Source organism: Hoplias malabaricus, chromosome 10 (assembly GCF_029633855.1).
Source record: "Hoplias malabaricus isolate fHopMal1 chromosome 10, fHopMal1.hap1, whole genome shotgun sequence".
NCBI classification, from domain to species: Eukaryota; Metazoa; Chordata; class Actinopteri; order Characiformes; family Erythrinidae; genus Hoplias; species Hoplias malabaricus.
In genome coordinates, this window is record NC_089809.1 from 7,797,788 (window position 1) to 7,909,559 (window position 111,772).

The 111,772-nt window shown below is 41.4% G+C and overlaps 3 protein-coding genes across 7 annotated transcripts; 1 reads left to right on the forward strand and 2 right to left on the reverse strand.

The window, feature by feature from the left end:
* Positions 1 to 936: 936 nt before the first annotated feature.
* On the reverse strand, positions 937 to 1,128 carry lenep (lens epithelial protein). The gene has a single exon (XM_066682440.1). It carries the CDS (start codon positions 1,126 to 1,128, stop codon positions 937 to 939), a length of 192 nt encoding a protein of 63 aa, XP_066538537.1.
* A 1,512-nt stretch (positions 1,129 to 2,640) lies between these two features.
* On the reverse strand, positions 2,641 to 59,887 carry shc1 (SHC (Src homology 2 domain containing) transforming protein 1). Of its 4 annotated transcripts, XM_066682666.1 has the most exons (14): positions 59,726 to 59,887; positions 38,641 to 38,685; positions 27,220 to 27,384; positions 25,307 to 25,377; positions 21,887 to 21,950; positions 19,265 to 19,384; positions 15,245 to 15,298; positions 14,088 to 14,139; positions 13,649 to 13,775; positions 11,766 to 11,925; positions 11,155 to 11,212; positions 10,836 to 10,949; positions 9,358 to 9,593; positions 2,641 to 7,038 (listed from the first exon to the last, which is right to left on the reverse strand). In XM_066682666.1, the coding sequence occupies exons 2-14, from the start codon at positions 38,650 to 38,652 to the stop codon at positions 6,910 to 6,912; spliced, it is 1,362 nt and encodes a 453-aa protein (XP_066538763.1). In that variant the 5' UTR covers positions 38,653 to 38,685; positions 59,726 to 59,887; the 3' UTR covers positions 2,641 to 6,909. The 4 variants fall into 4 exon arrangements, with proteins under 4 accessions (XP_066538763.1, XP_066538764.1, XP_066538761.1 ...); XM_066682667.1 differs by lacking the exon at positions 38,641 to 38,685; XM_066682664.1 differs by lacking the exons at positions 38,641 to 38,685; positions 59,726 to 59,887 and having other exon boundaries at positions 27,220 to 28,998.
* A 2,076-nt stretch (positions 59,888 to 61,963) lies between these two features.
* flad1 (flavin adenine dinucleotide synthetase 1) lies at positions 61,964 to 74,176 on the forward strand. 2 transcript variants are annotated; one of them, XM_066683192.1, is made up of 8 exons: positions 61,964 to 62,064; positions 62,890 to 63,098; positions 64,083 to 64,842; positions 67,127 to 67,274; positions 67,931 to 68,029; positions 69,200 to 69,389; positions 71,486 to 71,559; positions 73,215 to 74,176. In XM_066683192.1, the coding sequence occupies exons 2-8, from the start codon at positions 62,940 to 62,942 to the stop codon at positions 73,348 to 73,350; spliced, it is 1,566 nt and encodes a 521-aa protein (XP_066539289.1). In that variant the 5' UTR covers positions 61,964 to 62,064; positions 62,890 to 62,939; the 3' UTR covers positions 73,351 to 74,176. The 2 variants fall into 2 exon arrangements, with proteins under 2 accessions (XP_066539289.1, XP_066539288.1); XM_066683191.1 differs by having other exon boundaries at positions 62,042 to 62,272.
* The last annotated feature ends 37,596 nt before the right edge of the window (positions 74,177 to 111,772 follow it).

The following is a 111,772-nucleotide window of genomic DNA, read 5'->3' on the forward strand; positions in this document are numbered from 1 at the left end:
TTTTGGATCTGATTTGGAAGGTACTCTCAGTTGCTTTGGGTCCGAATGTAAAAATTCTCACACAGGAGCAAGAGGGCTATCTTGAATGTAAACACAAACACTACAAAAATGTTATCTATTGTTCATGAAGAGAAATTCCTGTGCTGAAATCGAGGAGTGGGGAGGGAGGCTTCCTAGCCTCATCCAGAAGTTACAAAATGTAGTTTCTGCAGTGCTGAGCCCAGACTGGCAGTGAGGGAGGCTCTATTCTCCCTATCACAGGTCAGCGAAGAATCACAATGATTTCAAAGCTGTAATTTTAAGGTAAAAGTACAACCTAGTTTATTATTATTATATTTAAGCCATATTCATTTGTGGACAGAGATATTCAGTTCTGCTGGAGTAACTGTACATGGACTTCAGGTCCCCCAACCCAATACCAAGAGTGAGCTAAATGGGTCTAAAACCCAACAGCATTGGGTTGACGAGGAGTGAACTGTTTTCTGGACTGATGGAGTTCCATCCTGTACCTTTGGGATGGGATGGCATGGTCTTGTTAGTCAACAAGTGGCTGAATGCCATCATATCTTCACAGCTTATCTAGTGTAGAAGAGCAGAACTTGCTGCTAGTTCCAAACGGACAAGCTTCCATTAATTACCATTGATTTCAGAAGAAATACTGATTGAGGAAGTGTCCACACACAGTTTCCCGTATAATGTATATTCCGCAGATTTTCTAGCTTGTCTGTTCTGGTTTATTCTTTTGGGTGTGATGCCCCCCCCCTGTCACTTTGCTTACCTCCAACTGCAGGCTCCTCAGCGCACCCTCAGGCTCCAAAAGCAAAGGCGGCAAAAAAATGTTGGAGATTGAAGATATCCCTCCAGTTCCTACAACTTCCTACTTTCTAATTTTTTTTTAGATAGGGGCCAAGGCCAAAAAGTTCCAGGGTTTGAGCCTCAGTCCAGTATCTCCTTGATGCACCAGCAGCAAAGCAAAAAATAGAGGCACTCTTTGAGGGACTGGATGACCCCGTAGGCGATGTTTCCTCCCAGCAAGCCCTTGCTCCGTCCGAAGCCTAATGCAGCGTCCCTCAGGTTCTGCCCCAGAGAGGAGGGCATAGCCTGGGGTAAAGGGCGTTGTGGGTGCATCTGGAAGGAGCGGAAGAAGAAGGGCAAGAGCAAATGGGAGAGGGAAGCTCGGGCACCCGTGGTGGCGTTCTCCAGGGTTCCTTTAAAGATCTGAAAGGTGACCTCTTCTTGAGGTATGGGGGGCTTATTAAGCCAAGAACAACTCGACCTCCTCTACAGCAGCTGTTACGGTCTACGCCTGGAGTCCCTTTTCCCCCCCAGGACCCCTCTGTCTCTTTACATGTATATGTTATTATAAGCTCTGGAACCTACCAGTTTGCCCTGCTTCCTACCATAATGCCCCCATCCTACCGTATGACCCTCAACGCCTTTAATCCCCTCATTGTCTGCCTCTAATTCCTGCTTTGTTTTTGGGAAAAATCCTGAATGCTTTGTCCAACACGTCCCCCCCAAATGCATACCTGACCGTTCGCCCTGTCCCCTCTGGAATGAGCCTTTTGTTCCAATGTGGGTTAGGGAGGCCATATATGGTGCTCAGTGCATTTGTGCCATGGACATGGTGAAAAGCAACAGTCTGCTCTTAAAACATCATCCATTAATATATGATTTAAATGGAAGAATACAGTACTGAGTGCATATACATCTGGCAGCTCATATATGAGTTATGTGCTGCCCCAGAAACATTACATGACCTATGACGGGATTGATACCCCTTCCAGGTGTGAACAAAACACTATAGCTTTTAAAAACATCAGAAGACTCATTGGACTAGAGCTCAAATGCTAGGAAGGTGAGTCAATGATCCACACTCTGGCTGTAGAATTTACTTCAATCAACTTTACAAAAAACCACATAGTCTTCATTTTTAAACACTCTCTGTCCATCTGTCAACAAGCTTTCATATTCCCTCTTTAAATATATATTTAAGGTCGAGCTACAAGCCACGAATGTGTATTTGTTAGGTGCCAATCTTCATCCTCGTAGAGCTTCTTTCAGGAAACCAAACAGGCGATAGTCCGATGGGGCATGGGTTTAGAACAAAGTGTTTGGAGAGTGTTAACATGTGCAGGAGTCTACGAACATGTGTCATGCCAAATCACAACGCCCTCTGCATTTTTAGGCTTCTGTAAGTGTCTCACTGTAACGAGCACTGAATCTTTTTCCTGATAATGTTCCAATACTGGGCCTTGACAGAAATCACAGACAGTAAGCTTTCATTTTCCAGGTCATGGCTGACTTTTGAACTTGTTCTTTGTCTGTGACTGAGGAGGTTTTCATTCAATACTCTGCTGTTTACTCTCAGAAATGTATATTTATGGATCATTTTTGACTCACCCCTCGTACATACACCTTCCTCTAGAACTTCTGGAAGTCACTGATGACAAGAGCATCAGCTAAATACCGTAAATATCGATGGTACGATTGTGTATAGCAGCTACTTATCACACTGACATGATTTCATACAAATATTACGAATAAATCAGGAGAAACATCAGGAGGAATAACTGGAGAGTTCTGACCTGAAGAAACAACATCAGTCAATAACATGCTCCACATCTGAAACAGATGATAATATGTATTTATATATGCAATCTATAGTTCCAGATACATATGTAAACATATAATTTTTCCCCTCAAAGAACAACGTGAAAAGGAATATTAAAACAATTCAAAAAGTAAAAATGCAATATTAAAAAAAAATAATAAATCAACATCTGTGCAGGTAGAGGATTAAAACTTTGGTTTAGAAATGCATACAAACTACAACGAATCATGACCAAAAGTAATCCCAAACACCTCCCCCCCTCCAAAAAAGAACCAAAAAAATTAAAAAAATAACACCATCACAACACAAAGAGTGCAGAGCATTTCCATGCAACAGAAGGCCGCCGTGAAATACGAAAAAGAGCAAAGTCTGAGAGTCTGGGTGTGGCAGAATAAGCCGGGTCATTCCAGGCCTTTCAGCCATGCATGTGCTTGTTCACACACACACACACACACACATATATATATATTCAGTGCTGTGCAAAAGCCAGAGAGCTCCCCTCTATCATTCAATCACCAATAAAAGCAACCATTAAGTACAAGTTATTCATGTTTCAGGAGATATCTGATGCAACTAGATATTTTATAATCAACATTCCCCAGGAAGAGGAACATCAGCGGTAAAAACTGAGTCTAAAAAATTAAATCCAAACTGGAATATTAACAACGGTGTAAGATCCTTTCACTGTGAGAAGGCAACTCAGCACCATGATGTGGAACTGTCAAGAAGCCCTTATTGAGAGGAAGAGAGAGAGAGAGAGAGGAAGAGAGAGAAAGAGGAAGAGAGAGAGAGAGGAAGAAAGAGAAAGAAAAATTTGATGGTGGTCTCAAAACAATGGAGAAACCAGCCCTGAGCCCAGACCTCAGATGTCAACAGCACTGCATGTGTGGGATTAACTGTAGCACCCAAGTTCTAAGACTGCCCTCTGGAGGTCTGGTGCAGATGTCTTGGAAGAAACTGAAAGCGAGTCTCGTAAAAAGAAGAGAAGCTGCAGTTAAAGGCTGAACAAACTGAAAATGTGTTATTTATATTTAGATGTTGAGGCTTCTGTGGAATTCAGTGTCATGAAAATTTGATTCTGAAAAAAGAATGACTTGTACCTCATGACTGGAAATGATGGGAGAATGTACGAATAAAGGGTGGTCTCTGTATTTATACACACACTCCAGGTCACTTTTTTTTTTACCATTCACTGTAACCCAAATACACAGAAGTAAAGACCTCAGATACATTACAGAAATACGTCTCATCACACAGAGCCACAGACAGAGCCGGCCTGCTCTCCACATCACATAGATGGCCTTATATCACACATGCTGCATTTGGAAAACGGAAACTGAAAAGCAAAAGCAGTTGTTGTGTAGCTAGCAGCTGAGTAGATGTACTAAACTGTACAATTCAGTTTACACAATTTAAACTCTATACTCTCACTTATTTATTTATTTATTTTTTATTTTACACTGTCCCTGGACCCACTGTGAGGGAATCATGACGGCATCATGACTATCAAACTTAGTATTTGTCAGCGTCATAACAAAACCTTGTCAAATCATACCCCCACTGCCCACAAATAATAGTAATAAAAAACAAGGTTCAGGGACAAACAGCTGTAGAACCCCCAGGTTGTGTGTTGACTGTAGTGGTAAATGATATGTGTGCTCTTGTGAAAGTCTAGTGTAAGTTTTACATATCCTTCACATGTTAAAGTTACCCTCTGTTACGTTAATCTTATTCCATGTCGCTTTGGACTAATGCCAAAACAATGCCAACCTCTAAGACTGAACTTTGGAGACACTCCTTTGGAAACAGTAAAAGTGGACGCTATAATTCCTATTATTTGGGCAACACAGCTTCGGTGATCTTGGACTGTGGGCTGAATACCTGCCTCGGGTCACTGTCTGTGAGCAGTGTGGTGTGTTCTCCCTGTGTCTGCGTGGGTTTCCTCCGGGTGACTGTCTGTGAGGAGTGTGGTGTGTTCTCCCTGTGTCTGCGTGGGTTTCCTCCGGGTGACTGTCTGTGAGGAGTGTGGTGTGTTCTCCCTGTCTCTGCGTGGGTTTCCTCCAGGCACTCGGGTGTTGGTATGTGTATGAAAGGTGGCTTTGTGAAACTGTCCACAGGTGTGTGTGCGCGAGGGACTGAGTGATGGACGTGACATGTCCAAGGTGTTCTGACACGTCCTGATAGGCTCTGGACCCATAGCTGAACTCTGAACAGGACTGTTACAGATGCATGAATGAACAGATGGGATATTTTTTAGTCTGTGACGTTCCTGTGCAGGATTATGTTTTTGTTTTCTTTCCTATAATGCATTGTTAAAAACAGCATTTTCAAGTGTAAAAATAAAATAACAAATGAAACCAATGACAAGGTTTTGATACGACACGGACGAATGGCCAAGTTCGGTTGCAGTGGCGGAAACAAATCATGCAGTAACAGTAGGTTTCAGTAAAAGTAGAAGAAGTAAAACCCACCGTCGACATTTTAAAATCTTCTATGATCATCTCCTAAAAGTCTGAACTCGAACATTCATAACCAAAACGGTCAGATCCAAACACATTAGCGTGTACGGATACAGTCACAGGATGAACGTTTTGATACTTGCACATCTACTGCATATGTACATATTCTTAGAAGGCGGTCGGCCATTTCTATACAAATAGAAACAGTATCACAAGTAATTCTTAATTCATAGCAATCTGAATGGTACAAAAACATCTATCTAGTCACAGATCAGCACTAATACAGGAGCACGACTCAACAGCAGAGATTTAAGAGGATGTGTAAGACAAAGGCTAAGGATTGCCATCACCTAAAAACGTGGACTAAACCTGGACTAAGCTTGTGTTGTTTTTTTGCAGTGGATTTTTTTGTTTGTTTTGTATTATTTTGGCAAGAGTTTCTCTTTTCTGCTTCTTCTTCTAAACACAAGATGACTGCATTCTACCGATGTGGCTGTGTTTGAGTAAAAAGGCACAATTCATACAAATAAAACAAAGTGGTGACAAAGGAAAGAAGGACAAGCTCCTGTGTCCTTTTCACGGTTTGTAAAAACTGCATATCGTTGGCAGACTTGCCAGAAAATGACAACTAACCCCTCAGAAATTCCCGCTTCCTTTCTCAAACGAGTTAATGCTACTCTACCTTAACCTCTAAATGCTACTCTATTTTTTTTAGGAGCATCTTTGAATTAGGTGGCCATCATTGACCCTTATTTTCACTTTTTAAAAAAAATCTCATCATCCTTTCAAAACGCAGTCCTGACTCCAGCACGCATAGAGATAAGATTGTCGATGCCAACAGGGAAATTAGAAAACACCAGAACGTAAATATATACAGTAAGAAAATGCATGAGCTCAACCTTTCCTGAAATGCTAATGAGAATAAAGCCAGCTGGACGATGTCAAGTTGCTCTAGACGACCACAGTCAGATGTGGATGCATTCCCCTTTCAGGATGACATCATAGAGAAGCCTGAATTAAGTATTTATCTCCCACACTTTTTTTTTTTTGAGTCATTAAAACAGTGTTTTGTTTTTCCACTCTGGTTTTGGCTGAGTTTATTGGACGACTGCTGTTTCTCTCTTTCAAATTCTTATTTTTTTATCTCCTCCTTGATTGGGTTCCATTTTCCACCTCAGCTTCACCTCATTCCATCAGACACATGACGATATGCAAGGTTCCAAATGTTCACAACATTCCCAAAAAGGGATAGAGGCGATCTCGAGCAAACGAGTGGAATACCAGCAGGAACTCTGTAGATTGTTGGACAAGGAGGAGATTCGTTTCCTCTGTAAAAAGCACTCCCGCTATGAAAAGGTTCAAACTTCCAGCACATGTCTCTGGATCACTTCACTTTATAGTTGCACCAGATGTGAAGTGTCAATCTTTGGAGTGCTACACAGGGACAGTTTCATACGTTTGAGTCTTTGAATGACTCTTTAAATGCCCGAGTTCGCTGTCGTGTTTACAGTTGCACCTCAGTCTTAATGCGACGTGACGTATCTGTTGGCTTTGATTTTTTATTTTGGCTTCTTTAATCTTCTTGTTTGTATTTATTTTAAAGCCTGATGTGAACCTGACACGGTCCTGGAGTTCAGTGATTGCATCAGTTTCACGACAAATTGACGACTAGGTACAAAGTTCAGCGTTCCTTTTTTTTTCCTTTGAGGCAATGATTTGTTGATGAAAAACACAAAAAATAAAAAATTCTCTGGAAGAGTCTGGTTAAAAGAGTCAGAGGAGTGAAAGGAGGAGTATTTTTCACAGACAGATGCCAGAAGAACTGCCTGAGGCTCCTTAGGCACGGCGTTCCACAGGCTGCTGAAGACACACCTCACTTCCTGCAGAGACGATGGGCAGCCGGTTGTCCATGTGGTAACTGATAAGGTGACTCACGCTCTCAAAGCGGTGGTCTTTGGTGCGCACCTGAGGGGAGAGAGAGAGAGAATAAAGGACAGGACTCAATATGGAACATGCCATTCATTTCTTCTACAATGAAGTTTAATATTATTATTAACAGAGAGTTTGCCCCTGTTTGTTGTAGTAAGTCTTGCACTAGCTGGGACATTAGTGTGAGATTTTTTATGGCATTCTGCCACATAAGCCTGAGTGAGGTCAGGTACATGTTGGATGATTAGTTCTGGACCACACACACCACTCAGATGGTGCACAGAACTCTGGGTCTTTAGTAAAGATAATGGTTCTAGTGAGGACCACGAGATCTATACTGACCCTTCTGCATGCTGAATTGGTTCTATACAGCACCAAAGACTGTTCTTTTATTGTAATAATCTGGACATAGAAGAACTGTTTTTAGAGCCGAGCAGCGCTCTCAGATCTTTAGGAACTAAAGATCCTGCCTCAGGTCAAAACTAATCATGGAGAGGCAGCGTTTAGCTCCGGTGCCGCTCTGAAACGGAACCAGCCGAGAACATCAGAAGAGCCCTGACTTTAGACACGTTTAAATCAAGACTGAAAACATTCCTGTTTGAGCAGCTACAGCTCGGTTGAAAATACTCTGCACTTTTTATTCTGTAACTGCACTTTATTTCTTTTCTTTTATTGTATCATTTTAAATTGTTTTAATCGTTTTATCGGACTTTTATGATTTTTATTATGGTTTTTCTTCTGTAAAGCACTTTAAATTGCTTCTGTATGAAAGGTGCTCTATAAATAAACTTGCTTTGCTTTGCCTATAATAACAGAACCATTCTCAAAGTGCTTTTCTGTAACGTGTAACAAAATAAACATTCAAACATTGTCTGACGCTTTTGTCATTTTATTGTAACTGTCTTCTTATTTAAAAATGAATAAATAACTAAAACTAATGGATTAATACCTTGCATTAAACAACGCTAACATCACCATCACCATCTTCTAAACCAAAACTCTCATGTACTTTTAGATGCAATATTATCCCCCAGTACCGAACAGTGCGATGCACATGTTTTTGCAGAATTTTTCTTCATAGAAGTCATAATAAACGCAGCGATGGATAATTTCTTCTCGCTTGCCATTTTCTGTTTACTTTACTTTTAGGTTGTGTTTTGTTGAATTAAATGAAAATGGTCTTCTTTAATACTATGCAACAGTTACCATAAAGGAAAATGTGGGAGAACGTTTAAAATTTTCATTATAATTCTGTTACATGGTGAATGTGTGGATGTGTGTCGCCCTGTGAAGGACTGGCGCCCCCTTCAAGGTGTGTTCCTGCATTGCGGCCAGTGATTCCGGGTACGCTCCAGACCCACCGTGGCCCTGGACTGGATAAGGGCTTACAGATAATGAATGAATGAACTCTGTTACACAAAAACACCTTAAAACTTATTTGCACACCTAACATTTAGAGCCCATTACAACACATCCTCCATCAATCTGAAGAACCATTTCTTAGAAGGAACCAGGTCACCATTCAGATATTTCTATATAAATCTCAGAGAAAAGTGTCAGGGAATATACAGCACCAATCAAAAGTTTGGGTACACCCACTCAGGGAGGTTTTTTTTTGTTTGTTTGTTTTGGGCCATTTTCCACATATTGTGAATGTACAGTACCAGTCAAAAGTTTGGATCTTCTCATTCTTTGCATTTTTATTATTTTTTACATTGTAAATGAATGTGGAAGACATTAAAACACACATAGAATTATGTAGTAAACAAAAAGATGTTAAACAAACCAGAATATATTTTATATTTTAAGTTTTTCAAAGTAGCCCCCTGTTGCTTTGATGACAGCTTCACACACTCTCTCCGTTCTCTCAGTCGGCTTCATGAGGTCGTCACCTGGAACGGTTTTCAGTGAACAGCTGTGGCCTCGTCGAGAGTTAATCTGTAGAACCGCTCCCTTCTGAATGTGTCTGAGACTGTACCTGGGGTTGTGCAGAGGTAGGGGCTGGTACACAGCTCTATACAGTGACTAGCTCTACTACTAGTGTGCCTAAACTTTTGATGGGTACTGTATATCATTTTAGCCAGCCTCTGGCTTTCAGTATCGTCATCTTAGGCTTATGAGCTTCTGCTCCCAATTTGCTCAGAATTATTGGTTCCAAGGCATGTACACAACCTGGACAGGGTGACAGTTGATTACAGGGCATCACACACTCACCCAGTCATTCACACTCACACACATCTATGGACTGTGGGAGGAAACTGAAGCAACTGGAGAAAACCCACACAGGCAGGAGGAGAACAAACCAAACTCCTCACAGAGAGCGACCTGAGGTGGGTCCCTCCTCCGTTCACTCACCACTCCTTCTGGATCCACCAGCAGCAGATGTTTGGGCTGACCACCCTGCTGTCCAGTGAGGACGTACTGTCCCGGTGTAGTGCCAGACTCCCGGACCAGGAAATCTCCGTCTTTGCTCAACAGTCTCTCGGCTTGTCTGCGGCTCAGCAGGCCATGGAACCAGGGCTCGTTCTGCAGCTGCTCGGCCAAAGGTGGCAGCGCCGTCACTGCCACACCGAGGGCATCATCAAACGGCTCTGTGGAGATATGCAAATATTCAGTGTTCATAACAGCAGCGTAGTCACACCAAGACTGTCATCAGACGGCTCTGTGGAGGTAAAATATTCACAGTTATTCACAGTAGCGTAGTCACACAAAGAGTGTCATCAGATGGCTCTGTGGAGGTAAAATATTCAGAGCTCCTGACAGTAGAGTAGCAGTCACACCAAGAGTGTCATCAGACGGCTCTGTGGAGATATGAAAATATTCAGTATTCATGAAGAACAAAATGATATGGGCCACTTTCAGCGTGTCCCAGTGGAATGTACTCTGCGGTGATGGAGCGCCGTCCAATAACTCAGAGATGAACTAGACTTTGGTTTTGTGATCAAACATTAATCATCCAGCCACATTAACATACTTCATTAAAGCTCTCATGGTTTAATGCTATCAAATTCTCACATTAACTCATTAAGCTCCAGTTAGAGAACATTTCTTCAAGCCAAGATCTGGAACATCATAAAGTCTAACTTGCTTTATGAGCAGTGGCATATCCCTGTATACTGAAGTAGCCTAGCAGTCGTATCAACGTCAAATCAAACTGCAATTACAGTTACTATATTTCAAACGGAATTGGAAGAATTATAAATAACGTACTTCAAATAAAACAGTCTTTCTTTTTTCCAATAAAATTTAAAAACAAAACAAGGCCTTTGAAAAAATGTGCATATTAAAATGAAGTGCCTAACATCTCTTGTAGTTGTGTGTGACTGTACTGGTTTTTCCCTCTAGAGCTGATTGGCACTTCATGCTCGAGGGTGGGACTTTATCCATAACCAGCAAGCTGATTGGCCCTTTTTGCTGAAAGGCGGGATGTAAACAGACTTCTGCGTTACGAGAACCCCGTTCATGTTTCAACTGATGGGCAGTGTCTTTATTTATAACGTTTTACCAAACACAACACTGTCGTCCCATAAATGTCTCAAGAGAGCTTCTATCTCATCCTGTGAGGCTGTTTTATTGGGCCCCAGAGTTGTGGTGTCTGGATCCCTGCTTTGTGTGTGTGTATGAGTGACCCCTGATCTAGTTTTAAGCCTTCCAAAAGAGCAGACGGCTGTGTGGGCAAAGTTTCTAATGATATCCTTCATTTCAGAGAAAACGAATTTGGACAACCAAATTTTTAAATACTTCTGGCCATATAATTGTATTTCTCGGAATGGGATCAAAATTGGTGGACAGTGTCGCAATGACTAATCATCACTAATCAATATTATACTCACTCATGTCAAATGCATCCCTGTGAGCATTGCCATTGGCAGCAGATGCCGGGGGACGGGGTTTGTCCACGTTGACGTACGAGGGATCGTCAAAGAGGCCACCTTCCTTTACCCCCACTGAGAAAAGAGAAAGGGACAAGAAAAAAAATAGAGAGTGGTTAATTCTTTGATGTGAAGCCATTAGTGGCAGCATTCAGAAAGACATTGGAAGCATGACCCACATTTAAAAAGCACTGATCAGCAAAAGTGGCATTAAAACACTGAGTTACTGTGAAGAATGAGAGAGAGAGAGAGAGAGAGAGATATTATATATGAGACAGACCTGGTAGTGGAGGCAGAGGTTGCTTGTGGATATCATTCATTCCAGGCTGTCCATATGGCTAGAAACACAAACAAAAACAAACATGAACAAACACACACTTTACTGTGCAAATGTTGTGAGCACAATCACTTTTAATCTGTACAGCAAGTGTTTTTTTTTATTTGGTGGAGTGATAAAGCACTCTACATTATTTTGGGATGAATTACAGGAGAGTAGAAGACATTACTGTAGCAAGGGGAGAACAAACTTCCTATTAATAGCCTACGTTCCAGAAGAAATGTTAAATGAAGTGGTGTCCACATACTTTTGGCCACAGTGAATTTTGGCTAAGTACTGTAAAGACGGCACTTTAAACCTCTCTCACACTAAAGGATCAGGATAATGGGTAAGAGTAAGTGTATCCTAGTGGGCACTGAAACACAGCTGGGCTCAAGGTGGCAAAGTGGGGTGTGAGAGTGGGCTTCTCGCCTGGGTGACCACACCACACTGTACCATTAAGAGCCCTCGAGCAATGCTTCTAATGTGGCATTTATCTGCCTTTGTGACCTGATAAGTCTGGAAGCTGCTCTGCATAAGAGTGTCCGCCAAAAAACATAAATATAAGGCCTCACCAGCGTGGCTCCTGTGCTGTGTCCAGGACGTGTCCTCATGTCCACCAGGCCTCCGGGAGGAGGCTGTTTCCCAGGGAAGTTATTATAGTAGGGAACATCTGGGGGAGGGGCCAATTCCTCTTCCTCTTCCTCCCACGCTGAGCCATCAAACGGGGCCATCCTGAAAGAAAGAGAGAGAGAGAGAGAAAGAAAGAATGAGTCAGACAGGAAGGCAGAGGCAAAGAGATAGAAAGTGACAGAAGAAGAGAGGCACATGGAAGAAATGAGAATGAGGTAGTTTTCTTGTTGTTATTACATAAATATTTAACAATTATAAGAGTAAAACAAGCATATCTGAGCTATATAAATACACAACACGGTGCTAATAATATAACAATTTTTTAAAACTACAGTTATTATTTTTGTTATATTAATATACTAGTATTTATATAATTTTATGCTAGAATTTAGATCTAAGTGGCACGGTGGTGCAGCAGGCAGTGTCGCTGTCACACAGCTCCAGGGACCTGGAGGTTGTGGGTTCGAGTCCCGCTCCAGGTCTGTGAGGAGTGTGGTGTGTTCTCTCTGTGTCTGTGTGGGTTTCCTCCGGGTTACTGTCTGTGAGGAGTGTGGTGTGATCTTCCTGTGTCTGCGTGGGTTTCCTCCGGGTGACTGTCTGTGAGGAGTGTGGTGTGTGCTCCTTGTGTCCGTGTGAGTTTCCTCCGGGTGACTGTTTGTGAGGAGTGTGGTGTGATCTCCCCGTATCTGTGTGGGTTTCCTCCGGGTGACTGTCTGTGAGGAGTGTGGTGTGTTCTCCCTGTGTCTGTGTGGGTTTCCTCCGGGTGCTCCGGTTTCCTCCCACGCTCCAAAAACACATGCTGGTAGGTGGATTGGTGACTTAAAAGTGTCCATAGGTGTGAGTGAATGTGTGTGTCGCCCTGTGAAGGACTGGCAGCCCCTCCAGGGTGTGATCCTGCCTTGCACCCAGTGATTCCGGGTAGGCTCCGGGACCCACCTCGACCCTGAACTGGATAAGCGCTTACAGACAATGAATGAATTTAGATCTAGACTTTATTAATAAACTAAAAGAATGTTCGGATTATTCAAAAAAATATTAATGCCATCAAAATGAACTGATTTATTAAGTGAAAAAAATACATAAACATTCATTCATTTTCTGTAACTGCTTCATCCTGCTCAGGGTAGTGGTGTGTCCAGTGCCTACCCAGAAAAACTGGGGGCTAGGCAGATGGGGTACCAGTCCATCACAGGACACCTGTGGATATTTGCGCAGCTATTCCACCTACCAGAGTGTGTTTTTTGACTGTGGGAAGAAAAATGAGAGGAGGAAACCCACACAGACACAGGGAGAACACACCAAACTCCTTATCGACAGTGACACAAGCTGGGGCTTGAACCCCAACCCCAGGACCCTGGATCTGTGCGACACTGACACAACTTGGTACGTTTTTTTTTTTGTTTTTTTTTTGCTCTTGCGGCCCCCCGTAGTGTAATTCACTTTTACAGCACTGTATTGAAAATAATGGGGGGAAAAAGAGGGAGGGTGCCCTACCCTACTCCAAAAGATACATAGAGCAGTTTCTGCAGGGCTAAGCCTGGAGAAGCAATGACAAAGGCTCTACTCTCCCTATTGCAGGCCAGTGAAAGGTCACAATGATTTTGAAACTGTAATTTTAAGGCAAAAATATTACATACTATCCCTTTAATTATTAGGAACAATATTACATACTGTTCCTTAATATTTGGCTGCAATATGAAATATACGTAACACAGAGATTGTACAAAGATGCCCTACAGATGTTTGCTGCTTTCATAAACTGGCACTATACAAAGTACAATGCTCTCACACTCTCTCACAGGTGCACAGACACACACACACTCACCTGTCGTGTGGGGTGACGAGTTTGGGGGGGTTTTTCAGGTACTGCTTAAAGCGCAGCTCGAAGGCCTGGCCGATGGTGCTGATCACTTCCTGAGCCAAGCCCTCTGAACACTCCAGGATATGACATGCTTACAAACAGGAAGATAACTCATGTCACAACACAGACAACATACACCTTTCTTTCTACTACCTTCATTTCCATTAACCTATTAATAATCTATTACTGGAGCATTCTGTGTGCTGTCGTGTTTTCTATCACTGTGTAAAAGAAGTGCATGGCTTGCTTTTGTCACGGGATGCACTATGAGTTTGAGTCATTGTCCAGAAACTTATTCCTTTAGTTTGTTAACGTATGGAAAAGTACAAGTGCTGTAAAACCTGCAGAGAGGCCAAGTGTCATGTACAACATGTTCAATACCAGAGTGGCTCAGAAGCCTTACCTCTCTGGTTGACAGGGTCTTTGGCTACGTAGGCTACATATTCTGCTGTATCCTGAAGAGGAAAGAGATAAAGAGTTAAACAGAGGAAGAGGAGCAATGGGAATTGGGATTCGATGCATCATGAGGTCAGAGGCGTACAGGACTGTGCAAAAGTCAGAGACATTTCACTTCCAGTCAAAAGAAGCTTCAACTGCATTCAGTACATTATTCATTTCTTAGGAGATATATCTGTGAAAATTGGCAGTCCATTCACTGTGAGAAAACAACACAATGCTGTGGATCTGAACGCATGTGGAACTATGAAGAAGCCATTACTAAGAAAAGGAAGTTAGCTACTGCAGTTATCAATAAACAGGCCCAGATTTCATCATCGTTGATCAGGTTTAGAGGAATCAGAAAGTGTCATCAGCTTCTAAGATGACTTTCTTGAAACTGACAGCTTCCTTAAATAAACAAACACACAAATAAGGGCTTTTGATTAATAAAATATGATTAATAATAATAATAAATAATCACAAAAATATTCATGTTGTCCTTCTTAAGTCTGAAGATTTTCTTTATTGGATATTTCAATTTAAAAGAAAGGGACAACATAAGATCAACACAATGGAATTATATTTATATTAGTAGTATCTATCATAAATACAAGTACTAGCCTTTTAGCTTTATTGTTGGGATTACGTTTTTTAATTTACGTTATGTAGATAAATGTTAGCGTGATTATTCATGACCCACTGGCAAGAGGTAGCTGCTCTTTTTTATTTTATTTTAATATATGTGTAGTTTTGATGATTTTTTTCAAAAATTCAGGGAGAGCTTAGGCACGGGACACAAAATGTATAAGTAAATGTGCCATCACAACTTTTTCATTAAAAATAATTTCCTTTTTTCCCCCTGAAGCTGACAAATGACTAACGTTTGACTGAAAATTAAACGAAGGAATGGTGTTTTCTGACTTCTGCACAGCATGGTATTCAGAAAGGCAGAAGGTTAAGAATCAAAAGAAAAGAGAGGAAGGAAGGAAGCGTCTTCTAGTCGTATCTAGTCACTAGGAGGTGAGAAACTATGGCTGAAAGGGAAAAAGCAGCAGGAGAGAGAGCAATCAGAGCAAAACAGAGAAAGGTAAAAAGGACAAGAACGAGCGACGTGGGACTCACTGGATCTCCTCCTGATGCAAAAGAGATGGACTGCATGTGATGGTTGGCAATAATCTGTAGGGAAAGAGAAAATGGAGACAAATGGAGAGGGATAACACATGGCCCGAAAAAGGAGGGTGAATAAGGGGAACAAACGTGTAGACATGTCGTGAAATGTGAAAGTAAACAGAGGGGAAGAAGGAAAATAAGGTGGTGAGTCTGTGGTGTAAAATGTGGAACAGGGCCGGTGATATTTCTGGTTTACAGTTAAAATGATAGTTTCCTTAATGAAATGTACACACTTGTCTCCATCACTCATGCCATGGCTCACCAGGTGCCTTTACACTAGCTCCACAGCCAAGAAATCCAAGGAAATTCTCATGCACCCTCCTCCCATCCTCATTCATACCACAAAGCAACTGCATCATTGTCTTGTTTTGGAATTGCAACAAGACCTTACAGTGGGTAGTAAGCACAGCTGAGAAGATCATCAGGCTCATACACACATGCCACATCCGCAAAAGCCACCAGCATTGTTGATTATTCCCCCTACATCCCTCACACAGACTGTTTTCTCTGCTGCTGTCTAGCAGAAGGTACTGAAGCATTCGGTCCATCATCACCAAACTCTGCAACAGCTCCATCCCTCAGGTTTAGCAGAGCCCGAAACACTCAGGACTGAACTGACTGCCCACACACTCTCACAAACCTCAGACGTCACCCACCCCCAACTTTACTTTTCATTTTCTTGCACATGTTCTCAGTGACTATGCTGCTACATACTCTGTACTGTTTTTTCCATCTCAGTAACCGCTGAGTTCATCCATGTCAGTGCTGTGCGATACGACCGTGAATCAATATCACGATTAATCGATCATTTTACCTCAATTGCGATTAATACGTTTTTTGCCTGGGATATAGTTTTCTAATGCTGCTGGGAGCTTGTCAGTCTCTCTCTTTTTTTTTTTGGTCAGTGTTTATATCTGACTTCATGTTCAGTGTCGTCATCACTAAAGATAAAACATGTCCAAAAACAACAGACGCTGAATTTTTCTTTGGTACAAGTTGCTCGGTCGGCTCTGTGTTTAGTCTCTTCTCTATTTTGGCTTCCATGGGGCAGACCACATGACCACATGCGACAGTAATAAGGGGACAGTACATGAACAAAAATTTGGATAGATATATAAAATATTAATAGATATATAAAAACAGAACAAAAAAATGAACAAAATCAAAAGAAAAATCTATTTATTGATATAAGCAATATTAGAATTTCTGAAAGTCGGTTTTCAATTAACTGTCCAGCCTTAAATGTATGATATAAACATGGGATAGTACCACATTTATCTTCCACAATTGTGCATATCCCTTTTTAGTTGATGTTTTGTTTACTACATCATTTTAAACCAGCTGTTCTCCTTCAAAACCTGTGACAATTTCACCATGAATGGACCAATAGAAATGTTCCAAAATAACCTCGAACAAATCCTCTTTACTATGACTTCCATTGAAAGTTAAGTTAATTTTGGAGATACATGTTTTTCTTTGGACAGTGGCGATATATACTTGTTCTCCTTTGTATTTATCAAATTTATTGTGTTGTTTTTCTGCTCTTGTGTTTGCACAATTGAATGTTATGCAGCGTTGTGCTGTTTATGTTGCAAAATGGTCCTGGAGGAAGTCTGTCTTGCTTCACTGTGTCCTTGCATCTAGGTAAAACAACAATTGACGTCAACAGCTAAAAGGACAGTTGGTAACAAAAAAGCATGGCGCTATCTATGACGATCTTCAGTGGAAACTAAAAGACCACTAACGAAATTCTTAAAATATTTTTGCGCTTTTGTCAACAGCACAGAGAGAATAAATCTGCTTTACCAGTGACATTGTGAAGAAGGAGGGGACAGTTTGCTGGTTGACAAATAAACAAGAAACCTTGCACCAATCAACAAAGCATCTGTTTACACTAGAAAGTCCCTACTTTCAGTTAAATATTACCAAAGAGTTGTTGCAAAATTTTAATGTGGCCACCAATTTCAGCTTCACAGGTCGACCTACATTCAAAGAGATAGGAGCCTGTGTCCAGTTGCATAAAATGTTTGTTCTTTAAGTATAGTCCTTAAGTGACCTTAGTCCTTAAGTAAATAATTCTAGGAGAAATGACCATTAAGGTGCTTTATGCAACACATAACTGTTTTAAGAGGGGAAACGTTCTCTCTGGTTTGTTTACGTTCCGAAGCTCCACGTCTTTTAACGTGGAATAGTATGTTTGAGCGGTAAAAAAGGACTGCTGTTTGTACGTGACTGAAGTTTAACAAGTCTGTACGTTTTGTATTCATTGTTTGAATTACCGCAGAAACTCGTGTGTAACTCAAGTCGTTAAGTTTTGTAGCTCCTTGCAGTAATGCAGTTAGCAGTATCTCAAATTTGGAGACACTTCCAACTTAAGTGATCAGAAAGAGCAAAAATATGTCAAATTTAACCACCAATGGAGCAGGAACAGAGTAATGTCCTCATCTCAGTTCATGCTTTTTCAACATTTAGAGTTCTCTCCATTGTCTAAAAAGGTCCAGATGCTTTGCTCTGTGATTAGCAGAGAGAGAGAAAGCCTAGCATATTGGATAGTTTGTCATTTACTGACATCTGCGCTTCTAAAAAACATTAGACTGGTTTCAAGCACACACACAAACAGACCAGAGAGCTAGAAAACGATGAAGAAATAACATCAGAAAGTTATTTAAAAAATAAATGTCGCATTTAAGGGAACATTCAAGGGTTTTTGATGATTTCCGTAAGAAAACCCTTAGCTATCATTTAAGGCATGTTTTTCTGCAACACACTTAACTTTAATGGAGGTTTAAGTGCAATCTTAAGGGAAAATGTTCATTTAAGGTGTTTTATGCAACCAGGCAATGGTCTTATTTAACTGGAAATTACTGCCAAGTTGCCCCTGGTAGGACAGACTTTCCATTGCTTTTCACACTTCTATCTTATGGCTCTCCACTCACCAATAGCTAATATATCTAGCTAATATTAACTTTCAGCTCTGTTTCCCAGGCTACTTTTCTTGGCTTAATAAAACGTTATTAACTGCAAACATGAAATGCAGACATGGACGTCTCTTGGGACAGGTCACGAATCCTAGCTAAAATTAGATGTTCACCCAAGTGGCAGGGAACTAGCAAACAGACATGCCGGCTCATTAAGATTATTGTGCACTGCACCAAAACAATGTTAACCCTGACAGGCTTCCCATCGAATAAAATGCATTTGAAAACATAATGGTGAGTTGCCCTTGTTCAGAGCCAAAGCAGCAAATTAAGGAAGCTATCAGCCATTGGATTAGCATCAGACAAACTAATTAATCTCAGACAGTCTTGCTGATGTAACATACCGTTGTTAAATAAAGTGGACCAGGACAAAAATATGGACAAAATTAAGAGGTAATTTAGAAATCTAAACACTGGCCTAACACCAGGTGAGTATCTAATACACTTCCTAGAAACAACTACAGATACCTGTGCTGTGTCTGAATCTGTGCCCTATTCACTATATAGTGCACTGTATTGGGTTCTGCCATTTTGTAATAGTGTCCGAAAATATAGTGGACTATTTTCTATGCACTCAAACAATCCCACAATGCACTGCAAAAAGTAGTGTACAACTCATGCACAATTGCAGATAGTAGATTACCCACTGTCTGAAATCATTCACTACCCTCCTAAATTCAGTTCCCTATAATAGTACACTATACAGTGAATACTTTAGGGAATAATTATTAGGAAGCCATTTTGGACACAGGACTGGTCTGACCAGAAGTAAACCATGTTGTGGATCAAGATTTAAAAAACATTGTCATAACTTTTCCGACAAACAAAGGGGTTAGCACACATTAACAAGGACACACAGTGTCACAGAAGCAAAGTGCTGCTCATGTGAAGCTCACTAATGTCGCCCCTTGTGGAGAAGGTTTAACCCTGCTGAAGATGAATGAGTGAGTTAGTGAAAAGTCCAGTTCAAAAAGCTTCAGGAGTATTTTCTGACCTGTTTGCATTCGGTCGCCAGTAGGTTCAGGCTGCTAGTTGACACAGTGAGGTTGATTGTCATCCCAGCAAACTGAAGATTACTCTTTCCTAAAATAGAGGAGAGACAACGGGAAGTGGGCTAGAGAGGGGGGGGGGGGGGCAGAAGAGCGAGGGAACATGTTTGTTAATTAGACAGAAACAGCATTTTATCATACACTCTCAGAAACTCCAAAGGTACATCTTCAGTATATTTAGAACAAGTTTAATCAGGGTCATATATATTTTTTTAAGATGGTGCTTTTTCTATACATTGTGTCTTGACCATTGCTGTAAACATTAGTGTATATTGTATATTGACATTGTTCGGAACTTCCCTAATTCCAGGTGCAACCCATTGTTTTTTTGTTATAAACACCCTTAACTGTGTTAATAAGAGGGGGGGTGAAGGGCAACAGAAGGTCTACAGAAACAATGACTGTTGTGTGCAAAACAAGAAGTGCAATTCTATGGTACATCAGTTCATATCAGCCAGATATTAAGGAAAGAATCTGTTATAGAGAACCACCTATAACCAAAATCTACCTATTTAGGAAATATCTGAAGATTAATTCTACATTGAGTATAAAATGCATCCATTACAGAGTGATGCACAAACCCTTCTTTGTTAATTGAATACAGTGTGCAGCAGTGGGAGTCAATATGATTTCTGTCTCTTGTCGCTATAAAAACATGCGTAATTAGTAAAGTTATTCAGAAATTATCATCTGTTTATGGGTTTGCACTGGAAATCTAATTATCTACGTCCTGGCAATGAACAACACCTCTATCCATCATCACTCGAGGAGGGCTGCACATTGGTTTGCATCAGTATAGTTTCTTTTTATAGAACCACACTCTACACACCCCCTGCTGTAGAACATTCTTATTCTATTATCAAACTTTTATGACCTGCGGACTACAAATAAATGGATGTTTTTATGATCTGTGGAAAAATCCACAGAAGAAAAGAAAAACAGAAAAACACAACAGCTGCAAGCAGAGCTGTGTCAAGACTGCAGTCTGTCTCTCTCTCTCTCTCTCAAATTCTTGGTCAAACTGACCTTAACTGCCCCCAAAACCTCACACACATGCAGAGAGGACAGGGCTATAAATGTATGCGCATAAATGCACAAGCCCTGAGAACAAACTCCAAACACAGAGCTTAGAAAAACAGCTCCTATAAGGAGACAGTGTTGGTATTTCATGGCAAAAACGGCCACACCTACAAACAAAAAAGGCCAAACAGATGTCTGACCATACTCTGACCATTACAGAGTTCCATACAGTCTCTGTGCGAGAGAGAAAGGTTAAAATAGTGGGATTCTGAAAATGTAGCTGGAGTGAAGTCAAGGTAAACAAAGGGTAAGGTGTAAATAAATAATCATCATTTGCAGTCCACTACATGGGGCTTTTCTTTTGTTTGGTAGAAGGGCTTTGTATGTGTTTCTCTTTGCAGTTGGAACAGTGCAGTTAGTAACTTGGGCAGAAACATCATGTTAAAGCAGTAGGTTTTTTTGAGGGTTGCCTTATAGCATCTTTCCACTGCATGGTCCCTAATCTACTCTATTAGACTCTACTCGGCTCTTTTGCTTTTTTCTTTTCGCTTCTCCATTAGGCAAACTTGGTGCCTGGTACTTGGAACTGAGTACTTTATTTAAGTCCTGCAGAGCTGTGTTCAGTCCCAAAAAACAACAACAACACACAAATACACGATGAGTAAACAAAGCTTAGCGTCTCCACTGCCATTGCTGTGGTTTCCAAAGCCTACGGTTTCTATTAGAGACTGTTTTGCAATGTCACAGGCTACATTTTGGGGGTGGGGGGGGCAAACCAACAAGGGGCCAAGCAAGTACAGTCGAGCAGTGTTGAGGAGTGTAGGTACCATGAAGTGAGTAAGCACCATTAGTCAGAAAACCTTGAGAAACATGAGCAGTCCTCATTTTGCTTTGCTTCTTTCATCAAGTGCTGAGACTTTAGAATTGTGCAGTCCCTTTTTTGAATATGTCCAATTATTCTGTAGCACTTATGCGAGAGCGCAAAGATGAGGTTAAACACAGGGAAATTGACCTGAGTGTGGAGAAATAAGACCCAAAATTAGTCAAGCTGACAAAAACGAGCATGAAGGAGAAAGAGAACCAAGTGAAAATGGCTAAAAGCCAGAGTTGATCACTCCTCACTGTGGTGTGGTCTAGTTGGGGGAATAACTGTGGCTCGTTATCTTTTAAATGAAACAATTTGTACTGAACAGGGCTGTTTAGACAGGGCGAGAACCATGCTGTGGCTTTTGATCTCTGTGGTATTTTCACCAAAGCGTGTCACAGTTTCCATAAAAAAACCCCAACTACGTTAACTTCAGGAAAAAGGTGTATAATATATATTTTCCCTTGAAATAGTTCCACAAACTGGCATCATAACTGTTAACTTAAGTGTTTCCTATTATATCATTCACACTTAAGATCCTTCAGGGCAGCAGTAATGAGTGTGGGAATCTCTCTGTTTGAACGTGGGTGGTAGATAAGCCACACTTCAGCTACTGGATCATTGCAGTGAAGAGAAAAGTGAATGATGATTAAATGCTGAGTATCTGTTAAGTGTAGAATACCTTCCTCCTGCGTTGAGCTCCTTTGGCACCTGGCACTGCCTCACACACCACTGATATGGCCTCCCTGTAACACACAGATCACACTGTTACTAACAAACATACACAGAGGCAAGTGGCATGGGTGTGTGTCTTAATCCAATTGCAAGATATGGGTTTCAATCCTGCTGCTTCTTTTTTCCCCTTTCCATATTTCACACCCTGGCAAGATATTAGACCGGATCATACGCACACACCGACAACTCCCTCCCTAATCTCTTCATGTGCTAAGAAATATAAGGAGCATATTTGCATCTGAAAGCCTATTCAATAAATATACAATGCTGTGCAAATATCAGAAACCATCCATCATACATTTGACACCCTGTTGAATTATTCAGATTTCAGGAGATATTTCTGAGAGATTAGATAAGATCATTCCACTTGCATAAGGAAGGACTTTAAGCTGCCAAAACTGTTCCAGAAATTAATAAAAAGAAAGTGAGGCGCTTAACAATAATACATTTCAGTGCTATTTTTTTTCTCCAGCGCATGCACAAGTTGATCAGTGAAATTCAGGGCTTTAAAAACTTCAGCTCCACTGCTGTATCTGATTCACTGGTACCAGCACAACTGAGGTGGACTACAGTCTGTAATTTTAGAACTAATAGTTGTCCTGTATGGTCAGTTACGCTGAGGCATTTATATGGATCCACTTTAATAAAATGGGAATGGTTGGTGATGTTAACTTCCTGTTTGTGGCACATTAGTGTATGGGAGGGGGGAAACTTTTCAAGATGGGTGGTGACCATGGCGGCCATTTTGGAGCCAACTTTTGTTTTTTTCAATGGGAAGAGGGCCATGTGACACATCAAACTCATTGGGAATTTCCCAAGAAAAACAATGGTGTGCTTGGTTTTAATGTTACTTTGCATCTGAAACTACGGATACTGGAAGCCAAGTTGGAATCCAACACAATGGGCAGCACTTTGAACACATTTTATAAGTGATCAGAAACTTGTAAATAGCAAGCACACCATTGTTTTTTGTGTGAAATTCCCAATAAGTTTGATGTGTAACATGACCCTCTTCCCATTGAAAAAAAAAACAAAAGTTGGATCCAAAATGGCAGATTCAAGATGGCCGAAAAGTTTCCCCCCTCCCATATACTAATGTGCCACAAACAGGAAGTTAATATCACCAACCATTCCCATTTTATTAAGGTGTATCCATATAAATGGCCCACTCTGTACTTTATTATCCTGATTCTAAATAATTTTTCAGTTTTGACGGGAAATCATTGAATATGTCTTTAAACCATACACAAATAATATAAAGACATTCCTCTAGCACTCCAACACCAGCAATGCTAAAAAAAGGGAGAAGCCACAGAGATTCCAAAGGCTTCCAGAGCCTTCTATAATAAGAGTGTGTGGTGAGTGGCAGCAAGGAAGGGCTGATGCCATTAAAATGCCTCTCCCTTTCATACACACATACATACATTCACACACACACACACACGTTTCCGTCCTGTGGAGAACATGGCTATTACGCAAATGCCTATCTCATATCAACTTCGCACCACAGGCATCACAACCCACACATACACACTATACACAAACTCATGCACACTCGCATGCACATAATGGGGGGATGGATAGGAAAGAGTGGCTTAAGAGGAGGAGGAAAATTCTCTCGCTCCCTCCCCCAACATCACTGACCACAAACATGAAAGGAGGGGCATGAAGGAGGGGGGGGGGGGGGAGAGAGAGAGAGAGAGAGAGAGAGATATTAATATTTAATCAAAGGAAAGTCTTTTAAACCACCATTGTAAAAGAGAGTGAGTGTCTGGTAATACATGTAATGAAAATAATGCCTTTGGCATGAATTAGCATGAAAGTGTGAATGAAAACCTTAATCTCAAAATAACTCTAAATTTAAATAGCTCCGTTAATACCCTACGTCTAAAAAATGTATGAAAACATGCTCATCCTGCACTTCTTCTAAAAGTAAGTGCATTAACAGAGAGCTTCCTTTTTGTGACAACAACACTCTACCTTCCTGCCACGCTGCCCAGTGTAAAGAGTCGGCTAGATGGGATATAAACACCCCCCAACTATGGTGGGTATACTTTGGGGATAAGTTGGAGCTGTGTTTGTGGTCCAGAACTAATCCTCCAACATCTGTATCAGACCACATTAATGTTCTGGTGGATGAAGGCATCAAAGATGTCCTCACAGAAAGCTTCCAATGCCTAAAGTAAAATGTTTCCTGAAAATCAGAGTCTGATACTGCAGCAGTAGGGTGGCATACTTGGCACGGCTTCCTTTTCACACACAAGAAAAGTTAGATGAGTATGGGTCCACAAATGTTTGTCCAAATAGTACACATGGTGTTAATATTAGGTGTAAAAGTATGTTTTAAAGAATTTTGTGTAGTGTACATTTCATTCATTAAGTGCTTATCCAGTTCAGGGTCGCTGTGGGTCCGGAGCCTACCTGGAATCACTAGAAGCAAAGGCGGGAACACACCCTTGAGGGTGCGCCAGTCCTTCAGAGGGAGACACACACTCACACCTATGGACACTTTTTTGAGTCGTCAATTCACCTACCAATGTGTGTTTTTGGACTGTGGGGGGAAACCGGAGCACCCGGAGGAAACCCACACAGACACAGAGAGAACACACCACACTCCTCACAGACAGTCACCTGTCATTTTCCAACTCTGTTGTCATTTTATGGTAACTGTTGCATCATATTAAAAATGACAAGTATTACTTAATTTAAGAAAAAAAAGGGGGTAACGGGTAACATTTTACAATAAGGGTATATAATTTATGATATTTAAGACAGTAATAAATCTTATTAAACTGTTCGGTCATGTCAAAATTAATCATTAAGTAATCATTATAAATAAGAACTAGCATTAATTAGCATTCTTTTAGAATTTTATAAAATCCCAAAGTAATATTTGTTATGTTTCTCTCATTACCAACCATTAATAAATTACTTAATCAATTAGCAATGTAATGTACCCTTATTATAAAGTGTTACCAAAATAAAAAATAAATAATAATAATATTAATAATAATAATAATAATAATAATTAAATGAATAAAAATTCTAAAATTAAGTACTAATACGTTATGTTTACGATTGCTAACATTGAAGCCATTGTCTTTAAATTGTTTAAACCAAAACTCGCATGTATTTTTGGATACAATATTATCCCCAATAACAGAACAAATCGATATACATGGTTTTGCAGTGTTTTTATTGTCATTTTTGCTTCTATGCAACGGTTACCGTAAAACGATAAAAGAGTGAGAAAATGTACACCCAATATTACAAAGTAGGAGTTTTTATACAATCTCAGTTTGATGTGAGTAGAAAAATAAAGGGCCCTCAGTTTGGGATAAGTGTTAGGGTTATATCCAACTTTTACCTGGTAACCTGGGTTCTGGTGTTGAAGTCCAGCGCTCTCATTGATTGCAGCACTTCCACACAGCCCATGTACTGCAGAAAGAGAAAAACAAACAATGAAATTCACATCGGCCAAAGCCGCTTCCTGCATTACACACCAACCACCGACCTAAGAGAAACACCATTTCCTGTTAAAGCCTTTGTTATGCAAAATCATTTCTTTTAGTAACACTACCAGGACAATGCCATGACATTCAGCAAAGAAAACCAAAACACTTTATCACCACACAGCAGAAATAGGCTGGTCCAAAAACTCTAAAATGCATTACTAAACTTTGCCCTGGTTTCCTGGACAAGAATTTAGCCCAATTTTGGAGTAAAGAGAAAAATCAACAGTGAATCACTACTGACGTATTCCTCCTCTGGGTACGGTGTTTTGTGCAGTGGATAAAAGTCCTAATGCATCAACCAAACATCACAGAAGACTCTGGTAACAAACACAACATGACTGCTGCTCTAGATTTCATGGACATCGTTCAGATAAACTCAAAGAGCCAGTGTTTATAAATGAATGATGAAGAATTGTGTCTGCCTTTCTCATTCCGTTCCATGGTCACTATCAGAAGCACCATTATCAGAACAAATCACCACAAACTACAAGGGAACTCAAACTTGGGATCAAGTATCCAATTCAAATTCCGCAATGGCCTCCTGGTTGTCGTGGGAGATAAAAGAGCTTCTTGAGAAAAATGAGGCAATGCGAGGCAAGATAAAACACAACAATTTACAGCCACATGAAGCCAATAAGTTTCCCAGCTGGTTGTGATAGGACTGGAAAACTACGAAGTCCCCCGCGTCCCGAATGAGCTCGTAACTTCGGGATGGTGAACATCAATCATTCAACAGACGTTTGGCTCCTAGGGCCTTGCCCTGCAGCTGATGTCAGTCATGTGAAATCTGGAGACCGCTCTGGACTTAAGAGGAAGTCAACAGCAGCTGGAACCAACATCTAATAGACCACTGCAGGCACTGAAGGCAGCATCGCGGCTCCGAGAGTTTCTAGTGCCATGTCATATATCCGGGATTATAAGGAATATTTTTATGGTCAGTGGGAGCTCTGAGACCCATTAAATGCCAATGTGCTCCTCCGCTGGTATGTCGTATCGACCTGTGTGCTGGGGCAAGGAGGCGCATCCAAGCCGACAGCACTGCCCTGTTCCAGAGTAATGAAAGGAGTCTAGTTTGCTTTGCAGCTGCTGCCTGTAGAATACGAGTCAGAGAAATAAGTCATGCAGGCTTTATGAGAAAACACATTCCAAAATGTATCCCACTGTCACACAATATGCATGTGAAGGGTTCAAAACATAGCAGGACTTTCAATAATAATGAAATTTCAATTAATACATTATTCAAACACAATCTAATTGTTTTGCTTTAATTTAGATGTTAGTTTATTATTGATCTACTCTTCTAATATTTCCCTTTATGGTGCACCATGGCTCATCTGTTTGATCCTTTTGGTATTTTGATCAAAGCATGTCACAGACGTTTCCAGGAAACCTGGAAAGGAGTACAGTATGCCCATTTTAAAACTAGAACATACAATAAAATCGTCAGCCCTGGACCAAATTTTGACCTGTACATTCGTCTGTTTTCATTCTACTGAGCTCCACTCTGGTCTGGGGACTCACAGTCCTGCACAAGTACCAATGTTACCTGCCCCAGCTCATCAGCTGCTTCTCAAGCCCTTCATACATAGGGCTAGGTGTATTAGGGGAGGAAACACAAGACATTTTGTAGGGAATTGGATTGAGAAAACACCAAAATAAAGCTGTAATCGCATCATGTGAAACATTAGTAAGAAAGGAACTTCATATGAAAGCAACAGCACAGTGTTCAAACAGACAACAGGTTGACCAGAATGCCTTGTCTTACCCTGACTGTGTAGGAGACCCCGGTGGAGCTGACCACGTTGTCCGAGTGCAGCCATCCTCGACTGGGCTTGTTGACGAAGGAGCCGTGGCGAGTCCACTCATCTCCGCCCAGCTGGCCCCCTTCCACACGGGCCCTCCGCGATGCCCCACCCAGCCGGTTCATGTCCTGTGGAGGGCGAGGAGGGGGAGAGGGAGCGGTTAGAGAGGGGAGAGGAGGACCGGGAGTAGAAGAGCTGGCCGGTGCCTCCTGCAGCTCCCGAGGTGTGGCGACCTGCTCGGCCCGACCGGCGGCTTTCAGGCTGGGCAGCAGGGTGGTCGACATTCCCAGCCTCAGGGACACCATCCTGGGGAAGAAGGAGCACAGCGTGGTGGGGCTGTTCTCGGCCGCCCGTGGGGAAGAAGCGGGCGGGAGGATGGGGGCGAGGGAGGAGGAGGACAGGGAAGAAGCAATGCCCGGAGGAGTGAGGGGGGTTAGAGGAGCAGAGGAAGGCAGAGATGGATTGGAGGCCGTGTCATCGGTGGAGCTGAAAGACTCGCTCCTGAAGGGGGCGTATTTCGTTTTGGGGACCAGCTCCATTTTGATGTGTCCGTCACGATAAGCAGTGTTTTTTTATATTCTTTTGAGCTCTCTCCAAGTGTCTCTTTCAAAAAAGTCACAAATCGCTCTTGTCTTTTCTGTTACAGTCCTCTGCCTCTCTCCATCTACGGTTCCCTTCATCGTACGAGAGAGGGATGACAGTGCCCTGACAGCTCAGCTTATAAACATCGGAGGAACCAAAAAGGTAAAAGACGGGGAAGACAGAGGAAAAAAATAGCGAGAGAGAGAGACAGTGAGAAAGTGAGAGAGAGAGAGATTGTGTTTGTAAAAAATGGAACCGACTGGGTCTCTTATTAAATACATAAACACACACACACTTTGACATCAGTGTCGTCACACAGTGAATATTTATAGCTGTGTGAGGGTGTTTGCATCGGATCTTAACCTGCATAGACGTAATTACAGTTTACACCTTTGTATTAGGACGATTACAGAGCACCTTACGCTCTACACAAGAACCTCACAATGATTGTCTTCTAAATACCTGTTTGTTGGTGTGTGTTAATTGCCTTCAAAGTTATGTTACAATGTGAAAAAGCTCAGGAAAATCTTTGATATCTGGAGCATGGTCGTGTTTTTGTTTGCGTGTGCTGGGCTCCACTCTAGTAGTTCTTGTCTGACAGAGTCCCATAAAAAGCCTATTAGCTGCAGCTGAGGCTAAGAGAAGAGGCTTCCAGCGGACAGACAGATCAATATAGAAAGGAGAGGGAGAGGGAGAGAGAGAGAGAGAGAGAGAGAGAGAGAGAGAGAAAAAATGGATGGAGAGTTGATCACTTAACGAAAAACAGAGCTGTTCGACTCAGTGAGGATTAGAGAGAACATCAACCTCCACACGACAAGAACAAGGATCAGAAGGTCCCACTGATCCAAGTACAACACGATCCTCCACTATGCTTTAAGGTTTAAAACTAAGTCCTGGGTAAATGTACTGTTCAAATATAACACAGTCCTGATGAAAGCTTTTAAAGACAGAACAAAAAAAAAAAAAAGATCCCCAGATCAAGACCGCAGAAAGCACCAAGTCCGGTCTGGATCCGACACACTCAGCCGACCTCCCCCCCCACTCCACCTTTCTCTCGCACCTTCTCTTTCACTCCCTTTCCTTCTTCCTCCAAATGATTCTGGGTCCCCTGTCCTCCAGCTGTATCCTCTCTCTCTCCCTCTCCTCCTCCTCCTCCCTCCTCTTCCAGATCACCTCCGGCGGTGCTTCCCTCCCTCCTTCCGTGCTCTTTCCCTTGCCTCGATCCCCCTCTCTATCCCTCCTCTCCTGGAATCCCTCCCTGAGCCTCCAGACGGTGTACTGGGCCCTGCTCTTCCTCTCCTCCTCCTCCCGCTCCCGCTCCCTCTCCCTCTCTCGCTCTCTCTCGATCACGCTCGCTCTCTTCTTCCAGATGATCTCTCTCTCCCCCGCTCCCCCTCCCACGTCTTCTTTCCCGTTCTCCAGGCTGCCTCGTTTGTCCGGCCTTCCTCTTATGTTCACTTTCCCGATCGCACCTTGGCGTCGCCGAGGAGCGAAAAACTTGACAACCAAGGCCAAGAAGTGTAAATACAAACCTTATTTTACATAGGTAGATTAAGATATTATATACTGATGCATACAGATCTATGACAGACTTAGAAAAAAATGTTGTAACAGAGCCCTGAAACTTCAGTTGTCAGTGTTCTAGAAATAAGATGTAAATACACCTGTATAAAAGAGAAACGTTGAGCACCATTTGTGGAACCTCCCAGGCTGAATAAGTGAGGCCTAGAAGTAATCTCGCACCACGAGGACCCGAGTTAATAGTATCATGCGCTTTAATAACGGATAAACAGTCCGGCTCTATAACCACTGTGCTCCCACAAGAACGACAAGTGCCAACTCGTCAGGCTAACAATAATGAGACCTGATTGGCTGCGTCTGAAGTTCCGCCCTCTGAGATCTGGAACGAGGGGGGGCTCATTAAAGGCTGACCGGAAAATCAATCACTCCCTCATTACTCTAAGTGACACCTTGGACCCGAGGGCAGTCCCATCAGATAAAGCAGGGCTTAATAAATCAGTTTCCTGAGAGAAAAGCCACCCCAAAAGCAGCTTGACTTAGCAAGCCCATACGTCCCGAACGTGAGCAACTTGACAAAGCCTCGTCAAGAGAAACAGCCTGAAATGGCACAGAACAGTCTTCGCATGAGAACGCATCTACCCTCTGATCCCACCATGGGCATTACCATAATCTCCGAAGCACTTTCAGTGACTGTGACAGCGTCCGCACTTCGGAACTCTGTTGGCAGGAGCGTCCGACTCTCATCCTCAGAGACTTTCGCTGCATATTTGTTTTTCCGTCGGCATAGAGAGGTGTTGAGCAGCTGCTTTGATCGTCAAATGCATCAACAAGAAATTCGTCAGATTGTTCTAACAGCACCAATGGCTATACTCAGAAAACTCGGAGCGGAGCTAGTTAGCAAAGTCACGGCAGACGCCCCCGTCAAAGTCAGATCAAAGTCTTTAGGCCCGCTGTGCCTACTGCTGTACACACTGGAGGCCTGGGCCTACCTTCTTTCGCACTTTAGGACCGAAACTCTGCTATTCAGTGTCTATTCAGTGCAGCTCCAAAGAGATCCAAGAGTAAGTGCAAGAGGTTACAGAACTCGATAAAATGCACCAGTGATTATAAGAACATGGCACAGAATATGAATCAGTGATCAGTGAAGTGGTTTCAGAGTGTGAGCTGTACCTGCACACCACCTTCCCTTTCCTACTCGAAAAAAAAGGGATGTGTGCCTGTGCAATCAAACAGCATTCAAACACCAGCACAAACAGTTCTCAGTGTTGGGATTGAAGGAATCATGGCACACAGAGCACAGTGTTTGGGAGAAAACAGTGCAAGAAACATTTATTAACAGTACGGTGAACCAAGCCTTGAGCAGGGTCAAACCACGGCAGCTCAGATGTAGCACCTGTTCGTCAAGAATATGGCAAAATCCCTGTTTGGAAAGCATGGATCATTCCAGGATTGAGAGAACAAGAAAGCTGTCGGTTAAGAAGCTCACTGTGGCTGCCGTTTTGAGTATGAAGGTGAAGACCCCGTTAAATGCTGTCAAACCAAAGGCAAGTAGGTTACAAGTGTCTGTATAAAGACTGTGAGTGTAAAAGTTCAAGAAGTACATAACAGACATGGGTGGGGAAAAGGTCTGTTGGACTTTACGGCGAGTCCACACGGCCCGTTTGAGCGAACATCAGGTTAATGGTCATAAAGTTAATAAAGTTTGTTAAGTCTTTACAAACTTCTGCTTGGATATTTGCAGTTGGCAGATGAAAAATAGCACGCTATGGCTGGCGCTCCAGTAGAGGAGGTCGGAACCTGAGTTTAACTACGACACAATCAACCAGCGTCTATCACACATACAGATGGAATATGTATAATGGGAGCTAAGACAAAAAACTAGATTCTACTATGTGATGATTCCAGCGGAGATGGCGTAAATCCACTGCAAAGTCCGTAGCACTGACTTTAGATTAATTCTAATTTGCACGTGATGCTAAGAAAAGAAGTGTCAATTCGTACAAAACTTATAAAGAGAGAAGAAAAAGAGCACCATGAATCCTGACGAATCCTGGCTTACCTTGAAGGAACGTCTCTGACCTAAGCTGCGCCGAAGAAGCACGTCCTCAAAAGTTCAGTTCGCGGCAAGTTGCGAAAGGACGGTAGTACTTCGCCAAAGCCAGGTTGTTGCCATGGCGATAGACTGCGGAGCAGAATCCTGCCAGACTGAATCTTGATGGAACCCAAACAAAAGGCAACAACGAGTCCCACCAACACGAAAGCAGCCGGCTCTACTCTCGGCCAATCAGCGCGCACCGAGAGTCTTGTCGAGAATCAATAGTCTGCTGAACACGCCGCTGCGAGACAGCAAAGTTCTGCTCTCGTCTCCTCTGCCATAAAGCTGAGCAATGCTGACATCTCGACGTGGAGAGCTTCAGACTGCATCGCCTTACAGAGCAAAGAGAGACAAAGACTCACCCTCAAAAGCACGGTTAGTGCATCAAGCCAAAGAGCAAATCAAACATTGATCAAAATCTGACAAACGCACATGCACTCTTCCGAATAAAAGCAAAACACTCACTAAAAAGGATGTGCCTTAAGCACTTGACCTAAAGGAAAAGCTCTTTGCCACAGATTTTTAAGTTTTGCATACTAGGAACCTGATTGTTTTCTGCATATACAACTATTAGGTAACAACTATAGAAAAAAACAGACTGACTCCTGGTCAATACGAGTGAATAATGGCGTAAAGAATTTACATCTACATGTGTTCTCGCTCTCACTTTAGTTCTAATCACTTCTGGTGGTCAATAAGACAAAGTAAAGGCAAGAAGTCCATCACAGAGTCTGTCAAATTAAGGAAATACACAAATACAAAAAGACAGCATCGTTATCTTCAACAATGTGGTAAAAAATAAAAAATATTTTCCACGTTCATATTCGTGTCAAATTTTAAGAGGTGCCTTGTCTTGTTCCATCTCTCTTTCTCTCTCTCTCTCTCCCCTCGTTCTCTCCCTCACTTCCCTTAGAGAGTAAAAAGCATGGTCTCGCTTTTATCCATTGACTGGATAAAATTACAAAGTCATGGCCGGGCTCTGCTTCCTCTCTCCTTCACATGCGGATCCCGCTCTTCCTTCCCTCTCCTCTGGAACGCTGAGACGAACGGCCGGGGCGATCTGCCTTTGTTCTCCTCTCCTGCCCCCGCTCGCTCTTTCATCCTCCTCTTCTCTCCACCTCCGGCTGCATTTGAGGAGCTAGCGGTGCAGCCAACTGTCCTCTATACGCCTCCCTGTCTAGCGCCGTCTCTCTCTCTCTCTCTCTCTCTCTCTCTCTCTCTCTCTCTCACTGATGCCACCGCTGATTCCTGTTTCCACCTCCCTGCCTCTCCCCCCACTTTTCCGTCTCTCGCTGTCTCCTTGCAGTGTCAGTCATTTATGCATTCATAAAAAGGGCTGCATATTAAAAGCAAATTGTGCTTATGTTTTGGGAATTGATTGCCACATAGTGTTTGCATTGGTGTACTCTTGACTCAGGCTGGTGAAAGGGATGGGTTTGAAACTAGTATTTCATTGTATACTTTATTCTGATCATTTAGTTTAGTATCATTTAGTATTGTTTAGATTCATTAATACCCTCTGATTTCAACGGCTAACAAGCCTTACTTAAACGCATCATACAACCATTGGGACTCCCTCTGACCATAGCTTAGCCACTGACCAACAGGCTGATAAATCACCTACACTACACTATCATAGGTGTGACTAGCTCAACATATTAGTATGTATTAGTGATATTTTTACCTTAAAATCACAGCTTCAAATCCATTGTGATGCTTCACTGATACGTAAGAGACAGAATAGAGCTTCTGTCATTGCTTCTCCAGGCTCAGCAAAACAGAAGCTGCACTATTGCTTTTGAAGGAGGGTAGGAAAACACTTTTGACTTCAGGACAGTGCTGTAAAAGTGAATTACACTCTGCAACTGTAAGGGGGAGCCCATGACGTTACTTTAAATATCTATCCAAACTAGGGTATCTAAGTAAACTCCTTGCTAACTACGGCTGTTAGCTTGATAGAACCGGACAGGTTAAGTGTCCCGTTCAAGCACCATACCCACAGAGACAATGTAATGGTCAATATAATGGCCAGTGTTTCTGCTATTGTCAATCAATTTCTGCTGCTTGAGAATGTCAAGAAATCCCAATTAAAATCTTTTGCCCAGGGCTTTTAATTTGAAAGGATGGCTGCATGGAGAGGAGAGAACGGAGAATGGTATATACAACTTAGTAACCTTACGTTTGATAGGTTCTACAGTCATAAAAAATAATTGAGCTGTAACGTAAAGCCCGTTGAACTTTAGCTGTGACACGCCGCAACCCTAGAGTATGAAAAGCCCACTTGTAATCAGGGATCTCCCTGTTGTGATGTCACAGGAGGCCGGACAACAACCCTGAGCCATTACTGCATAAAACGGCACAGGGAAACAGAAGCAAGAGACTTGGGGCTTGGTACATGGCAGGACTGGTGGAGATACTTAACCACGGTCCTTTTAAAAACACCAAGTCCAACACACACAACAACACAAATACAAAATTCCCCTGTAGTGGCTATCACTCCAGAAGTGGAGGATGAGGAGAAAAAGGCTGGACCATGAGGCTGTGATGTCTCATTAGAAGCCCTGCGCCTGGTTGACTCACCTAGAAGCACAGAGCAGAGGTTCCTCCTGCAATTTCAAAGCTGAAATCCTGTTTTTGTCGGCGAACGTTCTCGTATTAAGCTTTTGTAATTCAGACATGTGATTCAGATATTAACACATAGTGCCTTATCAACCATCAACAGCATGACGCAACTGAGTGGGTCACGGCTGGTTGTGACAGAACCCATATAACACGTTCTTTAAGCTTCTTTTATCGGACATCTCAGAATATTATTTCCTGGCTTTAGGGGTCCAAGGTGTTAAATTGGGGTCAATGCAGCCTGACTCTGAGCTCTGTTCAGCTTCTCTGTGCCCCACGTGAATTTTGAAAGAACTACATAAGACTGTAGTGAGAGGAAGGCAGCCAGTCTTCTGATAAACTACGACTAAGGTTAATTTACCTCAGTTAACGCTACTGTCCCAGCCCTGTGCAGCTCGTATTTCTCAGCTGCCAGTTTGTGAAGAGGTAGTAAACACGACGAACGTGAATCTGGTGTTTACCGGCTCTCCCCGCCTTTTGACTTTCACCTGTGGGGCGGAGGGAGGAGCTGCCTTAGAGGAAACACTGATGACAGTAGACATAAAAATAAAGATATAAATGTCATGATGGGGGTCAGGGATAAAGCGGAGTAGATGGATGTCGCTGTTGCTGGCTTTAATGGAAAGAACTGACAAGTGCAAAGGAAACGTGAACTCTCCTCCCTTGGTAAACTACGTGCTGCAAAGACAAAGGAAGTCTCGTGGAGGATGAGTTCATTCTTTTTCCTTCCTCACTCTCATTTTTTTGCATTTCCTACTCTCTGGTTTTTCCTCCCCTCTAACCTCACATGACCTCCTCTTCCAGACGACTCGGCACATATCGAGTGCTGCCAATTTAAGCATAAAGCGACAGTCACTTCCTGCGACTGGGAGGTAACTTAAGGTGAAAGGCATCATTTAGCTTTCGTCACCTTCTGAAACAATTCCAAGGTTAAGTGAAGGAAACGCTCCACCTCAGCCTGGTTAGAGTGTCTGCGCACACGTGCACGCAGTCCACCGTATTGGATTAGCCACGCGCCAGCGTCCGTCAGTTTAGATAAGCGACCTAAATATCGGACGGGCTGACAACAAAGCAGCGCTGAACTACAATTCCCAGGGTGCACCGCGGGAGAGCCCTTTTCACATAGAGGACACGGGAACGCGCACACGGCTGCCAGTTTGGGGCATGGGGACGTCATGTCAGGTTTCATCTGGATCTTTTAGCCAGTCACTGAGGCGTGCTGAAATGTCAGTCAAGGGTGCCAAGAGGGAAACAAAAACAGTGAGACTAAATGCAGATGCATCATGGTTCCTTGCTTCAGGGCAGGGACCCAGCACAGAGAAAGAGAGAGAGAGAGAGACAGAGTGTGTGTGTGTGTGTGTGTGTGTGTGTGGTGGGAAAACAAGCTATGATCAGACAACAATAGGCCGCACAATCTTAGTCACCACATTCAAAACAGTACATAAACATTAGCTCACTTGCAGTAAAACATGTGACTACGTTTGAGACACATACAAATATGAAGATGAAGTAAGTGCCTCTTAAAAATTAAGGTGGCACAAAGAGGACATTGAGCAAAGCAACAGAAGAACCACTGTAGGTTTCCCCTGAGAGATCACTGATTGTGCTCATTCTTTCACAGGTTATAAAAACACTCACCAAACGTAAGGGTTGTGTATCAATGGACAGGCTGTAAACTTTATTTCTGTGTGTGGGAAGATTTTTTTAAAAGATCTACCGTAATATAAAGATCGGTTGAAGTTGGCCGTGGATAATATGGAAGAATATTTTCCTGATACATAATTAGCATCATGATATTTGAGGTTTGAGAAGTTGGATCAGTTTAATATTCATGATTTAAGATAAATATCTATCTTTACAGGTCAGACTTAATTTACACAATACACTTTTGACTTCTGTGTTTTTGGTTGATATAAGTCTGACCTGTAAAATAATAATAATAATAATAATAATAATATCCAAAAAGCTAGGGTAAGTATGAGTTCCACTGTCTGGAACTGGGATGAAAACAGAACCAAACCCAAGTCCGATCAGTGTTTTAGAGATTTTGAGGATTGCTAAGCGTTGAGCATTTCCCACCGAGATATTTTCTCAAGACTGGGCTGTTGCGTGATAAAGGGCTCCAAGAAAGATAGGAGACTTCCTATTCCTCAGAAGAGGCACAAGTAGTCGCTGACCTTCCAAGTTTAGACTTGGCCAGGAGGCAGAAAAGGGATTAAGTGGGAAAAAGGAAAAACTGGAGGAAAGATTCTCCAAACAAGACCAGAGGAACCCAACCCCAAAGCCAGAAAGTCCAAGGCTAGGATCTAGAGACTAGACTGATGAACCAAGCACACATGAACCCACAGATCCTTATAACAAAAGAAGGTAGGAAACAAAAGACAACTCTGGAATGAGGCTCCAACTTTGCGAGACTTCTGACGGCTTTCCCTCCACCTGGTGCATGCAGGAGTGTGTGTCTGGGCATCGAGGCTGATGCTTTCTCTGGTGTAATCTAATAGCGAGCTGGCCGCAGTGTGTCTGCGATGGCTTATGAGGCCCAACTTTAACAGGAAGTGACTCAGAGGAGTTGAGAGCCACACTTTATGATAAATTGTAGCCCGTGATGACCTACATTCTCAACTCCCCACAGAATGTTAACATGTGCAATGCGCAAAGCTGTGTGTGTGTGTGTGTGTGTGTGTAGTTTCAGAGAAGAGTCTGTAGTGCTGATATGCACAAAAATGTACTTGCTCTTGGCCGGCTCAGAGGCTCGACTGGTTCCCCTCTGGTGACCCATTTTGCCTAATTCTACACGACTTGCTGATGTTCCTTTCATAGAAATTTGTTCTCTTAAATTAGGAAAAGTGACTGAAGCTGACTGCACAGAAGTCACACGCCGAGCTATAGAGCAAATAAAACGCTCAAAATCTGAAGGAAGGGTGGGAAGCAAGTTTGCATTTACCTTCTCTCCAATCCAGAAACTAAGATCAATAAGTTCCAGCTTCTTGGTCTAAATCTGGTGTTCAAACAATAGCATCTAAGGTTGGGTATCTATTTGACGTTTGGAAAAGATTGGAAAACAACACTGCTGCTTTTTTAGCTGTGTTTCGCAGATTTTATGACGCAGCAACAACGTTTTTTAAATCAACTTTAAACTAAGCTTGGAGGTTTTACCTTTGACTCGAGACATTCTACAGCCATGGTTGCCCACCCTCCTCCTGGATGTGTCCCCCACCCAAACCTAACAGCAAAGCCACTAATCCGGCCAAGCTATGACTTCTGATGAAGCTGGAGCAGATCTCCAAGACTAGGGTTGGCGACTTCTATTCCAGAGCAATTATCCATGGGAGACTGCGCACTGCTGGAAATGTCCCACACATAATGCCTTGTTCCTTTTATGTACTGCCAAAATTTTGGTGCTTTAAAGTCCAATCTTACTGATCTTTGCGGTGAGGTGTATTTATAGTCACTACTCCAGCCTCCTTGTACATTCACCCCTATTTGTTTTCATAATGGCTAAATCCGAGCTCACGGAGAGTTAAAAAAGCATGCTTGTGTTTTCAAATTTGCAGGTGTGCAGAGAGGAGACTTTCATTTTCCTTCTGAAAAAGCAGTGGGCAGAGCAGGAAAGTGACTAGCATCTTTTTTAACAAGAATTTAAGCTGGTTCCTTATTTTAATTCAATTCCTAAGTGGTTACTGCCACATCATTTAAGATGGAATAAAAAAATAGTGAAAAGCTAATTTCAGACTAATTTTGGCTAATTATAGTCACGTTTTTTCAATGTATCTAATAAATATTATTTTTATTGTTTTGATGATCAAAGGTCAGTGATGATTTGAGGCCTACTCTTAAAAATAAAGATGCTACAAAGGGTTCTTTCAGCGATGTCATAGAAGAACCCCTTCTGGTTCAATAAAGAACCATTGTCACTAATACATTTTAAATTGGTAAAGAACGTTTACATCATGTGAAGTTCCTTTAAAAGGTTCTTCACACACCCACACACCCACATCTCTTTAACAAACATGGTTCTTTATGGAAGCAGAGGTGGTTCTTCAGTGGCATTGCTCAAAGAACCCTTTGGAGCATTTTTAAAAGTATAAACTGCTTTATACTGGAGTTAAACTCATGCTCAAGAGTCTATATCATTTACTTACAGCTCTGTCACTGACTAATGGAATTAAATGTTATAAAACTGAAAAAAATGCTTGCTAGCAGGCAGCAATAGTTAGACATCTGTTTGTTTTCACCGTGACTTATAACTGAAACTGTCTTTTTTTTGCCTCAAATTTATGTAATGTATTGAACATTTCTAAGCTTTAAAGGTAAACACAACAGCTTCAGATGTGGCGCGTGGAGAAATAAATAAGCTTATACCAGCAAGAGGCAGCAATGTTCACCTTGGCAGAATGCCAAGTTGTTGTACGAAGTTAGCCTTCAAGCCTTGGCTTGAGCAAACCAGCCATAAGAGATTAACGCAAGAATAAACCGATGAGTTCTGAGAGTTGGCTAAAAAAAAATATCAGCCTCTATGCCACAGGAAGTGTGTAAATGTGTGTGTGTGTGTGTGTGAAAATCTTACCACATACTCCATTGGACAACACTCTGCTTTTGTGTACCTGTTTCCCTAGAAACACCACAAAGCGCACACAGACTTGCATTAGCATTAACACACACAATTACACATGGATCAAAACCACCCAATCATAGGCTTTACACCAAAAGCAAGCAAAAAGAGGTTTTACCTTTCCTTAGCATAAAGCTATAAAGCTAACCCAGGCTGCCTTCCTGCTGTTTTACATCTAGATGCTTGTCACGTTAGTAAACAAAGCAGCTAGGCTCGACCTGTCTTGTTGTCTCCGCCTACCTTAGCTTACCTACCTAGACCAGGTCGCTATCAGTCACAAACCAAAGTATAAAGGAACTTCTCAGGCTTGAACCACACCATCATTTATAGGATTAACAGGGGCACCAGAATGTAGTCTATATACACACTAAATTAAAATTAAATACTGTCCTCCCTAATTTTTTTTTTTACCTGAGTAGAACCAAAAAAAAAGCAGCAGTTCAAAACTACATTCACCAATCTGACATAACCACAAAATGGCTGCCTTATTTCTACACACATTATTCACTATATTAAACTGACTGGCCACATAGGTGCACTTTGTAGTTCTACAATTACTGACTGTAGTCCATATGTTGCTCTGCATACTTTGTTAGCTCCCTTCCACTGTTTTTTTCTGTAATCATGACCCCTACAGGACCTCCACAGTGCAGGTATCATTATTACATGTACCCAACTCTGCAGGGAAGCTCCCCTAAGATTTTCCCCCTAATTGAGTAAGGTATATAAGGCATGTAAACCATTTTAGATTATTATGTCTATGCAACATCTTTTAACTAAAACAAATACAGATTAAATTTGAGCCTTCAGGGCTGTGAGAGCAGCATTGTATTAGCCATTCAAGTGCAAAAGGAATTACTACAGCCACTCCTCTCACTAGCACCTGGTTCACGTGTGAAAAAAGCCTCCTCTGACAAAAGGCAAGGCTCAGGTGTGTGGCGCACAGGTGCGTCTAACCAGCGTCATGCTTCTATGTCCTGCTTGTACGTTCAGCCTGCAATTGAAGGGGCACTTTGTCCAAACTATGACCTCATCCTCACCTGTAAACAAGCCTATGCACCTGTAGTGATGCTACATTTGTCTCTAAAACAAGACGTTCCAGTTTGAGGACAAGGAAAACTTCTGATGATGTATTGTGAAGGTGGGATGTTTGCCTGTTCTTGCTTGTTATCTTCAAGAACAGATAGCATCTCTGTATTTATTAGCCTCTACCTGGCTACCCTGGCCATCAGGATTTGTTTGTTATTCCCAGTGGGCTTATGACTTATTTGCAAAATGCATGCTGTTTGTATATCAGTGAAGGAAGTAAACACAATATGGATGCAAATTTGACACTTCGAAATTCAAACCAGGGATGAATAGCATACCGATGCAATTAGTACGTAATGGTTCTTTTGCTGCGTCACAGTGCTGTCAGTTGAAAGCTATGTTTGTGTGATATCTGTGGCCCAAGCCTCCAAAGGCTGGATACAGCTTGTGCCAATAGGTACTCAGGGCTGGAACCAAGAAGTATCGCCAGGGTGAGTCTTCAGCAAGTTCCAGAATCACTGTTCTTTTGTGTGTATTGTATGAACACTGAAAAACATCAGAGCATCCGTTTGGATTTCAGGTTTAAGGAGATTTTCCCCATGCAATGACCCTGACGATGTTATCTTTGTTGACCTATAGCTGCAGTCCTTATGTATGCATGTGTGACTGACGTGGTCATGCTCAGACACACCATGGAATGAGAGGAATGGCCAGACATGAGGGGGATGGGTACTTGGGCCCCAGCTTGCCTGCCTAGTTCTGTCTTTCTGTCTCTCACACACACATGCACAAAGAGTAATAAGAACACGTTCCAGCCTGTAAGCTCGGTCAGAGCTTTAATACGAGCTTCCCGGAATAGTGCAGTTTCAACAGACGGTTACCCACAGCAACACTTCGGGAATGCTTTGTGCTCCTTAGGCAATAGTGTATTCTTTCACTCAGCCCAGCACACCATCATACACCGGCGACGGCACGCTCTTTTATACGCTTCCAGACGGTATGCGAGGTTCCTGCGAGTCTGCACACTCCATACACAGCTAGAGCTGAAAGACAGACAGCCATTCTAACAGTCCAAAAAAAAAGTCTCAATAGCAGTTGAGGAGCACAAAGACATTTGCTATTTTCTGGTGTAGAGCAGAATTACCACAGCAGGAGATATTAAACTAGTGCTGCCACAAATAGACCAAATTTCATGGCATTGCAATTATACTGCTACCTACACTATATGGTCAAAAGTTTGCTCAACCAACAATTCTTTTCAAATGAAGAGTATTCATAGAGAGTCTGTCCCACTTTGCTGCAGTAACAGTTTATACTTTCTTACATAAGTTATAAGAGCATTTCTGATAAGACTTGGGCTGTGTTCCAATTTTGGACTTCATACTAAATCTATACAGTGTATATTTTTGTAGTTGTAGTTCTCTATGTAGTTTATACAGTGTAGTAACCTTCAAAAAGAGAGCTTGGCAGGCTAGTACACAAAATATTAACATACTACACCGTTTCAGGACGTCTTCAGGACGTGATACTTAGCCGATCATACCAAGCAGCAGCTAAAACACTGTCTGCCTGTCTTAATTAATTTATTTTTGCTCCCTTTACACTGCATAGTGCACAGTATATGTCATAAAATAAAGGTTTCTGTGCTAAAATAGTGCATTTATATTTGATATAATGCACTGTTTGCTCATTCATTCATTCATTATCTGTAACTCTTATCCAGTTCAGGGTCGCGGTGGGTCCAGGGCCTACCTGAAATCATTGGGCGCAAGGCAGGAATACACCCTGGAGGGGGCATGCACTGTTTGTGAGTAGTAATATTAGTTTGTATCTGTGCAATGTGTAGGGCAAAATTTGGGACAGAACCTCATTATCATTTCACATTGAATAGAGGGACAATAGTGTCCATCTTTATTCTAAAAAAAGAATCCATTTCTGAGTATGTAATCGTAAACACTTGTAAATAGAATACATAATACATGCTCAACTGCTAGTTACAATAAGTACTAACTGCGCAATTGGGACACGACTTTCAGTCATGAACGCATTAGTGAGCTCGACAACCCTTTGGATGAACCTTTTAAAACAGCCTTGTGTAGTTCCACACTCCAGTCTGACAGGCAGCTCTGAGGTGCCCTGTGTGTCTCAGCAAAATGTTGGCTGTGAGTAGAGGGACATCCAGCATAGTCTGCATAGTTTATTCTTTTCTGCGCTCTGTAATAGCAGGGTTGGAGGGAGGAGAGTGTTGGGCAAGAACTAGGCCGAGGTGGCCTGCTCTACGCACCATCTGTGTGGATGGAATTCAAGACATCCGACTGAGCACATTCATTACATATTCACTCTAGTGTGGGCATCTGAGCCAGTGAAGGGGAGACGAATGCAAATCTGCACAAACCACAGAGGTGGGAGGTGAGCTTTCGTGCTTTGGCAAAGACTCTCTGAACAAGCCTACACCGTTTAACAGTTTCTGAACTGAGAGTTTGACAAACTTCTGGTTCTGAGTGAGGTGAGTTTGGGGGCACTTTCAATACACTTTCCAAAAACGGAAACAGTGGATCATATATTAAACTGTATGCTTGATATTCCCCTTGCTCATTTCTGGGTAGACTTTGCTAATCACCTTCTGTGTACCATTCTCTAATCTATATACATCACATTTCAATGATCACGCTAAATCAACCTATCAGGGTACGATATGAGAGAGAGAGCGGGGGTAATTCCAGGCTCAATCTTCAGAATATTACCAGTTTGAGACCCAGCAGAGCACAATTAGCTTTGCTTTCTGTGTGTGTGTAATGACCCCTTCCCTCCCCTCAGGAGGCAACAAAGGGACAGCCATTGCCAGCGTCTGTCAGCTGATGTGAAAGACCTAAATAGTTGGTGCTCTCCTCAAGTGCGTGGGGCTGTCCAGTGATGGGACAAAGTGTTTCAAAGGAAGCATGTTTGTCCTCACCACCCACGGCCTGCTTGGTGGGGCACAGTGTGTGAACTTAAAACTGGAATCAGATATAAGAAAGGCTGGATGAATATTCGGCAGCATTTGGGAGATAAAAATCGTGTGCATGTTTACTCCTAACCCTAAAACTCAAGTTGATCGCTAAGGCTTACTTTGCAAAAGAATGCTCACAATATAATCAAGATTCAGAGAACGTTTCCTTACTATGTGCTAGCTCTCTTGTATTTTTGTGCACTAGAAAAAAAGCACTTGTGTCTGTATGCAGCTCCGTGGTTTGGCCTGAGCCGACCAATGGCGTCTGCAGGTATTTGGACAATTGAATGCTGAAAAGTACGAAAAGAGATGAGGATGTTGCTCTATTTCTGCTCCATTGGTGGATAATATTGATTTGTTTTTCCTGTTACAGTTACATTACTCAAGTTGGAACTGACTCCAAATTCACGAGACTAACTGCATGAAAGTAAACCCAGACCAAAAGTGCTACAAAACAAAAACAGCTTGAGTTCCAAATGAGTTTCTGTGTAATTAAAACTTACAGAAAACTTCAGCAATGTACAAGCTACAGTCGTTTTCTTACAAAAAAAAAATTATCATTCCACCTTAAAACACTTGGAGCTTCTGAATGAACACAAACACAGGGGTTTTATTTTACTGCATTCAGCAGAATCTCCTACCTTGCCTTTAACAATTTGAGGCAGTTGGTAGATTATAAGCTTCCACCACCTGTAAGCTACATTAGCCTCTTAGAAGCAGTGCAAACTAAAGAAGAAAACCTCATGATATATTTAAGCAATAGGACACTAAATTCCATTTTGCGTCAAGCTATTGCAAGAATGGAATGGACAATGGACTTTCTACTTGCTCAATATCTGCAGCCACCTCTGCAGTTAAACGTTATCCCAGCCTCCTGCCACTCCTGCGGAAAATCCAGATTCCCAGACAGGCCACAGCACAGCATTAATTCCTGCAGATCATTAACCAGGTCCTAACCCCTGTGCTATATCTGATGACAATACAGGCACTTCCTCTCGTACATGAGAAGTCGGGAATGTGCAAGTAGAGCATCATTCAACTGTTGCACTTCAAACAGTCTGAGCTTTTAAATGTGGCTATGGGTTTCTCGTCTGTCTTTGTGGTTTCACCTTTGCAAAGAAACTTCTATCAAGAAAGAAAATCCTCTGTTGTTCATGTGGGGCTGTGCTGTGTGTTCTGGCACACACACACACACACACACACACATACACACACACAAACACCTGACCTGTGTGAGCAAATTGCCTTCTCATTAGCATAACCAAAGTTTCTCATCACTCCAGCAGACCCATGAAGTAATGTGCAAAACTAAGAAAACAAGAACCAAGACCATTACTTACCAATAGATATTTAAGTATGGGGCTTTTGGATTTGTTCAGATCTAGTCCGGTTTAATTGGACGGTTATTGTGAATACTGGACTTCCTCAAGGAGAGGTTAGGAAATGCTTCATGTCACAATTTATAATAAGGTGTAAAAGAATGTAAAATGGCATCAGTGGGTGCAAAAATACTGGATCACTGGATTACTCCATTTGGGATGGTTTTAAGAGAGATTTAGAAATAATTCTGTGGAACAGATTTAGTTCCTGTTCATGCACCAAATTTTGAACTGTTTGGAATATTTCCACCAACATACAAAAATTCCAGAACGAGACAAAATTCATTCCCGGCTCAAATACAAAATAAATAATAGGTTCTACTGCCCAAGCCATGACAACATCTATGGGTGTGTTAAGCTAACGAAGCTCAAGAAAGAGCACAGAGCCTCAAATAAAGCATTATAGTGTAGTGTAGCTAGACAGGGTCATTTCCAGTCTGTTATATTGTATGCTATATATGTCCTTGATGGTGTGCTGGATTATACATAAGCGAACTTGATGTGTCTTGTTCTTTTCGTTTTAAAACAGGAAAACGGTTTGCTATTTGAATTCTTATTTGAAAAACAAATTGCAAGGTCATTAAAAACAGTAAAATATTACTTCATCTGTTTGTTTTCCAGGGCTGTGGTCAGCGTGACTTGAGGTGTGTTCACTCTAGGCTATTTTTCTCCACTGTTCTCACTGTTCACAAACTCAGCTAAACAAATCGAATAACGAGAATACTACAGGGACTCAACAACCCCCATTGATGTATCCTTGGTTCCTATCAGAACTGGTGCAAACGTGGGCAAGTCCACAAGATAGCACCAAGGCTCTAACAATCCTGAATTTAACCGGTTTAAAAGCCCAAAGTATTTGGTTGAAAAGGACTATGGGAGGATTTGATGGTAAGTCAGGTACTGAGGCTGAAGGACTAGTTCGGGATCAAAAAAACAAATGATTTTGATGCTGTACTCTTACTCCAACAAACAAAGCTCCAATGCTCCACAGTGCAGAGGGTGCTTTATGTAGTTGCACAGAAACACACAGAACACTGTTGAATACTGTGGAGGAGCAGCACAGCTATTTAAAGGGCTGTCTAAAATCCTTCTGACAGTATTTACCATGTTTCTCAGTTATTGCAAATCTTGAAACCTCAACAGGATTTGACAAACAGGAAGTGAGTAGAGGGGTAAAGACTTAAGAGTGTTTATCATGTTCAGTAAGTGGACAGCAGATTAACATTCAGTAGGTTAGAGCACAAACATGTGAGCTTTCTATTTTAAGCCCTCAGCACCGCCACATCATGTCCCAAAATACAGTCCCTTTCCCTTTCTGCCTCAGCAGAGAAAAGTCAACATTTAAACACAAAATGCTCCCTCTAGGATTGGCCTTTCTTAGGTCTTTATGAAACAGCTATGTAATGAAAATAAAGTTTCATATCCCTGAAGCAGTGACTTCCTTAAGACTTGCATTTAATATGTTCTTTACCGTGTTCTGCAGCCTTAAAAACGGTAATTCAAATGTAGGCATCTATCAGTGTTCCATCACTAAATTACCCAGAATGCAACACACAAATATGCCATACAACTATTGGGAATTTGGGAATCCTGCCACAGTGATTAAGAAATCTAGATGCTAGCCTGGTTTTCTTAAAACTACTTTCATCACTAGAGATTTCAGTTTGGCTATTGCAGAGCCATATGGTGCCGGTGCATGTTTCAGTTTTACAGTTAGTCTTTTTAACAAAGACACATCTTTGGTCAGGAAAATACTGCAGGATTTTCCAAAAGAACGAAAATAATAATAATAATAAGTAGTTCAAGTCTTTCTTGTTACAGATTTCATCATCATGCTTCACCAGTACAATCTTATTATTTAAAAATGTGAAATGACCACACCATTAGGAACGTGACCAACTAAGACTTGCTTTTGACTGGGTCTGATAATGTGTATGATATAACACTTTATTTTTACACATTTTCATGATACTGGGTGTGTTTTACTGTATATTTCACAATGCAGATGTAGTGACTATTTGTAATATATTTAAGGATGACAACAATTATTGTCAGCACTATGAATATCATTACATTTTTCACATAGTGTACCATGCTAAATCGAATTACACAAATACAATAATGCACCCTTGAAAAGAAACATGCACTTGGCCAGGGAGTAAAGCTGAACCCTCTAAAGCAGTTATATCGCCATAAAATAATAAACTATATTCAAGAAAGTGACTAAATAATTAGGTGTTCATTTCGTCATTTCGTACTAAGGCCAACTGAGTGCCATCTGCTCCACACCTATCACTTTATTGTTATTTCTTATGAGTTTAAAACATGTGATGTATTGTCTTTTTTTTTTTAGCATACACTCCCACGTCTGCCTCGGAATTGTGGAACTATTAAGGACTCTTCAATAACAATAAAATACCATCAAATCTGCACCTCTACTAACAGTTAAGACTTAAGGGTAAGATCCGTAGCAAGTAGATCATTACAGAAAAAGAATGAAACACCCAGCTCTGAGCTGGAGAATAACTGACAGGTTCCAAACAAAACAGGACACAGCGAGTTAACTCCTCAACTGCTCAACCTGCAGTCTTTTAAAGCACATGGACTCTGGAGGTTTCAGGAAAAAAGTCTGAAACGTCAGGCTCTGTTTATCTTTCCATCTCCCTTTCCTCCTTCTGATAAACTACGTCTTAAACATTTAACTCGCCTTGTTCCACCGTTATTGGGACGGTGCTAATGTCATTTTTTGACTGAACGCCGTATTAGGCATCTGTAGTGCAGAATGGTGGAGTGTAAAAATACTTTACTTCTTTATTTAATTTAATTTCGCTTTGTAATGTTCACCTTGTGATGTTTGATTCTGATGTGGAAATGCAGAGACTGACAACATGTGAAAGACAAGCCACAAGCAACTTTACACTAACACACACACACACACTAACTCTGCCTGTCTTCTCACCTTACAGAGTAATAACTCACATCTGACTAAAATGCTAATATACATATATCAAAGAATGTATAGATTTTTTTGTTCGTAGGTATAAAAACTGCAACACTTTCTTCAAATATGTAGCTGTTCAAATGTAGCACAAAGAGATAAAACGCTGTAAAACACTGAGGCAGCAAACTTAAGGCTAAGTTCACATTACCACACTGAAGTGAAGTTTTGCGCTAATGTTTCAGTCAAATCAGATGTGAGTCACTTTCAAATGTGGTCTTGGATCAAATACATATCAGATTTGTGAGCACGCGGCATGAATCTGAATGGTCAGATCAGATTACATGTGTAGTTTTGCCTGTACACATGCGTCTAGATCTTTCACCTCTGCCAGCAGCGCTCACCAGGAGAAACTGCGTCCCAAATATCGCCATATTCCCTACATAGTGCACTTCACAGATTATATAAACTACTACACAGACAGGGACTAGTTCGACTGGAATATGTGAAACTTAAAGCCGATTATAAACAATTTTGTAAAACTTTTGAAATGCAACCCCATTTTGGGGTTCAGCTGATTTCTCTGCACAACTGTAAAAGCCAACAGGCTTTTTTTTCCACCTTCTCTTCTTCTAATGTACATTTGAGGAGCTGTTTGCTGTTCTCCCAGGCAAAATCTGACGCACACATGAGCACTAATGCGTCCGTTTGTCCAGGTTTAATACAATGATTCGCCTCACAAATATGTTTTTGGTGATGAAGCAGACGACTTGCATAAACGTACCAACGTGTGTGTGCTTGCCATTTCAAAGACAGATTCATTCACATTAAAGACAGATATGTGCCACTTTTTGTCAAGACTTTAGGGGGTGAGTGATTTAACCCTAAAATATTATCAGTGTATTTCAGCGTATTTTGGCGATAACGATGTTCTTGGTGATGTAACAAATTATTAAAAAAGATACTTTTATTAATTTCAAGAACACACTATTGCAACAAAATAAATGTTGTATTATTATTATTAATAAATTATATATATATTTAATTTAATATATTAATTACATAATGTTTTTATTAAATCTATTTATTTTATTACAATTTTATAAATTCAGAAGTAACAAAAATAAATGTGTAAACATTTGCATGTACTGTAAACAACAGAAACTCTAAAGCATTTTAGTTGTGTGTGATTAGTTCTGTTTCCCCACTTTTGTTGTTACATGCTTCTTTCAAACCTTACTATTACAGTGGTTTTGTTGTATATCTGATATTTTGTAACCAAACCGCCTCCACACGACTGAAATCACTCCCCTTTTGGAGCAAATTCTTCCACTGAAGAGCAACTTTCAACTGTACGGTGACTAAGCTATATTTATATTATCACGATATAATCTATACTCTCATATATTATATGATGATTATATAGATATTGTCATGAATGACACAAAACAAAATAAATCTGAATTCATGACTGAGGCTAACAATATGAACGTAGCTCAGTGTTCACTGTTTGAAAACGGAGCGTAAAAAATTGCACAAACAAACATTCAACAAGGCATTGATTTACAGAGAATGTCCAGCTTGTTAATAAAACCACACAATCAGCTTTCTCGTAAACGGGAAAAGCACTTTTTTTTTAACATCGCTTGTCATCAGAGACTAAAATACAGACGCTGAGAAGACAGAATTTATTCTTTAATATCATATGATATATAGAAAAGGTCAGGTTCACAGACCGTTGTTCCTTGATTTACAGTGAAGATAAAAACATAGCCCTAGACTACAATTATTTCCTGTCTGAAAATCTGCCCCTTGGAGTTGTTCTCATGAGGGCGGTGGTTGCTGGCGGTTCAACAAAGTGTGAAACTGACTAACCTTTAAGACTGACACTGTACAGTTTTTACAACAGAACAGTGAACATCAAATACACCAAGCCTTAAGTGCAAATCAAATACCTAAATCTTTAAGATCTACATTTCATCAAATGATTTACTGGTACATTCATATTAGTGCTGGGCGATATGAGCGCAAATCAATATCACGATTAATTCTACATTGTCCCACGCTTACGATTAATGAACGATTATTCTGCTTTTGTATTTTTAAACCTCATTGTTCAGTGACGAGGCTTGTACTGTAAAAAGCTGGGATATTTTTTCTAATTATTGCTGGGAGCTTGTTGCTCTCGTTTCTCAAGTCGCTCTGTCGGTCTCTGCGTTTAGGTTGCTTCCATGTGACAGACAGGGGGCAGAACCACGTGACTACAGTTAGGTAGCGTGGTTTTTAAGGTACAGTACATGAACACACAGTGGGAACATAACAGAATACAAATAATCGATATAGACAAGATTATGTCCATTAGAAGTTCTGAATGTCGATTTCGATTAATTTCTGATTAATTGCCCCAGCCCTATTTAGTTTAGTAATTAGTACTCCCCCAAATTCCACTCAAACATCCAATCTTTTCATGGCATTTGCTGTCCATTAAAAATGTTATTAAGATAGTACATGAAAATATAAATAAATAAATAAATAAATAAATATAAAAAACATCTGCAACATTAGAAGTCACTTCCACTTTCTTCTTCTCATGTTCCACGTAATCCAAAACACATTCAGTGATGTTGGGTCCTGGCCTGTGGCCAGTGGGTTTTCTGAGAACTTTAATTTACAGACATTCTTCTTTTTTCGTTTCCTTTTCTCAGTAAGGGTATTTTGGCAGCACCACATCCCTATTAGACCAACAGCAAATATCTACTTGCAGTGGGCTTGAGGATATGACCTGATGAAAGGGTACAGCTGGATTTTCTCCTGTCTCTTACTCTTTATCTTATGGGGACAGCTGAGGAGCTCAGCCAGGTCTGGCATTGTTTCGTGTGGTCATATTTTCTACATATCTTCTAATACTTAAAACCTTTAAATCCTTTAAAACTTTCCACACATTGTTTTGGAAACTTCAGATATCCTGACTGGTCAGCTATATTTGGGATAAGGGGGGAGAGAGAAAAAAAATGCAGCCACTGCTTTACAAAAGATCCTCACATCCTTAGAGAGGAAGGGAGGTCATTTCACACTCCTGACCCTGCAATCCTGAACTGACCTTTAGGAGAAGGCCGCTGCGTACGTGTGGATCAGCTGGAAGACTGTCTATCAGGAATAATGTGAGTGAGCTGAGTGTGTGTCGTCAAGATTCTCTCATACAGACACTTTATATGGGTAAATAGAAGCAAAGATAATGATCCTCAACATCCTCTCAAGCCTAAAAAAGTTCATATATGTGAAGGCAAAAAACAGACAAAGCCACATTACATGACACACCGGATCTTTGATCTTTTTGAGAAGGCAGAACTCACAAAAAACCAAACAACCCACTTGCAGGCGAAGAATAGCTTTGCACCTCTTTGCACCTCTGGGCCTCAAAGCGATACGGTGGAAGTCTTTTGCAGGAAATGCCTCGCCACCACCTATTCTGCAGTAAAACAGGAGCTATCAATGGGTGAGAAAGACAGGAAGAGCAGGGAGAAAAAGAACAAGAGAGGCTTTGTGCGTCCATACACTCCATGAGACGTAGAGAGTGTATACGTGCATCCTTTTACATCACTTTGTACCCAACTGACTGCAATGTTTAACAGCAAGTGTTACTTTATATTTAACTGACCGTTACCTGACCACATTATCAGCATGTGGGCTTTGCATTGTTGTGCAAATTAAGCTTCCTCTTGTGGACTGCGAATTAATGACTCTCACATATAAACAGTCCCTTGCTGACTGCAACTTAATTAAAGATAGAATTAAGAGCTAACGCATATTGATATTCCTGATACAGCGCTTAATCCGTTTACAGGTTGCAGGTGCAGAGCTATGGCCATGCATTAGATTTGCTGTGTGCGCACATTTTTCACGCCCAACCACATCTCTTTAGTGGTTTAAAGAAGCGAGTGACATTTCGAACCGGCTGCTTCAGTAGGCGTAAGTGTAGCCCACAGTTATATCTAAAGATCTAGACCAAAAACAAAGCTGTGTGTAAAGCAAACAAGCTACGTTTCACACTTGGGGGCCATCTTAATGCTTATGTTAATACGGGCAAATGAAGAGGTGTACTACACTGACCTGTCATGACAGCCATTTTGTGTGGTAGATATACTCTCCCGTGATAAATGATATTATTGTCATTTTAAGACCAATTTATGCCACTGATATAATGAAAATATAATAGCATAATAATAATGCAGTTACACCCCTTTAAAAGAAATTTTGGCAAAAACACAGTTATTAAGACTTATATTCAGACTTCAGTGGTGAAATATAGTTTTCAAACAAACTGACCAAATGTCTCCAGAGACAGAGACCAGAGAAAACACAGGAACAGAACAGAGCAGGTGGCTAAAATATTAGTGATCTTCATTTTTATGTAAACAAGCACAACGGACGATATATGAAGCCAACAAAAAAACTACTGAGGGACAGACCTAGTACTATACGCTAAGAGTAAACTACTGATATCCTGCCTTCCTCTGTGGATTATGTCAAATTAAACTAGTAAGGGTTAGGGCTGTAGACACCCATTACTTTAACTGAATTCAGCTACTTTATGGTGCACTGACCTGTTTTGAACATACAACTTCTACTTACACAATTTCTGTAGAAAAGCATGACACGTAACAGAATGGTTTTGAGCAGCTGCATGTGAACTCCACAGACCACACATTAGCACTTTTTTAACACTACAATTACAGACTGTACTCCACCTGTTTCTCTGCATACTTTCTAATCCCCATTTCACCCTGCTCTTCAGTGGTGAGGACTTCCGCAGGACCACCACAGACCCAGGTATGAATTGGGTGGTGGATAAGGTGGAGTGCTGCAGTGACACTGATGGTCAGATGGTGCTGACGAGCAGCACGAGCAGCACTGCTGTGTCTCATCCACTCACACCAGTGCAACACACATTACCGCCACAACCCCCACTGTCATTGCAGTGAGAATGATCTTCACCCAAATCATACCTGCTCCGTGGTAGTCCTGTGGGGGTCCTGACCATTAAATAACAGGGTGAGATGGGGATGAAGTATGCAGAGAAACCGTCTGTAATTACAGAACAACAAGGAGCTCCTGTATGGTCAGTGGAGCTAGCCAGGCATAACGGACGGAACACGGTACACAGCCTTCAACATGTTTCACACCACTGCACATGAAGTTCTACTGCTATGAATAAGGCAAAAACAAGGAATTGAAAATGATATAAAGATCAGAAAAACAAATATGAAAAGCACACTCAAGGCAGCAACCACTGCAGGTTTGCCGTTTCACTTTTCCATGCCGTTACCTCTTCCGCTCCTAAGGTCTGTGGTTAAACCACAATCCAAACAACGAAGAGCATGCAAATGTCACATCCCTTGTTTGCACTGGATGGGCTTTAGTCATAGATAATATTATTTTTCATATTTCATGACCTGACTTGATTGTAACCTCAGTCAGAAGCCCATCCCACTTTGAAGAAACGTCCAATTTCCACAGATACAGCTACAGATGCTCAAGGCTACGGTTCATCCATGATGCCAAGTAATCTCGGCAATCCTCGACATGTCTAAATGTGAACCTTGAGCTCTTTGTATCGTGAAGAAATAAATCCAGGCTCACTTTTCCACAGTCAGCTTAACAACTAGTGTTTACAACAAAACAAGGATTAAGCTGGTGTTTATTTCTGCTGCGTGGGCCTATGTACTTCAGGTTTTTTATACTGTGACAACCTCCAATTTTTAAGACGCATTAATAGCTGTGAACAGCCTTAAGATTAACAGAGCTATTGTGGAAACATATGTTTATTCTGTATCTTCATTGTTTCTGCTTCTACACTGTGCCTGACCCGTCTGTGAAGTTGAAAAATATAGTCCTGTTAAATACACCCTGGAGGGGGCGCCAGTCCTTCACAGGGCAACACACACACACACATTCACTCACACCTACGGACACTTTGGAGCCACCAATTCGTAAACTACATAATGCTTCACATTTTTCATTAATATGAAAAATTTATTTGTGTGTGTGTGTGTATGTATGTATATATATATATATATATATATATATATATATCTCATGTGCTAGGTATATCCCTTGACTGATTACATCTGTAAGGGAACAGGGTGGGCACTGTTCCCTCGCTTTTTTCCAGGGAGGGAACCTGAGCCCCCATGTTTTTTGAGAAATCCATGTAAAGAAAGCCCAGTTCCAGTTGGACTTACTTACTGTAAGAAAAGGCTAGAGACAAACAAAATACAAGCCAACGCTCAGCTGACGAATAACAACGTGGCTGCTTTTGCATCATTAGAGTCCTAAAACACTGTTTAACACAGCACCATGCACCCTTCACCTATTGCTACAAGCCCCGAGAGGTGCTGTGACCTGCCCCCAGCGCCACACTGTTTTCACCTATAGTCTATAACTGATATAAAATCGACTCCTCTTGTTGTTTTTATTTCTTTCAAAACGCTTATTTCCCATTAAATTTACATGTTCTCATCAATGTATATTTGTGTTTAAAACATTCCATTTAGGTCTAGTTATTTGCAAGTTTTTACAATATTTTAGAATAATTTTGTTTAAAGTATACAAATTTCAAGTAAAATAAAATATTCAAGCAAGACTTTGCCTTTTGTTCCTGACCTGCCCCCAGAACAGAGGAAGACCCTGGGGCGCACATGTTCCTATGGTAAGACTCAGAGGTGGTACTTTGAGGTTTTGCTTTGATAACGAGTGGTACTTGGTCTAAAAGGTGTGAGAACCACTGCTTTATAACATTTTTCAAACCGCACAATTGCTGAACTGTTTGTTTTTTTAAAAATGGACAGCAGACACTGGATCCTGTTTTAGAAAAGATTATGGAGAAAACCATATGGATCTGTTTTGTTTTCACTTTTACGTACACGTCTATTGTTTCCAAACTCCACTGCAACAGCACAAGTAGACGGAGAGTCTGATACTTTCCGTGTGTTAATCTGGCCTCACTGTCAGGACTCTGCCAGTTGCATTCTGATTGGCTGTCTGTACATCTGTGTATAAGCACTTCTGTGTAACATTGTGTACTGGTACTTGCCTCCTCCTACGTTATGATTGACTACTCTTAGCCCAGTGACCTTGAGAGGTTTACAAACTCCAGCAGCACTGCTGTGTCTGATCCACTTGCACCAGCACAACACTCACTAAGTACTGAGAATGATCTACCACCCAGTGTGGGGTCGTGACCATTGAAGAACACGGTGAATGTGGGCAAACAATGTATGCAGAGCAACAGCTGGACTAGAGTCTGTAATTGTACAACTACAATGTGGAACTTATAAGGTCAATGGAGCTGAGAGAATGGACATTGGATGGTTTATGATTTATGTATTTCACAACTATCTATTTGTAATATCAGTCAAATGCACTGAACAGTGCAATTATCTGCTGATATGAATCCAGGATCATTGCATATCTTTATCAATGTTCTAAGTCAATATAGAAGGGGTAACACTAAAATGGCTACCATTAAATCAAAGATTTACTAGTTTGTAATTCAAAGGAAAACAATCCAGACAAGGCCCCAGCTCCAAAATAGCCTTAGCATCTACCCTGATCAGGATGAAGTGGTGAAAAAATAGGAATGAATTCATTATCTAGCGATTACTGGTTGAATACTATTTTGATGCTTTTCCACTGCATGGGATCGGCTGGACTCAGCTGGACTCGCTTTTAACTTGCTGCTTTTCCACTAGCACAGCTCCCCCGCGAAATGGAGGCAGTGAAGCCACAGCCTTTAAAAACCACAACACTGGCAATAAAATCTGGCGCTGTTTGCTCATTGTGTATTCACGTTGTTGGCTTTGTCTTTTTTGGACTGAACACAGTTCTCACAGATCACAGTTATCCTTGTTGCACATTCAGCTTTCGCTGGAGATTTTCATCAACCACCGTCCCAAGGAGCGTTTGAACCTCTTCAAAACACCATGAGGTAATGTTACAAGCTGCTGTTGAGAGTCGGATAAAGGAAAATGTGCTGTAACTTGGAACCGCAAGCAAGCAGGGACTAAAAAATATCTGTTTCCAGGAACCAGATTTGGCTAATGGAAAAGCAAGTTGAGTTGAGTAGGTTCCATGCAGTGGAAAAGCACCATAAGTTAGAACAAGGGAAACTCCCTGCACTGTTTGATGTAACTTGGTGACTGATTTTTCATTTACAAATGTAGAAGCTCATTTTGGCAAAGTTATTATTTTGTAACAACTGTGGCTAACAGTACTGACAATAAAGGAGCGTGGTGCGTGTTTAACAGAAATTATGCAGGAATGTTGGCCAGCCAAAGAAATCAGACATAAAACCTCCTGATCAGAACATGGGAAAGTCAGTTTAGGTGTCTTTAAACGCTACTATTTAGAGACCAACATTCACTCAGAAACATCCTGTGGAGCAAAAGTGATGTTTCCCAGAAAAAGAATAAGGAGGAAAAGTATAAATATAACGGCTCCTTCTCTTTACTCTCTTTTGACAGCCGTAATACAGAGGTTCCTCTAAGGCCAGGCAGAGATCGATAAAGTCCAAAGACGAGGGAAAACACCTGAGACAGAGAGAGAGGGAGAGAGTGAATGTGTCTGTGCGTCGCTCTGGTATCACTGCGTTTCAGACAGTGAGTTTAGTGACCTGTCAGTCGTGTCCAGTCAGGGAGAAACTGAGTGTCCACTCATCCGCTCAAGTAGTGTGCAAGCAGACTGATAACATATCAACGAGGGGAAAAAACGAAAAAGGCAGAATGATAGACAAGAGAGAGTGAAAAAGTGACAAAGAGAGAGAGAGAGAGAGAGAGAGAGAGAGAGAGAGAGAGGGATGAATAAACAGGGGATACCAGCACAGAGTACAGCGATATCCACGGGATGACATTTGTTTTAAACTAAAAAAAATCACTATTATAATCAACTTTAAAACGGAGGGCAGTGATCTGGGCAGCAATGCTGACCTGTAATAGACGTCAGTCAGTGACAGATGTTGTAAATAATGTATACTGAAAATGTGTTTAATATCATATCATTGTATTTGAAACAGTTTATACTGCAATTTTGTTCGATACTGAAATATTGACCAGATCGTGGAGGTTGTGGGTTCGAGTCCCGCTCCGGGTGACTGTCTGTGAGGACTGTGGTGTGTTCTCCGTGTCTGCATGGGTTTCCTCTGGGTCACAGTCTGCGAGGAGTGTGGTGTGTTCTCCCTGTGTCCGCGTGTGTTTCCTCCGGGTGACTGTCTATGAGGAGTGTGGTGTGTTCTCCCTGTCTCTGCGTGGGTTTCCTCCGGGTGACTGTCTGTGAGGAGTGTGGTGTGTTCTCCCTGTGTCTGCGTGGGTTTCCTCCGGGTGACTGTCTGTGAGGAGTGTGGTGTGTTCTCCCTGTGTCTGCGTGGGTTTCCTCCGGGTGACTGTCTGTGAGGAGTGTGGTGTGTTCTCCCTGTGTCTGCGTGGGTTTCCTCCGGGTGACTGTCTGTGAGGAGTGTAGTGTGTTCTCCCTGTGTCTGCGTGGGTTTCCTCCAGGTGCTCCGGTTTCCTCCCACATTCCAAAACCACACGTTGGTAGGTGGATTGGCCACTCAAAATTTGTGCTGTTATATCTAAAACCAATTATAGCCTACTAGATTCCCAAATTAAAAGAGAAATACTTGTTGATGGAGTAAATAACAGAGCACACAGAGTATGTGCCATCAAATAACAGCTCATAACACTGTTAAATTCATATCATGAAACACCACATTGTCCACAGTTTTTGATGCCATTTTGCATATATATATATGCAAAAGAGCAGTTCTAAACTAGTGTGTCTTATACAGTCCAGAAATGTGGCATTAATAACAAGCAACAAATTGAAGCTCCACTATGATTCGAAACAGAGCTCGGGGTGTGGACCTGTTTTGGGAATAAATTAAAGCAACTGAACTTCACTGAATTTGAAATAAATGAACCCTAAATACAGTGATGAAAAAATTAGCTGATTTGGAAAATACAGCTGACCAACAGAACAGCATCAGACTGCATCTGAGAGTTCTCCCTGACAACACCTCCACTAGCATAGGTCAATACACAGTTATAGCAAAGGCCTTTTGGCGAGGTGTGAACCTGACATCAGACGACTGAACAGTGAGAGTGGCTTGGCTCCGGACGGGAAGCAAACAGCTTCCAAACGGCTCATGACTCAATTAACATTTCAGTCTTAGAGAACTCCTCACACTTACTCAGTCAAATACAAGTCTAATCAAGCACAACAGAGCAGTCTAACAAAGCCATACATGGACACCAAGCCCAAAAAACAGGCTGCTTTGAGTTTCTGATGTCACAAAGCATCTCACTGATTCAGAATACACCCGTTGGCTTCTCCCTGCTGAAGTTATAAGCAGTGTCTCAGTCCTGTTTGAGTAAAGTAAAATAAATAGTGCCCAAACAGAACAGTTGTCACATACTATCGCTCTCTGAACAAAATTTTTGATCTCCAGAAAAGTTAAAGTCCATTTACCACACCTCAATTCTTTTATTCCTTAAAAATTGTATATATATATATATATATTCAACTATTCCTTAGATGTGTTATAGAGCTGTGGCTTGAATTGTGGCCCTTTATTAAATCCCCTGTATATCTTCAGCACGACAGAATAGGTGGAAGACTTAAAGTGTTAAAGTATTAACTGTTGCGACAGCACAATAATCACAAATTCACAATGATTTTTTTCCTGCTGACTCTGGGAACTGAACCGGTGACCCTCCTGCCTCAAGCTCAGTTCTCTAACATTAAGGCCACAGCTGCCTCCAAATTTTTTTGATATAAATTAAGAGCACATTTTTTTTTAACTTAAATATTTAATTAAACTCACATGGAGAAGTTTTCATTTGTACTAAACTAAAGTAATCTAAGTATTTTTTTTAAATATACTGCATCGCAATTGGTCTGATTAATATTGTGAATGCCATTCAAATTGCAATAAGTTAATATAAATTAAGACCAGGCCTGTTTTTAATTTTTAACTCTGAATGTAGAGTGCCAAACTGTCATCGAGTTGTGATTGTTGTCATGTACACATTAACTTGCCTGTCTCTGTTGTGTAGAAGCTAAAACCCCATTTAAAAGTTATGACATTGCTCTTGAAACGTAGGCTAGAGTTTACTAGAGTACACCAACGTCCAGACCAATGTTCATGGTGAAATATGGTCAGCGATCCAGGCTACTTGTTGTGGTTGTGATGACACAACCTTGGATTGTTGGGTTGTTTCTGATAAGCCGTCCGCCAACTCTGTGGAATTAAGCCAATTTTGCCATCTCATAATATAAGACAGTACTGTTCCTAGTAAATAAACTGGGAGCTCATGAGATCTGAAACTGCAACTCTCAACTCTTTCAAACTGCAGTTTCAGTAGAAAAATGATTTATTTTAAGCCCCAGTTGTGCAGTGGACACTAAAGAGTGCAAATATTGAAAAGTGGCTTCTCTCTCTCTCTCTCTCTCTCTGTTCCACAACTTGAATCATATATCAGGGCTTTTCCAGACGTCCGAGAACAGATGCTCAGGACAACAGCTGGTGGTGTTAAGCTCACAGTGGTGTACGGTTGATTAAATGACACTGAATAACCAATAAATTGGGCATTAAAGGAAAAAAGTCATAGCACAACAAGAGGCTTTTCTACAACAGGAAAGGGTAACGATACATTTACAGGGCATAGAAAAACACCCAAACTCAAGTGATTCCTAAGCATGTACCGTATTATGCCAGGACTAAGACGACTGTAACAGATGGTTTATGAATAGGTTACAGTTGCTTAATAAATGGCTAATAATTAAGTCATACTCACCCCTAAAATCCAATAACAGGACATTGTCTACATAATTAAAGCTCAAATACAGTGTCTGCTGAGTGCAAAGTTTGTTAATTTTCTGACTAAATGAGTTAATACACAACTCTGTACAACTTAACGTTCAATGAATGTTTACTTATTGGAAAACAGCACGTACAGTGGCCGTGACAAATTTTGTATTTTACATTTTCCCCCTTAATATGTCCACAGACAATTTTACTGTGAATTAAACGATGTCATGTTTAAATCAGGTCGCTATATATGCGTTCATAGAGCTTACTGTCATTCGGAAAATAAAAGAAACATGTCCTAAAACCAGGGACGTCCAAAGTTTTGTACTTTTCAGCTTTGTCAGATTTTTTAAATTCCGTGTTTTGTGTCAAAAACTGCTTACTAATGGTTTCCAGACCCAAAGCCCCTACTTAATATTCATAAACAAGTTTTTGTTTTAAACCACTCAAACTACTTCTAAAGACAAAATCTACAACTAAGCAATGTGTTTTTTTACTATCAACGAGCGAAAACAGACAGCTGTGTCGAAAACAAGCGAAAAACACGAGGCTGTTATGAGATTTTTCCATTCCACCTTAAGTGGTGCAGCATTACGTAGGTTTGACTTGAAACGCTGAAGTTCCAGTATGGGACAGATGAGCCGCTTAAGGTGGAAAGGAAAAGATTCACCCAAAAAAAAGCCAATTTCAGCTCAAAAATATGTACGTATACCACTGCGACAAGCACACGTGAGAAAAGCTTTTTTTCTGTTCTTTATATTTGTTTTCTAGACATTTATAGTGAAATTATGTGAAAAGTACACATAGAAAAAAAGTTCGCACAACTTTTTCACAAAACTCACCTCGGTGCTTCTACTCTCTCTCGTGAACAAAGTCAGACTCGCCTCCAAATCACATTGAAAACTCGAGCTCGTCCCAAAAACGACTCCAAATGTGCGCTACAGCGAGGAAACTTTCTTTTCTCCTTTTCTCTTTTTTTTCGCTCCTACTCACCCTTCCTCTCCTCCCCTAACTCTCTGTTCGCCTCTTTCTTTCCTTAGCCTTCCGCCATCGTCACGGAGTGAACGATTTTTCTCGAATATCGAATATCAAAACGGATCAAATGGGGATTTAAAAAGAATAGTTCTCTGAAGAAAATGTGTAAAAGAATTAAACCAAATTAGTTCGGTTTGAAATACTTTATTGTAAAGGGAACAAAGCGTAATAATTTGTAATTTGAGAGGTGTTTAATTATCTACAATACTGAATTTAAAATACGAAATGATTGAATGGACAATATCCTGTTAATAAACCCCTTTAAAATACTTTATGAGCTATTAAGCTGAATAGGTTAGCACATTTTGATTTCAGCTTTTGGTTCTCTATTATTATTATTATTATTATTATTATTATTATTATTATTATTATGTTGACACCTTACGTGTCCCTTTCCTGTGAAAATCAAGTGTTGTCTTCTAGCCTATGCACTGAATATTTCTTGGTAAGGAAACTACCATAGACAGTCTCAAATTAATGAATGCAGAGAACCAGGGTTTCTTCCATCATAAATCTAAGGAACCAATCGGGTCAACCCGTGGGGCCGGACTTTCACACTGCAGGCAATCAGTGGAAAGCTGGGTGCAGATAGAGGGTGGGACTATTTGAATCTTCGCACATACTAAATGAAGGTAAAGGCGCAAAGTTAGCTACGTCTAGGGGGCAGGTTTCTTGGAAAATCTTCCAAAAATGTAAGTTTGATGACCAGAAATGTGGGGGTTTTAGAAGCTTATTTAGTGACAGGAAGGGCACTCTTTGCCCAAAATCTCTACATAATTAAGGTACTGAGATGTAAACAAATTAATTCAGGAAATTTTGAGGGAAACGCTATATTACTGAAACTTTCACAGTGAAGTGTTTACAGTGCTGCTGATGGTAACCAGACCACAGAAGAGTTTAACACCTCCTCTAAAAGCTCATCATCAAAATTTTCTGTAAAATTACTGTTAATAAATTGCCTGGGAGCTGATGCAAGCTTTTATGTTAGTTTCAACAACAGATTTTTTTTTCCTCAGTAAATCCTATATTTAAAGTGTGTTCATAATGAGATTAGGTGGAAAATATGGTGCTGCAAGACAAAATAAATAAATAAATAAATAAAAAATTGGAAAAGACAATGACATCTTCAGACCGTTTTCAGGAGTAAATTAAATAAACAGTAAATAAAAAAACAAATAAATAAAATTATCCCTATCATAACACTGCTAGGAGTTTCAGGATATTTCTCTACAATTAAGCGTTTTAAATCACCCTACTCTGAAGCTGGCTGAATAATTGAAACACCTTTGAGGCCCATTTTAGATTTTAGAGCAGAATGAAATACAGGAGATGATTTTTAATTCTGTCTCCTCTAATTTTGTAGCATGTGGTGTTCTTGCTAAATTAGTACAATCTTTGTTTATACATTAATGGCAGAGATTTAAGAAAATAGCCCTGATTAATACTGCTGATGCGTTCAAGCCCCACCCTTGGCCCCTGTTTATGAGGAATTTGATGTGTTCTCCCAGTGTCTGCATAGGACTCTTCTGAGTGCTCAGGTTTCTTCCCACAGTCCAAAACCACACTCAGGGAAGTCAGTTGGATGTGTGTGTGTGTGTTTGTGCTGCACAAAAGCTTAAGCTAAACACACTCAATGCCAAACGTCAGCTAGAAGGCTAGAACCGTTCTTGGCCCTGGCGTGTGGAGCAGTGGAACTGCATTCTCTGCAGTGGAGCTCCGTCCAAGAAATTTGTGATGACAGGTTGTGGTGTTAGCAATCCAGATATAATAACTCAACATGGCTGAAAGCAATCAAATCATCAAAGAAATGTTCGAATATCCTGGTATAAAGGCTTCCCAGAAGAATAAAAGCTGTCACTGCAGCAAAGGAGAACAAACTTCTTGTCAAAACACTTCATTTTAGAAGTATTGCCTGATTAGTGTTCACTATGAAGTGCGCAACTCCGCCAATTGAAACGCACCCAAAGTTACCACGTGAGGAAAGCAAAGGCCACTTCCGACTTTTGGAGAGTGCGGTACCGCTCTCCTCACTGCTCATTGGTTAACTTTGTGTGTACGTCATGCGACGTCTGTCCGTGTCTGAAGGTGATTGGATGAGAAAGGGAGTGTGGACGACAGTCAAGTTTGTGCCCTCGCTGCTCACCCGGTCATTTGTTTTGCTGAGCTCCGAAGACGAGCTTTATTCACATTTATAGGATTTATAGCCTTTATTAAGCACTGTACTGCTATTTAAGCGTTTTATTGTTTTCCATTCTTAACATTAATAACTTATTAACGCCTTTACATCGTTGGAGAACGCCTTTAGTACACTTTATTAATCTTTCTTTATGGGTTTTATGCAGATTACTATAGTAGTAAGTTATAATATATGCATGTATATATCTGAACCTATGTTTATTATTTTACATTATTTATTTATATAATGGCTATATAATTAAGTTAGTGGACTAATATACAGACTGGTTTTTATTACATATTAAGAATGTAAAGGAGCCTCTATGAGATGAAGCTCCGCGATAAAATAGTTCCTACTGCTTTAGTACGAATTAAATTTAAAGGGAAAGTCCATCCACTTTTCTATTATAGCTAACTAATTCATAAATTGTCGTTATAACTCAGTCAGAGAAGTTGTGTTGTGAGATGGTTCACTTTAGAGAAACTTAGACACACTTGTAATTCCTTACAGTGGTGGTGATAGGAACCAAACGTTGCAATGTCTAACCCCAGGGCATCCACCTTTTAGTGAATTCAGCTACTGGTGTACATTCAGTCTCCTTAAACTAGCATGAAGACATCTGGGACATTCTGGAGCAGCTGCATATGAACTAAACACTCAGAATCAGTAGCTCACCTCATAAATGTTTTCATGGCTGAATGCCATCAAATTCTGTCACTAAAAGTTGAAGCTGTTGTGGCATACAAACTACCCTGAGATATATCACTAACTGACAGTATTAACTTGCCTCTCCAGACCCTCTCTCTGTCTCCACGCCCTTTGCGTGTTCCTCGTCTCTGGGCTGAATGCTCCAGGCTTTGCCTTGGCTGAACCGAGCAGCGAGGAGGATCAGCTGTGTGGGATCTCACATCACCAATATGGCCCGGAACGGCAGCTCCTCCTCAGCGGAGGACAGGGGAGCAGTCACGGCGGCTATTCTCATCATTGGAGATGAGATCCTCAAGGTGAGGAGGCGGCAGATACCACAGATAGGATGTGTCATCAACGAGCTGGTAGTCCTACCACATATAGAGGCATGACTGTGGTGAGAGTAGTGCAGAATAGTGTGGCTCAAGCTGAAAATATTGATAACCAAATATCTAAGTTTTCTTTGTAAATTTCAGTGAAATATATTCCCATTTATGTGGCACTGAAAGATGAATAACCTACTAATTAGCTGTTTTTAAGGGGTTTTATTATGGCAAACATACCTTTAGTGCATTTACACGTGGACACAGGGAGAACACACCACACTCCTCACAGATAGTCACCCGGAGGAAACCCACGCAGACACAGAGAGAACACACCACACTCCTCACAGACAGTCACCCGGAGGAAACCCACGCAGACACAGGGAGAACACACCACACTCCTCATAGACAGTCACCCGGAGGAAACCCACGCAGACACAGGGAGAACACACCACACTCCTCACAGAAAGTCACCCGGAGGAAACCAACGCAGACACAGGGAGAACACAACACACTCCTCACAGACAGTCACCCGAAGCAGGACTCGAACTCACAACCTGGAGCTGTGTGACTGAGACACTACCGGCTGCACCACTGTGCCACCCACTAGTGTTTTCAATTGACGATAAAAATGATCATGGGATTTTGATTTGGACGGCCCTCCCTCATAACTCCACAGTTGCATAGTGTAATTCACTTCTACAGCATTGTCCTGAACACAGAGGGGAAAGGAAGGGAAGGTTACATAGTGTAGTTTCTGCTGTGCTGAGTTCCAAAACGTAAAAAAATCATACTTAGTGGTCCTTTAAGGTAAGGGCCAATTAAAATCTTACAGTGGGCCCGATTTTGGACACAGCTGTTCCAGACGTTTCATTAAGACCCCAGAACTGTGTTCACCTTCAATTGAAAAATATAATTTAAATAAATTAATGTTGCTTTCTGACTTGAGCAGTGTGGTCATATCTGTTTTGTTTTCAGGGTCACACTGCAGACACCAACAGCACATTTTTGTGCAGAGGCCTGAGGAAACTTGGCGTCACCGTGCAGAGAGTCACTGTAGTGCCGGATGTGCGGGAGGTCATCGCTGAAGAAGTGGCCAGGCTCTCGCCTTCCGTTACACATCTAATAACATCGGGAGGAATAGGCCCTACGCATGACGACGTGACCTTCGAGAGTGTGGCCCAGGCCTTTGGCGAAGGTCTGCGAGCCCACCCTGAACTAACAGCTCTTCTGCAGAAGTTCTTCGGCACCGTCGACTCCAAGAGTTCCACCATGAAACTGGCGATGGTTCCTGAGTCAGCCAAACTGAACTATGGCACTGATCCCAGGACGGGCCAGCAGCTCCGCTACCCTCTGGTCAGCGTTCGAAACGTCTACATCTTCCCTGGCATCCCCTCCCTGCTGGAGCGTGCCTTTGAAAGCCTTTCGCATCTCTTCGCTGCCTCTGGGACCACCTTTCACACCCGAGAGGTCTTTGTGGACGCTGACGAGGCAGAGATTGCGCCGGTCCTGAGCCGGTTGCAAACAACTTGGGGAAAGAGAGTAGCCCTGGGCTCATACCCAGACTGGCTCAGCAACTACCACAGGGTCAGACTAGTGCTGGACTCGGACAGTGCAGAAGAGGTGGAGAGAGCCCAAACTCAGGTGGAAGAGGAGCTGCCCAAAGGGAGCGTAGTCCGGCTCGTCACTGACTCAGTGTCCATCGCTACTGAGGAGGTCTATACCCTCTCTAACAGCGGTATGTGGCCTGGGGGAACAAATCAAAATAAACTGTCAGATTTCAGAAAAGGCTCTGTATATAAAAGTAGCCAGTAGAACAGATAATGTCACTGCTATACAGCTCCAAGGCCCTGGGGTCCTGGGTCCTATCCTCACCTCTGGCCACTGGGGTCCGACAGTTCCAGAACACATTGTAGGTTGACTGCCTACACAAAAGTCCTCATTGGTGTGAGTGACTGGGGTCCAGGCTCCTGCCTTGGGCTCAGTAATTCCATGTAGGCACAATCACGATAGATGCATAAACAATTAGGGATGCTGTGCTGGTCTGAAATGTGTTGAACTACCAAAGCATAAAATATAAAGATGCACGCGCAACATTGTATGGCTTGCTGAAACAGGAAAAAAAAAAAAGATTTGAGACAAATTTGGCCATTTATTTTGTCACACTGGAGCATGTGAATATGTAAAACACTTTTTTCTTATTCATATTAAAGTAGGGGGCGACATGGTGGTGCAGCAACTCCAGGGGCCTGGTGGTTGTGGGTTCGATTCCCGCTCCAGGTGACTGTGAGGAGTGTGGTCTGTTCTCCCTGTGTCTGCATGGGTTTCCTCCGGGTGACTGAAGGAGGCAGCCCCACGTTTCCACACATTTTGATGGGAGCTAAGGATAAGTCATTGGTTGGGGGTGTAGGGTCACTGTGGCTGAATTTATCTTGGTAGAAACACACTGAATGGTTCCAAATTAAGTTTGTGAATGGGAACTGTCCCCGTACCTAGTTGGTGGAACAGCACGGGAGCAGTGATCTGAAGTGCCTGGAAGTGAAGTTTTGCTGCTGTTATAGATGCTATATTTACACCTATCTTTAATTAAATAGACCTCAAAATATTGTTGTTGCCAAACCCCCTTTGGCATGACTTCCCATAGAAGGTCCTTATCAACCCCTCTAATGTTCAGATATGCCCTTATTACAGAGGAGAGAACGTGGAAGGAACGTAGTTGCTTGATGGGTCTGATGGTTGCTTGGATAAAGTTCAGCTCCATGAAGTGCTTTGCGTTTAAAGATGTTTGAGAACTGCTGTATCAGAGAACACAGAATTCACTGACACATAATATCAGACGCTGTGTGTTTAGCTGTTCTTGAGAGATGTTGAGTCATGGTGAGGTTCTGGATCTGAGTGGGATGCAGTCACACTGACTAACGCTGATTCAAATGGAAATATCAGTTTGGTTTGAATTCCACAAGCTCACTGGGTGACTCAGCTAATGGTCTGCTCTGATCCCTATGAAATCTTTACCATGTAAGGTAGAAAATTCCACTAAGAAGCAAACTAGGAAGGTGCAAGAAAAAAACAACAACTTGACTTGCATGAATTCAGGAGGTCTGCCTCAGGGGACATGGGCTAAAACGAGCCGTTCTGGTTTGCTCTGCTTCTTATGTCAAATGCAGAGACTTTCCAATAGTCCCGCCTCCTGGTCTGAGTCTCTCCAATCACAGCGCTGGAGTTATTGATGTAAGCGCAAAGACAAGGTTTACAAGGGGCAAAACAAACAACAAATGCGTTAAATCTGTTATCAGCGAGAAAGGAGAAGAACGAAAGAAGGAAAAGTGGCTAAAGATGAATTTGCTCACTTGCTTCTCACTGCTGCAGGCTCGTGTCGGTGTGAGCAGTGGCTCATTTTCAGTTAAAGGAAGTGGCACTGAATCCGGGCAAATGCAGGTGTAAGATCTGTGTGTTTTAAGGTGGAACAGTATGTTTGAGGTAAAATAATGACTGCTGTTCTTGGCTTTTTTATTCACAGTTTGAATTACCACAGAAACTCATTTGTAACTGGAGTTGTTTTGTTTCGTAGCACTTTCAGTAATGAAGTTAGCTCGAGTTTGGAGACATTTCCACTTTAGGTGACTATTCACTATTCACTAAGTCACTGTTACCCACCTATGTATTACCTACCTTTTCAAAGGCCATGAGCAGAGCAGAGAGAGACAGAGAAAGCCTAGCGTAGTGGACCGAGACAGTTTATATTTCTAAGGGGCTTCAACCTGGCATACACTGGAGAGCTCGCAAATGGCGAGGAATCATCTTCTGAGTTTTGGACTATGGATTAGTGGTCCAACTGAGTGATACAATTCCTTCCATTAACATTTGGGACGATTTGGTGTAGTGTTTGTGAGAAGAAGCTGTTACTAGAGCAAACAACTTAATGATACTCTTGATTTCAGAGGAATGTAGCTTTGTCAGAACTGATATACACCTACTGCAGTTATGATGACATCTGGTGTTTCCTCTGAACTGTCCGGCAGGTTCTCCTCTGGGCGAGAAAGTGTCGGCAGCTCTGAGGACAATCGAGACAGCACTGGGTCAGTATTCGGCTGATGAGATCTGTGTTGGCTTTAATGGAGGAAAAGACTGCACAGCTCTGCTGCACCTGTACTACGCCGCTCTGAAACGGTGAGAAAAAGCACCCACATACAGAGGAGTTACAGCCTTCTGCCACTCGCTGTCTACACTCCGCTGCACAGTTGTGGACACACCAAATAACCTCTTTTGTAGGTCCACCATTTTTACTTCCCAAAGGTAGCAAACAGTATTTAGAAATGTGATTATTTACCTTACAACAGCAACCAGGAATACAACAATAACATCATCACAGAGAAGTGTAACATGTAACTAAGTTGATAGTGCACATTAAAGGAACACTAGGTAGTATTTTTCCTTTAAAAGCATAGCTTCAACATCATCTTGATGCTTCACTGACATGTTATAAGTAGAATAGAGCTTCTATTTTTTTATTTTTTGGGGGGACGGTGTTTAGGGTTGGTGATCTAATATGAACAGCATTCGTTAATATACAATCAGTACTTAAAAGCATATTATTGCTCCCCCATCTTGAGTAATGACTGTTTACTGTCCCTCATAATTACATGTAGCCCATGGTGAGATCATATGCAAAAGCTGTATAATTTCTAGTTTAAAGCATGAGCTCCATATAAGCTCTGCAGCTTTTATTTATTTTTTTGTTTTTTGCTGAATATTCCACTCTGGCAAAGTAGTAATTTTTGTCAGTAAAATGGAGATGGTGCTGAAACGTTTTCCCCTTTGTTCAGACGGTTTCCTGACAGTAAAGACCGAGTGAAAGCTCTCTACATTCGCATCGTCTCCCCCTTCCCCGAAATGGAACGATTCCTACAGGACACCATTAAAAGGTAAGAGTTGCCGCTTTTTCTTATTCAATTTCCTCCTGAATGTAGTCACTGCCAGTTCCTCCTACTAGCTAGGCCTCCCTCGATCACACGAGGGCTGCACATGCATCCTCAGAGACAGAAATCCTCTGCATCTTTTCAAACTGCTGCCAACACAACGCTAACTTCCAAATGGGTGAAGTTAGCTCACAGACACCCACATTGCTAACATCAGGCTGAGTGGAGAAGTAGATCCATCCTTCGAGAGCTAGGCCAATGCTGCTGTCTTATGCCACTGTTCTACTGCATGGTAGCTACTTGACTCGACTTTTTTGCTTTTCTGTTTTCTACCTGGTCTCTGGAACCTGGTACTTCTTTAGTACCTGCTCGCTTTTGGTTCCAAGCGAGAGAGTAGGTGTAAACCATGATGTGTAAACCTTGCAGAGCACTGATTGGCCAGGGAGACTTGACAATCACGATGAAATGCAGACATCCAGCACAAACTAGCTATTTGGATTGGGGTCTGGCGAAAAAATCCCTGAAAAAATAAATATAAATAAGTGAATAAATGAATCCCCCAAAACTAACACACGAGTACAAGACAAGGAAACAGTGCTTAAACTTTACCATTGCCATTGTTGTGGTTTTCAAATCCTGTTTCCGATTGTAGCAACCAAGGGCTAGGGCCACGTCAAGCTGAGCCAAGTAGGTACCAGGCAAATGAAAAGTGCCATAAGCCTTAAAACAGCACAAATATACATTTAGTAAACAGCACTTTACCTTAACTCTGACAGTGTTGTGGTTTATAGCGTTTGTGGTTTCGTCAGGGACAAGAACGAGCTGATTTAGAGTATGTACCATGCAGTGGAAACGCACCATTGGACTCCTGGGGCTGCATGGTCATGGCATCACTGGAGATTCACGTGATACATTTCTGAACCATTTCTACAATTTCTGTGGGTGCCTGATGTTATCAGTGTTATCTGTAGCACTCGAACCAACTGTTATTTAATGAACAGAGGAGGTCAATGCTTGTGTCTCTGGGCTTCTGTGCTAAATATCTTTTATTCATTTCATTTGGATTTGTATGCATTCCGGAATACGTTTAGTATTTTTCCACAATGCTAATCCTTCCACATCTTCAGATCTGTCCAAGTTAAGATAGCAGCCCTTGTGTCTGTGTGTGTGCTGTAGGTATGACCTGGATCTGGTGTCAGTAGAGGGCAGTATACGGCAGGCTCTCAGCGAGGTTCAGGAGAAAAGGCCGGAGCTGCAGGCAGTTCTGATGGGAACCAGACGCACTGACCCTTATTCTCGGACGCTCACTCCACTCTGTCCTACTGACCCTGGCTGGCCGGAGTACATGAGAGTTAACCCATTACTGGTGAACAAACACACACAGTGATCTGCTTCTTCAGCTTTTTCCCCTGCCATATAAAAAAAATAAAAACAGGTTCATCAAGAAGCACCCTACCAACATAAATACCATCCACTCCACTAACCAGCATGTGTTTTTGGACTGGGTGTAAATGAGCCACTCATCAGCTTATACTTACCAAGCTCAGCATGAGCTAAAGAGGTATAACATCCACCCAGCTTTGGCCTAAAGCAGTGGGACTGAATTTTTCAAGTAACAGAGACACATCCAGTAGTTTTAAGGTGGGTTGAAATGCTAGAACTAATGATCCAATGCTCCAACATCTAGTATAAAGACTTTCCAGATGAGTAAAGGCTGTTACTGCAGCACACGGGGGACAAAGACCTTATTAATACCCTTCGTTTTAGAAGAAATGTTGGGTGAGTAGGTGTCCACAAACTTTTGGCTGAATAATGCACACAGTACACAGAGTTCTCAGACAGTGAATACAAAGCGATCAAAAAAAACTTTCTTGAAAGTATTGTTTAAACGACAGATCAACTCTTCAGGCACTTACCATACACACACACACACACACACACACGTGATGTAGTGAAGGCAATAAATGGTGAATAATGATGAATGGGGCTTTCAGAGTCTGTTGTGCAGCAACTCAATCATCTTAATCAATGCTGCTTATGTAACTGAAGCAGCAGACAAAAAATGCGTGTCAAAATTACAAATGATCCTTACTTCACGTCTCAGACTTTCTGCTATTAACGGCCAGCTCTTTTCGCCCGGTTAAAAATATATAAATAAATAAATAAACTCAATCTCATGAGATTTCATTTCGATTTTTTCCCATTGATTTCAACGCCGGATCATTTAACTGTGTAAAGAGGCCGTGAAAATTGAAGCAGAAACCATGACAGTAGCCAAAGCTGTTGATTAGCATTAATGCTGCTATATTAAGAGTCATAATAGAACTGCAGCAGACCTCATATAAAAAAAAGTTATATAAGTTATATTAGAAATTATATTTAGTTTCTAAACCCTTTTTTTGTTTGTTTAACTGTAAAAAAGGTTATGCCCGATTTAAAGGTCCCTCAGTTTGCTTTTATTTCCTTTAACAACACCGATGGAATACGTTTACAGAACAGGATTTGCTGCTGGGTAAACAAACCAGTCACATTTTAGAAAAAGTGCTTTCATTCTCATTGATACTTCTTGATTTTGGCATTACATTTTGACAAAGAAAGCAGCAGCAGTTGTATTTTTGTGGAGAGGGTTGTAGTTTACAGCAGGAGATGATTCACACTTTGTTGCTCACTAGCAGCTCAACACATTCACAGGGAGCTAACCGTCTTCTAGTTCAATTAATATTAGAAATATATGATGAGGAAATCAATCAATTCTGACTACAAATATTAATCTCCAGTTACACTGAGGGGAGGGCTTGCAGAAAGTGTAACTATTTTAGCCACACTCTGTTTACACTAATCCTTAAAATGCATGTCCAGTGTGAACAGGCTTTGTTTTGCAGCTGCTTCAGTTTCTGCATTGCACTGCTGCTGTCCAGTGAATACTTAGGACATGAGAGGGAAGTCAGGACTGGTGGAGGAGAACTGTGCCCGTTTTCACAGAAGTAGTTTCAATAAATATATGCAAATACAAAAAACGCATTACATGAACTGATTCTATTAAATGTGGTCAGGATTCATCTGTGATCGCCTTTGAATGTGGATTGAGTTTTTGAGTAAGCGTGTCTAGAGTTTGTTAGCTTTTCAGACTGTCGTAAAATCCAGGAGTAATTCAAATGCAAACAGGTGCAGAGATTTATTTATTTATTTTTTATTTTTTGCAGTCGGAGTACAGCATGGATGTTATTTTTAGCTTATGGCCAGACTTCACTTTGAAAGCAGCTAACATTGTCATGATGTATGTTTCAGATTTTATTTAATTGAACTGGAAGAAATGAGGCTTAAATAAATGATGTTATTATTTAAAAAACAAGCATAAAAACACCTCTCCCCTGCTGTGATTCTGTGAATTGCTTGTTGAAATGGAGGTGCAGAAAACTAGTTAAAGCCTGTGTGGTTGTGCTTTTGTCTGCTTCCCTTCAGGACTGGACATACCATGACATCTGGTCATTCCTCAGGACCCTGTATGTGCCCTACTGTATCCTCTATGACAAAGGGTAAGGCTTCTTTTAACTCTTTTCCACATACAGCATAAACATCTTTATTTTTATAATAATAATAATAGGAGTAGTAGTAAGTCTTTTAGTAGTAGTAGTAAGTAATTTACAAACATTTAAAAAATGAGCTGATATTAAGGGTCCTTGTGTTTACTGACATCATCCGTATAACAATAGAATATGTGCAATAATGAACAATGTTTGGGAAATGAACACATTTAAGAATCAGTCAAAATAGTTGTAAACTAACAAAACCTTTTCAAGATTCAAAATTTCTGTTTAACACTTACAACATCAAACAAACACAGTGTATATAATGTCAACAACTGCTTTAATGTTACGTTATTATTTGTAAAAGGCTTGTTTTCTAAGACTGGACAGCATCGGTTAAAGGCTAAGCATCACTTAATGGACCTCCATGAATATTCCACATTATTTTAGTTACTGACAGATATAAGTATGAATTAAAATGAAAATAGCAGCTTAATTTGCTTGAAAACTGACAATTTTATTAAATTGACGGAAAAACCCGAGCTCGCTACGGAAATTCTTGAACGCAACCGTGACGTCACTGGTGGACAACAGCTGAACAACGCCGCGGTAAAACACCGTTATGACTGACTGTTATGACAGTATCTAGCTAAATAACCAAAATTATTCATGACAATAGCCTAGCAATAAGCTAAACTCAAATGTAGAGGTACCGTTATTCTTGTAAATGTGATCGAAGTCGAACTCGAATTCATCCGACACTATAAACCTCCGTAATGCAGCTACGTAGCCGAGTATAATCTGAGCCACCGAGTTTAGCGAGTCAAGCTAACGTTAACTAACACCAACTAAAACAGGCGAAGTGTGTCCTCACCCTGTTTACCTCCATGTTACAGAGGCTCTCGAATTTCGTTGGTGTCCTTACATGCCCATATTGTTGGAAAAGCGCCAGTGAAATGAGCTACAGATAACGGAGTGAGCAGACGGTCCTTTCCAAAGTGCCCGTTTAAAATTGACAAATTTAGTCCATTTTCTGGATATTTTGGGATCTTTGGGCCATTTGTTCACAGATGTCCCACTGTACATTGAATGATTGCAGCCAAAAACAACACACCTTTTCGTCATTTTGCATTAAATTAAGTGCAACTTCTAGAGTTGTTGTCCACCATCTACGTCACAGGCAAGACGCCTATTAGAGTTTCCGAACACCGCTGGGGGGAGACCAACGGTCTTTTAAACCTTATTCCTTCAATTAGTAAAAAATACCATGTTTTCTGACTATCAATAAACACAAGTTACGAACTCAAATTCCACCGTGTTTATTTGTTTGACACTTTCATATCGCTGGTGCTTAGCCTTTAAAAGATGATTTTTATTTTTTCATGTTTTGTGAACCTTTTCTACTGAAAATATATTTCTTTGCCTTTTAATGAGCAACTGTTTAAAAATTAAAATACACGTTATTTGCTAAATGTAGTGTGTTGTGGGCTCCTTTACTTTTGTTTATTTTTTAGATATTTAACTAAGTTAATAAACAATTTTGTTCAAGAATTTTTAAAATCTGAATTTGAGATCAGAATGTTGTGGAGGTTTGGCCCTGGTTTTTCAAACTGCCTTTGGCTCTATCTGTGAATAACTAAGCCATGGTTTTATCTGTTGTGCAGCTACACGTCACTGGGCAGTATGGACAACACCTTCAGGAACCCTTCACTAAAAGTGGTAGACGATAGGGGCGTGTCCCGCTATAGACCCGCCCACCAGCTGGAGAGGGAAGAGGAGGAACGCAACTCTAGAGCATGAAGAGTGGGAATTGTAAACAGATGGACACCAAGGATTGATGCCTTACTGGAGTTCAGTAACCATGAAATGTGTGTGTGGAGAGAGAGAGAGAGAGAGAGAGAGAGAGAGAGTATAAGAGTGAGCTTGATTAACTCATCGTCTGTGATTTACATTAAAGACGAGTAGATCCTGTGAAGACGAGTGTCCAAAGACTGAATGGCTTTTTTAATTTATACACACACTATAGAGTGAATATAAAAGACTGAGTCAAATAACACTACTTTTATACAAATAAGGATCACACGCAGATCCTAAAGAGATCTTTCTTTTAGTCGCTAATCAATAGAAAAACAGTGTACATCTGTTTAAAGTACTACCACAGAGTTATAAATGTCATTATGCCGTCCCGCCGAACTGAACGAGAGACTGACATTGAAATGACATTGAGGTAAATTAAGGATCAGGTTGCGTTCCCTGTCCGAGGGAATTTTATGAATGCACAGTACAGTTTAAAGACTTTTCTTGATGGAGCGTGTCATTGGTGAAATGAAGTGGATGAGGCCTCTGACCCCACCCCTTAAGACTGCATTAAACAATCTGCATTAAACATCTGTAACCTGATACAAACTGAAAATCCCTCTAGAAAAGCGTGTCCCGAATGCCGTTTATTTAAACTACTTTACACCTTGTTTGCTCTTTATCCTGGCAACAGTGACTCATACGTTTGGACATTCTGAGAAAGTGAATGGGAAGTGTGACTGCAGTAGGGGAAATGTGAAATATGTCTCAGAACTGATTTGTTAAGACCTCCTCTCGTCTGTCGGGAGTGGAATGTTTCCACAGTGTGTAGAAGAATCAAGTAAAAATAAACCAGTTTGGGCGGATCTCTTTCATCAAACATGGGGCCAATAGCGTCCTAAACTCTAGGATGCAAGATTTCTCATGTGACATTCATTTTCATTCATTATCTGTAACCGCTTATCCAATTCAGAGTCGCGGTGGGTCCAGAGCCTACCTGGAATCATTGGGCACAAGGTGGGAATACACCCTGGAGGGGGCGCCAGTCCTTCACAGGGCAACACACACTCACACACTCACACCTACGGACACTTTTGAGTCGCCAATCCACCGACCAACGTGTGTTTTTGGACTGTGGGAGGAAACTGGAGCACCCGGAGGAAACCCACGCAGACACAGGGAGAACACACCACACTCCTCACAGACAGTCACCCGGAGGAAATCCACGCAGACACAGGGAGAACACACCACACTCCTCACAGACAGTCACCCGGAGGAAACCCACGCAGACACAGGGAGAACACACCACACTCCTCACAGTCACCCGGAGCGGGAATCGAACCCACAACCTCCAGGTCCCTGGAGCTGTGTGACTGCGACACTACCTGCTGCACCACCGTGCCCTCATGTGACGTTTATATAAATAAATACATTTAAATAATAAATACAATTAAATAAACTTCATTTTATTTTTTGAGAAACAGCTTAAATAAATCTGCACTACAGACAGATACTAGGCATTTTTGCCTCTGGTCAGTTTATATATCATCTCCAATCACACACTAAACATGTAATTACTGTGTGCACGAAGAAGTGTGTTCTCTTTAGACGACATGGTGATGTTTCAGTGCCTTTTCAGAATACAAAAATCACCTCATCGGATATCAGTCAGTGAAAACGGGTCAAACCCCAGCACCAGCCAAAACAGACATCCAGCACCGTGTGATGTCTACCTTTTGGATCCAAAACATCCCACATCAATACTTGACCTCACCAATGCTCCGAAGCTGTAAAGACGTCTTCACAGAAATGTTCCAACGTCTCGCTGTAAAGCTTTCCCCGAAGAGCAGAAGCTGTTACGTCTGGAAAAGAGAGGGAGACAACCTCACTATTGAATTCTTTCATCTCAGAGGAAATGTTGGATCAGCCTGTGGCCAACGAAGGGTCAGAGTTGGACACTGCTGCTCAACAGATCCTTTAACATCATGAATCTAAAGCAATGCAAAGAATGACCACGCGGGGGCAGCATAGTCACAGTTGACATTTTGGCCCTCCGGATTACGATAAATTCCAGTTTTTTTCCTGTCCCTAGCAGGACTGGATCCAGCGTATCGACCCCCCCCTCCCCCCCCTCCACCCTTCTTCCCGGTGTGGAAATGAGTCAACGGCGTGGCAGCGTGGATCGATGCGGGGCAATCTAATAAAGCGGCTGGCGGAGGGTTTACACCTCCAATTAGCAGCGCTCCCAGCTCAGCATCACTCCGAAACGCTGATGGAGCCAGACACTGATCAGGACAATAATAACTGCTTTAAGCACTGATCACATAATCAAAGCACTGATTTCAACCAAGAAAATCAATCAAACTTCCATCTGCCTCAGGAATGAGCAGCTTTCAAATGTTCAGGTGTGTTAGGCCTGGCGCGTGCTCTGGAGCCTTAACAGACGTGCAGCAGGTTTAGCCATTGTTTACATTGCTTTTGTGGCACAGATGAATATTTCTGTGTCTTGGAGGCTATTTGTACCAGGGCAGCCCCAATTTGCTCCACTATCATTTAATGGCCAAAGGCACCCCTTAGATCTCCCCCAACCACAATGCTGAAGCTGGGAGAGAAAAAAACTATATGCTTCCTAAGATACAAACAAAACCAGCCACTGAATGTTTTCAACCTGATGCTAATAAGAAACCACTGGACCTCAACATGCTTAGAGGAGAGTGCTAAGTACAAACACAAAAATGTGCTCTGGATAGCTGTGGAATCCAACTTACAATCTCCTAAATAAAGAAACAATGCTTATTATCTGGTGGCACGGTGGCGCAGCAGGTAGTGTCGCAGTCACACAGCTCCAGGGGCCTGGAGGTTGTGGGTTCGATTCCCGCTCCGGGTGACTGTCTGTGAGGAGTTGGTGTGTTCTCCGTGTCTGCGTGGGTTTCCTCCGGGTGACTGTCTGTGAGGAGTGTGGTGTGTTCTCCCTGTGTCTGCGTGGGTTTCCTCCGGGTGACCCTCTGTGAGGAGTTGGTATGTTCTCCCTGTGTCTGCGTGGGTTTTCTCTGGGTGACTGTCTGTGAGGAGTTAGTATGTTCTCCCTGTGTCTGCGTGGGTTTTCTCCGGGTGACTGTCTGTGAGGAGTGTGGTGTGTTCTCCCTGTGTCTGCGTGGGTTTCCTCCGGGTGACTGTCTGTGAGGAGTTAGTATGTTCTCCCTGTGTCTGCGTGGGTTTTCTCCGGGTGACTGTCTGTGAGGAGTGTGGTGTGTTCTCCCTGTGTCTGCGTGGGTTTCCTCCAGGTGACTGTCTGTGAGGAGTGTGGTGTGTTCTCCGTGTCTGCGTGGGTTTCCTCCGGGTGACTGTCTGTGAGGAGTTAGTATGTTCTCCCTGTGTCTGCGTGGGTTTTCTCCGGGTGACTGTCTGTGAGGAGTGTGGTGTGTTCTCCCTGTGTCTGCGTGGGTTTCCTCCAGGTGACTGTCTGTGAGGAGTGTGGTGTGTTCTCCGTGTCTGCGTGGGTTTCCTCCGGGTGACTGTCTGTGAGGAGTGTGGTGTGTTCTCCCTGTGTCTGCGTGGGTTTCCTCCGGGTGACCCTCTGTGAGGAGTTGGTATGTTCTCCCTGTGTCTGCGTGGGTTTTCTCTGGGTGACTGTCTGTGAGGAGTTAGTATGTTCTCCCTGTGTCTGCGTGGGTTTCCTCCGGGTGACTGTCTGTGAGGAGTTAGTATGTTCTCCCTGTGTCTGCGTGGGTTTTCTCCGGGTGACTGTCTGTGAGGAGTTAGTATGTTCTCCCTGTGTCTGCGTGGGTTTTCTCCGGGTGCTCTGGTTTCCTCCCACAGTCCAAAAACATACGTTGGTCGTTGGATTGGCGACTCAAAAGTGTCCGTAGGTGTGATTGTGTGAGTGTGTGTCGCCCTGTGAAGGACTGGCGCCCCCTCCAGGGTGTATTCCTGCCTTGCGCCCAATGATTCCAGGTAGGCTCTGGACCCACCACGACCCTGAATTGGATAAACGGTTACAGATAATGAATGAATGCTTATTATCTTAACGTAACATGATTATTTCTTTATTATTTTTAAAATAAATACTCATGACATTTAAAAGCAAGGCCGTATCCATGGGTGAAGGTGACACCAAACTATAAAAATCCTAACTCAGACATTGTATTGTCATGGGAAGTCGTGACCATTGTTTAGTAAATTGTTTGTAATCAGGGAATAAGTTTTAAAAATCACATTTAAGCACAATTTCTTTCTTGAGATACTTTTCTTAATCCGGCCCCAGCTCAGTGTTTCCCGACCCAAAGCCACAAGAAAGGGAAAGTCTACCTTAACTTGCTTAAATAAAGAACCCAAAGCTGAACTCTGGCTTTTAGTGACTCAAATAATTCAGCTGATTGGCTATTCAGTGGGCAGACTTCTGATTGGTTAGTGAATGGGCAGCGTGCTGATTGGCTAGTCAGCTCCACTGTGAGTGACACTGTTATTGTGACCTCAGTATATTGGGGTGTGAATCACATTTTAAATACATCTGACTATTGTGTCACCGCCAGCATATACTGTGACTAAAAGTTGAATGTTGGTGTTTAAGAACTGTTGTGGATTAACTTGTGGCATCAAATCCAAGTCAGAATCTGTGAATGAGTAAAAAACACTTGTGTGAACAAAATCACTCCTGTGTTTAATTGGAGATTCAAGCAGAGCCTCTTTTGTTAGTAAAATTACTCCTGGGCACGAATAATCTTTTGCATGTGAAATTATTATTTTGTGTTGGGGTCCAGGTATGTCAGCTGCAACCTGAAATATGATTGGTTACTGGTTAACTGCAACTTTGCTGTAATTAGCTCTCTGTCAGTGGTTCTCACAAAATGCATCCTGATTAAAAACCTGAATTTCAACAAGGAATCTAACTTTCACCCTAGAAGTACTAGTCAGTACACCAATTTATGTTTACTAAATTTGAATCTGTTGAGACTGTGAAGCAGTGATTGAAAGTTATTCATTCATTCATTGTCTGTAACCCTTATCCGGTTCAGGGCGGCGGTGGGTCTGGAGCCTATTCGGAATCACTGGGCGCAAGGCAGGAATACACCCTGGAGGGGGCGCCAGTCCTTAACAGGGCAACATACACACACAGTTTCTCACACCTAAGGACACTTAAGTCGCCAATCAACTTACCAATGTGCATTTTTGGACGGTGGGAGGAAACCCAGATTTGCTTCCATATAAAATTCAGTGTGCCTGGAAATCTGACAGAAATCCCTTCATTTTAAAGGAAAGGTAACCACATTTAATAATGTTTATAAAACGATCATTTCTAATAAGTACTTCATACAACCAATAGATATCAGTTCAGTGTTTTTCATACTATGTACAAACCGGATTCCAAAAAAGTTGGGACACTAAACAAATTGTGAATAAAAACTGAATGCAATGATGTGGAGATGGCAAATGTCAATATTTTATTCAGAATAGAACATAGATGACAGATCAAAAGTTTAAACTGAGAGAATGTATCATTTTAAGGGAAAAACATGTTGTTTCAAAATTTAATGGCGTCAACAAATCCCAAAAAAGCTGGGACAAGGCCATTTTTTACCACTGTGTGGCATCCCCCCTTCTTCTTACAACACTCCACAGACGTCTGGGGACAGAGGAGACAGTTTCTCAAGTTTAGAAATAGGAATGCTCTCCCATTCATGTCTAATACAGGCCTCTAACTGTTCAATCGCCTTGGGCCTTCTTTGTCGCACCTTCCTCTTTATGATGCGCCAAATGTTCTCTACAGGTGAAAGATCTGGACTGCAGGCTGCGATTTCAGTACCCGGATCCTTCTCCTACGTAGCCATGATGTTGTGATTGTTGCAGAATGTGGTCTGGCATTGTCTTGTTGAAAAATGCAGGGTCTTCTCTGAAAGAGATGACATCTAGATTTACATTTACATTTATGCATTTGGCAGACACTTTTATCCAATGCGACTTACAAAAGAGGATCTAACATTCAAACTACAGCACAAGTTATACAAATTACCTTACATTGAGTGCAATATGCCAGGAAGTAATAAGTGCATTAAAGAAAGACTTTCAGTGCAAGAGATACTCTCGGAAGAGCTGGGTCTTTAAGGATTTCTTGAATGCGGAGAGGGTTTCTGTTGCTCTGATGGTGCTTGGAAGCTCGTTCCACCAGCGTGGTACCAGAGATGAGAATAGCCTTGACTGACGTGTACGGGGGGTTGGCCGTGTTAGTTGGCACTCCTTTGAGAAACGGAGAGGGCGGGCGCTAACATTTGGTTTTAAGAGTCTGTTGAGGTAGATGGGAGCAGAACCAGTGAATACTCTGAAGGCCATCATTAGTGATTTAAATTTGATGCGAGCAGCTAAGGGTAGCCAATGCAGCTCAACTAATAAGGGCGTGACATGTGCTCTTTTAGGCTGGTTGAAGACCAGGCGTGCTGCAGCATTCTGGATCATCTGTAGCGGTCTCACAGCACAGGCCGGAAGACCTGTCAAGAGGGCGTTGCAATAGTCAAGACGGGAGATTACTAACGTCTGAACGAGGAGCTGTGTTGCATGTTGAGTTAGATATGGCCTAGTCTTCCTTATGTTGAATAGGGAGAAGCAGCACGATCGAGCTACAGCGGCAACGTAATCTGTGAAGGTCAGCTGGTCATCAACCATGACACCTATGTTTCTTACAACCTTGGTGGGAGCCACTGATAGGGACTCTAGCTTGATGCTGATGTTGTGGAGAATAGCTTGCTTGGCTGGGAGGACCAGTAGTTCAGTTTTGGATAAATTCAATTGGAGGTGATGTTCCTTCATCCATGTAGATATGTCAGAGAGACAGTCAGAGATTCAAGTTGCCACTGAAGTGTCACCTGTCTAGATGGGATCATATGTTGTTCTAGAACCTGAACATAGTTCTCTACATTAATGGTGCCTTTCCAGACATGCAAGCTGCCCATGCCACAAGCACTCATGCAACCCCATATCATCAGTGATGCAGGCTTCTGAACGGAGCGTTGATAACAACTTGGGTTATCCTTGTCCTCTCTGGTCCGGATGACATGGCATCCCAGTGTTCCATAAAGAACTCCAAATCATGACTCATCTGACCACAGAACAGTCTTCCATTTTGCCACACTCCATTTTAAAAGACCCCTGGCCCAGTGCAAACGTCTGAGCTTGTGGAGCTTGCTTAGAAATGGCTTCCTCTTTGCACTGTAGTGTTTCAGCTGGCAACGGCGGATGGCACGGTAGGTTGTGTTCACTGACAATGCTTTCTGGAAGTATTCCTGAGCCCATTGTGTTATTTCCTTGACAGTGGCATTCCTGTTTGAGGTGCTGTGACGCTGGAGATCACAAGCATCCAGTAGAGTTTTACGGCCTTGACCCTTAGGCACAGCAATTGTTCCAGATTCTCTGAATCTTTTAATGATGTTATGCACGTTTGATGATGATAGCTTTATAAAATGTCATATCTAATAAGTAGTCCACACAACAAGCAATATCCCTTCATTCTTCACAGGTACATAGTATGGTAAACACTGAAGTGAAGTCACCATGTGATGTAGTTTTGGAAGCTAGATCACACCCCAATTACCTCTCCACAGCTTCATTTATACCCCTTCACTCTCACTTCGTTTTTTCTCTCACCCACTCGTTTTTCTGCCACCATGGACATCGCTCTTTTCGCCTCCGATGACAAAATATTTTCCGCAACCCCTGGTCCCTCATCGGTTCGCAACCTACCCCTAGGCTTCGCTCGGTGGTCGAGGTTCCAGCCACTACAGCGATCCCAGCCTCATACCCTGCAGATGCCAGCATGCTAACGGGCCATTCAATCTTTGTCTCTTGTCCAAGCTTGCCCGCTGCTACTCTCGACTTGGGCCAGACGGCAGCTGCCACTGCCCCAACCCTCCCTTCAGCTCCAGCTCCGTCCCAGGCCCCGCCTCTCCTACCTGGGTCCACCCCTTCCCGGGTTTCCATGTTTTCTCGACTTTCTCCTCCCCTCCCTGCTACCTTCGCATCCAATTCTCTCTCTCCCTCCTTCTACTCTACCCACCTCCATCTCTTTTCTTCCTCTTCCATTGCCCTCCTCTTTCTATAGGTGGCGCTGCTGACCTGGTCCCAACCCCCCGTGCATTGGCCTCACGACATTTCCTTCTCCTTGGCTTCAGCTCCCTTGGCTCCGCTCTGCCTCCTCCCAACACTCGGCTGTTCATCCACTGATCGTGCCACCCAGTCTCAGAGAAAGGATCCTGCAAGGTGCAGACATCGACCTTTCAGCCTTACTGCGCCCTTCTTCAGCCCCTGTGGCCCCTCGTACCATCGACATAGGGGAACTTTCCTTTACACTCAAGGCTACTGAACTGCAACCATTGAAGATCCTGACAGTTTCAGAATTCGCACTGGCTTTCTCTATTTACCGTAACATTCTCTGCTCTGGCTTTCCGATCCACCGGCAGGAACTTGGCGATTACCTATCCATCATCCTCGATCTCGCTGTTCGCTTCAGGGTTTCTGCCTTTTATGAATACCATCGGCAATTCTCTGCCCGGGCCGCTGTCTGCCTGCAGCAATGGAACATCGCTTGCTACTGTGGTGCTCTGGATCTAGAACTCTACTGCCGTGTCTTTGCCAGTCGCATCGCCCTTTTATGCAATGTGTGTGGCAACCCATCCCATCCCGCCGCATCATGTTCACTTCTCACACAAACTCCCACTTCTGCAACCGCTATCACCCCCACTTCATCCATAGCCACCATTGCACCACGTGTTACTACTTCTAGCTCTCGTGATAGTCGCCGGCGACGCCTGTCCTACTTTAATGGCCAGATGATTTGTAGCAACTTTAACTCAGGTGGATGTTTCGCATCCTCATGTAGATTCCTGCACATCTGCTCATACTGTGGCCTGGCTCACACCCGACCCAGCTGTCCTCTTAGACTACGTAGATTCGGCAGCAGCCGACTGCTTCGGTTCCTTTCCACTCCCATCAACCTGCCAGAATTTGCCACCTGCATCTCCCGTCATCTCGACTCCACTTTTGCCTGATTCCTTCTTGATGGACTTCTCTTTGGCTTTTCTCCCAACTTGGTAGTCCTCCTCAACTTCTCCTCCTCTGCACGCAATCTGCTATCAGCCGAAGCTGAACCCGATGTTGTTTTGTCACTTCTAGACAAGGAGGTCTCAGATGGTTTCATGATTGGCCTCTTCTCCATGCCTCCCTTCTCTTCCTTCCACATCAACCTTATTGGCATCGCCACCCAAAAGTATTCAGGCAAGAAACGCATCGTAGATCTCTCGGCTCCCCACAGCTCCTCCTTGCTATTCATCAATAGTTTCATCCCCAGCATGGATTTTTCCCTCTCCTATACTTGAGTTGAGGACGCTATTTCACTCATCAAGTGACATTTTGCAGTCCGGCTGTAAGAGCAGCCCCAAGATTTTGACTCCTTTGTCGAGGCCCTATCTTGGATATTGCTGAACGTCTATCACCACCCCCCATTGGTTCTATCTCCATCACATCCTTTCTCTCAGTGGTTTCAATCCTGCTTGCTTCTCTGCTCACTCCTTTAGGATCGGGGCAATTCCCGATCACACCGTCTAAGTCCTTGGCCGCTGGTCCTCTCAAGCCTACTATAGATACATCCGTACCCATGCCCAAGCTCTGCTTGCAGCCCACAAACGCTTGGCAACCGTGTCATTTTGGGGGCACGGCTTTACACGGCCTCCAAGCCACCTCGAACTCCAGCACAAACCTTCTGAGTTCTCCCCCCTCTCCAACGCTTCTCTGTGCATGGTCTATGCTAGTAAACTGATATTTGTTGGATTTATGATTTATTAGAAATGATCATTTTATAAATGTGGTTACATTCCCTTTAAAATGATGGGCTTGCTTTCAAGTCTTCACACGCCTTGAATATTACCACTCGGTCAATATTATCTGCACACAAAAATCTGACACACGGTTACTTTAACCGAGTCTTCTCAAATGGTATGGAGTAAGATTATTGTCAAAAATGGAAATGAGGGAGACAGAGTGAAACGAGGGAGACGGAAAGATCTGAATGAGTCGTTTATATCAAAAACACACTTTATAGCAAAAAGCTTTATTTAATATTTTTTTTTTTGTTGGGCATCTGTCATTTCTGTGGTATAGAGCTTGTTCTTAATGTTTTGAGTGGAAAGTAAAATGCTGTGTGGTCTCTGACTTTTGCGCAGTGCTCTTGTATGTCTACAACATTCCACACATACACCTAAATAAGAAGCTTGGGTGCTGGTCTGGATTCTAATTTTTCTATCTCGTCCAAGTGTAAAATTCTTTTAGAAATATTTGGGTGTTTTTTTTTTATTTTTTATTTTGTCCTTTTTCCATCCATGCACATTTCATGCACATTTTCTTAATTCGTGGTGGATGGAAAACCACCTATTGTATATCAAGACTCCAAGTTGGTTTTAAAAGATGTCCTCTACAGGACGAGAACAAGCTGCAATACAACAGGTGAGAATCACTTTATTGAATTAAATTAAAATCAGGATCAGGGTTCACCAGGGAGTAGAGGACTGATGTTCTCATGTTCATATTTTGTAAAAGTGTTTATAATAAAAGGTAAGTTGATGCATTTCTATGTCACAAAATCTCATCTTAGACCGGTCTACAGTTAAAATAGCAACTACTTAATTATATACAATTTCTCATGAACCGTAACTATTGATGCAGGTCTTTTTCTTATTTGGAATCAAAAATTGGAAAAATTAGCTGTTTCCAATTTCAAAACAGAAATCCAATGCCTAAAGTGTACATGGACCACAAAAATCCAACACTTGTGGAAGAAAGAAATAATAAATTACTGGTGGAACACAAAATGTCAGTGTCTTTAATCAAGAGAGATATTTGTAAAAGAACAGAAAATATACCACAAAATCACAGAGAAAAAAGGCATGCACACATGGATGGAATAACTTCAAGGTAATAGTCCTTTCATCACATCAAATCAAATCAAATTTATTTATATAGCGCTTTTCACAACTGATGTTGTCACAAAGCAGCTTCACAGAATTCCAGTAAGACAAGATTTGACATGAAATGTAAAGACAAATGTAAAACCCTCAAGTGAGCAAGCCAGGGGCGACAGTGGCAAGGAAAAACTCCCCCAGCTGAGGAAGAAACCTTGGGAGGAACCAAGGCTCACAAGGGGTGACCCATCCTCCTCTGGTCAATCTACTGGTGATGATAGTTAGTAGTCCATGAGAACTTCAGTGTAGGGACAGCTTCAAGGCACTTGGTGGTTGCTGGAGCGTGGGCAGCTGGTCTGAAGCGTGGAGGAGGATCTCGACAGTCATCCATCAGTGTCCAGACAGACAGGTGGGCAGTCGTTTACTCGGAAAGATGTAAAGGGATGGAATTAGTTTTGAACTGTTTTGTGTTTGTAAAGTAGAAAATATGAAAATTTCCAGAGTGTGGCTAATGACTCCGGCAGATCTGACTATGACAGCATTAACTAAAAGGAGAGAACCAGGAGGACACACAGACACGGGAGCATCCTGAAACACTGGCATCCCTCCGCTCCACCGTCAACAAACCTGAGTGATCGCGAGAAACGGCGGGACGACAGCACCAGCATCTCAGTTTACTATAATTCCCTGTGTCCATGGACCCCCCGGATCTGCCGCCTTTATCTATGGGGGAGCATTAGCTACCAAATGATAAACTAAACAAATGAGTTTTTAGCCTACATTTGAAGATTGCGACTGTGTCTGAGTCCCGAACATTTTCTGGAAGATCATTCCAGAGTTGGGGGGCTTTATAAGAAAAGGCTCTTCCCCCAGCTGAGGCCTTCTGAATTCTGGGAACATTTAAAAATCCAGTATTCTGTGATCTGAGTGAACGTGGGGGCTCATAATAGGAAATTGTATCTTGAAGATATTCAGGAGCAAGCCCATGTAGAGCTTTATATGTTAATAACAAAATTTTGTAGTCAATGCGGAATTTAACAGGCAGCCAATGAAGTGATGATAAAACTGGGCTGATATGTTCAAATTTTCTAGTTTTAGTGAGGACCCTAGCTGCAGCATTTTGAACTAGTTGAAGTTTTCTTAAATTGCTGCTGGTGCATCCTGACAGTAGTTCGTTACAGTAGTCAAGCCTTGAAGTAATAAAGGCATGTACTAATGTTTCTGCGTCCTGGAGGGATAAGGCATTTCTAATCTTAGCAATATTGCGAAGATGTAAAAAAGCTGTCCTAGTGATACTACCTATGTGTTGATCAAATGATAAATCCGGGTCAATTATGACACCAAGATTTTTTGCTGCTGAACCAGGTTTAACTGGAAAGTTAGCTAGATTTAAAATTAAGTCTGATAATTTATTTCTTGTCACTTTTGGACCCAAAAGCAGGACCTCTGTTTTGTTGCTGTTTAGGAGGAGGAAATTACGCAACATCCAGCCTTTCACGTCTTTTACACAGTCCTCTATTTTCTTTAATCTGTGTTTGTCATCGGGCTTGGCTGAAATATACAATTGTGTGTCGTCTGCGTAACAGTGAAAGTTAATGTCATGGTTTCTTATAACTGTGCCTAGCGGTAACATGTATAATGTAAATAATAATGGTCCTAAAATAGAGCCTTGTGGAATTCCAAATCTTACTTTAGAATAATTTGAATTTAGATTGTTTACTTTTACGAATTGATAACGTTCCGTTAAGTAAGATTTAAACCATAATAGGGCTGTCCCTGTGATTCCAACCATGTATCCTAACCTTTCTATGAGAATATTGTGGTCTATTGTATCGAAGGCTGCGCTTAGGTCAAGAAGCACCAACAGGGATACGTGGCCTTGATCAGAGGCAAGAAGAAGATCACATGTATTGTACCTTAGGACTAACCCCTTTGTTTCACATGTTGCAGGTCCTGTTTATCCACATGCAAATCTATTTTCTGAAATGTCAGGCAAAGATGCTGTATCTGCTGCCTCACCCAGAAGAAACTGAAAGTCATATTTTTTTTAACTCAGAACATGCCTATTGACCTAAGATGTGGCATCCAGCATGATGATCTCCTCCCTTAGCATACATTACTGGGTACTCTTGACTATATTATGACACAAGATACTCAAATAAATAATGCTTTCAGTAAAGTCCAACAGCACATGTTGTTATGTCAGTTCTTGGTCTTTATCAAACTCACCCATGTAGTAGATACATGTTTAACTCCTTTCACCATTTTTTGTTAATTACCTGTTCACCTTCAAAAAATATGGAGAAAATACTGAAAAATGTGATATTGTGGTAACTCCTGGGGTGACATTGTTAAAGTTAAAGCCAGGTGTGGCATATACCTCTATATAGTCCTCTGAGTACAGGTCAGAACACAACAGACAAGACACCTTTGCACAAACATGACCCCATTTTAAAAAAAAAGTAGGGATGCTGTGAAAATGTAAATAAAGTTAGACTGAAATGATGCTTAAAAATTTAAACACTATATTTAATTAAAATTAATACAAAAACAATATTTCATATATGAAATCTGAGAAAATATTTAGCTTTGAAAAGTATTTGCCCATTAATAATTTGATGCTAGCAAAATGTTTTTTAAAAATTTGTGTAGTAAATTTGTATAATGCTAAAACAGCACCTGGTAGAGCATTTCACAACTACTTGGGTTTAATTTGTAACAAGATTGGCTATAAAAACAGCATCCCAGTGAACCTCAATCTTTCAGAAATAAAGACGGGGAGGACTGAATGAATCAAAGTCATTGATGCGACATAGATCTTCTGGGCTAAAGGGGAGGGGTTATATATGACTTATAGGTCATACACACTTCAAAATAAAGGTATTACAAAGGATTCTTTGAGCAATGTCATAGAAGAACTACTTGTTTAAGAGATGTTTGAGTGTGGAGAACCTTTTAAAGGTTTAAAAATAAATCAGTCGACCTTAAGGTTCTTTAACCAATTAAATGTATTTGTAAAAATGTTTCTTTATGGAACTAAAAATAGTTCTTCTATGGTATCGCTCAGATAACCTTTTGTAGCACAGGACTGGTGCCTTCCTGCCTTGTGCCCAGTAATTACGCAATAATACACTCGAGCTTTGTGCTATAACATGACTTATCTCATGTTTAGCACAAAACTCGATTGTATTATTGTGATTATACCACAGTTCACCATTTATTATTAGGTTTTAAGATAAGACTATGAACATTTGTTTGTTTGTTTATCAAAATTCCAAGAGGAAAAATAGTTCCATTCTGTCACAAGTTCCTTTTTGCTGAAGTGCATAAAATGTCATGGTTTAACCATTGTTTACAGCAGATTCAGATCGTAGTATCATACACTAAACGATGCCAAATTCTCTCTGTTTAAGATAAAAGTGAGTATTTTAGAGTATTGCTCCAGAGCCATGCTTCGAAGCTGGTGAACGATATCGGCGGACAAAAAACAAAATGTTCATCGACTCGAATTAAACACAATCACAAAAACTAGATAGATGTAGCAATTGAATTTTTTTCTTTTTGTTTTTTTTTTTTCCTTTGTTTACAAATCAGAAAGCAGAGTCCACTGTGCCATAACACTTTACTCTATTCAAAATAAGGTGCGTGAACAGAAAATTCGGATGATGATGAAAAATGAACGGGCTCGCCGTTGGATGAAGAAGTCCAGGCACAGCTCTGTTTAGTGTTGTTGCTAGGCTACATGTATCTTACGGAGTGATACCTGAAGAGCTTTGGTCAGAGTGCCATTTTCGTGTAATACTGGCACTCCTGGAACGTCTCTCAGCCAATCATATTGCAGGGTCAGAACTAACTGTGGTATAATTCTAGATAGGCTCTGGACCCACCTCGATCCTGACTAGCATGAAGTGGTTAGAGAGAATGAATTAAAAAGATTAATGAATGAGAGCTAATGCAGATTCTCTATAATAGACTTTTTCTCTTCACAGCACTTGCCTACCTACATGCTCATATAGGATGTATTCTGACTTGTGATTGGTCAGTTACAATTGGAAACAAGGACATTTTCAAGTCAAGACAACACACAAGTCATTTTTAATGAAGGAAGCTCGCTTCTTTTTGTGCTTTACACCTGAGTTTTAATCCGTGTTACCTTCCTTTTTATTTACAAATTATTCTGAGAATTCTGAATATTCGTTTATGTATGATATCCCAATATTCATTATTTATGATTTGTTATTCAACATAACTGGAGATACAACTGTGGCTAATTCTTTGCAGCCTACAGCAGTCCAGTAAAACTAGGCCTGGCTGGTCTTGTCCATTAAGTGATGTGTAAGTGATCAGAGTGAAGAACTAAGAAAGTGGACTTGGATGATGCTAGACTCAGCAAATATTGTCAAACAATGAATTTTAAATAGTTTTCCTATTGAGATGATTCTTCAAATGGAGGAAAATCTCAGAGAAAAAGCAAGAGCATGGTGCTTCCAAGTTTTAAAATTTACTGTGCTTTCCAAATGAAATGGACAAGGAATCAAGGATCAAGGAATCAAGGGCTTTTCAAGCCCATATGACAAGCAAACCATGAGCTGTGATCACAGAAGACAAAAGGCAAACACTAACGCTTCTCATTGTGTTTTACAATGACATGAGGGCTCTCAAGTGGCCCGTCTGGACTTCAAGGAGGGCAACTTGTGTCTCGACAGGGAGCATCTCTCTCCAGGATCAAGCAAAAAGTAGAGGAAAGGATGAAACAGTAATGCCATGAGATTACACCTTGTACCATTCACTAACAGCACAAGTCCAGCTTTAAGTTGTTGTTTGTTGTTTTACATTATTCTATTGCTAACACCCGAAAAACAAGATGTGCTTGATCTGAGTGAACGCAAATTGTGTGTCTGCTCTGGCCAAATGAGAAATGAAAGTAGCCTGCTTGCCCGTAAAACTATTATAAGAGTAAACACAAAATGAGTGTCTTTCATTGTGTGCTTGTCACGGCTGGGCAGATGAAGACGAGGAGGCAGACGTAAATGCAAGGAACTTTTTTTATTAACAAAAAAAAAAGCAAAACTAGAACAAAACAAACATATGTAGGACTAAACTGAACAGAAATAAACAAAGAAAGGAAACAGCCGTGAACCGGGATAGACATGGGGAAGGAGACACAGAGACATGAAAACACACATCTAGCCACACAACACCAGACAAAGGAGCACTGAAACCAAGGGGTATAAATACACACAAGGACACCTGAGGCAGATAACCAGGGGTGAGGATTACAAAATATACACATGTGGAGACACTGATGAGAGGGCGGAGCTAAGACGGAAAGCGACAAAACAACAGACCCATGTGCTCCTGAGGAAACTCAGAAAACAGAAAACAGAGCAGGAAGTGTGAAAGTGCTGAGATAAATCAGGTGCTAGTAGGCCTCTGAGATACAGAGATGTACAGCTCATAGATTAAGTTTCATGGATGATTTATGAGTGAAGAGAAACACATTAAAGCCAAAAAAAAAAAAAAATTATATATATATATATATATATATATATATATATATATATATATATATATATATATATATATATACATACAGGGGTTGGACAGTGAAAGTGAAACACCAGTCATTTTAGTGTGGGGGGTTTCATGGCTAAATTGAGCAGCCTGGTGGACAATCTTCATTAACTGCACATTGCACCAGTAAGACCATGTGCATCCAATGATTCAAACATTGTGTCCTGAAGGCGGTGCCGTGTATCAGGACGACAATGCACCAATACACACAGCAAGACTGGAAAGATTGGTTTGATGAATCCATCCATCCATTATCCACCGCTTATCCGGGTCCGGGTCGCGGGGGAAGCAGTCGGAGCAAAGAAACCCAGACCTCCCTCTCCCCAGCCACCGATGCCAGCTCCTCCAGGGGTATACCGAGGCGTTCCCAGGCCAGTCGAGACATATAGTCTCTCCAGCGTGTTCTTGGTCTGCACCAGGGCCTCCTCCCCGTTGGACATGCCCGGAACACCTCTCCAGGAAGGCGTCCAGGAGGCATCCGAACCAGATGCCCGAACCACATCAACTGGCTCCTCTTGACGTGGAGGAGCAGCGGCTCCACTCCGAGTCTCTCCCGGATGTCCGAGCTCCTAACCCTGTCTCTAAGGGAGAGTCCAGACATCCTGCGGAGAAAACTCATTTCAGCCGCTTGTACCCGCGATCTCGTTCTTTCGGTCACTACCCAAAGCTCGTGGTCATAGGTGAGGGTTGGGACGTAGATTGACCGGTAAATCGAGAGCTTTGCTTTTCTGCTCAGCTCTTTCTTCACCACAACGGACCGGTACAGAGCCCGCATTACTGCTGACGCTGCACCGATCCGCCTGTCGATCTCACGCTCCATCTTTCCCTCACTCGTGAACAAGACCCCGAGGTATTTAAACTCCTCCACTTGAGGCAGGATCTCACTTCCTACCTGGAGAGAGCACTCCACCCTTTTCCGACTGAGTACCATGGACTCGGACTTGGAGGTACTGATCCTCATCCCTACCGCTTCACACTCGGCTGCAAACTGGTCCAGCAAGAGCTGGAGGTCCCGGCTCGATGAAGCCAACAAGACCACATCATCTGCAAAAAGCAGACATGGGATCCTGAGACCACCAAACCGGACACCCTCCGCCACTTGGCTACGCCGAGAAATTCTATCCATAAAAATTGTGAACAGAACCGGTGACAACGGGCAGCCCTGACGGAGTCCAACTTACTGCCAGCCATACGAACCAGACTCCTGCTCTGTTTGTACAGGGACTGGATAGCTCGTAACAAAGAGCCCAGTACCCCATACTCCCTGAGCACCCCCCACAGAATACCCCGAGGCACACGGTCGAATGCCTTCTCCAGATCCACAAAACACATGTAGACTGGTTGAGCAAACTCCCATGCACCCTCCAGGATCCTAGCGAGGGTAAAGAGCTGGTCCTGTGTCCTCGGTCCTCGGTTACTGGTTTGATGAATATGAAAGTGAATTTGAACATCTCCCATGGCCTGCACAGTCACCAGATCTAAATATTATTGTGGTCTAAAACCAGGTGTTTCACTTTCATTGTCCAACCCCTGTATATATATATTATATTATATATTAGTGGCGGATGCTGGTCTTTCAAGGAGGGGTCAGTCTCCAAACACAAGCAGCTACAAAAAACCCACCAGAAATAGAATCTCGATTTGTCACTAGTCATTTTTAACAAAGAAAATGCCGCTAAGAGGATCAAGAAAGTCTCCAGTTCAACTCAGAACAGAATGAAAATGTAATTCTCCCACGGATCTTTACACCAAACGATCGCTGATTCGCTCATTTCGCTGTCAATCAAAAAGGGATTCAGCCTCGGACAGATCATCCAATCATCAAGCAGAAGCTGAGTGTCCGGGCCAGCCAAGGCCAGCCCACTGCCCCATAGACCCCCAGAGACACTGAGCGTCCGATGGGCGGGACAAAGCCCAGCATTTATCCCATGACTCGTCTCGTTTCGCTGCATTTCGCTATTGAACTCTGTGGACGCTCAGCGTCCTCACTGTTTAAAGCACTGTGAAGCTGCAGGAATAATTGAGAGGAAAGCCGCGTCTTTACCAGTGATAAGAAGCTGATTCTGAACAAAAGTTGAGCGCGTTGTAGTGTATATTTATTCAACAGTATATATTTGATAACTTTTTTGACATTTTGGGGAAGCTGAGCTTCCCTTGCAGTCTTAGAGCAATCGCCTCTGATATATATATATATATATATATATATATATATATATATATATATATATATATATATATATATATATATATATATATATATATCAAGCATATCATTGGAGAGTCTAGTGGAAGGACAAAATGTGGCAGGAGAAGATGCACCAGCAAAAGACATGACCGTGGGCTTCAGTGGTGTAGTGGAGTATGGACCAGGTCAAGAAATGAAAAATTAAGACCTTGACTCTCCACTCTGGAGAGTTGGACAGGACCCACATTCCACAGAGTGTGTGTGTGTTGAAAGACTCTGCACACCCTCACACACACACACACACACACACACCTATGTCTGACAACAAAGGCTAAGCAGAACACACTTCAGTTACCAAAGGATGAATGAGGGATCATCTTCAAACTTACGACACAAGATGATTCCTCCCCATTCTTCTTCTGGACAGTAAAAGAAACCCCAAGTTTATGACTCCATTAAGCCTAAAAGATCAATCAGAGCCTTGGAGACCAGGATTAAAGAACCCCAGTTTTATTGCCATCAGCGTCGAGATGGCAAATTCCTGTCTCCGTTTAGAAAGACAAATTAATTTCTAACACCTAGAATAGTTGTAATTTACTCGAGATATATATATATATATATATATATATATATATATATATATGTGTGTGTGTGTTTGATAAAAGTAATCCAGTACACTCATTATGCTGTATTCAAGTAGGTATGAACTATTTTGATTCAATTAAGGTTACGTATCTGTCCAGAAAATGTGAATTTCTGAGGGGCGAAACCGTGAAAGGACTGTGAAACCGTGAAAGGTCATGTGAACCTCAGACCCAGGAACCAATCAGAGAACGAGACCTCCCAAATGGGCGTGAGCGCGCCTCCTATGAAAAGGAAACAGCAAACTCATTTTCTCTCTCTTGTCTCTTAACTGTCTTGTCTCTTAACTCTCTTAACTTTTACGCTCTTTTGTCTTGACAAGCCGACTCTTCAAAAGTCTCTTAAAGAGAAGAACTTCACGCAACTTCCAATGGACGCCTTGTGTCAGTTAGCAGTGCAATACAGAAACTAAAGAGTAAACGTTGAGTAATTATCAGTAATCTTTTCTTTGTTTTATTTGTGTTCGTGTTTGTAGCCCAATCCAAGTTTAATTTTATGACTGATCAAAGCAGGTGAAACTTATTTTGGCCAGAATAAGAGCCACTACTGGGACAGAGAAAAAATTGTAAAATAAGTATTAGCCAATTAATTCGAAAATTAGCTCTGAAGATCGGAGGAAACAGCTAACTTATTCGACGTACTTTCATCGTAAAAGGAATATCACTCTGGGAAATCCAGCCAGGCCAGCAGTTCTCTGTGAAGGGAATCTCCGACTGACGTCACACCATCTAAAGGACTCCGAAAGTGGCTGACTCATCCTGGAGGGACTCTCCCCACTAAGCAGCCTAACTTCAGCCATGACAAGTCAAACACCGGAAAACAGAGTGCTGGACACTTCGGCTGTGATCATAACCAAAAGAAGAAAAAACTAAGATAAATTCCTCATTTTCAGAGCTGAGATCGAATTAAATCTCTTGGTAAAATTGTACCCTAATTGAATAATTTAGCAACCCCTCATTCACAAGCCATATAGCCTAGCCAATTACTAAATTCGAACCGGTTTCACCTGCGTTGATTCCGTGAGATTTTGATTATTGTGCTATGTTTATCAACCTATTATCTTTCCTTTAATAAAGTGTTTCCATTATTTGAAGTAATACAGTGTGTGGAGTTTGTTCCTTGAGAGTCTGAAAATCCTGAAGAACTCACGTAGCGTTGACAGTATTCCCCCTCTAATTAATTGTTAATATTTTTGTCATTTAAGTCAGTAATAATAATAATAATTATTATAAGTTATAATCACCATTAAGCATAACCAGCTCGAATACAGTTACTCTGCTACAGTGGATTATCACAAAGAGAAGATTCAAGAATCTGGCAGAGATCCAGAAAGAGTGGAATGAGGCAGGAGTCACAGCTTCAAAAACCACCACATTCAGGCGCATCAGGGAGATGGGCTACAACTGTTGGGTTCCTTGGATCAAGCCACTTCTGAACCTGAGCCAATGTAGGGTGCAATGTCTGGTGCAGGTATTGGTAAACTTTGCTTTCTTAAATCCAAGGTTACCGCAACAGTCTACCAGAATGTTTTAGAGGACTTCATGATTCCTTCTGCTGAGGATCTGTAGGGAGATGCAGATTTCATCTTCCAGCAGGACCTGGCACCTGCCCATGCCACCAGAAGCACCAAAGCCCATGCCATCACAGTGCTTGACTGGCCAGCCAACTCGCTGGACCTAAACCCTATGGAGTATTCTCAAGAGGAAAATGTGGGCCACCAGACCCAACAAAGAATAGCTGACAGCAAGCATCAAGGAAATCTGGGCTTCCATAACTCCCAGGTAATGCCACATCGTCACAAGGCAGTGATTAAGGCAAAGGGATTCCCAACCAAGTACTGAAGATTGACATATTATTTTTAAATTACCATATTTTGATTGATTTGATGTGATTCTAATTTCTTTTTTTTCTGCAAAAACTAAGTGGTAATTTGGGCTGATTTTTCCACAGTATTCTAATTTTTTGAAATCCTGTTTTCGTGGGTTTTATGAGCTGGAAAAAATTATGTGAAAATAAACAAATAAATACTTGAAATCGTTTAAACTGTGGGCCCTAAATCTATAATCTATGAAAGTTAACTTTTTGAATGTAATTATGGAAATTAATCAACTTTTCCATGATATTCTAATTTTTTGGAATGGGCCTATAATATATATATATATATATATCATCTGTGATGTGTAATCACTAGATGAATATGAATGTATATCTTCTGCATTGACCTGTTCAGGTTGTTCCAAACTAACCAATGCTAATTAACCTGTATACATTGGTTTCACTAACGTCATCATAAATATATAAACAGCCAGTCAATGTTGGCATGTTCTTTTTGCCACCACACCTCAGACAACGGCCAACCACAGATCAGCAGCTGAAACAACACTTCAACATTAGAGGTGAGTACTGATTACCTTTAAATTTTCTCTCCAGTCTTGTTGCTTTCAAATTATGTAAAAAAATCTAAACAACCCATTATACTTTACATTTTGTTATTACTGTACAATAAATAATTCTTGATGACATCAAATGTATATTTTATAATATTTCCCATTATATTGCCATTTTATAGATAAAAGGTTTAGCCCAAATTGGTGTTAAGAATAGAATAGAACTATGTCAAGGGACATAGAGCTGGTTTGTTTGAAATGGTAATTTGAAAAAAAGAAAAATATACCCAGCAATAAATTTACCTTAAGTAGCTAAACAAAGTACATTAAAATTTAACAAATAAGTTTGGGCACGATGGGTATGATACACAAGCTTAAACACAGTATTAAGCTCATCTACAATAATTTAATAATAATAATATTAATAATAATAATAATAATAATAATAATAATAAATTGTCTAGCATTCATGTACATACACAACACTTAAATGAATTGTTTTCTACACTAATTGAGACTTACCACATAGTTAATATGGAAATATAGTATTTGTTTTATGCTCGTGTACACAATAAAAGTTACAGAAAATGATATAAATGTATTTACAGACATTCCACCGTCAGCCATGAGCACACAAGAAACAACAAGCCTTCGTTTTGTGACCTGGAACACCTGTGGTATTAAGGACACTGTCAATTTCCCCCAGAAGTTTTCAGACATGTTGAAGATATTCATCAAACATAAAGCTGATGTTGCCTTTATACAAGAGACACGTATTGGGCCAAAAGATTACCACTTGTTAGAGAATGTTGAAGGCTGGAAAACCTACTTCACTGTATACAGCCCTAGAAGTAAAGGAGTTGCGATACTAATACAACACGATGTACCTTTTCAGTACATATGCCATGATGAGGATCACAGTGGAGGTTACATTGTGCTTTTCTGTCATCTATATGGAGAACTCTACACCCTTGTTAATGTGTACAATCATAAAGAAGACAGAGATGTCCTGTATACTTTGAAAGAGTACTTGCAGAAAACAGCTGAGGGTGTGCTTGTGGTCGGAGGGGATTTCAACACAAATTTGGATCCAAACTTGGATCGGAGTTCTTCTGCACTTCATACGGGTTGTTCATCATTAAGAAGCATCTTAGAAGACTTTACTTCATCTCTAAATCTCAGAGACACCTGGGCACACGTACACCCCACAGAAACGGGCTTCACACGATGCCAGGGTGACAGTTGGTCCAGGTTAGACATGTTTTTCATGCCAGAAGACAGAATGGCACTAGTCAGCAGTTGTGACATTGAGAGAGAGAGAATCTCTGATCATGATCCTGTTGTTCTGACACTCAGGAGAAATCAACAGAAATGGTCTGTAAATACAATTCCAAATGTAGCCTCTATGTTGAAGGAATTTGGACACAGTGGGAAACCAGACAGGAGACCGGGGATGATAAGTGGTGCTGAAATACTGAGAGCAATCAAGTCAATGACTGAATCAGGAAAAGAAAGGCCTTACAAAAAGACAGTGGATTATTACAAAAAACATCGGTGTCCAATGACAGAGAAGTTAAAGATAAAATACAACACAATGTTGAAAATCAACTGGATACCAGACAAATTCAATAAATCAAATTCAAAAAACATTTCAGACAAAGAGCGTGTCTTCAATGTTGAATATTTGATATTCTCCCTAATTCTGGCCAAGCGACTCAAGGTCTTCATTACCCCATCCTTCAGGAGTCAGAAAAAAGCAAAGCTTGATCTCCATCTCAGAGTTACCTTTAAGAAAGTCCCAAAGAAAATCAAGCATTACTTCCTAATGAAATGTCTCACCAGCCTTAAACCAATCCACCCTGCCCCTCCACGTAATTTCAGTATTCTGAAGAGTCTTCTTTCTATACGCAGGGTACCTGGTGTATACCTGTATTTGAAGCAAGGTTGTCCATTGACCAATACCATCCTCACCCTGGCACTGAACCATCTGAAAAATCAGATTTCCAAAACTAACGTGATGATCAGTGTTTGCCATTTTAGACACACCCTGGACATACACGCAGAAGAATCCCAATGTGACACATTATTACACCTGGTTAGAACATTTCAGGAAGATTCTGGGATTGGACTGAAGATATCACTGGACAAGGTGAAGGAAGAGGTTCCATGAAACAGAGCACCAATTTAAAGCTCTTCACCAACATCAATTATTGTATAATAAAGGAACCAAACTCTGAACAAAATGTATGGGTTTTACTATAAAATTATGTTAATTATTTTGAATGATTCTGTATATTCAGCGTGACTCTGATCAGCAAAAACTAATATGGCCTCCTTACTATAATAATATATAATATAATATAATAATATTATATTATATTATATAATAATAATAATATTAATAACTATAATGCTGTTGCTGACTTTGCATCTATGACGAGACCAAAAATATCACATGCCAAATAGAGTGGCCAGAGAATGGGCACAAAATCTTAAAACTCCAGCAGCACTGTACTAATCTGTAGTTGTAGAACTATAAAAAAGTCATACAGAAAGTAGCTGATTAAATGTCTAATGAGGATAGAAATAAGGTGGTCATTTCAATGGCTGATCAGTGTAAGTACTACTGTGATTGACGTACATCTAGAGAAGAAATGCATGTAATAGATTATGTAAATTTTAATGTAATTAAAAATATATATGTATTTTAAAAACTGATGTGTGAGACCTGAAACAACTTTGATGAGTTTGTGGCTCAGACAAAAAGAAAATAACACATCCATGGCATACTCACATTGTGTACTAAGACTCTGTGCTGGTCTCACTGGTGAAATGAGGCAAAGATGCCCTCTACAGGAGAAAAAGGGAATATTAAAACTGCTCAACACAACAAAGTCCACAAACACACCTACTGTAGATACTATCAACCTACTCTCATCACAGGAATCACTATAAGAACAAGCTATAAGATAATGGCTCAGAATCATTTCTCAAATAAGAATTAAGTTTTCATAATATAATTATAAAATGATCAGAGGGACAGTACCTTGCTTTACATGTTTGAGGCGGCAGGAAACATGATTACATCATCTACTGCTTATGTAATAAAAGAAAGCAAAACACAATGTATATAGTACATGTGAAATATCAATAAAAATGATTACTCAAGTCTCTCCAAAAAATAAGATTTGGTAAGTGGGGGATTACAAAAAATGGAGTGAAAAAATTAGATATATAACATTGAGAAACTAGGTAAGCCTAGTTAGACTGCCAATAGCCATCGTCACTGAGGTGTTTCTGGAATTTCAAAAACAGGAAATGCCCAAGATACATAGCCTTTTCATTGGAAGGTTTGGAGAAGCTTTGGCGATTCATATTAATGCCAATGTGTTTACATGTGGTTTGTATTGTGTGATTGTGTTATACAGAAAATATGGAGGGCAGAACCAATCATTTTTTTTTGGTTTAATTTGATTAAAAATAAACACTAGATGATCTAACACCAACGAACTAAGAAGACCAAGAATATTTTGTTTTGTTTAAGAATTACAATTACTCATTTATTCAATGTAACTAGTCAGAGAAAAACACATGAAGTTTAAGGAGGCTGTGCACAGCTATATGGAGTTTTATGAACACACTAATGCCACAAAATGTCTCCCCACCACAGAGAGACTGTGCCAAAGAGGCACAGTCATGCAAAATAAGACAAATCCTTTCATCCAGTCATGCAGTCCTTTTTTCTCTGTGAGATATAATACGTGTGTAAATGTTGCCGAGTTCCGAGCTGTATTGCTGAGTTTGTGAACATTGGAGCAAGGTAACAAACACAGAGCCAAACACAACCCCAGAAACACACACAAACAGAGCATGTTCCTGTCTTATTTCCTATTATTTATTTATATGAAAAGTTGTAAATGACCCCATCCAGCTCCACTGGGCGATAACGCTGTGTGTGAGGCTCTGAGCTCTTTCTCGAGTTACTGAACACTCTACTTTGGTTACAGCTGGGAATGAAATTTTCTGGCTCATGAACCAGTTCATGTCGGTGGAAACGCACTGAATGGTTCCAAATGTAGTTCACAAACTGGAACCGTACCGTTTGCTCGTTGGTGAAAAAGTGCTATGTGAAATACAACCCAACTAACAACAGATGGTGTAGTAGCGCCACCTTGTGAAATATAGCTGAACTAACAGCAGGATGTGAAATAACATTCCTATTTGTGCATACACGTTTCAACATTAAGAGTCAGCGAATATGCCTCCTCTAGGCCGGCCCGGTAGGAGGTGTGGCAAAAAAAAGACAGATAAAATAGAACTCCTAAGAACCATGCAACCCTGGAGTCACATCAGATTCTCCCCATCAAGAGAAGCCCCACTCTCCATTCAGGTCAATGAACTCCTCACCCCAGAGCCCACAACTGTATTTGAGCACAGTACTCTGTAGCTACATATAACATTTAAATAATAAAAACAAAAAAAGGGTATAATTTTCATTTTTATTAAAATTTGTTCAGTTCACAGTACACACAAGGATTAAGCCTGTAGCTCTTCACGGAAGATGCCAAACTCTTCACTAAAATGTGAAAAACACATTAAACAGAGAGAAAAAAAAGCAGTAAAAAAATATTCCATTACAAAACAATACATTTGTAAACTGATGTTTTTTAGGAATTTAATCTGGGGTCACTACATTTCAAAGTGATGTACTGGCGCACTTTACCAGCATGATTCAATACAACATTTTTTATTCATAAATAAATGTTTTAAAGACAACAAATGTAATAGATATATGGCAAATCTTTGCAGAAAAAAAATACTGCATATGAATACGCAGTGCAATTATGGACACAGTGAATTAATTTTTTTTTGTTTTTATTTTTTAAACTTAATTAAATCTCTTTTAATTATACATAGGGGACTCTTCAAAAGTTTGAAAATAACCGTGATGATTTAAGACCTTGAATAATTTGGTCATTACAGAACATTCTGTAACATCCCAAAAAACACAGAGAAACTCAAGGATCCAATTGAAGGAGTTTTATTTAAGGTTGGAATTAAGTGAGTCGTAGAGACATGAACGGTCCAGACAGGTTTATTCCAGTAAGCGTAGTCAAGGAAACCGTGGGTCACACCAGGGAGACAGAGTCCAGAGATTATCCGAGGGGCTAGGCGAGAGACGGGTCCTGAGGGGAAAAACAGAGGTCGAAACACCAGAAGGCAGAGAAGACAAACTGACAAGTGAGTTAATCTCCTGATAGGGCAATACTTCGCAAGGAAGAGAGAGAAGAGAGGAAACTTAAAGGCTGCAAACAGGGTGTGGCTGAAGAGGTGCAGGTGTAACTAATTAATACTCAGGAGAGTTGGAGCGCGAGTGGTTCGTAACAGTACCCTCCTCCCGACGGGCGGCTCCAGATGCCCTGGAATGCCCTCCTCTTGGTTTACCTCGCCTTCTAGGAGCTGTACGGTCTGGGTGATCTGCATGAAAGTTGTCGATGAGTGCAGGGTCCAGGATATCCCCAGCAGGTACCCAGCATTGCTCCTCTGGGCCATAACCCTCCCAGTACACGAGGTATTGGAGGGGTTCACTTCGTCTGCGGGAGTCCAGTAATGTCCGCACTATGTATGCGGGTTGACCGCCGACCTCCAGGGGTGGAGGAGGGCGGAGACCGGTTCCAGCTGCAGAAACAGGACTGTAGAAAACAGGTTTCAATAAGGAGACCCCATCGGGGTGGTAGTTTTAGCCGGTAGGACACCAGGTTGACCCGTCGAAGTACCTTGAAAGGGCCAATGTACCGGGGACTGAGTTTCTTACAAGGTAGTCTGAGATTCATGTGGCGTGTGGATAACCAGACCCGCTGACCAGGGTGGGCATCTGTCACGCCCTCGTCCTGTCATGCCTGTTTTCCCCACCATGTGCTCTCTCTGCACATGGTTCTGTCTGTTATTGTCCTTGTATCCGCCCATGTCCCGCCTTTGTTCCGCCTCCTTGTCCTTTACCCTCGTTATCCGTTTCAGGTGTGTCTTGTCTGTTGATATATTTAAGTCCCCTTGTGTCACTTCCTGGTATCGGTCATTGTTTTGTTTTGTGTGATCCTATTCCAAGTCGTGTTATTTCGTGTTGTTCCATTTCCTAGTCGTGTTCTATATTCCTAGTCCGTTTTTCCTTGTTTTCATTTCCTCATTTCATGTTGTTGTTTCGAGTCCTTTCATTTATTCAGTCATTGTGTTTACCCTCAAGTTCATTTATGTTTGTTTTGTTCTTTCATTAATAAAATCACTGTGTTTTAGCGTTTGCGTCTGCCTCCGTCAGTCCGCCCAGCGAATCGTAACAGAATGACCGATCACATAAAGGACGCAGCTAACACGGCCATGTCACTGGACAAAGCCATTAAAATAGCAGAGGACTTACTGGCCACGAGGGTGGGTAATTGCCCTGCTATTTTGCTATCTTTACTGGGAATGCCTGCAGAATTTGAAGGAGGTCCCAACTGTAAAGAATTTATACTGCAGTGCAAAGAGTACTTTGAATATTTGACCTGTCCTACTCCTCCGGACTTTATCCTGGTCATGTTTGTTAAATCTCTCCTTGGAGGAGAGGCATTACGGTGGGCAGAAAGTGTATTTAAGGAAAAGGCCCAGGATCTTCCCGTGGAGATTTTTTTTTGAACTCTTAGAGAAAAGATTCTCCCTTTCTGCTCCCGAGGATTACCCCCTCAGGTCCGGGGAAATTTTTGGAGGGGGGTTGAGGTTAGGGGCGGTTAGCCTCAAACCGCAGGACATGAGAGGTGAGGCTAACAGGGGTGCATCTCCGGGGGAATTACGGTTGAAGAAGTCCCTCAAGAGTGCGCCCACCAGTTCCCCTAAAACTGCAATAACTCCAACACGAGCAGCACAAGCCTCTTCCTCCGTGGACGTCGCCGCAGGGCCCCCTGTATCCAAGGACGTTGCTGCACTCCCTCCTAACCTCCATGAGAAGCTTGCAAGCCTATGCCCTTCTGGATGTCTTTCCAGGGCGACACAACCCAGCCGCTCCTGTCTCTGTGATGGCGGTGAACTCAGCCGCACCTGTCCCCGTGAAGGCGGTGAACTCAGCCGCTCCTGTCCCCATGAAAGCGGCGCCTCCAGCCGCTCCTGTCCCCGTGAAAGCGGCGCCTCCAGCCGCTCCTCTCCCCGTGAAAGCGGCGCCTCCAGCCGCTCCTCTCCCCGTGAAAGCGGCGCCTCCAGCCGCTCCTCTCCCCGTGAAAGCGGCGCCTCCAGCCGCTCCTCTCCCCGTGAAAGCGGCGCCTCCAGACGCTCCTCTCCCCGTGAAAGCGGCGCCTCCAGACGCTCCTCTCCCCGTGAAAGCGGCGCCTCCAGACGCTCCTCTCCACGTGAAAGCGGCTTCCACGGCCGCACCTGCTCCAGAGAAGGCGGCTTCCACGGCCGCACCAGCTCCAGCGAAGGCGGCTTCCACGGCCGCACCAGCTCCAGCGAAGGCGGCACCTGCCGCACCAGCTCCAGCGAAGGCGGCACCTGCCGCACCAGCTCCAGCGAAGGCGGCACCTGCCGCACCAGCTCCAGCGAAGGCGGCACCCGCTGCACCAGCTCCAGCAGAAGCCGGACCCTCAGCGGCTCCTGTCCCAGCGAAGGTGGCTTCCTCAGCCGCTTCTGCACCCGTGACTGTGGCTCCGGCCGCTTTTGCACCCGTGACTGTGGCTCTGGCCGCTTCTGCACCCATGACTGTGGCCCTGGCCGTTTCTGCACCCGTGACTGTGGCCCCGGCCGCTTCTGCACCCGTGACTGTGGCTCCGGCCGCTTCGGGTCATGTCCGTAGGTCGGCCCCAAGGACTTCGGGGCCGATCCCCAGAACTGTGCCCAGGCTGGTACCTCAGACTTCCTCACAGACTTTTACCAGTCCAGGGTACCCTCCTGCTTCATTTCCTGTGTCTGTTCCTATCTTGTCCTGAGTCCTGTCTCCTGATGGTTCCTTGTCTTGTTTTAGTCTGTCTTGTTTTCTGTGCTCTCTCCTGCGCCAGCTCCTGGGGGGGTCTAGGTGTACGCGCCCCGGGAGTTGCGCATTCAGGAGGGGGCATCTGTCACGCCCTCGTCCTGTCATGCCTGTTTCCCCACCATGTGCTCTCTCTGCACATGGTTCTGTCTGTTATTGTCTTTGTCTTCGCACATGTCCCGCCTTTGTTCCGCCTCCTTGTCCTTTACCCTCGTTATCCGTTTCAGGTGTGTCTCGTCTGTTGATGTATTTAAGTCCCCTTGTGTCACTTCCTGGTATCGGTCATTGTTTTGTTTTGTGTGATCCTATTCCAAGTCGTGTTGTTCCATTTCCTATTCCATTTCGTGTTCTATATACCTAGTCTGTTTTTCCTTGTTTTTTCGTTTACTCATTTCATGTTGTTGTTTCGAGTCCTTTCATTTATTCAGTCATTGTGTTTGCCCTCAAGTTCGTTTATGTTTGTTTTGTTCTTTCGTTAATAAAATCAGTGTTTTAGCGTTTGCGTCCGCCTCCGTCAGTCTGCCCAGCGAATCATAACACATTCTGAAGCGTCATCCTAATCGACCTCTAAATAATTTGAGGTAGCCATACTCAGAAGATTTCTTGGAGCTTGAGAGGTGCCAAATTTTGATCTTCTGCAAGCAGTGTCCAGAAATTTAGAAGTACACCAAGAAATCATTCAAACTCTGGAAGAGGCAAAATAGTCAGGCAACAATCTGACTTCAAAGCTTCTTCTTCTGTCCTGGCAGCTGCTTCTAGTCCAAGAGGTTGTCTGAGATTAGCTATTGAGATGAAGCCGTTAGTGGAGACATCCTGTGCCTCCCAAAATAAAGGGTGTCTCTGTCAACAACATCTTTATAGGGATGGATAAATTTGGAATATCTGTTTCAGAGATGTGTAGCTTCATTAGTGAAGAGGAGTTGGACATTCTGCAGGGTACCAAGAGGTCAGCGGAAGATTGGCAAATGGACAAGAACTGCAGCATCCATATGCATATATGACTAAGACTGGATAATATGGATACTATCTGGAAATTATGGGGTCTATCCCAACTAATGGTAAATGATGAGGCACTTGTTATTGTATAATAGTAAGATACAGTGTTAGGGAAGTTACTCAAAAACAGTAATCCATTTCTGATTATTCTCTACTTTACTAAAACTGTAATGGGATTCTCCTTTACTCATTGCAGTTTTCTTGTAGCTTTAATATTGTTAATTTTGATAATGAAGTTGTAAATTATTCACTGAAATTAAGTATTAATAATAAATTATAATATATTGCGATGTAAAACTTGGCCATATTGTCCAGCCCTATTCTGTACTAAAAAACACATAAAAAGATAAGGAGACATTTCAGGAGATGTACAGGAACGACAGAGTGAGACTGGAACATTGTTATTTTTAGATTATTATTCACATGTTTTTGCGCACTAGATACTATGACATACCACCTCTTTTGCAGGTGGATGAATATTCCCGGAGGATATGATCACAACACATGACTGTACATGCACACATTTTCAATTCACAGCCATAATTTCCTGAGTCATGACACAACAATGTGATCTAGGAACAAAAATAGATCAATGCAAACTTTCAAATATCAAAACATAATTTTTGTAATTGACAACAATACTAGTGATGCACTGTCCTGTACAGCTGAATTTTATGTAGGTCATGTACAGGACATAATACTGCAACAACAACAACAACAAAAAAATAGGCCTCAACAGTTGGTTTCTTATTTCAAAACAAAAAGTCAATGGCCAAAATGTATACGGACCATAGAACTACAACACTTAAGAAAAAAAAATTACAGGTGGAACTCAGTGAGTTTTAATCAAGACAGATGCTTGTAAAAACAAACTACACCACAGTTTAGCTGAAAAAGGCATACACACATTGAGTAGTAGTCCATTCATTACATGTACTTTACCTTAGAATGAATCCCTTTGTGTCACATGTGGCAGGTCCTCTGTATCCACATACAAATCTTTATTCTGAAATGTCAGACAATGTAAGATTTCATTTTAAGCAACCAGCACGGTGATATCCTCGCTCAGCATTACTGGGTACTCTTGACTGTACAGAGTCATAAGTCTCAGGACACATTTTTTTTTCAGAAACAAAAAGGAAAAAGATATATCTGAATACTGCAGCAAGTAATGGGTGAGGGGGACGTTCTTTTAGGCTGTGTCCGGAACATGGCCACCATCTTGAAGTCCACCATATTGGACCAAGGGCAAGTTTTTCCAGTGGGAAGGTGGTCATGTAGCAAATTAAGAAAAGCAGACTTTTCTCAGAAATCTCTCTTATGGTTCAAAAGTTACCAACACAGAAATTCCCAGTGATGCACATCTATCAAAATCATTTAAACACTATATTTCACTGAAAATAATACAAAGACAATACAGTAATACAGATCTCTGACCGAGATCGTAACTCCATTTGCTCATATATCAAATAAAATTTCCCCATTAAAATGAAATGAAATGCTATTAATTCGTTCCAGTCCCCAAATCACCACACCATTAAAAAAACTTTATATATAACAAATAATGTATATAAAAAATAATTCTTAATAAAAGAGAATGTAACAAAATAAACTGGTTCTATTAAGTGTATTTACCTTGAAGATCAGACGAAGACACTGGTGGAGGTGGAGGAGATTCGCGGAGGAGGTTGGGGAGTTTTTCTTTTTATGCTTTATCGCTTAACTTAACTTACTCACTACACACTTAATGCTACAATGTTACAAAAAAAAAAATACAAAACAGCGATTTGACAGAGATACTTGCAAAATAACCAAGTGAACTGAATGTTCGCTGAGCTACTTAGTGGCGGGAGGCATAAACTTGCTCACCTTAACTCAGATCAGGGCTCGCATCATAAAGCCAAAAAAGCAAAATCAACAGAGCAACGGTTCATATCTTGGAAAATTTGTAAGTTGTATCACGCGTAAGTCAAGGTTTCACTGTATTTTAAAAGTTGAAACTGCAAAGTTTTTGAAAAATATTCACCCATTTCCAGTTTTATGCCAGCATCAGTGAATCCAGTGAAGCATTTCACAATGAAGTTGCAGGTGGTGTGAACTATGAAATATCTTGTTGAAAATATGAAATATAATTTCATCAGCGTAATTAAATCAGCGTCATACAGTTCAAGTGTCAGTGTCATTAGACCACATGGCCAATTATTCTGGGTTGGCTCCAGACCCAGCTCAACCCTGACCAGGATGAAGTGGTTACAGAAGATAAAAAAAGAAAAAAGAAAAAAAGAAAAGCAGGTAATGTAGATGGAGATTCACTATGAAATATGAGCTATGCTGCTGTAAAACAAACACATGGTTGTTGTAGACATTGTCTATGGTAATCATTTGTCTTCACACTACTTGCCTACCTACATGCTCATATAAGACGTACTTTTGCCCAGTTATGGGTCAGTTAAAATCGGAAGCAAGGAGATTTTAAAGTCAGGTATCCCTGTCACATCGCTGTCTCGTAATTTTTTTTTTTTTTTTTAGTTTTGTAGCATTGTAGCATTAAGTGTGTAATGAGTAAGTTAAGTTATGATTTGTTATTCAAGTGTCTTGTTTTATAAAATGATTTGTTATATAGTGGTGACACATCTGTGACTAATTCTTTGCAGCCTTCGGCAGTCAGTGAAACTAGTCCTAACTCGTATTGTTCATTGACTGAAACTGATGTGTAAGCGACGAGAGTGAAGAACTAAGAAAGTGGACTTGGACATTATTAGACTAAAGAAATATTGTCAAACAGTGGATATTTAATTGTGTTCTAATGGAGATGATTCTTTTAATGGAGAAAATTTTTCTAAGAATTCTTGACTTCCAGTTGTTCATGAGCTGTGATCAATCAAGTCTAAAGACAAACACTAGTGTTTTTATATTTTCCTTTGAAAAGAAGGCTCTCAAGTGGCCCGTCTGGACTTCAAGGAGAGCAAATGTGTCTCGAGCATCTCTCTCCAGGATCAAGCAGAATGTAGGGGAAAGGGTGAAACAGTAATGCCATGAGATTACACCTCGTACCATTCACTAACAGCACAAGTCCAGTTTTAAGTTGCTGTTTTACATTATTCTAAAGATAAAACCTGAAAAACAAGATGTGCTTGATCTGAGTGAATGCACATTGTGGGTCTGCTCTGGCCAAATGAAAAATGAAAGAATCCTGCTTGCCCTTTAACCTATTACAAGAATAAACACAAAATGAGTGTCTTTCATTGTGTGCTGAAGTAAATAAGTAAATCAGGTGCTAGTACGCTTCTGAGATACAGACATGGAACAACAGCTCATAGGTTAAGTTTCATGTATAATTTTTGAGTGAAGAAAAATGCACATTAAATCAAAAAACAAACAAAAAACATGAACATATGAATATCTTCTCCACTGACCTCTCATCCACAACCAAATTATTGTTCCAAACTAACTGTGCTAAATTAACCTGTACACATTGGTTTCACTGACGTCATCATAAATATATAAACAGCCAGTCAGTGTAGGCATGTTCTTTCTGCCACCACACCTCAGACAACTGCCAACCACAGATCAGCAGCTGAAACAACACTTCAACATTAGAGGTGAGTACTGATTAACTTTAAACTCTCTCCAGTCTTGTTGCTTTCAAATTATGTAAAAAATCAGAATAAAAAAAAAACAGCTATTCTTTACAAATTGTTAATATTTTAAAATACAACAAATGACATTAAATTCAAAGTTTAGAATATTTCCTATTATTTGTATGTCAAGGGAAATAGAGCTTGTTTGTTTGAAATGGTAATTAAAGAAAAAGAAAAACATACCCAACAATAAATTTACCTTAAGTAGCTAAACAAAGTACATCAAAAATTGACAAATAAGTTTGGGCACGATGGGTATGTCACACAAGCTTAAACACAGTACTAAATTTGTCTACAATAATATAATAATAATAATAATAATAATAATGTGTCTAGCATTCATGTACATACACAACGCTTAAATGAACTGTTTTCTACACTAATTGAGACTTACCACATAGTTAATATGGAAATATAGTATTTGTTTTATGCTCGTGTACACAATAAAAGTTACAGAAAATGATATAAATGTATTTACAGACATTCCACCGTCAGCCATGAACACACAAGAAACAACAAGCCTTCGTTTTGTGACCTGGAACACCTGTGGTATTAAGGACACTGTCAATTTCCCCCAGAAGTTTTCAGACATGTTGAAGATATTCATTAAACATAAAGCTGATGTTACCTTTATACAAGAGACACGTATTGGGCCAGAAGATTACAAGTTGTTAAAGAAAGCTAAAGGCTGGAAAACCTACTTCACTGTATACAGCCCTAGAAGTAAAGGAGTTGCGATACTAATACGAAATAATGTACCTTTTCAGTACATATGCCATGATGAGGATCACAGTGGAGGTTACATTGTGCTTTTCTGTCATCTATATGGAGAACTCTACACCCTTGTTAATGTGTACAATCATAAAGAAGACAGAGATGTCCTGTATACATTGAAAGAGTACTTGCAGGAAACAGCTGAGGGTGTGCTGGTGGTCGGAGGGGATTTCAACACAGTTTTAGACCCAAACTTGGATCGGAGTTCTTCTGCACTTCATACAGGCTGTTCATCATTAAGAAGCATCTTAGAAGACTTTACTTCATCTCTAAATCTCAGAGACACCTGGGCACACTTACACCCCACAGAAACGGGCTTCACACGATGCCAGGGTGACAGTTGGTCCAGGTTAGACATGTTTTTCATGCCAGAAGACAGAATGGCACTAGTCAGCAGCTGTGACATTGAGAGAGAGAATATCTCCGATCATAATCCTGTTGTTCTGACACTCAGGAGAAATCAGCATAGATTGTCTGTAAATAAAATTCCAAATGTTGCCTCTATGTTGAAGGAATTTGGACACAGTGGGAAACCAGATAGGAGACCGGGGATGATAAGTGGTGCTGAAATACTGAGAGCAATCAAGTCACTGACTGAATCAGGAAAAGAAAGGCCTTACAAAAAGACAGTGGATTATTACAAAAAACATCGGTGTCCAATGACAGAGAAGTTAAAGATAAAATACAACACAATGTTGAAAATCAACTGGATACCAGACAAATTCAATAAATCAAATTCAAAAAACATTTCAGACAAAGAGCGTGTCTTCAATGTTGAATATTTGATATTCTCCCTAATTCTGTCCAAGCGACTCAAGGTCTTCATTACCCCATCCTTCAGGAGTCAGAAAAAAGCAAAGCTTGAGCTCCATCTCAGAGTTACCTTTAAGAAAGTCCCAAAGAAAATCAAGCATTACTTCCTAAAGAAATGTCTCACCAGCCTTAAACCAATCCACCCTGCCCCTCCACGTAATTTCAGTATTCTGAAGAGTCTTCTTTCTAAAGGCTGGGTACCTGGTGTTTACTTGTATTTGAAGCAAGGTTGTCCATTGACCAATACCATCCTCACCCTGGCACTGAACCACCTGAAAAATCAGATTCCCAAAACTAACGTGATGATCAGTGTTTGCCATTTTAGACACACCCTGGACATACACGCAGAAGAATCCCAATGTGACACATTATTACACCTGGTTAGAACATTTCAGGAAGATTCTGGGATTGGACTGAAGATATCACTGGACAAGGTGAAGGAAGAGGTTCCATGAAACAGAGCACCAATTTAAAGCTCTTCACCAACATCAATTATTGTATAATAAAGGAACCAAACTCTGAACAAAATGTATGGGTTTTACTATAAAAGTTATGTGAATTATTTTGAATGATTCTGTATATTCAATGTGACTCTGATCAGCAAAAACTAATATGGCCTCCTTGTGTCTACACTCATTGTCAATTTTATCAGCTCCACTGATCACAGAGGAGCACTTATAGTTCTAAAATTACTCACTGTAGTCCATATGTTGCTCTGTTAGCCCCCTTTTGATTTTTTTCTTCAATACTCAGGACCCTACAGAGCAGGTGTGATGTGGTGGTGGATCATTCTCAGCGCTGCAGTGACACTGACGTGGTGGGGGGGGTGTGTTAGTGTGTGTTGCGCTGGTGAAAGTGGATCAGAAACTTCATTGCTGCTGGAGTTCCTAAATGCTTTAGTGTCATTACTGGACTGAGAATAAGAATGTGTGTAATGTAGTATGTGATAGAGGATAACTAACAAAATCTGTGCAGCAATAACTATAAAGCTGTTGCTGACTTTGCATCTATGACGAGACCAAAAATGTCACATGCCAAATAGAGTGGTCAGAGAATGGGCACAAAATCTTAAAACTCCAGCAGCACTGTACTAATCTGTAGTTGTAGAACTATAAAAAAGTCATACAGAAAGTAGCTGATTAAATGTCTAATGAGGATAGAAATAAGGTGGTCATTTCAATGGCTGATCAGTGTAAGTACTACTGTGATTGACGTACATCTAGAGAAGAAATGCATGTAATAAATTATATACATTTTAATGTAATTAAAAATATATATGTATTTTAAAAACTGATGTATGAGACCTAAAACTTCTTTGATGAGTTTGTGGCTCAGACAAAAATGAAAATAACACATCCATGGCATACTCACATTGTGTACTAAGAATCTGTGCTGGTCTCACTGGTGAAATGAGGCAAAGATGCCCTCTACAGGAGAAAAAGGGAATATTAAAGCTGCTCAACACAACACGACACCTACTGTAGATACTATCAACCTACTCTCATCACAGGAATCACTATAAGAACAAGCTATAAGACAATAGCTCAGAATCATTTCTCAAATAAGAATTAAGTTTTCATAATATAATTATAAATTGATCAGAGGGGTAGTACCTTGCTTTACATGTTTGAGGCGGCAGGAAACATGATTACATCATCTACTGCTTATGTAATAAAAGAAAGCAAAACACAATGTATATAGTACATGTGAAATATCAATAAAAATGATTACTCAAGTCTCTCCAAAAAATAAGATTTGGTAAGTGGGGGATTACAAAAAATGGAGTGAAAAAAAAGATATATAACATTGAGAAACTAGGTAAGCCTAGTTTTGCCGGACTGCCATTAGCCATCGTCACTGAGGTGTTTCTGGAATTTCAAAAACAGGAAATGCCCAAAATACATAGCCTTTTCATTGGAAGGTTTGGAGAAGCTTTGGCGATTCATATTAATGCCAATGTGTTTACATGTGGTTTGTATTGTGTGATTGTGTTGTACAGAAAATATGGAGGGCAGAACCAATCATTTTTTTTGGTTTAATTTGATTAAAAATAAACACTAGATGATCTAACACCAACGAACTAAGAAGACCAAGAATATTTTGTCTAGTTTAAGAATTACAATTACTCATTTATTCAATGTAACTAGTCAGAGAAAAACACATGAAGTTTAAGGAGGCTGTGTGCAGCTATATGCAGTTTTATGAACACACTAATGCCACAAAATTTCTCCACACCACAGAAAGACTGTGCCTCTGACTGTGCCACGCAAAATAAGACAAATTTAGCTGTCCTTCTTTCTCTGTGATATATAATACGTGTGTAAATGTTGCCGAGTTCTGAGCTGTATTGCTGAGTTTGTGAACATCGGAGCAAGGTAAGAAACGCAGAGCGAATTACAACCCCAGAAACACACACAAACGGAGCGTGTTCCTGTCTTATTTCCTATTATTTATTTATATGAAAAGTTGTAAATGACCCCATC

Bases quoted from the DNA above. Each gene is read 5' to 3' on its own strand.
- lenep (XM_066682440.1), bottom strand. From the start codon at position 1,128: ATGCACCCACAACGCCCTTTACCCCAGGCTATGCCCTCCTCTCTGGGG.
- shc1 (XM_066682664.1), bottom strand. From the start codon at position 27,795: ATGGAGCTGGTCCCCAAAACGAAATACGCCCCCTTCAGGAGCGAGTCT. The intron at 21,951-25,306 runs GTAAAAGTTGGA...TGTGTGTTACAG, and splicing joins ACCAGAACCCAGGTTACCAG to GGAGGCCATATCAGTGGTGT. The intron at 19,385-21,886 runs GTATTCTACACT...CCCCCTCTCTAG, and splicing joins GAGCTCAACGCAGGAGGAAG to CCCACTTCCCGTTGTCTCTC.
- flad1 (XM_066683192.1), top strand. From the start codon at position 62,940: ATGCTCCAGGCTTTGCCTTGGCTGAACCGAGCAGCGAGGAGGATCAGC. The intron at 67,275-67,930 runs GTGAGAAAAAGC...CCCTTTGTTCAG, and splicing joins TACTACGCCGCTCTGAAACG to ACGGTTTCCTGACAGTAAAG. The intron at 69,390-71,485 runs GTGAACAAACAC...GCTTCCCTTCAG, and splicing joins TGAGAGTTAACCCATTACTG to GACTGGACATACCATGACAT.